General features: G+C 39.2%; 1 protein-coding gene across 1 annotated transcript; it reads left to right on the top strand.

Annotated features, from left to right (window-relative positions):
* Window positions 1–5,251: 5,251 nt before the first annotated feature.
* LOC109040651 (ras-related protein Rap-1) lies at window positions 5,252–100,884 on the top strand. Its single transcript, XM_019056640.2, has 4 exons — window positions 5,252–6,140; window positions 73,701–73,854; window positions 86,912–87,359; window positions 95,491–100,884. Exons 2-4 carry the CDS (start codon window positions 73,763–73,765, stop codon window positions 95,821–95,823), a joined length of 873 nt encoding a protein of 290 aa, XP_018912185.1. The 5' UTR covers window positions 5,252–6,140; window positions 73,701–73,762; the 3' UTR covers window positions 95,824–100,884.
* The last annotated feature ends 432 nt before the right edge of the window (window positions 100,885–101,316 follow it).

A 101,316-nucleotide genomic window follows, 5' to 3' on the forward strand; every position in this document is an offset into this window, starting at 1 on the left:
CATGGTGGTATCATGGTGGTAATTGTGGCACTCAATATTCACTAACAATGTTGTGAGAGAAAGACGAATCCTTTTTTTTTAAAAAAAAATACGTTTTGCGCTACGTGTCGCTCAAACAAAAAATCCCCTGCGTTCTTAGAGATAAAACATTGATCCAGGATTGTCTGGTGATATAAATATTTAATGAGTGGGTACAAAGCAAAACAGAAAACTATATTCTTTCTAACCTATCATCTTAATTACGACCAATGCGCAGCAAAATTACCACACCAAATACCACGCTAAATGTCACACCAAAATATTTAGTGCGGGTAATCGAAGTTCATGGTGCTAGAACGTCTAGAAGGTGCAGGGTAAAATTCCACCGCTCGTGCTGAAATGTCCAATGAGAAATCGAACGGCTGCAACTCGTGCTACGACTCTACGGCACCGGCGGGCGTCCAGCGTCGCTCGGAGTCTAATTCGACTGATCGTTATGATGGAGATGATAAACTTTGAGTTCATGATGGCATTGCTGCAAAAAGTAAACACTGAAGATAGACGGTGAGCATTTGGTAGTAGGTTTCAAAAACATAGGAGAAAAAACGGGAAACAAGGCTGAAAATTACACATAAAAATCCAAGACGTTTTGGTCCAAAACTGAGCCAATTTCAGTCGGAAGAATAAAAATAAAATATAAAAATTCCAAATTCCAAAGCTCTTCTCTTTGTTTTGATTATCTCAGTCATCATGTAGTCTGCAGGTTTCTATTTGGAATTTCTATATTTTATAATTATTCTTCCAACTGAAAATGACTTAGTTTTGGGCGGAAACGTCCCGGGTTTTAATGTTTAATTCTTGGCCTTGTTTCCCGGTTTTTCTCCTTTGTTTTTGATATCATCTTCGTCACGAGCTGCTGTTTGAGAAATTTTAACCTTTGGTAATAGGGAGATATCTTGCAAATTGTAATAGAAAGCAATCGGGAGTGAAAATGCCTTCAAATACAGGCATATGCAAATTAGGATACATGGAGCTATATCACTTCTTCACACGTTCAGATATACGCCAGCCATCAGGATTCGAGGGATTTTATGCATGAAGGACAGTCTGAATTTTGACAGCCACAAATTCAAAAGGTTCGTGTGGCAAACATTCTCCAACTTCCGAACGTTGGAACCAAACCCTTCTTCCTTCCCCGCGCTTCACAGTATCGCTCTAAAACTACACCGAGAAAAAAAGGATGCTGATATAGTATTCTGGATTTAAAAAAGTTTGTGACAACTTTCCAAACGCTGAATTAACCACCACAACAGTTAGTTTTACATATTGTCATTGCTAACGTAACTGATACAGCGGTGAATTCAGTGTTTTGTCAGCTGTCGTACACTTTTTTACATCCAGAAAGTTAAGTGAAGCTGTCACAGCCGAAGACATCAACAAGTACATCAAAAGAGAAATCTTCACAAATTGGCAACAAGAGTGGAAAGTTTATTGCCAACATAAAAATCCTCCGATGTCCATATTCCCTCCACTTTCTGGTCTACCACGAGTGGATCAAGTAAAATTAACCCGGCTGTGCATTGGACACACATTTTTCACCCACCAATACATAATTATGAAAGTCCAACCCCCAACCTGTATCTCTTGTAATGTCCCCCTTTCAGTTACATATGTTTTAATCACTTGCCCTAACTATCAACAATTAAGATCCAAAATTTCCCCTCCACTTTCTGATCTCCATGCCATCCTTTTAAAGTTTTTTCATGAAATCAGGGCCGGATTTACCTTCTTGCCGCCCATGGGCCGCCTGTACTTTGCCGCCACATCTCATTCGTTTTGAAACATCTATAGAAACCATCAGGTGAACGTGCCGGAGGAGGAGGGGTACAAAGGACGCGTTTACCCGCGTTCGGCGTATTTTTTGTGAAAGCCCTGTCAACACTAGCAAAAGTTCAGGAAAATTAAGTTCCGTAAACCTATATCTCTGTGTGGACGATGCCTTTCATTTATAAGGAAAGAACGAAAAAATTATGAATAAGAATAAACATGAATGTGGTCTAATAATCTTAATTTCCGCCACCGCGCCAACCGCACTGTGTTTGGCGCAATGCGTGAAGTATCCCTACAGTCTTGTAGGCGCTATGCGTTTCACGCTGACCGCTGCTGACCAAGTGACCGCGCTGTTTTTGACGCAATGCGTGAAGTATTCATGGAGTCTTGTGGGAGCTAATATGTATTTCATGCTGACCGGTGCGCCGATAGGGCTTCTCCTTTCCATCTCAAGTTCTCACCATCATTGCTACCTGCGCTCTGCCGCTCCAGGCCAAATGGCGTGTTTGATTTCTCTCTCAACTAGACTAATGAAAGACGCTGTCTCTCGCATCACCGAAAGACTAACAAATTAGAAATTACTGTACTTTAACTCTCAGGATATGAGAGATTTTTTCGCCTTTCCTCATTTGTGATTTTTTTCTGAATCAGATTTTTTTCTTGATACCTACCTTTGAAAAAATTACAACATTTGCCGCCCCCTAAATTTGCCGCCATGGGCCGCGGCCCATGTGGCCACCCCCTTAATCCGGCCCTGAATGAAATCCCTCTCTTTTTCAAACGAATTAATCTCCAAATTTAATGCACTCTTTCCTTAATTGTGTGTACCACCCTTTTGTGACCCTACTTTTTAAAGTGAATAAATGCTGCACTACACTATTTTGATCTCTCCTCTGGGGTTTTGATGGTTTGGATGTTAAAAGCACCAAATAAACGTACCTACCAACCAACCATAATATTTTTTTTGCTTTCAATAATCAGGAATGGCTTCCAAAGTGTCGGCCTCCAAGAATGAAAAGTGGATCTCTTCTCTTTATATACATGTTCTTTTTATCGTTGACCTGGAAAATTTAAACTCCCTGGATCAGGCCACCAAAGCCAAGACAGCCCGCGCCTCGCCGAGTTCGATAGTCTTACTTTTATCTCGAGCCCACACTGCAAAACCACACCGAAACTTGTTTACTTTCCAATCTTCCGGCCTACAAAGCCACTATTGTCTCTTTGACCCTTTTTGTGCCCGCTCTAAACTCCCCGGATCCCTCTCAGCGCAAACGCATCCTCCCCGTCCCTTCAACTTTCTCATTGTTAAGTGGAAACATTCACTTTCTGTGTTTTCTTTTTTTGGAATCGGGCTCGTTGACCTAGTTACCCGCCCCCTCTTATATTCTGCCGTCCTAAGGCTGAACGCAGTATGAGCCTTCAGACGTTGCCATATTTCCTTCAATAGTTGATAGTTTACCGGGAAAATTTTGAATAATTTTCTTCAAAATTTTCTGACAATTTTGTACGCAATTTATTCTAAAATATCTGAGAATTTTCAGGAAAAATATGTATAACTTTTCTACAAAATGCACGTTTTATACGGGGAAATTTGGCAACTGTCGAATGTTTTTACGTTCTTCTTTCTTGGAGTATTGTCCGTATGCCTCCTGGTGGGCGGTACCCACCACAGAGACCCTAGACGGCATGGGGCGATGAATGCTCGATTTGGCTCATCAAAAATCTGGTTAAGCTCTTTCTCCAGTTGGATAATATTTTCAGGAGAAAAACAAGGGAGGTGAAGGGTAAACAAGGCTAAAAATATAGCGCTAAAAACCAAAGACGTCTCGACTCAAAACTGAGTCATTTTAAGTCGAAAAATAAATTAAAAATGAAAAAATGGAAGAAATCATTTTTTTTAAAAATTTTTTTTAATTAATTAAAAAAATGGAAAAAATGATACTATTTTAAATTTTGTCTCTATTTTCTGACTGAAAATGACTCAGTTTTGAGTCGAAATTTCTCGGGTTTTTTAGTGTTGTATTTTTAGCTTTTTCCTCCGTTATTCTAGTGTCATTTTCAATTTAATTTCCGAGCATATTAAATTTTAAGGGGTGCTTTTAGGAGAAACTTTCACGAGGAAACCGATGAAACCACTTCTAGAACCTCAAAGTTTTGTAAAAACGAAGTTATAAGCGTTTAAAGTTTCCAAATTTTGTCCAACTTCTCCCATTGACTTGATCCACTGTGCGGCGCCACGACACACAGCGGACCGAGTCAATGGGAGCGAGGTCGGCTCATGATTTTTTTTAACTCAAATTGCAAATTTTGACGTTTACTTGTCCACCTGGACGTATTTCTGTGAAACGGAACTAGAGACAGGTGGGAAAGAAGGGGATGTGCTCGTTAGTCGAGGGCCGTAAGAATGAATGGGAACTATAAAGCGCCAGGGATGTCAGCCGCCGCCATGGCTCAAGCGCGGGGTCCCTGACTCATGAGCCCTGTCCACGTCGCTCTTGTCTCATGCCCATGGCTCATGAGTGCCGCATTCAGTTGGCACATAGTTCCGTTTGAAAGAATGTAAAATCCCGCTTTTTAATTTCACCCCCATCACGGGAATCACGCCCACTTTAAGATTGCTTCTTATGCAGTTTCAAGGAGCACGCCCCATCTTTCCCACTTGTTTATAGTTCCGTTTGATAGTGATATGTCTAATTTTGAATTGCAAGGGATGTGTTTTGAAGATAATTTTTAAAGGAAACCGATCTCACCACTTTTAAGACTTTAACGTTTTGTTTTAAAGGAGTTATACGCTTTTAAAGTTTCCAAATTTTGTCCGACTTCCCTATCAACTCGTCCCATCGTGCGGCGTACAGTGGATCAAGTCAATTAGAGAGGTCAGACATAAATTTTTGACAAAAACTCCAAATTTTGATGTTCATTTCGTGACATTTTAAACTGTGAGGGGTGTTTCTAACAGAATGTTTTACGAAGAAACCAATGAAACCGCTTTTAGAACCTCAAAGTTTTGTATAAACGGAGTTATAAGCGTTTAAAGTTTTTAAATTATAGCGACATGGCGACGCGCAGTGGACCGAGTCGATGGGAGAGGTCGGTTATGAACTCATGAATTTCTTTACTCAAATTGCAAATTTTTATGCTAACTTTGTCCATTAAATTTCAAGGGGTGTTTCTTAAATAAAATTTCAAGAGTAACCAATGGAACCAGTTTTAAAACCTCGATGTTCTGTTACAAAGGAGTTATATACACTTATAGAATTTCATAATTTTGTCCGACTCCCCCATCGACTCGATCCACTGTGCGACGTGGCGGCAACCCGGCTCGGGAAACTCCGCGCGAGCGGACGGGGGGCGGGGGGGCGGTGGTCGGGAGAGGGGGACGCCCAACCGGGGGGGGGAGGAGGGCGCTTTCCCGATGGGCGCGCGACTCTGCTCTCCCAGTTTCCCAGTTTCCGCAGCCGCTTTCGGGACTCGGTCGGCATTCGCGCTCCTGACCCCGTTACCGTCCCCTCGCTCGCGAAACCCGCTCCGAGCTCGGCGCACCTGTTGAGTAAGCCTCAATTAGTCCTGACCCACCTGTCGGCCCGCGCCCGGAAAACCGGTCGGAAAACCCGCACTCCCACGCCTTCACCGAAAACCGAGACCGGTTTCATCTCCGCTCTCCTTTTTCCCGGATCGCACGAGAGAAACGGAGACCTTGAACATTGTATTTAACCTCGAAATCGGCTCAGAATCGTCATCTTCGTGCATGCATTTCATGCGCTGTAAATAGACGTACAAGTTGTCGAATCGATAAAATCAAGCTCGGAATCAATACGATCGGAACGACTCGTGTTTAAGACGGCACTCAGTGTTCTTATCCCTAGATTTATTTTTATTCGTCATCTGATTGCAGGGACGCTGCCTTAAATGCAGAAATAAAGTGAGAACTTGGTGTAGTAATCTATAAAAAACAGTGGGGGAAAAATTGAAATTTAGTTCGTTCCGTTTGATGAATTTATACCGTAAAACATTTTTGGTTCATACTACGTGCTAGGGAAAGCTTGTACTCTCTTTGAAGTGTAAAGTACTGCTTGATTTTCTACGACTGTTAGTTTCATTTTAGTGTGATGGTATATTTGGGGTGATTCTTGCACCAAGTGGACAAATATTTAAAAAAATTCCTCTTAGAAAGTTACCCAGTTAAGCAGTTATTGTTTTTTTGCCTTATTTTTCCAATACCCATTAAAAGTTTTGTATCAGTGGAAAAGACTTTTTGAAACCATAAGTCGACAAGAATCCTCATTCAGTGACGATTTGCTGCTTAATGGAAGCAACTATAGTTCATCAATGTAAGTATTATGTACTTGTATGAGAATAACTATCTTAAACATATTTATAGGACATTATCCGTGAAGTTTCTGAAGTTTGCTTAAAAAATTTCTCTTATTACAAAAAAAAGTTATCATTGAATTTTTGTTCAGTCCATCTTATGCTTCTTATCTTGCATCATAAACCTGATGAAAGGGACCCTAGGATCACATTGTCTAGCTACACAAGCGGATCGCTTAGCAGCTACAGGATCAACTCTTGATGTAAAATTGTCCATTTTAAAGACAAATTTCAAATTTTTTAAGACAAATCGAACGAAATTCGCCCGTAGTTTTATTAATTGATGTAAAGTCTGCGAACTTTCCTGAATTTGCTTACATTTATTTCAATTTGTACACACAAACGTTATACTACCCCCTCTGCCCCTCTCATTGTGAAAATTCCATGATTGATCAATTTGCCTATCAATAAAAATTCTTGTGAAAGCCCCTGATCAATTTAGGTCTTAATTTAGGGCTGTAACATCTAATGTATCACAGATCATAGTAATCGATAATTAATAATCGATACTCACCATTGCTTCAATGGGGAAGATATCCATTGTCGATGATGCGCGCCTCGCCACCCAACAATACAAACCATGCCATACCTCCATGCCAAAGTGGGTCCCAAATCTAAACCATCATAATGGACCACTAGACAAGGTACGAATTTCAGCATTCTGATACATGCTTCTTAACCAAAATTTCACGTAAAACACGATACGCACAACGAAAATTACCGAAATTTACTCCTTACGAAGATATTCAATGATTCTTGGTGCTTGAATTGAAACCACCCGCTCATAAAAACGCAATGCTCTACGTGATTCACATCGCACGCTAAACGTTATCATGACAGTCTCTGCGATATTAAAATCTGGCAACCTCAATCTTGACGCTTTGGCTCATCCATAGCAAATTGCTAATAGTTTGAACAAATGAACATTTTTCGATTGAGAAGCTTGCTGAAACCGTTGTAGTGCGCGATTTGACGCACGTAGAGCTTTGAGTTTCTTGTGAGCGAGCAGTTCAAATAACTCGTAAACCAATATGAGAAATAAAAACGTTAATATCTTCGTTAGGAGTTAGTTGCAGTAATTTCGTTGTGGGAATCGTGTTTTACGTGAAATTCTGGTTAGGAAACATGTATCGGATTGCTTGAATTCGTACCTTGTCTAGTGGTCCATTGCAAGAATGATATTAAAATCCTGAACAGGGACGAAGAACACGAATAAGTAGGGACGGGAAAAACATCCGTAGGTGGGCCAAACATCCATCCTCTGACCTTTATCCAGTTGGTTTGGAATAAGTGATTCCGGAATAGCGGAACGAACGAGTATACATATTAATGAAAATATTTAGTCAAGGGATTTTGAATACCACGTAGGCAGTCGCGAACCTACCGCTTTGGCGGTACCCATATTTTGAAAAGATCCGCTCGCTTTTTTGGGATGAGCCCCTGAAAACCATCGTGTCCACGCGATTTGGAGCTTACGTAACATCGGACATGTTCCCTTTCAAGTTCATAATGTTCACGGGAATCACGCAAGTCGCGCGAATCTGCTTTGAAATGTATATCGGTGCCGCTTCCAGCGCGGCGCACGGTGGACCGAGTCAACAGGAAAAATGGGACAAAATCTGGCAACTTTGAAAGCGTTTATTATCGAAAATATGGAGTAAGAGAGTTCAAAAGTGGTTCCATTGGTTTTTCAATGATATTTCCTTTCAGAAACACCCCTTGAAATTGAATTTGTAACGATATATGTGTCGCAGGCAATTAGCGATCGTCGGCAGTTTGCAAGCTTTTACATTTTTTTCGATTTGAGTCAGCTTAACGAAGGCCTGATGCGTTAAGGCCTTCAAAAGCATGATCTCGTCTTGGAGCGCCTTCAATTTTTGTGATACTCAACGCTTTGTCGCGGTGTTAGTTTAGTTGCGTGACCCAACTGAACCCATTTAAGGTCATGGCTTCCCCCACACCCTCTCGTCAGTTCGCCTGTTGCCACCATTCTTGTATAAAGGGGAAAATATCCACTCTCACTAAAGGCAAAATAATCAGTACTTTAATCTGGTTCCTATATTTCTGAAATATATTCTTTTCTATTTATTCACTTATGGCTTTCAAATTGCCGGCGATTGCTAATTGCCTGAGACATATGTATCAAAATTTGAAATTTTAGCACAAAATTGCATGTCTGATCTCTTCTATACCTCGTTCCACTGTGCGGCGTACCCAAACGCCCCGAGCGTGTTCGATAGCTTGTAGAGTTAAGTGCATGGCCTGCAAAGGGCAGTCGGCCGAAGTTTAAAATGCGTGGGCAAGTAAATCGATAACTTTGATCCTCCCTAACCTCCTGCTCCGTCGGGAATCTTTCGGGCGATTTTCCACGTTGGAAAATCCGCGCTAACACGGAGACCGCTCCAGGAGCTTTGAGCTTTCATGCCTCCACAACCTCCGGCGCACTGTGGATCGAGCCAATTAGAGAGGTCGGACCACATGAAATTTTTGACTAAAACTGCAAATTTTGAAGTTAATTTCGTCACATTTTAAATTTAAAGGGGTGCTTTTAAAAAAAAAAATTTACGAGCAAACCAATGGAACCGCTTTTAGAAACTCGAAATTTTGTATACACAGAGTTATGAGCTTTTGAAGTTTCCAAATTTTGTTTGACCTCTCCTTTTGACTCCATTCACTGTGCGGCGCCTGAACGATGGTCATAACTTGCCCTTAATTCCTGATTTTTGCTTGAGCCCGGAGGTGTTTTGTCATTTGTTTTTATTGTACCCCCGGTGGTTGTAAGATAGTTGCATTTATGGGCTCTATTTTACGAGGGAGAACTACAATTGGAAACAAATTTAGAAAGTTATAGCCGGAACACGGTGCTCACTGTAGGCTGGCTATAACTTTCTAAATTTGTTTCCAATATTAAACAAACTGGTAAATCCAACACGTGGTGTTGGAAGAGCGCGCCATAAGCATATATCTGCACATATATATCTGCATAGTCACGTTCAGGCTTATCCTGGTTTTTAGTTACTGAAAAAATTATAGAAACGCCTTAAAATAATTGTAAGTTATGTTCATCCCGCCAAACATTTCCATATAAATATGAGCTGCCTAGCTAAAAATATAAACATTCGTCGCCTAAAGTAAAATGATGTCCCAAAAAATAGACGTCAACTAAAATTTATTGACATTAATTTAAAGTTCCTCCTCCCTTCAAGATTACTTTCGGAAAAACGAAAAATATAGACAAAATAAAATCCGATCTACCGGCCGCCTTGCGGCGGCGTATTCCACTGAGCCCGCAATAGCACAGCGCGCTCAAAAACTACGCTGCTCAACTCATACGGAGCTACTGTTCCTGGCGCATCTATAAAATTACTTATCTGCAGGCTGATTATTAAAATTGATGGAGGAATTGATAGACACCTTTTTTATGATTCTCTTTTATACTACCTTAATTTTCACCTCTCAAATTTTTTAATCACAGATGTTTTCACCTTTAGGCAAGTTCTCCTTCCCCCCTCCCTCAGGGGCCCTCCATCTTCGTCGGACACTTCTATCACCGCTTTCTGTCATAATTTATGGACCGCCGCTAAAATTTTCCTGGATCCATCAGCAAGCTCTGACCCAATTAAAGTGGGTGGAAGACAAGGAATATTCAAATAAGTTTGATAAAAAATCCCGAACAAAAGCGAAAAAGCAACAAGCATCCCTCGGAGGAGTTTAATTAACGGTCGTAAACCTTTGATTATTTAATGGATATGCTTTAAAACAGCCGCATTAAAATTCCGGGCGGGAAGTTATCATGGAACAAAGAGCCATCCATTGTCACTTGGCCTCGGGCATCCGCCCGCCACAAACGGTCAAAAGCAGGCATTAATGCGGCGCAGCGCGGGCGCGGCCGAGGTTATACAACACTCCGCGCATGGAGAGCCCTAGGTAACAGCCAGGCGCTTTGTCTCAAGGGCTACGGACGGAGGGAGGGGCATCGGAGGGATGAAAAGAGGGAATAAAATTATGGCTGATGCTCTGTAGATTATTGACTGCGAGCATTTTATGTGCACTTAGTGTGTTGTTTTGCCGTATACCACGCCGCGCCATTGCCACGTCTTCGGCGGTCTTCAAACTGCCCGCCACGGTCCAAGTAGGCCTTCAAATTTCAATATGCTTAAATAACGGGTCAGTGTCGCAGGCCACAGAATCGTGACTTAATTCTTCATTCTTGTAGAGTAGCTAAAAATAATAAGATTTTTTGAGCGCACTTCAGCTATGCATACACCACCTGCAAAAATGTCAAAGGAAATCGACACGCCCAGCGTGCATGGAGGCTATTTCACTTGTAATCTTCCGTCGCATTCTTACGGCGCAATGATACAACTATTTGAACTCTCCGGAATGCGTGAGGTATCACGCCGCATTTGAAGGCGTTTTCAAAACATCTACTTTCTATATTCAATATAACCGAGATATCGCGTTTTGAAATATTTGGTTTAAGACGTCATCCACCGCGGCGTATACCCTTAGTTTCTTCCACTTTGATTTCATTTATCAGGGAGGGAGATGCATATTTTTACTGATTACTCGATGTGAAGCTCGGATGAAAGCAAGGTTGATGAAACCAGGTTTCAGCACCGCGGTAGATGACGTCATACACCCCAATTTTCTACAGGGTGACATCTTGGCTGATATTGAACTAAGAGAGTTGCTTTTTAGACAGATCTTATTATATTTAGCTGATCTACAAGAATAAAGCATCAAAACACGATTCTGTGATCAGCGCAACTGATCCTTTTGTCAGCCGGCACTCGACCGTTCGAATTCTCCATTCCCCACATTGTCAAGAATACATCTCAGGATTTCTTTTCTGCGGAAGACTGTAATAAGTCCTGGGTACTTTAGCTTACACTGCACTATTACATCGATCATCAATTTTTAGAGACTCATCTTTAGATATGTTTCCACAATCAGAATGGGACATCGATGAGACTGTTGAATGTTGCCCATCGAAAGTAAGAGACGCCTCTTCTCTTTTATCACCATCAATCACGTACAGAGTATCAAATACATATCTTTCGATACTTTTACATTCGATCTATATACATATTAATCAAAAATTATTTTTGTAACTTTCAAGATGTTATAAACATGAAAAAAAAATATTTATATGAATATTTTTTTTAATATTTAAAATTTGAAAAGTTCTCTCGACCGGATGGCTCCCATATTTACATAATCAAAAAGTAGAGACACTTGTTAATTTTAATGAGAAGCACTCAACAGTCACATCGATGTCCCATTTTGATCGGCTTATTTTGATCTCGAAAACAAAGCCTTAAGAGTATTAAGATGGCTGTTGAAACACAGTTGCTGTTAGATGCCGAACAGTGCCGAACAATCAATTTTCCATGTAACAAATCCTATGATGTCAATTGAGTCTCTTCTCAGCACAAAATAAAAAGATTTATTCGAGTACGACTTTTTTGCTCTCAGTATTATAATACGAACATGGTTTTTGCTATGTTCATGGTTAATGTAATCAAAATTGATTACGTACAGCCGACCCATGATTTTTACCTCATTACTCAATATTCTTGGGTGAATTAAAGTTCGGTTAAATGAGTCCTTCGAGAAGGGATGCATAGGGGGTGGTTTATTGATGGCACTACTGTGACTATGTAAGTATTATGGTGCTGAATGGGTTATGAAGTTGACGCTGTTTCACACCTATGATACAATTGTTTTGAGAATTTTGAGACGAGATTGCGTAATTTTGATCAGAGGATGCATATTTTTGGTAGGATTTTCTTTTCAACTTCACGTCGTTTTATCATCACAAAAGATGCAAGATTTTACGTGAAATTTGACAAAATACTCGTCAAATACGATAAGACAGATTTAGAATAAAAATATTCATAAAACACTATGCCCAACGCTAAATTTATATAAGAATTGTTACCTTTAGGTCTTATTTCCATTTTTTCCATTTTGGAGCTACAGCCCCCCAGCAGTTCCAGTTGAAATTCCCGTCTCTCCTCTTTTTCTTGCTATATCCTCCATACATTTTTATTTACTGACCTCAATTACATTTTTTTACGAATGTCTGGCAACAGTATTGTGCCCGCCGCAAACCCCTAGAGGCTTGAGATAGAGGTGCGAGAGCCTTTGTGCCTCAATTATGGGAATTATGATGGTCCCCTATGATATATTGTTCGAGTCGCGCTATAAGCCGTTCAACTGGAACACGGCCAGAAATGGAGGCCGTTTTGTCGCGTTAAAATACAGAAGTTGAGATAAAATTATACTGCCGTTCTAAGGGAAAGCGGCGGATAAGCGTTTAAACGTCGCCAAAACTCGCTCGGTTAAATTTCCATTTTGAAATTTATAAATGTTTTTTATTCAAATTATCACGAATTTGACACTGAATGGGTCTGTTGTACATAAGGGATACAACCAAATAAATGTACTCTTTACGAGTAAAATCTCACAAAAATCAGGTCTGAAATCCATTCCTTAGCTCAGAATCTTCATAGATTGAAACACTTTTTTTTTTTTCAAGTTTCCCGCGTTTGCGGTCAGTTTTTTTCAGTCACCGCCGACCAAGCTTGCACAAGCAGATGAGTAAGAAAAATCAACCTGAGTAAACAAACGATATCAGTAACTGTATCTGTTGTATGATTTCAGTCGTTTCCAAGCGTTTGTTTCCTTTTTCATTATTTTGCAATGATAAGTCCTTTGAATCAATTGAAATCTTACGCACGGAGAGTTTATACCTAACAGTTCCTTGAGATTGTTTGTTTGTTTAGGTTAAGTCTCGCTCCGAGCAAACCTGATTGCTGGCCTCCAAGAAAAACCGACCACATATGTGGTAAATTTGAAAAGGCGTGTTACAAACTACGCATATTGCACCAAGGGGCGGATTTCAAACTTTTTTGGTGATGCAGGGTGGTTTTCGAGCGAATTTACCCTGACAAAGTTAATTCAGTTGTCTGTAACTATTGCGTGCAATAGACCCATTGCAAAGGATTTTTGTTGAAATATTCGAAGAGGAAGATTCACAGGTTTCAGAATACTCTTTCTTTACGGGATCCAATTCGGCAACGCGTTCGTGTGGCGTTTTTCCTTAGCACGCAGTATAAAGAGAGCATCCCGGGCAGACATCGATAAAGATTGTTCTGAAATGACAACCCCATTTATCTAAATCGATGTCAAAGCACGCGATAACCGTGAATGGTATTTATGTGTGTAGTCAGTAGAAGGTGCTAGTTGTTAGTCGTATATTTTGTGTGAGATGATGGAATTTTCATTAATAGTTGTTACTGATGGAATCAATCGCGCTCTTAACTTGATACACTGATTCCTTACTTTTTCGCTTACGCAGAGAAAGTTTAAATTATAATAATAATTTATATTAATAAAGTTAAAAGTTTAGAGGGAAAGTTAATCAAGTTTAAGAGGGAAAGAACAAATCGGCAATAAAACTAGAGGAAATCTTTTTGAATGCAGAATCACAAAATGTCCTCTTTTAGTCCATTTTTCAAAACGAAGAGTAGCTAACATTTGCCATGAAATTTTTTGGTTTACTCTTCTCGGGGAAAGACAATGGTATTAAGAAAATGATTTTAATTTATTACTCGATTCTTTAAATTTTAATATGTCAGAAAATCTCGGACGAAATGTTACAAATCACAATCTATTTCCTTTGCTCCATCGTTTTGCCAATTCTTTGATAATAATTCAAATTGCCAAACTATAAAATTTTGGTGATGCACAAGTCTCAAATTTGTTTACCAAACATCATTTTTTATGGATGTCAGCAAATTTCATGGAAAGTTTAAGGAGCATTCTTTTTGAGAAAGGGAAAAAAATAATTTGGACAATTTATTTTAAAACTAGCTGCTCAACTGTTGTTGAAGTGATAAATACTAAAACCGGAAGACAAAACGGCGTGAAAGTTTTTTCCTAGCTGGAAAGCGGCAATGAAAAAGTAAGTAAACCCTTACATCACTGACATTTCTGCAGCAACTGACTATTAACCCGTAGTTTCCGCTGCATTTCCTGGCATCCGGGAAAGTCCGTTAGTCCACGCATCTCTTCGAGCCGTCGATCCGTGACGCAGAAGATTAAGCGGAAAGTTAAAACTCGGGCAGTGGCGTAGCGTGCTTTGCGATACATCGATTGGTCTGCCATTCAAACCAATGAAAAAGGGTCGATAAAAAGGGTGCTCGCAACTAACACCTGATTAATCGATTCTTTGTCACAGCTTCAAGTGGAGAAATATCGATATTCGATCACTCATGCCACACCGCTGAACTCGGGTTACTTTTTATGGATTCGCGCAACGCTTTTACGCCCCAATTTCCATGCAACTACCCCGATTGTACTCATCGAATTGCGCGCTGAACGTCATCTAACCGCGCTCGCGAAAACACCTCTCGAAAATTAAAACCACCGCCGCTTCAGATTACAGAGCACGTAAAAAATTGTCGCTTTTTTCAACGATTTTTTCCTCTTGCACATTGTGTTTGCCCTTGTTCCATGTCGCTGCGGCTTGATTCGGTGGTGTCATAACTCATTTTCTGGTGTCGGAAGCCTAAGTTTCAGTGATATCACCTGTTGCATATTGACCTAACTGATGCACATGATACAGATGTGAGAAGTCACCGCATCGGAATGTTTCATTACTTTTTTAGATTTTTCAATTTTTTTTTTACGGGTCAGTGGCTCTAAACTCCTGTTTGTCAAAATTGAAATACTATTTTTTATACGATATATAGAAGTAAGATATCACCTGCACAACTTTTATTTACAATTTATCAATTCATCATTTAAAAAAAATTGTAAATATTACTTGTTTTGTTGTATTTCGAACTAAAGTATTTAATCTGTGAAGTGCATTTTGCGTAATATTAAAATAATTAAAATCAGGATGAAACAAACCGAAAAAAACCGAAAGTTGACCAAAGATGTGGAGGTGGACTGCATTGTAAATGCGTACCGTGTTCCTCCATGATGACCTTAAATATAGGAGCTTTGTGAGCTATAAAGTTGAATATTCTAAAAGTAACTTTTAGAATAATAATATCTTAATCAAATAATCACAAGGGACGCATCGCTAAGTGCAGTTAAAATACCGCATTAGAGATCCGTGATTTGGTAATTTCGCTTCTCGTCTTGTCATTTAAACACCGGCGCGGTCCAGCGAGCAGCGCAACATGTCCTTACCGGCATGGACAAGAAAAGCCAGAGCGCCTTCAATTTTTTCGCATGCAACACGCGCATCCATTAAGTACGAATAGTTGTATCCAGACGCCGTGATGAACTCTGCGTTTCACGCATCCATCGGCTGCAAAACTGAGGGAACTTGAGAACCATTCGATAATGAAGGTGGAATTTCCCCGCCACGAGTCTCGGTTTGCGACGTTGCAAACCTCTTGACACATTTTACTTTCCAAGGAAATTCTAATCAACGGTTTTGCTCAATATTGTTTGTTTTCCTTTGTTTTTTACAATATACATTATCATACAAATTTGGCTAAAGTAAGTTGAGCAGTATTTTCGCGAAAGGAAAAAAAACGCTTACAGATTTTTAAACCATCAGCAGACTTGAACACTGAAATTTTACGCGTAAGATAATTTACAGGATGTTGATGAGTAAAAATTTTACAAATTTGGCTGAAACTTCGAAACAGTATAAACAACATACACGATATACAGATAAAGAAAACAATTCAATGGATTTAACACCCTACAGTAAGAAGCCTTAATTAACCAGCGGGTTGATAGTTGAAGATAATAGACAAAGCTATGGACAAAGATAATACAGGAAGTATGGAGCGATCCTATTGATCAACATTGAATTTGTTTATCTAACCGTGGACGTAATTAACGTGTTTTTTTTTAAATTTTAAAATCAGCGCATATATACTTGTCGCACATTTTTTTAACATTATAAGTGCTAGATCAACATTCACTTTTTGAGCAACATTCAATTTTTTTCCGTGTGCCCATTGAGAAACGTCGCAACTTGGGGCACGCTTTTACCTCGGCAATTTGGGTAAGAATCCCCACTGCATCGGACCAAACTTTGAGAAAAAGCTCAATTTCACGAGCAAACTGGTGACGGGGTTGTTTGCACGGAATTCTCCACTCGTGCGACTGCGTTTTTTTAAGGGCGCAGGAGGAATTGGAGATCAAATCGCTCGAAGCCCTTGCAGCGAATTTAATTAACCCGCCTGAGTAAAAAGCGTCGCATGCAAATAACGAAACGTCGACGGATCGCCGGAGACCTCCAGATATACCTCGGTTCAGACGGGATTCTGAAAAGAGAATCGGCGTCGCTGCAAACAGCAAATCGTTGTTGTTCGCTGTCCCGAAAATTCGCCGATCGACGAGCACATCATCAGTGGGCCTCGAGTGGTTGAAAGCTCATTATGCCGAATTTACCGCTCCGTTGCGCAAAGATTTGGATGAGATCGAAAAAAATGGACGACACCTCAGTCATTCAGATATCTATGCAAACGAGATATCGACGGTGAAACTACCAAACCACGTATCTCGTTTGCGGTGTTTAAAAATCTACGCTCAAATTTTATTTTTTTGAAGTAGACCGAATCAATATCATCCCTTGAAATTTTCACGGAATTTTATCCGCACAAAGAGGAAAAATCACAGAAATTTTCAGGACTGGATGTTAAGTAGTTTTTCATTTAAAAAATAAAGTATGACAGGAAGTCTGCGCCCAGATAAGACAGGAATATTTAGCCAATATTTAAACAATATTGTTTTGGTATTTATGCAAACATTGGGCCAATATTGGTTAAATATTGAGCCAATGTTAAAAGTATACACCATCTTTCCTTTTGGCATAAATACTGTGCCAATACTTTGGCTGAGAATACTGTGCCAGTACTTCAAAGGGAAAGTATTTGGATATCAATATTGAGACAATACTACACCAATATTGAATCAATTTAGGGGTTCGCAGCTAGGGGATGGTGGAAAAGGGTTAATTGTGGAAATAATTTTAGAAACCATGAAAAATAAAAATAATGAAACCACTGGGATGTTATTGAATCGATTTTGCAGATTAGAAATTTTTCATCCACCTTGGGGATTGAACCCGGGACCTACCTAACACTAACCGACGACCCTACCGATTGAGCTTCACTAGACGATGTATTTTAGTGACTTAAAACCGGTATTTAACGTCGAGTTGGACGGGCAACTAGGATATTTTCCATCTGCCTGGATTTGTCCGTGTATTTATTTTACTTTTTACTTTACTATATTTTTTAAATTTATTTTATCGTTTTACTTTGTTTTATTTCCTTGCTGACTCTATTTTTTTCTTCACTCTATTTTTTTTTTTTTTCAAGCACTTCATTTTTTTTTCTTTAATTATTTACTTCTTATTCCTTTACTTTGTTTTGTTTTACTGTAATTTATTTTAATACTTCATCATAATTTTTTTGACTTCAGTTAATTCTTTAAATTCATTCTATTCTTTAACCTCATTTAGTTTTTTCCCTTATACTTTATTTTTTTCTTCATCTCAGTTTTTTTACTTCATCTCCTTGCTCCCTCTAATGTTTTACTTCAGTTTAGTCTTTGACTTCATTTTATTTATTTCTCTTCTTTTGTCTCTGTTATTCTATTATTTCCACCATTCTATTATTTTATTTATTTTTTTTCTCTTTAAATTTTTCATCGACATTCTGAGATGCATTTTGCATTTGATTGCAGTTTGATGTCTTCCTCATAAAGACTATGCAGGTGCGATTGCCATAATCTCACAGCTGCACAGCTACTAAGTGCAAGTTCTACAGGAGACCAATAAGCACACGAGATCAAGAATTTCTTCTTCAGTTGAATTTAAATGTTTCATTTGAAATTTGAAAAATAAAAAATAAACAACCAGATGTGAATGAATGATAACATTCTCATTCAATGATAATATTCACAACAGTACATGAACTACAAACGAAACAAAAAAAGAAATAAACTGAGATCACGCGCAAATACATTGAAAATGACCTCAAGGAGGTGGAAATTCAACAATTTCTTGGGAGGCAAAAAAATATATATTATATTATATTATATTAAATTTGACAACAACTGCAATAACCTTTATGAATAATAAGGTTGAAAATAATGGATAATTGTTCAGAAAGAACACATTTGAGCTACGTCTTAAATCTAAGCCTTATTATGTTTAATACTTTTCGTTATGGGCAGGCATTTAGTATGATGACTTATACCGATTAGGATATCGAAAATATTTTAAAAATATTTTGAATAGCAGTATTATTGTTTAAAATATTTTCAAAATATTTTGAAAATACTTACCAATGCATTACTGTCTTTTAAAATGTTTTTAAAATATATAATAAATATTTTGAATATAAATATTATATGTACTGATATTTTAAAAATACTCTCACGATATAAATTTTTACAGTATTGAAATACAAATATTTTGAAAATATTTTTATGATGTTTTGGGTAAACATATTATTTTTAAAAATACTAAATGATGATTCTTTAAATATTTTCTAAAAAAATAATTTTGATTATAATATTATCAAAATATTGTCAGTATTGTGTAAATATTGCGACAGTACTGACAATATTTGCCCAATATTGTAAAAATATTATGTCTTATCTGGGCGACGTCGCAAACCGAGATACGTGGTTTGGTAGTTTCACCGTCGATATATGTATGTAAAGTTTCTGCCGTTAAATGAGATAAACGTCAGGACAGTCGCATGAGATTTAATGATGAAGTTTTTGACCTAATTCGGAGCGCTTCTCTGTCGGTGTCAAACTAATTAGCGCAGAAAGAGGCACTTGTGACAAGGGAAAATAATCCCTCTGGAGAAAAAAAAGGACAAACTAAAACCAGGGGGTACGCCCCCTGGCAGCTATGTGGCCCAACCCCTTGAGGGTGCTCCGCATCATCAAAGGGCCACTTTGCGGCCCTCTCCTGTAGCTGCAGCGTTAATGAGATTCATATTTTCATCATAATATTTGATTAAAAAATCTCTGCAAAACTTTTATGACCGAAGTAGTCAGAGCCTAATGGACTGAGCTGAATGCAACGTTGCAAAGTTTCAAGTTGCAAAGAGCATCATTCAATAGTGTGTATTATTCAAATACACGTAAATGAGTTACTCGCCAGTATTCAAAGGCGAATTTCATTCTCGCATTTTCTATAATCGAAAGAAATTAATTGAATTTCAGGAATACAATTGCAGGAATAAAATTCCTTTTAAAAAGTTTCTCTTTTTTGAACCACCATTGTTTTACCCCTCAAAACAAGCAAGTGGGCCATAAAACCGGTAAAAAAGTAAAATTATTTGGCTTTCAGTTGCTTCATACATTTTTCATATTGAATTGCATGATAATTCAACGATTGATCCGTTTAAAATGAACATCTGATCCAAGGAGAAGAATCGGATTTGTGTTGTAAAATAAAAAGGACAAAATAATTTTAGAATTAGCAGCGATGAAATCCAATTAAAGATGCATCTCATAACTTATTACGCCCCTTTTGACTTGGAAACATCAAAGTATATACCTATGTTGGAGACGTTTTCTGCCCAATGAAAGGCCAAACTCATATCATAAAAGTTATGAATACCTTTCCTCTAGTTCCTCTACCTTTTTTCATAAATATCTTTCTTTCTTTTCGTTCCATCCTTCTTTCTTTCTTTCTTCTATATCTTCCGTCAATCGCATATTAGCGCCTACAAGACTGCGTGAATACTTCTTGCATTGCGCCAAACAGAGTGCGCCGTGCTGTCGCCGCGCCGGTCGGCGCAGAACGTAAATTAGCGCCTACAAGAGTGCATGGATACTTCAAGCATTGCGCCTAACTCAGTGGAGTAGTCGTCGGTTAGGCTGTTGAATTCGTTAGGTCCCACCGTTTACTTAATACCAGACGAGTGTAAAAAGAAATTTATTTTATAATAATTGTTAGTTGTAATATTATAAGGATAACTGGGAACCAAAGAAACTTCAGCTCGTATAGTCTTTGGATGTCTTTAAATATACTGAAAAGTGTGGGCGCCTACTAAACTTAGTGGAACCTCCTACAACGAAGCATAAATCCACAGAAGGCTCTTAAGGGGCCGAATAATAGCAGCGATAAATTTTGCGGTGAAGAGTTATCATCATTCGGAAGTTTTCACTCAGTGTGCTCCGAACACCAAGTTTGGCTTTCGGAACGTTTTCTAACGGAAATAATTTCTCTCGAAGTACACGTAGGATAACGTCGCCCATTGGCGTTGATGTGAAACAAAATATCTAACCCGTGCGGGAATTGCCCACTCAGTACTTACTGAATTCTGCTAGTTGCCAAACAATGAGTATGTACTACATAATTGGTTCTGAAGATCCGTGGCATGTGCATGTAAGTTAATGGATCATCCGCAATCAGGGTGACACGAAACGTAACGAAGAAATGAAAGATTGGAATTTCACTGAAATATTTCATGAAATTTCACGACACTATGAAATATTTCATATTTTTCAGCGGCTAGAGTATGCAACTCGCGCTCAAATGCACAAAAATAGAAGAAAGTCGCAATTTTTAAATTTTGCGAAACATGAAACGGAACTGGTATTTTTCGATATCCTTCATAAATTTCTGAAATTTCATGAAATATTTCATGTGTTTCAAGATTTTATTTTTCATGAAATTTTTCCATCTTGTCCGTAATGTTTCTCACAAGCCCTGTCGTTGGCTGTCAAATTCTGGTATTTTGACCCTATAATCCCGTGACTCTTAAAAACCCGTTTATCCATATATTTCGTTCAGGAGTTTATTTCTGAACTTCCCGCGGTATGAATCGCTTTTTATTTATGACTTCGAAGAAAAAACACGTGACATTTGCTTCTAACTCAGACTTTGCGTTATGACCCATTACGTTTTTCTTAAAAACTCCACCCTTGCTCACGCGGAGCTCCGGTGATTTTAAAATTGGGTGGCAACGCGGGTGAGCCTCGGTACCCCGAGGCGTGTCTCCTCCCTGGAGTAATTCGTTTTTAGTTTCGTCGCAGGTCGCGGGTCGCATAGTTCACCTTTCGTTTTAACAGCTGAGGTTTTATGGGCTCGACGTCGAACACGGCGAGCAAACATGCAGTTTATTCCGCTGTAATAAATGCTGCGTCGGCAATGAATATTATTCTCCGTTTCTGGGTCATGTCGCACAAAGGATCAAGTCAATAGAAGAGGTCGGACAAAATTTGGAAACTTTGAACGCTTATAACTTCGTTTATACAAAATTTTGAGGTCCTCAAAGCGGTTCCATTGGTTTCCTCGTGAAATTTTCCTTCACAAGCACCCCTTGAAATTCAAAATGTGACGAAATAAACATAAAATTTTGCAGTTGTAGTCAAAATTTCATGACCGACCTCTCTAATTAACTCGATCTACTGTGTGACGCTCCGTTCTCGGTCGTTCTTGTATCGGCACAGTGTTCCCCGTTCCGGTTCCAGTGGCGTGGTGTTCATTACGATATATCGAATAGTCTGCCATTTAAACCTATGGAAAAGGATCGATGATAAGGATCTTCGTAACGAACACCTTAATAATCGATTCTTAACCATTGCTTCAAATGAGGAAATATCGACAATCGATCATTCACGCCTGGCCACTCTCTGGTCCAAGGACTGGTCCCGTTCCGGGGGTCGGGGGTTCTGTTGGAAATATGTCCCCGCGCTAATGGGAGGCACGTATGGAATTTTAACGCTGTGTCCACGTGCATCGTTGCCAGATAGTGAAAAGATGAGAACTTTAAAAGTTTATACTCCAAGTTAAAATATCCCTAATTAATCCCACAATTTTGCAGTATTGTCGACGCGGCTCTTGAATCGCAACTTCCGACTTTAAAACCATGCCAGCGTAAAGTACAACCGTCGTTTGGTGACTTAGTTTTCAAATGCATGGAAATAACCAAGAGGGTCGTTACTGCATATGGATTACATTTTGCAAAAAGGAGCCACTATTTCTTGTCCATTTTATAGACAACATACATGGCATTGGTTTCCTTCTGCAGATATGTGATTTTATGGAAGTTTACATGTGTTCTCACGGGACCCATTAAATTAACACTTGCTCCGGGATAATGGAGGCTTTTCTCGTGTTTAGCTCACCCAAAAGTTTCCATATGTGAGTGAAGTTTCTTGACTTTTCGGCTCACCCAGCAAATTTTGTATCATGCATGAATGCATCAACTGGACCACGTTGAATAGAAGGGAACCAAGCTACATCAGCTATCGCCAAATTTAATTGGGCAGTTCAATTTTTTACATAAAAATTGTTGTGCAGATTTTCGTACAAATTTCGGTGAATTTTTTCCATGGTAAGAAGTAAATTCTCTAAAATTTTTAGAATAATCCGTACAAACGTTCTCTCGTAAAAAATGAAATTGTTTAGTTAAATTTGGCAATAGGTGATGTGGCTTGCTGCCTTTCTACTAAACGCGGTCTATAAAGTAATTAAAGCCAATTAAATATTGACCTAGGATTTGACCTACATGTTTTATTCACGCTTTGCAGAAATTAATCCATCTCGGGCTTTCGGGTTGTCTCGCAAGAGTGCAGTCTGAAAGAATCATCGTATTTTTACTTGAACATTCAATTTTTCCTGATTTTTTCTCCAAAGGGAAAATGTTTTTTCATTGCTTTCACTGATAAAAAAAAAACCTCTTGGTTCAAGAGTGCAGTTTCTTGTCGGCGGATTTAAGAGTCTTGAGCTCTTGTTTCAAGCGGATTTTGCACTGATTCAATTCACGTGGAAACTGAATCAATGCAAAATCCGCTTGAAACAAGAGTTCAAGACTCTTAAATCCGGCGACGAGAAACTGCACTCTTAAGTCAATGCAACGCGGCATTGGTCCAAGAGGTTTTTTTTTTTTTTTACCAGTGTTGGGCAATTTAATTTTTTACATGAAAATGATCGTGCGGATTTTTTTGCAAATTTCAGTGAACTTTCTCCAAATTACGAGGCAAATGTTTTTATAATCTTCAAAGGAATCCGCACAAACGTTCTCTCGTAAAAAATTAAATTGCCCAGTTGAATTTGGCAATATCTGACATGGCTTGGTTCCTTTCCGTTAAACTCGGTCCATATGTGAGAGAAGTTCATTGACTCTCGGACTCATCCAGCACATTTTTCATCATTAAAGAATGCATCAACTGTCCGACACTTCCAAAGCGTCCATCGTTTAGATGAAACGCTCAGCGCTTATTATTCGCTCAAACGGCCCCTGTAAAGTTCGCGCACAGCCGAACGGATCGATGAATCGTCTAGCTCTAGCCCGGCGCTCCTTTAGAGAAAGGAGTTTTCGTAGGGAGCACCGGGTGAGCATGCACACTGCGGCGGAATTTCACGTTTCCCCGTAGATCAAATTGATACCGGGCGGAAAAAATGATTGATTTATTTACATGCCCGCGCGCAGAACCCCGGCGCGTGCAAATAAAATCAATCATTTCAACCGCGATTAAATTTCCACCGCGAGTCGTATAAAAAACAGGGGCCCGCGTTGCCCGAGTAACCGGTAATTTTTGGAAATTGGGGGAGTCTTTTTTTTTATCGAGGTCTAAATTTAGATCGGGTTCAACAGACAGGAGCCCACGCATCATTATTCTTGAACACGACAGTCACAGAGAACATTCATGAATGCCAACTGCCAGGTAAACACCTGCTGGTATAACGGCTGCGATGAAGGGTAGCCCCACTCTAAGAAGAGGCCATACCTTCTTCTTGAAACTCCCAGATGATCTAAAGAATATTTGTGATGCAAAACATTTTAAAGGTAAATTATGAGAATATCTAATTATCGGCGAGTACTATGAAATTAATGAGTATATTCAGGATTGAATCTTAGTTTGACCTACTACTATGTGATTTAATTCTTTTCCCTACTTGATAAATGTATTAAAAAATTAATGTAAAACTTGACATATTTGTATTAGCCTTTTTGTGCAGAAACAAACAAACAAACAAATAAATAAATGAAGTTATCCCAAGTCCACGGTCAACTGCCGATCTAATGATAAAACAATCCACCATTCGTATACGGGTACATGGATTTAATATATCTCTGATTTCAGGACATGTTATCTTCCCGTAAAGAATCACAAACGCCAGGCGGGGTTTCAAAATTTTCGCCGCCATTTTAATTTTTTACGCATAAATTGTTGGTTGAAATTGTTTAAAAATTTCACTGAATTTTACACAAAGCACAAAGAAAATTCAGTGAAATTTTCGAACAGCCTCGTAGAACAATACGTCAGTTACATTGGTCACAAAATCGTGTTTTGATGATTGGTTTTTGTAGATTAGTCAAAAATAATAAGATCTGTCCAAACCGCAACGTTCTACGTTCAATATTAACCGAAATATGGCGCTTTGAAAAGTCCGAATTTTGACGTCATCCATACCGCGGTAGTGACATATGCTTGGTTTCTTCCACCTTCCTTTCATCCGAGTTTCACGTTGAGTAACTATTGCAAATGTGTGTCTCTCTAACTGATGAAAGCAAGGTGGAAGAAACCAGGGGTGTCTCTACCGCGGTAGATGACGTCAGAAACCCGACTTTTCAAGGGGCAATATCTGGTTAATATTGAACGTTGATAGTTGCTGTTTGGACAGATCTTATTATTTTTAACTAATCTTCAAGAATCAAGCGTCAAAACACGGTTCTGCGACTAGCGCAACTGATCTATTCTGTAAAAAATTAAAATGACAAGACGGCGGAAATTTTGAACCGTCGCATGGCGCTTGTGATACCTCGGCCGGAAGTTGACGATGTATTGAATAGAAGTCACTCTTTGGTGTAGTAGCGATGTAACACATTAACATTGAAAATCGATGTTTTCCGGTTCAAGTAATCGAAGTGTATGGGCACAAGAACCGAACTTCAGTGTAACTAACTGGAATTCGGTTTTGAAAATTGTGCACTACGGTTGCCTGAGCCAGAAAGGTTCAGTGTCCATAGCCGAACTCTCTCAGTGTATCACAACGATATAAAAACTATGGACTGGTGGTGGCCTACAAAAAAACGTAACACACATGGAGTGGTCGTTCAATAGGCGGGCGGGGAGTGGAAATGTCCGAGTGCTATCTTCTTCATGACCTCAAATACATGGAATCTTACGGAAGTTTTTAGAATAAATGATTTGAAAATTTCATCGTAAACGCACTTGATGAATGGCTAAGTTTTATATCTAGACACAGATTTTTAAACAGTTGGTTCTAAATTTGATATAAGTCCGTATTCAGCAACAGTCCCACAAGAAGCTATAGAAACTGACTATTTTCGTCCCAACCTAATTGTTGCTCCTAGTGTGTTACGAATTTCACTGTTTGCGTGGCATAGGATCCCCTCATCTATAATTTCTAGATCGTTGGTGTACCACGAATCATTTTCAAAGAGTTCATGGAAGTATCTCACACTTAAAAGGAACTCTATCCGATACCTTCTCGGGTGTGAAAGCTTGAGAGGCGGCAACAGGTTTCAACATAAAATGACTGGCGAGTGCGATGTTGCTATCTCGAGAGGAATCCCAGCAATTCGTCATTCATATTACCGGAAAACGACGGATTTTCAGCGGAAAATCGGCGGCGCTGAATAAGCGCCATAAATCGCACACCTGTAGCTGCCCGCGCTGAGCCGAGCCCGGATTTCGAGCCGTGCACATGCTACCGAATTTATGACCGTGAACCCACGTGACATGGACGCATCTAAATCAAAAGGAAGCATCACTATTTTGACATGGGCCCTCTCATGCATGTAAACTTATGGGTCCTACGGTCCAGCTCAAGTTAAGGATACTTCCTTTTGATTTAAATACGTGCACATGATCCATGACCATTTAGACCCCAAAGCTCTCGTCCTTCTCATCTCGGAGACCCCTGAAACGATATTTACTAGTGCTAACATATCGTCGTCCGTCTGACATAAGGGCGTATCACGATTTCCTCATGAGCTATAGAAAGCATGGATTCATATATGAAACGGAGGTCATGTGGAAAATGAGATACGCGGTTACGTTAGAACGGCGACGATATAGGAGAGTGATCGCTTGGCCATCAATTCGTACATTACCAAACGAAGGATAGTAACTCAATTTCAAGGTTGCAAAATTGACTCAAACAATGGGCCTGTTGCATGCAAGAGATACAGCCGCGCGAATAGGCTTTTTAGAGGTTGAATGACACGAAAATTACGATGGTCACATTAAAAAAGTCTGAAATACACTCCTTACTGCGCAATTTGCGTTGTTAGGAACGCGCTTTTTCAAATTTCCCGCGTCTGGGGGCAGTTTTCTAATCACCGGAAACGAGCAAACGGCGGGCTCGGTGATTTCCGGAAGATGCCGAGTCGTTGTTGTTGTTGTTGTTGTTGTTGTTGTTATTTTTTCCTTTAGCTTGTTTACAAACCCAACGTGATCTCCTATAGTGGTCCATATACGCTTTATGCGGTAACCAAATCGATCAACTTTTAAATGTCCAACGCAATCCTTCTACATTTCATTTCACGATGTCACGAGCTCCGATTTTTAGGTTATGTTGTCAGTTTTAGTTGACCGGAAATAGCCGCGAGTTGCCGTTAATTGTTTCCGTTAGAAAACTGCCCCCAGACGCGGGAAATTTGAAAAAGCGCGTTTCTAATAACACAAATTGCGCAGTAAGGAGTGTATTTCAGACTTTTTTAATGTGACCATCGTAATTTTCGTGTCATTTAACCGCTAAAAAGTCTATTCGCACGGCTGTATCTCTTGCATGCAACAGGCCCATTCAATTTTTCACAAAAATTTGACCGAGCAATTTTCGACTAAAATCTCGCAGGTGAAGTCGGTAGGAAATTAACATCGGAGATACTTTAGTTCGGATAAATGAGAAAATAACAGTAAGAAGTGGCCCGAATACTGTATGTAACAAGGTGGAGAAATGGTGCTGGGTTCACACCATTTCTCCACCTTGTTGGGATAAATAAATCATGTCTACAGATACAATTCAGTTGTTTAGTCCTTAGATGCCCTAACCGGGTCAAAATGACCCGAGGCTTGCTAAAAATACATGGCTCGTGGATTGTATGAGGCTGGTAGATACGAGCTTTAGATGTAGGTCTACAAATCCATCGAACATAAAGAATCATATTGAAAAAAAAATTTAAAAATCGAATATCAGGGAATTTTTCTTGACAACTACCAACCCGAGTCGGATCATATTTACCCGACCATCTCTTTTGGGGGGATTACCGGTACATACAAGTTTTAGAAATAGGTCTACAAATGCATTAAAAAAAAGCAACAGAAGTTACATTTAAAAAAATTAATAAAAAAGAAAAAAGAAAAATTGAATGTCAACAACCACAGCTGTAGAAAGGAAAGACGCTTTCAGGTCTCTTTTTAAAGAGCCGTATGCAAAAACGACACTTTTCGCCCCCCCTCTAAAACTTATTCAATCTTCGTCTATCAGTTACTAATACTGGAGCGCTTCTTTCCCCAAGTTTTCAGACCCCCAAAAAATTTTGGGGGGGGCGCTAGGGGGGGTGGAAGTCAAAACCTGTGACCCTCGATATCTTTCGAACGAAACAAGATATTGAGGCCCAGTTTGGACAAAAAATCGTCTAAAATTGCATACTTTAAGATTCTAATGGTCAAAATCCCAAAATTAAATTTTAACTTAACTCATGTGCTTTTTTTCAGTTTTTTAGGAAAAACAATTACTTTTAAACAGATTAAACAGAAATTTCACATTTTTTGATTTGAACCAAAACCAGTTTTTTAAATTGTTCGTTTTTTTCCGCATCCAACGAGTGGTCGTATAAGCTGGGGAACCAAACGGTTCCGGAGTTATGATCGATTGAAGTTTCCGCTCAACGCGCGCCGACCGATTTTCGCGCGCAAAAAAGTCGGATTTGACTGTTGGGTCATTCCACGCCTAGGTAGTCCGGGGGGTATTTTTTTCCCCCCTCCAAATGACCCAACAATATTTATTTTTGGACTCCTTAATACTCCTAGTTTTTGGAAATATATGGGGTTTACATCCGTTTTGTTTTTTTTCTCGCAATTTTCACGTGTTTTGTAACCCCATTGGTTAGCTTCATCCTACTGTAAAAAGAGTGACAGTTTGGTAGCAATATTTTCTGGTGTTCCCGCCAAAACCAAGTTTCAGTTTATGTTTGCAGTTGTCAAGAAACTGATTCAATGTGCTCCTGCAAAGTTTCAATTTTTAAAAGTAATTACTGTGTATTATATGTAACTTTTAAAACTTAGTGTACTGACTGTCACACCCGTTACGCAAAACATGGGTTTTTTAATGTAACTATTTTAATTCATGTTATTTTGAGATGCTAATTTTTTCCGTACGTCTTCAAGTCAAGTACAGCTTTGGAGTATTTTTTCCAAATTTTTATTTCAACAATTGATAGGCAAAACTGCGTAACGGGTGTGACACGTTACGGGTGTGACCAATGAGAAGAGGCTTCAATTATGCAGATGTTGCCTCACTTCTCACCATTTTTTCTATGGTTATCACAAGAAATACACTCATATGCACAATTAGAGGTATGTATACATCTAATAAGAGAGAGATAGCCAACTTTTTTGCCATATTTCAGTATTTAAAGTGAATACACCTATCTCAAAAGGACTTCAAATAGAACTCGTTGAACTCTCTCCGATTGGATTGAAATATTTTCACTTTACTATAGGCCTAGACCTACCGTACCAGGATTTTTTTTTGGTTAATTTGGATCATGCGAGGTCCAGGACCGCGGGGACGAGAAGGGGAATCCTGGGCTACCCGAAGAAAAGCCCTGGGACGGTAGGTCTGGGCCACCCTGTAGAAAAATGTAGTTTTGGCATGTTCTACATTAAAATGCGTCAAATTGCTGATTGATTTACTGCTTAGGATTGCCTACAATAAGAGTATGAAAAGAAAAGTAAGTTTTTTAACTTTTAATTTCTCTCAGAAATGATGGACCTCAGAGAGACAATCTGTCACACCCGTTACGTCACACCCGTAACGCAAACGGTAGGTCTGGGCCACCTTGTAGAAAAATGTAGTTTTGGCATGTTCTACATTAAAATGCGTCAAATTGCTGATTGATTTACTGCTTAGGATTGCCTGCAATAAGAGTATGAGAAGAAAAGTAAGTTTTTTAACTTTTAAACTCTCTCAGAAATGATGGACCTCAGAGAGACAATCTGTCACACCCGTTACGTCACACCCGTTACGCAAACTCTCCCATTTTTCAAGGAAAGAAAAAAAGATAATCGAAAACGGATCATCGGCAGATGAAGCAAAAACCCTTGGCTTCATCATATAATTTAATCAGATTTTTAAATTCATAAAATTCGCTGAGTTTCCACTTTACACTCACTGAGGAAAAACTCACTTCCAAAATCGGTCACGCCCGTTACGCAGCCTTTTAATTTTTTCCTGAGGAATGGAACAAAGTAAAAACAATTTCTGATAAACTAAAATGATCTATAAAAAAAGTTCTTTCTGCTACTGCAGATAATTTTTTAATTAAACCCCAAGAAAGAGTTCAAATTCTTGTTTAAAGTTAAATTGTTGTCACACCCGTTACAATGGAATGACCCTGTTATTAAATCAGATTTAATGTTCAAACTGAGCAAAATGCATTATTAGGGACTCTTGAGGGTCGTTGAGTCCAGAAATGACAGATACTTCCAAAAAATTCACGTTTTTAAAATTACAGCTCCGTAGCGCTATTTTAGAGGCCCACTGAGCGCCGACCGGCCGCTCAGTGGTCCTGTACGGAGCTGTAATTTTAAAAACGTGAACTCTTTACTCCCAAATCGAAGCGACATCTCATTGACAGTATGGAGCGGAGCATTGTAAGTTCACGCCTCACGCCATAGCGCCTTCAATTTTGGAGACGCAACATGGACATCCATCAAGCACGAATAGTCGTATCTCTGCGCCGTCATCGACACGCGTCGTTTGCCTTGCTCTATTTAAATGTTTTGTTGGTTCCTACTGTCTTCTTTAATGCGGTGCTTCAAGGGCTACTTGAGCAACACGACCGAAGATAGTAGAGACGTAATGTAACTTTTTTTAAAACTTTTCCCCCGAATCTGAGCGATACGTAAACCCTAAAATGAAGCTATAACGGGCTAATTATTCGGCAAGGCAAATTGAACGGTTGATTTTCGTGTTCGTCTGCATTAATCTTTGACTAAATTTTTGTGAATGAAAAGGTGAAATGTGCTTCCAGGTATAACTGAGCCTTTTTTTGTAGAAAATTCAAAGTGAATCCGGTATTTAACTTCTATACCTGGATTTTGAATACTATTGAAACAGTTATACCTTCATTAATATTAATTTCACTGAAAAAAAAGTTACGGGCTATTTAGACGTACCACCCACGTTCCGGGCTCAGAGGCCGAAAGTTCTGGAAGCTGGGGCCGTAGCTTTAACTGTGCCAGGTGCTACGCCCGGAATTGTCGGCCTCTGAGCCCGGAACGCGGACAGTATGTCTATAAGGCCTGTAAGTACGGCTTCCACGGCCGGATTTTTTTTTTTTCGGTATTGATGAGTCAGTGACGTTACCGGAATCGAGAGTCGTCATCAGTGATATCATTTCGATCACGGGGGAAAAGTGAGAGTCGATCGTGGGATGAGCTCCTCGATCGTGAGTGATATCCATGTCGAAAAAAGCCTCGAGGTTCAGGCGGCCACCGCCTCCACCAGCCGCGGGCAAAAATACCATCAACGTGACTTGTTTTATTAATAAAAATGATTGAAATGAAATACGAGACAAGTGCGATGTGGATCTTCGGAAATATTCCGAGGATATGCTGTGTCCCCTCACCCACCTCGTTTTTCCTCAGGATATTTACGCACGTCGCTGTCAAATCTCGCACAATATTCCTATTTATCTCACGGGAAAAGGGCAAGTTTCACGAAACCCGGCAACGTTCACTTAAAAGCCTCCGCTCGCAAGCCAGGGTGGTTGCGGAGATGTTTGTTGACTTTCCGAGCATCATCCACCGACGCAACGCTCAACGCTCCGCAACTGTAACCTTGCACAGTTGCCAAATTTCCGATTAATACCCTAATTGCACGTTATATCAACTAAATAAGGGTTGATATTTTTGCACAACCGGCAAATAGGAGTTGACTGCGGGCGTGCACCCACTCCAACGCGTAATTTGTTGACTCGACTCCGTGTGAGTACACGACGTTGGTGTTGCCAGATTGTGGAGAAATATCGTAGTTTTCCCGCACGCATTAATTTAAAGAGAACTCGTTTGACAAATTTTTGGGATGTGGCGTCTAGGCTTTCGAGGAACTCCGCTTCCGCTGAACGCTCACGCTCCTATCCAGTTGCACAAATTTTTACAAACGCTGAAAATTGGCTCCAAAAATATCACAACTTCCCCAGACCTCATTTTAAGTAATTTGTGTACCGTCGCATCATGAGCTTGTCGAGAATTATCTCCGGTGCGCAACTCGCGGTGCAGTGGAATAAATAAAAGGATGCTACTCGTAAAACGGAAGCGTTATTAAAAATGAGTTTCATGCAACAATGCTCTTCAGGGAAGCTTGGAAAGCGAAGCGCGTAAATTCAGCATTACGAGGATTTATTTATGTTAGAAAAAAAGAATGCGGGGATATTTTAACGTGAGTCTTACACTACTGTTGGTGAAATTGAAGTTTTTAATTGAAAAATGACTGGTTTAAAAGTTGAGATTTTAAAATTAGAGTTGCATGCTAACGCACTCCCGTTTTATTTTCAAATATTTGCATTTTGTGAATACTGCTTTATGTAATAGGACTGCTTCATCAAAAGTAAAGAATAAAAACAGTTCCTAGTAACATGCATCTAATATGCATTACCAACAAGATTTTTAGGTTTTCGGCTGCTCATAATGCGAAAAAATAAAGATGAGGTATTAGCCGACTTACAAATGGAACGCATTCTGCAATTTGGACCTAACATTGGGCCCGGTTTAAAACAACGAATGTGCATTATTCTTCATCTGCAAAATGTAGATCCGATTTAATATTCCACCATATACCAACTATATTTGATAGCAAATTCCCGACAGAAATCTTGGCATGGATCTTTCAAACTTTGTAGACTTTCATCATTGCACTAGGCCATAATTTTATCGCAAGTAAGTTTATACTATTAAGTCTAGCTTCGTTGGCCTTAAAAAACGCAAATTTCTTACGCATTGTGAAGTTATGAGTGCATTTCAGACTTTGCCGATCGCTCATCGTGATTTTGAGCATTATCTATAAGAACTCTTATTTTTGCTCTAGCAATAGTTGCAACAGCCCATTGCCTCCTGTCCTTAGACATCAGAGGATTTTTGGCACACGCAAGTTCTAGGTTTTTCAAAGTTGCAGGGATAAAGGCCGAGTAGAATCCGTTTCAGTAGATCCACTCGTCAGCTCCGTGAAAATGTGGCGCTACTACCGGGATTCGAATCCGGGACCTGTTGACCTAGAGTCAGACGCGCTCACCACCAGGTCAATTAACCTGGGTCCTGACCGGCTATCAAAACTTTCTGCTGTGATGATAGAAATGCGGAAGCTAAAGCTCTTATTTGAGCATTCATGCATTCATTGATGCACCCGACTCTTGGATACCAGAGCCTTCAGATATTCATCCCGAAGATCGGTGGTTAGGCTGACAGATCTCTCGGCAGCAGATTCTCTATTTCGCCACCTACCAATTATTTTTCCCCCATTTTTTCTACTTTTTCTACAATTCTCTTTTGCTCCGATCACTTCGTCGTAGGAAGTTTGTAATCTGAACGTACTTATGCTCAAAGAAACAATATGAAAATTAAATAATCAAAAGGAGCTTTCTGCATAGGAATCGTGCGCACCATAGTTCATTTTGAGATCCTCCGTTTTTACATGGCTCTTTTCAGGATGAGTACGTCCATCTCAGTTTGATTTCCACCGGGGGTCATTTCCAGCTCTTGATGCCTCTGACGCACCGGCGTCGGACGCGACCGGAATGGCAAGAGTCGTTTACGCCGACACGAACGCACCCTATTAATAATCATCACTGTCAGACAGGCTCTTCATCATCTCCCGGTGAAATATTAAAGTCATGCACCGACAGAGCGCGCCACCCGCTAATGCTCCTCGTGGGTGATTTATACCGTTTTAATGTTCCATGAGTAATACTTGCAAGCGCCGCCTGGGTGATTTTTTCGATCGCGTCAAATTGCGCGCCTGAATTATAGTCGCGGGTGAGATGGGGGGGAGGGGGGTTCTAGGTGCGAAAAGGCATTGACACGTTGATGCGGAGGGAGAAGCTCGGAGACAAGCGCTGAAATGTTCGATGAGTGTGATTCGACAGCGCTGGGCGGGTCGTCGAGGCGAGCTTCCCGTCGGAGAGATACCGATAGTAATTTTCATGGAAAATCGCATCGTAAACTTCCACTCGCTTGGAGGCAAATAGGTTGAAATTGGAAGGCTCCAGAGAATGGAGTTCTTTCGCGGTCTCCGGATTTCGGATTTAACCTTATCTCATCCTGGTTAATTTTTTTTTGTTTTGAAATACGATGATGCCGCTGATTTTGTGCAACATCCATTTCAAACTCACAAAAAGTTATTCATTTTCCCGGTTTTCCGAAGCTGTAGAGGCAGGAATTGCACCAGCAATTACTCTTATAATACAAGAGAAACTGGTAAAACTCGAACTTGTTTGCAGGCGCAAGGATACAACTATTTTAACTCGCGCGTTGGTCGGACGGTATCATGAAAGTTGAAGGCGTTTTGAAAAGGTTTTTTTCGAATACGATTTCTTTTTTAAAATACGATAATGCCGCTGATTATGTGCAAAATCCATTTCAAACTCACAAAAAGGTATACATTTTCGCGGTTTCCGAAGCTGTTGTCGCAGCAACTGAACCAGCAATCACTCTTATATAAAGAAGACACTCTTATAAAAGAGAAGCTGGGAAAACTCAAACTTGTTTGCAGGCGCAAGGATATAACTATTTTAACTTGAGTGATGGTGAGGTGGTATCATGCAAGTTGAGGGCGATTTGAAAAGGTTTCGTCACTTAACCGTGTGAGAGATTTGAAATTACCGAAACCTCTGGTGATTGAAGGAGGTATATAACGTGTTTTTTATTGAGAGAAAATTGAGTTGAATGTTTAAAAATTACGGATTAGAAAAAATTGAAACAGATAATATGAAAGCTACTTATTGTATTTTGAGGTCAACTTCTTACAAAGCCTACGAGGAAATTGTGTGCTTTTCTTTTCTTTCTATTTTTTTTCAAAATCACCAACACCAATGCCGAAACCATTTCAAAAGGGTTACTTGCCTGTTTCATTTTCCGAAAGTCTTGACAGTTTTTTCAGATTAAAAATTATCCATGAGCCAATTGTTTTCTTGAGAAAAAGAAAACATTTTGTGCTGTTTACTCTAGATAATAAAATGTTGACTCACTTTGCTAGTTAATGTTCATTTTTTTCATGTTTTTCTTTCTTGTTCACTAAGAAGTAATTTCGCTCTTGATGACAGGGAAATAGGCGTATAACTGATGTAATGCACATATTACAAATAATACCTGGTCCCTTCAACTTCGAATTACCGAGCGTCTGCTGTACATTACTGCTTGTATTTGACGGCGAGCAACTCAGAGGGATAAGATTTCCATCATGTTTGACCGGAAAGTACACCAAGAACGGGTCGATTACGTAAACAAAAACAACCGAAATTTGGAGAGAACTGGGAATGATGATCTCGACAGAGAAAAAATACAACTGTGCAAACATTTGTTCAAACACTTTCGTCATCTGAAATGCACCTCGTTCCAGCGCGGTTATTCAACATTTAGCTATATATGGAGTAATATTTCTTGGGGGAAAAAAATTAATAAAACTACTAACTCCGACTACAAACTCTACTAACTAACTATGGTCTTATCGATTATTCTCAGATCGTTCTAGTGCTTTTCGCAGCATATGAGCGATATTTATTTTGACTCGTATACTGTCATTAAGTTTTAACGCGAGGATGTCTACATTAAGATTCGCTCGATATTATTGGGTTCTAGGATACAGATCAGAGGAGTAAATTGTCATTTTTTTCCAAAACTATTTCGAAATGTTTACACTGAATAACATTCATCATGAAGTGAATATCAGAGTAAATTAAATCAAATAAATTCAAAAATTACATTCGGTCTTGTGGCTTATAAAGGTAAAAAGTTCTATCTTGCGTTGCAAACAAACGAAACATTTAAGGGCAACTTTACTTTGCAAAGTTTGAATTGAGGCAACCTCTGCTCAAAATAATTGATATTTTATTTTTTTACAAAAACTTATAAAGGAGGTTGCTTTGGTATCTTGGTCGGGAGGTAATTTCAGTAATTTCTGTTACGCAGATCGTGTTTTACGCGACTTTTCGAAGAGGAATAGTAAACCAGAATGCTTAAATAGTACCTTGTCTTCCAGACCATTGGAATATGCAGGAAGGACTTTATCATGCAAATGCGAATTACTCGCGCAACCTCTTCTCTTTTACAGTGTAGCTTAAATGGATTACATTCTGCAATGAGGAACCACTATCTCTGGCTCTCCCATAAAAGCACATACCTGCATGGAGAAACCAATGGCATGTATGTTGTTTCTAAAATGGACCAGAAATAGTGGTTCCTTATTGCAAATTGTAATCCAAATGAGCCACATGATGTCGGGTCGTGCTAAGAAAAAAGCTGTCTGAACATTCAAATGTTGCCAAAACCCTGATAACAAAATTAATTTTGGAAGAAAGTCATGCTTTTTTTTCCTATGACAAACGCATGAATGAGACTGTGTTTATTCAACCACAACGATAGACTTTTACTCGAAGGTTCAGTTCTTTTTTAAATTAAGTCAAACCAATAATTAAACTGATACTCGACCCAACAGAGGTGGCTGTACGTGTATAAAATTGAAGTCAATAGATAATAAAAAAAATCATAAAACTTCTAGACGTTTTTAGACGTTTGAGATTGAATTGTGAGTAAAATGGGTCGGTTGGGCTAGTCACAAATTGTGTTTTGATGTTTGATTCTTGTAAATAAGCCAAGAATAATGAGCTCTGTCTAATCAGCATCTTTCTACGTTTAATATAAGGCGAGCTATCACGCTTCGAAAAACTCGGGTTTTAACGTCATTCACCGCGGTATTGACACCGTTGGTTTCTTCCACATTGGATCCATCGATCAATAATACACACATGTGCACTGGTTGCTCGACTTGAAAAATGGATGAAACCACGGTGGGAGAAACCAATAGTGTCACTGTCGTGGTGGATGACGTAAAAGATAGAGTTTTATAAAGCGCGATATCTCTGTTAATATTAAACGTAGAAAGTTTCTGTTTAGACAGCTCTTAGTATATTTTTACCTCATATATACCAATGATCCGATGTCTAGGGATTTTTCGGAATTTCCAGGGATCTAGGGATTTTTCAGGCGATCTAAGGATTTTTTTTTGATGAGTTAAAAGTAAACAAATACGACTTTTTAGCGTCAATTTCAGGTAAAATATATTTCATCCATATTTTGTAAGTCTTTTTGGTAAAACTATTTTCCCCGTAAATAAGCCGGAACAGAAACGATCGCTTCACTCGATATACTAGACATTTAACAGTAAAAAAAACAATAATGAAAACTCAACTAATATTCTTTCATTTTATTGGTCTGTTTTAACACTGCTTGTCACTGCTTTCAGAGAGCGGCAAAATTCAAACGAGCCAATCAGATTTCAATATTGCAAACTTCGCAATTAAATGACGGCATCGAATATCGTCATGATTCTACGTCAAATATGACGGTTTTTCGCAAAATCTAGGGATTTTTTGGGGATATTTGAGCAAATCTGGGGATTAAGGGATTTTTACCAAAGTCTAGGGTTTCTTTTCTTTCCCGCTAGGGATTAAATATCGGATCACAAATTTATACAAAAATCAAGCATCAAAACAAATTCTGTGATCAGTGCAACTTGTTTGTAAAATTGGAAGAAAAACATTCACGACTTCCCCAATATATGTATATTTCATCAAAGGAAATTTGACAACGGCTGAAGGCCCATACGGCGTTTTCCCTTGACACGACGGCATTCTATTCCGTGTCGACACAACAATCTCGTGACTTTCACAGGGTAGCGCGCCGGAGTTGGCGGTCCCCCGACGCAACTGGTGTCTTTCTCACCTCTCGACCGCACGTCTTGGAATCAAAGACGATCGCATGTCGGAACCGCCGCGCCGCGCCGCACCGGGCCGAGGGGATTAGGGGATGGGGACCGCACGCGGCGCCTCCCGATCAATACACGCAACACGCAGCGCTTAAGTGAAAAGCATTCGGCGTATCATAATCGCGCCGGGAGCTCGCAGATCGCCCGCTGCTGGAGCTGGAGGAGAAGGGGGAGGGGGCGATGTGATCCTCGCCACCTTAGCGCGCCGTTGTAATCCTGCTAAGAGCCCTCGCGTGTCTAGTAAATGGGAGCCTACTAGTGCCGTTGGGTCTTAGTGGCGTCAACCCCTTGTCTATGGACGATTCGTCGCCCCTAGAGCGTAAAGGCGTATCTACGAGTACATTTGGACCACGTTTAGCAGAATGAAACCAAGTCACGTCATTTCCTCCCAAATTTAAGAAGGTATTTTAATTGTTTACAAGAAAACGTTTGTGGTAATTCCTTTGAAAATTTTAAGGAATTCGCTTCGTGCTATGTAGGTAATGCACTGAAATAATCTCAAAAATCCGCACAACCGTTTTCATGTAAAACATTAAATTGACCTATTGAATTTGTCAATAGCTGGTGTGGCTTGGTTCCTTTCTGCTTAACACTGTCCATTTTTATGTGAGCCCCAAAAAGCACACAAGTGAAGTTATCGAGGTGATAAATTGAATGTCTTGGGTCCAGTATATCGAGATTCAAGAGCAAAAAATAAAATGTCAAACTCTCACTGAATATACAAATAAACTTAGTTTATCTGCACAGTTCAGGCTTTTATTTGCGAATATTAAAGCTTAGAGACTAACTTTCCATGCAGACCCTTATAACCATCGCCCTTTTCCTGATATATTAAGAAAATTAGCCACAACTGCAAAACACTGCACTGAGGATCAGTATGTGAAAAACAACTGTCAGTGCAAGCCGTAAATCTCTACATGATTTTTTTTAGAAAAAAAAAATGAGAAATTCCTTTTGAGTAAGAAACTCCATTATGAAATATTAACGAAGAAAAAATTGAATAGTTGCAAAACTGACAGTTGAAAAAAAAAGACAACTACCACGTAATGAATAAAGTGGGAATCCATCCATTAGAAATCAAGCAAAGCAAGTGCAATTTTTCCGTCTTTTTCGAGGGGTTGGAACGGTTGTATCCCAAATAAACCTATATTTTCCTGAACAAAGCAGTATATCCGGTACCGTTATTTGCAAATGGTGCGGCAGTAACTCAATCCCACGGCGACTCTTATCAGCACCGCACTCGTTTCATTTTGAGAAAACCAGCCGAAGCCTAACCGCTCTGGTTACTCAGCACACCGCATTTCCGGCGCAAGGAATCCAACCGCCTCCGCGCCGCAGCTATTTCCGCTCCACAGCGCACCGTTGCCACACCGCGCGAAAAACCCGGCATTCTCCCGGGGCGAGAGCGAAAAACACACCTCATCTGGCAACCGTTTCCGCGAAAACCCCAGACAATGCGTCGGTTTGAGGTAATCAGCGTCGCGAACGAATGAATGGCCGGCGAAAATTGAGGGAGCACCGCCGATGAGAGGGGCTGTGACGGGTCGGTGACGGGGTGGGAGGGGGATGGGGGGGGGGTTATCCAGTTTGGCCTGATTCCAGTTTAGGCCACTTGTTGCGGCAACATTAATCGAATCCCGGTTCCGGGACCCCAGGGAGGGGGTGGAGGGTGGGGATAGGGGGTGAGGATGGGTGAGGGGGTAGGGGTGGGGGTAAGGGAGGTGGGAGGGGCGTCGGCCCCGAGTTTTAAAAACAGTTTTGCTGCTCCGAGTGAATTCAATTTTGCGAGAGGAAATTAGACCGGGCTCCTCTCCTGCAGATCCAAGTTGTCGGATTCGCCCGGGAAAGCAGAGCTTTTTCGTGTCGCGTTTTTTTTTTTTCTTATTTTAGCGATGAAGCGCCATTTTTTCCTGGGAGGATAAATCAGGAAAAATTCCATTTTGATTAAGTGAAATTGCAATGATTCTTGCAGTCTGTGCTCTCGAGAGACAGCCCGGATGCCCGCGATGGATTAATTCCTGCGGAGTGTGAATCAAACACCGGGTCAAATGGACCGCGTTGAACAGAAAGGAACTAAGCCACATCAGCTATTGCCAAATTTAATCGAGCAGGTTAAAGGTAAAAAGGGTTGTGGGAAAAAAGGACCGCGTTAGGTAGAAAGGAACCGAGCCACGTCAGCCATTGCCAAATTTAACTAGGCAGTTTAGAAGAAGTTCTTCAGATATGTTTCGGATGAATCTAGAATGACTTTTCTCTCTCCTTCCTCATATACATATGTACATCCATACCGTGTCCTCCCACTTCTCCCAGCAAATAGCACGAAACAGAACCTTACTGTGGAACTAGATCAAGGAAATGGAAGCACGCTGACGACGGCGCAGAGATACAACTATTCGTACTTGATGGATGTCCGTGTTGCATAAGCAGTCTAATTGAAGGCGCGATGGCGCTAGGCGTGAACTCGCCTTGCTTCGCCTTTTGCTTCACTCTGTGCTGCCAATGAGTTGCCGCTTCGATTCGGGAGAAAAGTTTAAGAGATGAGGCTCAACAAGACCGCGTTAAACAGAGAGAAACCGAGCCACAACAACTATTGCTAAATTTAATGGGGCCATTTTATTTTTTACGTGAAAACGGTTGTATGGATTTTTCAGCGATTTCAGTAAATTTTCTACAGATTGAATAAAATTCCTTGAAGCTTTCATTGGAATACACATAAACGTTCTCTTGTAAAAATTAAATCGCTCAAAGAAATGATGCAATAGCTGATGTTGCATGGTTCTTTTTTGCTGAAAGCAGTCCATTTTAGAGATGAAAAACTATTTTCCTCCAGGAGAATAAATCAGAAAAACATTGGATTTTCATTAAGTAAAATTGCAAGAATTCCTTCAGTCTGCATTCTTGCATGACAGCCAAGAAGCCCGCGATTAACTAATTACCGAAAAAAGTGAATAAAACATGTAGGTCAAATTGCAGGTCAATTCATCGCTTTAATTGCTATACGCTCCCTCTTCTCTAAAAAAATGCGGTATAACAGCTTAACTGAAAGTAACCCAAAAGGTATAAGTGTGTTTTAGATACACAAATAAGTTCTTCGTCAAAGCACTGAAATAAAAAATGGAGTCCTTGCGAGACTTGAAAACACGTAAAACCACCGAGTATGTATTCCCGAAAATTATTGAGATGGATTATGACACCACAAGAGTTGCAGAGGCAGACATACATGGCTGAAGTCGCAAAATGCTTGAATCCATTTCAATGCTTCGAATTTTGTGATTGTTAGGTTTTTTTTTTTTTTTTTTTTTTTTTTTTTTTAAAAACTAGAGGGCTCCGCCCCCTGGCCGCTCCGCGGCCCAACCCCCTCGTATATTCTGTCAATTCGTTATGAAAATATCACTTAATTTTTTTTAATTTACATTATTCTCGTAAATTGTATTAATATTAATACTGCTGAAGTTCTGTTAAGTGCTTATTCATTCAAAAGATCATCTTCAATTTAGCTAAAAACTTACTTCAATTAAGGTTGGAGTTTTAAAAAAAGGTGAATAATCAGTTTGAAACGGTTTATATGGGATAAATTAAAATGGATGGAAAGCAAATAGGATAGAATATAATATAATATAAACGAAATATAATAGGTTTGTCATTAATAAAACGGGATGTATTTATATTAACCTTGATAAAAGGCCACAGGTCGGTTTGATATTTCAATTAAAGAGTGGCGGTGATGCGTAACAATTTTTGGATTTGCTGCTGCAATTCCCGAGTAGTAGTGATCGCCATAAATTGCGATTTAATCGGAGAATATATCGCGATTTTATCGACGTCGCGATTTATTGCAATATTATCGGATAAAAAAATCGCGATTTTATCGACGGCGAATCATCGCAATATTATCGGGAGAAAAATCGCGATAAATTGCAATAAAATCGCGATTTTATCGAACGCGATTTTATAGAGATAAAATTGCAATAAATTGCAATTTTTCATCAACGCCTACTAACGCATGAATGACGCTTATGAAACATGTTTCTATGCCGCCGCCGCTGCCGTTTTTACCAAGGTCCGTTGGTAACTTTACCATCTCTTTTTTTTATCAATCATTGGTAATGTTAGAAAGGCAGACCGGTATTTTTACTGATTTTTCCAGGTAAGAATACCACTTTTATTCGTAATCAATTCCCGGTAACTTAATTTACCATTTTATCTCTGTAATTCTACCACAGGCGATAAAAAATATCGGCGTTTTTACCAAGGTCCATCGATATCTTTGCCATCTCACTATTCTTGGTAATTTTACAAAGACAGAATGATGAGATTACCAGTAGAACCTCATTTTACCAACCGTATTTCATAAAGTACAGTACGTATTTCATAAAGTACAGAGGAGGGAAAATAAAAAAAAAAAAAAAAAATCCAATGAAAACTCGGTGTCAGTCAACGCAATGTAAAAAGTTGTAAGGTTGCGAAGCGCCGATCCATCTACATAGAGGCAATTCGCACTTGGGAATCATGTTGCGGCCATAGCCTAATGGAAAAGTGTTGGCCTACCACCGTGGCGACTGAGGCGATAATCGCTCATATGTTGATGATCCTAGCGATTTTATCACCGGTAAAATCGACCGGTAAACGTGATGGACGCACGGAGAACGCCCAGAGTTAACGCCAGGGGATGAAACCCCTTGGGGACGTGATGGTACAATTTTTTATCTACCAATATTATTTTTATTATTTTTATTTTATCGGCGATAAAATCGCAATTTTTCCGTTGAAAAATGCTACTTGGGTTGGGTGATTTAATTTTACCGTGAATAATATTGGTAGATAAAAAATTGTACCATCAAGTCTCCAAGGGGTTTCATCCCCTGGCGTTAACTCTGGGCGTTCTCCGTGCGTCCATCACGTTTAGTGAAATTATAATTTTAAGTTATATACATAATAAAAAAAGGTTTGTTCATAGGGACAAAATTAATTGTTTTTAAGATAATAAGTACATTTTGCATTCCTCAATTTAAACAGTAGAAAATATACAAAGTTAATGCAGAACTTCTTGATAAACAATGTTCATTGCTGTGTTTTTATTTTTGTCGTCATCAAAATTAATGATTTTTATTTTTAAACCCTCTTTAGTCCTACATCTAGACAATGCTACATACAGTTGCCCGTGAGCGAACATTGGTCTTTCTTTATCTATAAAAATTCCCACTCTGTCAAACGATTGCCCTTGGCTTTTACTAATAGTCATAGCAAAAGCTAATCTAACGGGGAATTGTTTCCTATTCAAAACAAAAGGTAGGTTCGTTTGTTCTTTTGTGTTAAGTGTAATTTTTGGTAGTGAAACTATTTTTCCTTTTTTTTCTCCGGTTAAAATTGAGCAATGCAAAATGTATTTATTTATTTTTAAGACAATTAATCTTGTCCCATTGCACAATCCATCCTCGATACAAATGTTGCGTAGTAACATAACCACAGCTCCTTCTTTTAACTTCAAATTTTGACTTGGCATTCCTGAAGGGTTCAGTGAAGCTAAGTATTCTGGTTGATATCTCAGAGTTAACTCGTCTTGGTCTGTCAGGTCTCCGTCCACTGCAGTTGCCCAACTGAATCCTTCACTCACAATTGTTTCTCCTTCCATTTTTGAGAGTACTTCTTCATTCAATCTGTCAACTTCACAATTTCTGGATGCAAGAAGTATTGATGTTTTTAATGTTTCTTCGTTATATTCTTTAAAAATGCTATCAACAATGTTTTCATTACATATCATTTCTGATGGGAATTCAACTATTTCTTTCTTTCCATTTCCGATTTGTAGCAGCCATTCACTGAATTCTTCGTTGTTTGCTCTCATATTTTTTTTCAAGTGGAAGATTTTGAAATGTTTCCATAAAGGAGAGCTTATTAAGCAATTTATTGTGGCAGATTCATCTTGTAAATTGAAAAAGAAAAACTCGACCGAACCAGATTTTGAAACTTTCACTTGTGATTTTGAAATTACCTTACATTTAATTTGGATATTATAAGCATACTCATTTAAATCTTTAATTTTTTTGAAAGAAGACATTCCGAAATTTTTTTTAATTTTGTTTTTTGAAGGTTAAAACTGAAAAACCAAGTGGTGAAAAATACTCAGCTGTTTTTCATCACATGATAATGAAGTAATGCAACTGATAATGAAAAATAAGTCGCAAAGATAGGAGAAAAGAATTGTAATGAAATACATACAATTATTAATGATCAAAAATTAAATTCATATAATTTCGAACAGTAGAGAAATAGGAAGATTCGTAATTTTTTGTATAAATGGGGAAATTTGGGGGAATTTGGAATCGATAAATGCGGTTATCGAAACGTGCGATTATCGATACATGCGATAGGGTGTGTTTGATTGTGTTTCATGGTGTGTTTGATGTTTTTGATTGTGTTTCATGATGTGTTTGTTGTGTTTGATGTGTTTGATTGTGTTTCATGATGTGTTTGTTGTGTTTGATGTGTTTGATTGTGTTTCATGATGTATTTGTTGTGTTTAATGTGTTTGATTGTGTTTCATGATGTGTTTGTTGTGTTTGATGTGTTTTAGGTGTATCATGATGTGTATATTGCGTTTTACGTGTTTCATGATGTGTTTGATGTGTTTGCTATGTTTCATGATGCATTTGATGTGTTTTATCCCGGTTCCTTAACATAGTTACATCCACTATTATAAATGACTATACTGTATAGGTAAAATTACTGCATATTATCCCGGTCACTCTGAAGAAATCCGGATTCATCCCAGTCATTACTGCTTTAGAAACAAACGATGTATCGAATATCGATACACAAAGATCGATATCCTTCCTGTTATCCCGGTTTATTAATATAGGTACATCCCGTTCATCCATGACTATCCTGTATAGGTAAAATTCCTCCCTTTTATCCCGGTTATTATGAAGAAATCCCGTTTTATCCCAGTCAATACTGCTTTAGAACAAACGATGTATCGAAAATCGATACACAAAGATCGATATCCTTCCTGTTATCCCGGTTTATTAATATAGGTACATCCCGTTTTATCGATGACTATCCTGTATAGGTAAAATTCCTCCCTTTTATCCCGGTTATTATGAAGGAATCCCGTTTTATCCCAGTCATTACTGCTTTAGAAAAAAACGATGTATCGAAGATCGATACACAATGATCGATATCCTTCCTGTTATCCCGGTTTATTAATATAGGTACATCCCGTTCATCCATGACTATCCTGTATAGGAGGTAAAATCCTCCCTTTTATCCCGGTTATTATGAAGAAATCCCGTTTTATCCCAGTCAATACTGCTTTAGAACAAACGATGTATCGAAGATCGATACACAAAGATCGATATCCTTCCTGTTATCCCGGTTTATTAATATAGGTACATCCCGTTCATCCATGACTATCCTGTATAGGTAAAATTCCTCCCTTTTATCCCGGTTATAATGAAGAAATCCCGTTTTATCCCAGTCAATACTGCTTTAGAAAAAAACGATGTATCGAATATCGATACACAATGATCGATATCCTTCCTGTTATCCCGGTTTATTAATATAGGTACATCCCGTTCATCCATGACTATCCTGTATAGGTAAAATTCCTCCCTTTTATCCCGGTTATTATGAAGAAATCCCGTTTTATCCCAGTCAATACAGCTTTAGAACAAACGATGTATCGAATATCGATACACAAAGATCGATATCCTTCCTGTTATCCCGGTTTATTAATATAGGTACATCCCGTTTTATCGATGACTATCCTGTATAGGTAAAATTCCTCCCTTTTATCCCGGTTATTATGAAGAAATCCCGTTTTATCCCAGTCAATACTGCTTTAGAACAAACGATGTATCGAATATCGATACACAATGATCGATATCCTTCCTGTTATCCCGGTTTATTAATATAGGTACATCCCGTTCATCCATGACTATCCTGTATAGGTAAAATTCCTCCCTTTTATCCCGGTTATTATGAAGAAATCCCGTTTTATCCCAGTCAATACTGCTTTAGAACAAACGATGTATCGAAGATCGATACACAAAGATCGATATCCTTCCTGTTATCCCGGTTTATTAATATAGGTACATCCCGCTCATCTATGACTCTCCCGTATAGGATGTAAAATTCCTCCATTTTATCACGGTTATTATGAAGAAATCCCGTTTTATCCCAGTCAATACTGCTTTAGAAAAAAATGATGTATCGAATATCGATACACAATGATCGATATCCTTCCTGTTATCCCGGTTTATTATTATAGGTACATCCCGTTCATCCATGACTATCCTGTATAGGTAAAATTCCTCCCTTTTATCACGGTTATTATGAAGAAATCCCGTTTTATCCCAGTCAAGACAGGTTTAGAACAAACGATGTATCGAATATCGATACACAATGATCGATATCCTTCCTGTTATCCCGGTTTATTAATATAGGTACATCCCGTTCATCCATGACTATCCTGTATAGGTAAAATTCCTCCCTTTTATCCCGGTTATTATGAAGAAATCCCGTTTTATCCCAGTCAATACTGCTTTAGAACAAACGATGTATCGAAGATCGATACACAAAGATCGATATCCTTCCTGTTATCCCGGTTTATTAATATAGGTACATCCCGTTTTATCGATGACTATCCTGTATAGGTAAAATTCCTCCCTTTTATCCCGGTTATTATGAAGAAATCCCGTTTTATCCCAGTCAATACTGCTTTAGAACAAACGATGTATCGAAGATCGATACACAAAGATCGATACCCTTCCTGTTATCCCGGTTTATTAATATAGGTACATCCCGTTCATCCATGACTCTCCCGTATAGGATGTAAAATTCCTCCCTTTTATCCCGGTTATTATGAAGAAATCCCGTTTTATCCCAGTCAATACTGCTTTAGAACAAACGATGTATCGAATATCGATACACAATGATCGATATCCTTCCTGTTATCCCGGTTTATTAATATAGGTACATCCCGTTTTTCTAGGACTATCCTGTATAGGTAATAATCCTCCCTTTTATCCTGGTTATTAGAAGAAATACATCCCATTTTTATACCTGTCTACCTATCAATAATTCCTTTACGGAAGAATACATTTAAATTTCCCGGGGATTTTCAATGACGTTTTCTGATTGGTTAATGAAAGACCAATGAGAATGCGAAATGACACGGACGTACACACAAAAAAGGCCTTATTTTTTTTTACTATAGTAAGAAAAAAAAAAGGAACCAATTTCCTCCAGAGTTCCCTTGAGTATATTTGAATATAAGTGAGGACTTTTTAAAAAGTTTAAAAAAACTGCTGGATAGTTTTCTGTAATAAAAATGGAACGTAAGCGGAGATTTGCGATGTCGCAGGTGGAAATACGCACGTTTAACTTTAGTCAACTAGTTGATTTTTGAATCTGAATACATCAATAATTCAGGAATGCATCTCTATGCAGCTCATTTATCAAGCATATATAATTATCAGCCCACTGTTATGTCAATAAAGCGTTTTTTTTGGGTTTTTTTAAGTATAAAACGGAGCAACTTGAGTCACGAATAATTTATTTAAGAATTCATGAATCAAAAATTTGATTTTTAGCTATTTAGATCCTTTTTGAGGTTTCTATTTCGAGTCGTTGTCGTAGCTATTGAACGTGTCTACTTTGCATATCGACGGTGAAACTACCAAACCACGTATCTCGGTTTGCGACGTCGCAGACTTCCTGTCATACTTTATTTTTTAAATGAAAAACTACTCAACGTCCAGTCTTGAAAATTTCTGTGATTTTTCCTCTTCGTGCGGAGAAAATTCTGTGAAAATTTCAAAGAATGATACTGATTTGGTCTACTTCAAAAAAATAAAATGCGAGCGTAGATTTTTAAACACCGCAAACGAGATACGTGGTTTGGTAGTTTCACCGTCGATATGTATTTCCTTTCTTCACTACTTCAATTAATTATGGGGGAAACCAAGTTCTCATTTTCTCTTCGAGCGAGCTGCCTTTCCTGGTGACGTAATTTTTTTTAAAACGACTTTATGAGGTTGATTATTCAGGTGCTTTTTGACACAGCTTAATGGAGATCTTTAGCCCACGAATTAAACAAAAATTAAGTGCCTTATTAATTCGTCGGCCGTTCTTAAAATCGTTAAACTTGAGATTTTTGAGTCTTTTGAGCACTTTATTGCATCTTCAAGATTTACATCAAGCACCCTCGTCCGAGCGCTCTTTTTCCAATCTTTCAAAGATTTCCTTTTTTCAATCTGATACCGATACAGGCCGCGGAACGAACAATCAGAGAACAAGCCTCCAGGGCTGGCAGTGCGGTTCGATTACATCAATCTTCAATTTCTTCCCGAAATTCGGCAGTTCTCGGGAATTCCCGAGGCTGGGAGATAAACCAAGATTTATTCGATCCGACGGAATCAAGATTCAAAGTTTCAACTCGTTACTCGCTTCAAACCGCAGCCTCTCTCCTCTACGCCTCCGCCTAGGCTCGATTCTTGAATCCTTATCGAATGGTTCTGATCGATAAATCCCTATCTTAACAATGAATTTTATCGATGGAGGTTATTCGATATCGATTCATCGAGCCGCTGGGCTGCGCAAGCCTCTTGTCATGTAATCGCGTTCATCAATCAACAGCAACATTCATCAAGCAGGAACTATCGGGAACTTATCCGAAATCTCCGTCTGGGCCGCCTAGAAGTTTTAATGTTCACCAGCCCCTAGAGCAAATTTTGATAAGCAGAAAAAATCATTTGATTTTCTCTTTTACAATAAAATATTAATGTGTTTTTCCTAGAGGAATGGCAGATTGGCGGATCCAAAAAGTTTGCATCATTGTTTTTTCCCCATTTAAACCTATAGAAACGTATCGATTCTCATAGGGGCCAGATGCTCCACCAAGAATCGATTATTTAACACAGGCTTAAATGGAGGAAAGCTAATTTTGGCAATCTGCTGGATCCGCTCCGAGCAGAGTTTCCATTGTTCGAAAGCTACGCTACCATATATTTATCTGTAATGCACTTTTGCTGTCGAAGATCTTTCGCGTCTAGTAACGTTTAAAATTTTGCAAGAATTTAAATAAAATAAATGTAAAAAAAAAATAATTTACGACTGTATTTGAGAGCTAAAACGACATGCACACTGTGTGTATCATCAAAGCATGGTCAATTCCGAGCATTATTACAGCTGAGCTGACTAAGATTTTATGATAGTAAACGTAAACTCAGCCGCCAATTTTTTCCACGAGTTTTATTGATTTCTACGTAAAATTTTGAAGAAAACACATGAATTAGTCAGATTTGTATTCGTTTCAATGCGAACTTGTATTGGCTTTCCAACGGCTTATACATATACATTCTGAAAACACTTATTCGCACAGAGTTGGACGGCAAATCTTCAAGTCGAGACTATTACGCTCTCTTGAATGGAAAGCATGGATACATTCTCTCTTTTTTTCATGTGAATCACTAGTTTCGCATGTATTGTACCCTGGTTTTTGGTGTGTGTGCGTCTCGGAGGCTCACAAAACGCCTTCAAATATGCGGGATACCTCACGCACATCCATCGAGTTAAAATAGTTGTATCACGTACACGATGAATCGGACGCTGGATTTCTGCTCTTAATTTATTTTTCTGAAAGAATGTAAATCAACTGTATCACTGGGAATTGCAAAGAGTGGGAGATTCACTCTTAACAAAAGTCATAACAATTTTCAAAAGTGAAGAAGATTCTTTTTGAAAGAAGTAAATAAGCGCGACGAGATATTTGTCACATCGGACATTGAGTTACATGCTCTCCGAGTTAGCTGTAGTTATTTATCGTTCAGCAATATCTTTCAAGAAGAGGGCATTAACAATAAAAGATTAAAATTCAAGAGTTCTTTTTCTTCCCCGCTCGTTTTGAGGGATGTCTCATTCGATATTTTTTTCCAGCTCTTGACTTGCTAAACTTTCCGTCTCTTGCGTCTTGGCTTGTTGAACACGACTTCTCTTTGATCAGATAATCCGTTCCCCGGTTTGGTTGCCCGCGGAATCTCCAGACATTGCTGTGAAATCATGATAACCCGATTCGACCATAGACGAATCAAAAGGGAAATGGCAAATCAGAGACTGCCTTGCCTTGCCTTGCCTTGCCTCCGCACCACCGCGCGCTGTGCCAAAACGCCAACAATAATTGTACATACGCTGTTAAAATACTCTAGTCAAGATTATTCATGGACTTAATTTTTTGAATTTTTCGCCTGATATTAGTCAGTTCTATGCCATCAATCTCAAATGCGGACAAGATTCAAACAATTACTCAAACTTTTTTTTCTCCGCTAAGCAAATGCTAATAATTTTTTCCTCCTACACTGCCGAGGTCTACCTCTAGCACCAAGAAAATATTTGATCAAACTCGAGGATTAAACATAATTTAAAAATCAAGATGACCGGCATACATGACAAAATATTTCAAACCTGTTGGAACTTGCTGTTTTTGAATGTGTTTGATTTTATTTAAACAATTTTACGAGTAAAGTTTTTCAATGAACCAGTGATTTCTCTGGATTTTTTTATATTTAAACATGTCCAGTTTTTAATAGTGCTTCTACATTAAAAATTCCAGGAAAATAAAGTTGTTACAGATAGTAAAGGACCATGCCGAGTAAAAATTTAATGAATCATACATCTTCACATAAAAAAGCCATGCAGTCAAAAGTCTTTGATCGATTGAGTATACGTTCAGAGTAACTCTTGCATCACTTCTTCACTTCCTATTCAGTGGCGAGACGTGAATGATCGATCATCGATTTTTCCCCATTTGAAGCTGGGGTAAAAAATCGATTATTAAAGTGTTTGTTCCAACTACCCTGTTTGTCGATCCTTTTCCACAAGTTTGAATGACAGAACAATCGATACATCGCGAAGCACGCCACGCCTCTGCTTCTATTTTACCCTCCGAGGATTTTCTTTTAAATACCAGTTTATACACCACTTTTTAAAGTGCGAAATTAATACCTCATTAACATGATTTGAAACCAGTATACATTTCAAAGGGGAACTATTTTGGAGCCGCATATTCAAAGAATGTTGAGGACATTCCAAGGCGTTGAATCAAATTAAATCCGTTTACACCTTAACGCTTGTACTCAACTTGAGCAAGAATCTATTTTAAAAAAGATACCGGTCATCTTTCCCTATGTCGGAGGCGAGCTTACATCTTCCCACGGAACTTGAGCTACACCCCCATTTCAAGCCGACATAAGCTTCTTAAAACCTTCCCCATGATGTATTATCCTACGATAGGGGAGGGAGTGAGGAGGGGTGAGGATAGGCTGGAAACAAGCGCTCTCTATTACTCATCTCGGTACATTTAAATCTCTGAGCGTGGGAGAGGAGCAGTGGCGTGGCGTGAATTGCGATGTATCGAATGTTATTCCATTTAAACCTATGGTAAAGAATCGATTATTAAGGTGTTCGCTGCGAACACCCTGTTTATCGATACTTTTCCATAGGTTAAATGGCATATCAATCGATAAATCGCAAAGCACGCCACGCCACTGGAGAGGAGCTACGTCACGACTCACGAGTGTGCGGCTGCTTTGCGATTCACTTCACGGTCCTTCTGCATTGCATCACGATGCGCACGAATGAATATATGATCGTAGAAAATAGAGATTGTTCCAAAAAGGAGAAAATGAGCTCGCTGCAAGAACCGGCTCGGGCTATTACTGCCGTGCTAAGGGAAAACGCCGCATGAGCCTTTAGATGTTGCCAAATTTCCATTATTTGAAAGCGAATTTTACTGAAAAAAATTATGAATATTTTTTTCGAATTTTTCAGATGATTTTGTTCGCGACTTGATATATAATATCCGTAAATTTCACGGTAAAATTTGCATAACTTTCCTCAAAAATGCATGTTTTATCCGGAGAAATTTGGCAACTCTCGAATGTTCATACGGCGTTCTTCCTTTATAGCACGGCAGGATATGAGAACTAATCTCTTTTCGGGAAATCTAGCTCAAAAATCAAAGTAGATGGTGGTGTCTAAAATTTACTTTTTCTCTGGCAATTTTCTACGTTAGTCTAATGTTTGAATTTTCTATTATCCGTTGGGCATAATATTGCAGAAATGCAGTTTAATACAGATGGTGTGGTTGCCATTATAAAACTCCGCGCCGAACCTTACCGTGCTATCATTATCGCAAAGCGATTCCTCACATAACGTCGTCGCCTTGATGTAGAGGCGTATCCCAATTTCCACATAAGCCGTGGAAAACATATAGTTATTCGGAAAACGCGTAAATTGAGATACGAACTTACGGAAGAGGAGTGACGATAAAACCGCAATGGAAAGCATCAACAATGGTACTTTCTTTTCGTCAAACACTTTGTTTTCTTTATTGTTTAATTCATGAGTTTAATGAGTAGAAATCCCTCTAAATGATCAAACCTGAGTCACTAATGTACAATAATTAAATTACTAATATTCAAGCGGAAATGCTAGACACGCGTGAGGTGCATGAAACGTAAGGAAGAAATGAAAGATTAGACATTTGAGTGAAATATTTCATGGAAATCATTAAAGTTGAATCGTAACCACCTAAATATTTACAAGACGCACATTATATTTTCCTTTAATAAATCTTTTTTTCATCGATTTAAATGAGAGTATTCCATGCAGAGTGTGCAAACATTTCAAAATAATGAGTCGAAAAACGCTGACTCCGCGAGTGAAATATTAGGGCCTAACACAGAGCGGAGCAGCGTGCTGCCAGCGCAAAACGCGGACTGGCGCCTACAAACCTAAGTGGATACTTCACGCATCGCGCAATTCTTGAAGTATCTACTTAGGTTTGTAGGCGCCATCGCGATTTTCGTGCTGGGCCGCAGCGAGCCACGGCTCCTCAAGCAACCATTTCACAACAGAGGTGTTGCACAGAATCATACGAAAGGGAGGGCGCTCGAACATATTCAGAATGACAGGCATCCTTTAAGAGTACAAAGCTTCCCTCGCAAAATAAATCAAGATACTGCGCCACAAAAAGAGAGCGGTAGTCCAAAAATTCACTAAGTCCTAGCAGCCCTCCTTAATATCATGTACAACATACATGGCACTAATGTACAAGAATTAAATTACTAATATTCAAGCGGAGATGCTAAACACGTGTGCAGGGTGGCATGAAACGTAAGGAAAAAATGAAAGATTAGACATTTGAGTGAAATATTTCATGAAATTTCACGCGGCTGTGAAATATTTCATATTTTTCGGGGGCTAGAGTATGCAACCCGCACTCAAACACACAAAAATAGAAGAAAGTCACAATTTTTACATTTTGTGAAACATGATAGGGAACCGGTATTTTTCAACATCTTTCATAAATTTCTGAAATTTCATGAAATATTTCACGTGTAATTTCAAGATTTTATTTTTTCAAGAAATTTTGCCACCCTGCACGCGTGTACTTTTTACGCACATTGTGAGATCAAAAATGAATTTTATGCTGTGTCATCGTGATTTTTTAATAACTTTTGTGATATAAACTCGTCATTTGCTTTGCAGCCATTAATTCAAAAGCCCATCATGGCTATACTCTCTAACTACATCATCCTTCAAAAAAGGAGCGAAGTATAGTCAAGTTATTATAGCTTTTCTGAGCTTCGATTTTTTTTAGACAGGAAAATCCGCAGGGCGCATACCTTTCATTTGGTAACATTGCCGAGGACGAAGGCCGTCCTGAACAGCCATCCTTCTTTCGCAGAATTCACATTAATGGGAAATGAAAAAGTCCTGCTCTCTCGGTTTTTCAAAATTGTATCTCCATGCCTCTCCTTAGCATTTTTCTGCTGAGTGGGATCCCGTTTTCAATTACGCGTAAATTAATTCAATCCGGGATGCCTGAAGCTGTCGTGTAACTTATAGGCATCTCACCCTTTCTTGCTCTCTCTCCCTCCCCCTCCCCTCTCCACTCCTTCATCTCTCACTCCCTTATTTTTCTGGAGATTGAATGCTCAAAACGAGATGAAGCAGGAAATTTCAACTTATGTGTATGCTGCACTCGGAATGAGCGAGAGAGAAAACAACCCGGCGTTACTGCGTAAATTGACTGCAGCATTTTAAGCCTCTGCATTAAAGAATGGCGTTGATTAGATGTTAATGAGAAGGGAATAATCTTCCCTCTCTGCCTTCTTTTTCCTCCAAGAATAAATGAGGTCAGTTTTTAGGCGATGAACGGAGCCTTGACTCGAAAAGAGTGAATGAGTAAATTTCTCATCGATCAACACTGAATGTACAATTGATGGGGTTTGGAGGACAAGGCGCATAAGTTTTTGCTATTTCGAGAAATATGTGTCTGACGTTCCGAAAGTATATGGATCCTTATGGAGAGAAAGTTCAAACTGACTTTATGATATTTTACAATAATTGGAATTTGGGAACGAATTTTTCACAGAATATGCATTAATACAATTTTTACTTAAAATCATTGATATCCTCAATCATCATCCTCGTAATCATTGATATCATTGAATAAGTATTGAATTTTTTCAAAAACTGCACTCATGCGCCTTGTTCTCCAAGCCCCTCAATTGTACTTTACATGCACATTGTACAGTTAATATTTTGTTAATCAGGAGGAATACCCGACCGGAAAGGATCTCCATCTAGTTTAAATGTAGCACTGAATTTGCTGAATTTGAAATTTCCCTCCCTATAGAATTTTCAATTACGCGAGATTATGTAAAAAGTCTACTGCGCTTGTTACCGCGTTCAGTTTAAAGTTTAAAAGTTTCTTCAACAGTCAGTACTACTTACTCGGACAAGACCGTATACTTTTATCGAGGACCGTTAAAATGCACGCATAAATCTCAGATGGAAAAATTTCTACATCATTGGCCGTTGACTTCATGGCACCTCAAAGGTGCTTTTAAATCCACCAACGTGCTCAAAAACATAAAGTGTATTTCCCAAAACGGCAGTGCGTCAATTGGACGTATTTCTGCCAAACGGAACTGTGTGCATAAAGACATGAGTCCTGAGATTCATAAGGGTATGTGCATAACAGGGCTCACGTCATAATGCACATAGTTCTGTTTGATAGAAATACGTCCAATTGATTTAAAGCGTTTCAAAATAATCGCTTCTTTACTATATTCTCAGCATGACTTGAGCAATGGACCCTGCTTTCAGGAGTTAATCATAATACAATGACTATGGAACCTGCGATTAGACATTCTTATCCGGTTTCTTTAAATTTTTGATTTCACCACCACTGTTACTTTCACAAACCGACAACATAGTGAATACGAGCAAATAGCGAAAGATGGAGGGTTTCAGAGATTTAAAACCTGTAAGTCGATTTCTGGAAGCGCGTCGCTTTCCATCATCTGCGGGCTGTTCGGTGCTTACTCTGTGCAAGAAACAACCCCAATTCTATCAGTGTTGCAACTTCCAACATAAAAATGCGTGTTGACCATAACCACATACATCCAGTAAAATGCCTTAGTAAATGCGTGGCTTTCGCATCAAGTGGCGACTTTTCCCGACCACGTTGAGGATAATAAATTTGACAGCTCCGTCCCTTGCAAATTCGGAATGCTCCCGTCACCTCGGTTTGCATTACGACGCACAATGGATCGAGTCAATAGGAGAGGTCGGACAAAATTTGGAAACTTTAGACGCTCATAACTCCGCTTATACGAAACTTTGAGGTTCTTAAAGTGGCTCCATTGGTTTCCTCGTTAAATTTCCTTTCAAGAGCACCCCTCGAAATTTAAATTGTGCCGAAATAAACATCAAAATTTGCAGTTTTGGTCAACAATTTCATGTCCGACCTCTATAATTGACTCGATCCACTGTGCGACGGCGGGTGACGTTAAGTCGTAAGTTTTGTGCGTTTTTTATTAGCGGAGCGAGGCAAAAACTGAAACGTTTATGATATTCCCGCCATTGCGATCTAACTGTCTGGATTTGATGAGATTAGAATGGTGGGAGAGTTCCAGTCGGATCCTGGGTTTCATCTGAAATGTGGAGGTTTGAGCTCAAGATCCCGGTATATACATTCCGCTTTCGAGTCAACCCGATTTCATTTAACTTTTTTACTCCTCCAGTCGAAAGCCCAGAGGCGATTACGTCCAACTTTTTCCATTTCAACTCGGCTCCTTCGACCTCGTCGAAGTCCTCAAAAATTTTTCACGAGAGACGACTCTTCTTTTGATTTCGACAGCCGTTCATAAAAAAGGGGATATTCTTCATTGTTCAACCCAGGTACATTTTTATCAAGCTATTTTACAGTTCTCCGCTCAATCTATGCTTTTCTCATTAAAACCCATGTATGTTCATTGGGTCGTTAACGACCCATCGCAGTTTTTAACTTTGAGTGTTAGTGCAAATTAAGGAATTTCATGTGTTCAACACAGGAAAATCCATGTCTGGGATATAGGCAAGCCTGTTTTACTTTTGTTGTGCCTCAACACGTGTTTAACCTGTCTACATAACGTCAAAAACAATAAGTAAATAAAAAATCAATTTAAAAAAATAGTTTTGGGCATAATGGGTTATATCATTCAAAAACATAAAATAGGGAAGTTTCTTCCAAGCTATCTACGTTTTTGGAGAAATACTCTGAACAAAACGGCATTCAGTATATAAATCAGATTATTCAAATCTGTCATTTTTTTGCAGGAAAATATAAGACGGATTTGCAGGAAAAAGGGACCGCGTTAAACCGCGTTAACCCATTTGTACATTGATCTTTTACAGTCCAATACGTCCAATTTTTAGCGTTTGGCTACGCGTACACCACGCTACAGCATAGCAAAAGCACAAAATATAGAAGAAAAAATTAAAGTGCTTTGGAAATCATTAAAGTTGAATCGTAACTACCTAAATATTTACAAAACACACATTATATTTTCCTTTAATAAATATTTTTTTCATTGATTTAAATGAGAGTATTCCATGCAGAGTGTGCAAACATTTCAAAATAATGAGTCGAAAAACGCTGACTCCGCGAGTGAAATATTAGGGCCTCACACAGAGCGGAGCAGCGTGCTGCCAGCGCAAAACGCGGACTGGCGCCTACAAACCTAAGTGGATACTTCACGCATCGCGCAATGCTTGAAGTATCTACTTAGGTTTGTAGGCGCCATCGTGCTGTGCCGCAGCGAGCCACGGCGCCTCAAGCAACCATTTCACAACAGAGGTGTTGCACAGAATCATACGAAATGGAGGGCGCTCCAACATATTCAGAATGACAGGCATCCTTTAAGAGTACAAAACTTCCCTCGCAAAATAAATCAAGATACTGCGCCACAAAAAGAGAGCGGTAGTCCAAAAATTCACCAAGTCCTAGCAGCTCTCTTTAATAACATGTGGCATTTTGGCAATAGCTAATGTGGCTTGGTTCCTTTCTACTAAACGCGGTCCAAATTACCAGAATAGCCTTTTTATTATCTCAAAACATCGCCCTCAGGATTTAGTTCTCTCTTGAACGCTGCCAAAGTCTCTAGAAATGTCATTTGAACCTAGCTTTTTTTTTAAAAAAAAAAAAATAAATAAAAAAATGAACATGTCCTGACACAAATATTTTGATTTACTTGTCTCAGCTGCGACATAACGAGTCGGGGTTACCTTGAAAGATTCTTCGAAAGGGGAGGTCTATACGCCGGATACTATTAGCGCAGCGGTGGTAGCTCCCCGAATAATCTCCGTGGAGGCACTTTGACAGGCAGGTTTCTGGAAACGTTTCCTTCAAATTCCATGACAACTTCAACCTGTTTCCGTCGCGTCGCGCTGTGGCATTTCCTACCGTCTGCGCGGCGGGTGAAATTCTCCTTACTTGTCAGACTCTCTTGCTGTATCACCAATGAGACTGCCTCTTTCTATGGAAATCTATTTGGAATTTAAGCCGCAAGTTACAGCTTCTCTCTTGCGTGATCTTGCAAAATTGGTTGATACGATTCTACGCTGTGTATTGAAAAAGAAAGATCGTAATCGAATCGATGAGAATGAAAACTTTCCGACTCGCGTTTATTTCAATTCTACATTGATTATATTTCACATTTTTTTTGTATTTATTTTTTCTTTTTTTTAATGATTTGGGGTAAACTCATCTCCTTTTAAAATTACTATTTGAAGTTCTCGAAACAACGGCGCAAAAGCTTTTTCTCATACTAACTTTATCACACATTGTGTAATTTTTGTGTCTCCTGAGAATGTTCATGTTTTCGAGTTGGTGTGTTTTCGCTCTGACCGATTCAATTGATAATTTGAATCGATGAAATGAGTCTGTTGCACGCTATAGATACAGTCATATAAATGTCACATATTTGCTAGTAAAATCGCACGAAAATCATGTTGGTGCCGTTGGGCACATTAAAAAAGTCTGACATCCATTCCATAGCGCGCAATTTGCGTAGTTTATATTAAGCTTTTTTGATTTTCCCACGTCTACGGACAGTTTTGCTCATGAGATTATTATACTTGGCATCTCTGATTGATCACTATTTTCTTCTCCACTTTAACGAGCTCGCTTACGTACAGTTGAGATAAAGAAGAGCCACTTGATGGACCTGTTGCATACAAAAGATACGACTCAAAGAGTAAACTTACTGCAGGTAAAATCGCAATTAAATCACGTTGAGTACATTAGAGATGTCTATAGGACACTCTGAAACTTGCAATTCGCGTATAGTCAAGCTTTCAAGGTCTAACTTAACTGCGCCATAATTTCCAGCTATTCTTCGTTTAAGCGTTTAAAAAAATTGAAGAAAATTTTCTCTCAGGAGAAGAGGTGCCTTTCCACTGATCCGGTTACAAATCTGCGAATAAATGACGATGAGATCAATCGAGTTTTTTCGTGAAATCTTATACGGAGTAAAAATTGAAGGACTTGGAAGACAAGGCGCATGTGATGAGGATGGATGAGGCGCAAAATTTAGATATCAATGATTTCAGGTTAAACCAGTCTCAATGCATATTCTGTGAAAAATTCGCTCCCTGATTAAAGTTTTTAAGCATCGAAAAGTCAGCTTGAACTTTCTTTCGGCCACTTCGAATCCATGTAATTTCGAGAGTTCAAACAACCGTTCTTGAAATAGCAAAAACTGCACTTATGCGCCTTGTCTTCCAAGCCCCTCAAATGTCTCAATATGCCAACATTACATTTTTTCCTACGTACACTGAAAAAAATAATGTTATTTTAGCATTTAGGGTGTCAAAAATGTGTCTGATGATCCAAAGATGTTGCCTTTACTGCCTTCGCAGTTAACTTTACATCCTGTGAATGCAAATTCAATTGCGTAAGCAATCAAGGCAGCATGCTAGGATCACCAGACACATTTTTGACATCCTAGGTGCTAAAACAGCATACCATTTTTTTCAGTGTACATTTAGGATATCGTAATTGCCTTCAAAAATAAAACACGGACGCGCCAGGATGCTGCCTAAGCTCCCATCGAAAGTTCCCCAGTCGAGAGTGAGCATTCTATCGGTAGTTGAAGACCCCGTCGGACACCCGAGATAAGTTTTTTTCCAGATTAGACAAGAAAAAACGCTGAATCATTAACCTCGACCCAAGGGCGAGTATCTTTAAGGGCGAAACCGTCGAGCCAGGAGGGGGGGGGGGGGGGGGGGGGTCGGCCTCTCGGAGTCTGGGCTAAAGAGCCCCGATAAAGCGGCGTGGGCGTCCAAGAAAACTTAATGTCGTGAGCTGCCCTCGCGAACGGCGGCGAGGTAATCAATTGCCACCAGTCAGGTGCGCTTAATGAGGTAACTTTTCACCTCTTCCGAGCATAATTTCTCCCATTCATCCCCCTCCTGACCCTCACCCCACCCCCCACCCCCCACGCCGCTTGGCCACGGGCCACCGCACCCCCGCCTGCTGCCGCCCCAGAAAGATTTTTTACGACTTCTCAGGTCGTTAAGAGTTCACCCCCCAGGATTGTCAGATCGGTTCGTTGGGTTTTCTAATTCAGTTCGGCTTTCAATTTGACGTATTTCTTTTAAACAGAACTAAGCTCCATAGGGGGAGGAAGAGAGAGGGGGACTTGGATCGGCGGGTGTTGCGGAACGCGATGCTCGTTCCGTCCTAAACTCGTAATGCTTTTCCATGGCGCTTAGTTCTGTTTGACAGAACGCGCTATCCGGGATTCTAAAATCCTCGAAAGGAGAACAATTTGGCGTTTAGTTCCGTTTGACAGAGATACGTCCAATTAAGAGAGGGTATATTATTTTTAAAGAGCAACAGGTTTCCTCAGCTCTTTGCCAATAAGAAAAGTTTACATTGATTCCTCCGATTGAGAAGAATAGAGCTCGTTATTTTTTATCAGGAGATCAGATTTCCCTGATAGTTGCTGGTTCCAAGGAGGAAGAAGCTTTTTTTATCTTCTGCGCGACCGATTCGATAATTGATCGATGGATAGAATCTGGAGTCATAGACTTGTTGTTTGTGTCTATTAGTCGGAAGGGGGGGGGGAGGAATGATAGGGGGAAATTAAAAAAACACGACATAATTATCAAAAAGCTCAGATATTGACACCATGTACGTAGTGTTAGGTATTCTAACACAAGATTGTGTACCGAGAAACATCTCCATAAGTACGTCTCCATTGAATAGTGCATAAAAAACAAAACAATTTTCAATATCCATCTGGATCGCTGCCTCACACATTATCCATTAGGAAACGTTGAATCGCTGAATTTAAAAGTTTCTGCGTTTCGCCGAAAGACTCGCAAAGTCCAGCTTCCTGTCTGTGGTAAGGACGCAGTGTTAGCGAGGCAGTCTCACTATGAAACTCCTTGAAACCACGCTTTTAGCCTCTGGCTAGCGTAGTCCCGTAATCCTATCCTCCCCTTGAAATAAGTTGAGCTTTCATGAGTTGGAAAGCATTGTGCTTACGAGCCGTACTGCCGTTCTAAGGAAGAACGCCGTGTGAGCCTTTAGACGTTGCCAGATTTCATTCGAAAAATCGTGAATTTTCGGGTATATAATGAAATATTTCTCCTCCGATTTGTCAGCGAATTTCTCTCCTAATCGTATCTAAAAATCCTACAAATTTCAAGGAAAAATATACATAAATTTCTTCTAAAATAATATTGGTCTGAGAGGAAATTTGGCAACATTAGAATGATCTTACGATGATTTTCCCTAGCGCTGCAGCATACTTTCTCTCTCTTCCCTAGCCCAAATTTAGCTCATCAAATCCAATCTGTACCCTAAAACTTGATAGCGGCTTTATACTTTTCCTGAGAGTGGAATCTTCATTTTTTTTCATGTTCCTTGTCCCGGGGGAGGAAGGGAGGGAGGGGAACCAAGTTCTGACCTGAACCCGTTGCTGTGTCTAGTGACCACCGATCGGTGGACCGGGCGAGATCTCTCTTTTAGAAAGACTTAGGACATGCACCATTGCACCCAACTATCCGCCGCAATGACCTCATTTGGATTACACTTTGCGATACGGAACCACTATCTCTGGCTCTACCATAAAAGCACCTCTCTGCATAGGAAACCCGATGGAATTCATGTTGTTTCTAAAATAAGCCAGAAATAGTGATTTCTTATTGCAAAATGCAGTTCATTTAAGTCTTGCAATATCAGCCGGACCCGAGACATTCCTTACTAGGACAGCCAATTTGGTTGATACTGCTACCGCTCATCACCCCGTATCATACTACAAAGCTTCTAGCAGTATAGAAAGTTAGCCATTCCAGAGTGCACCCTGGCATATTCTACCCATTCTAGATAGTAAGAAGGCATATCTTTAGACATTGACGTTAAGTCGGATTTAGGTCCCCTTAGCGCAAATTAAGGTTACCGTATTTTCATCTCCGTCTCAGATCTCCCAGACTCTACAAGGTAGCTCAACAATTGTAATTCCAAGTTGAGGTTAAGAGCTAGCCTTAATTTTACAACTTGCATAACGTACCGAATACCAGGTTAGAGTACTGCCATGCTAAGGAAGAAAGCCGTATGAGCCTTTCGACGTTGCCGAATTTCTTTCGACAAATCACAAATTTTCAGCAAAATCTGTGAATATTTCTCTTCCGATTTTTTTGATGGTTTCGTTCGTAATTTAATCTAAAATGTCTGAAAATTTTAAAGGCGAATGCTCATGACTTTTTTAAAGAATAGACACTTTATGAGAGGAAATTTGGCAACTCTCGAATGTTCATACGGCGTTTTTCCTTAGCAATGAAGATCCGGAATAAACGGCACTCCGGACGGCTCCGACAACCCTGGCCGCTTCCGCCCGGGCAAATCCTTAAATTTATCTCTGTCAATATCCTCTCAAAACAGTTTTCGCTGAGCTTAATCTGCGGCGCTTCTGTACAGAGCGTGACCGTTTGATGAAGTTATTGACGGCACGAAACTGTTCTTTCACCGTCCCGCTTCCTTAGCTCGCCCCGCGCCCCCACCCGCACCCCTCGGCCACGGTTTACCACCCCAGTTTTATGTTCGTCTGATAATTGAGACGCAATGAGCTGTGCCGCGCCGTGCAAAAAGCACGTAACTCCGATACAGGAGCCTGGGTAGTTAGGTCTTTTTAGCACACAGCTGCTCCTTTGCGATCCCCGAGTTGGCTGTCTAACGCCGGAAACACCGTCGAAATCGCACGATTTAGGAAACCAATCTGCGAACCTTCGGGGAGAGAATCATTAGAGAGACTTTTCAAAAACCAGACACATTTCAATTTAACGAGTTTCTTCGAGGGTCCCGGTTTTAATGAGGCATTTTTAAATGATGCCGCGGGTTGATGCAAGTCTTTGGCGGAGGATTCTGAAAAAAATTGAAACGGTTTCTGAGATGATGCAGTGCGAGTTTCTCTTGTTTTTGATAATCATTGACAGGAACATTCCCAAAACGATCAAGATTTACTCCGTGACACCATTGGCGGACCCAGCAAATGGAGAATTTGCACACAAAAAGTTCATTCCTTCATCTGAGAGTGCCTACTCAGCTGAATTCGCAGTAATTTTCATATTTTTTTCTGATATGAGAAATTGGAGAAAAATAGACTTGAAAGTGAGAAAATGTGCCGCCTTATGGTGTCATATGGCGGCATTTTTCATTTCAACACATGTATTTTAGCAAATTTGCAGGCTTGAGCGATTGTTGGTCAATTTTGTATCGATAAACTTAACTATTTTTACATCTTCCAGGGAGTAAATTTTGTTGCCCAGGACGGAAAGAAGAGCCCATAGAGGGTGGATGCGGGAAAAAGCATGATACGCGATTGAAGGTATTTTACAATTAAGTATTGCGAGTACCCGGCAGAAATGTCTGTTGATTCGAATTTTTATTTACTTTTTTAATATCCTTCAGAGGAGTTATTTTTATCTCCTATATTAAATATGCTTGTGAAATGCCGTGACAAAGAAGGCGCAGGCAGCAAACAACTTCGTTTCATTGCAAAAATAATAACACAAAGGCAAAGGCTACATTCCCATGATCTACAGTGAAAAATAAGTTCTGGCATTCAAAGCCGTAGTCACTGGCTACACAGACAACCCGTCCGTTCCGGGATCAGAGGCCAAAGGTCCCGGATGATACACCCGTGGCTGCTACTGCTTCTGGTTCAGTCGTCGGAGCAACGGCTGTTATGACCGGAACTTTAAGTCTCTGAGCTCCTAACAGACTCTACATATCGACGGTGTAAATCGGCAAATCACATAACTCGGATTCTAGACTTCCTGTCATACTTTATTTTTAAACGGAAAACTACTCAGCGGCAATTCTTTAAAGCTGTCGTGATTTTTCTTTTCTGTGCGAAGAAAATTCCGCAAAAACTTCAAGGAATGATGTCAGTTTGTTCTCCTTTCAAAAAAAACCATAGAGGCAGAGATTTTCAGACACCGCAAACGAGTTATGTGATTGCCGACTTACACCGTCGATATGTCTAAATAGCCCGTAATTACAATTTTTCCGGTTTTCGCAAGTCTTACGGTTTTTCACGGTTTATAATCTTTTTTTCAACGAGTCAAAAATTTGATTCTTGAATCATAAGATAGTTTAATATATCCGAAGCCCAACGCCTACCTCAGAAAAACACGCGGAGCCATGCAGTCTGGCAGCAATTGGTTTGGGGGAAAATGTGACAAATGACGAGAGCCGATAAGAAGGGAGAGATAAGTGATCGGTGTCATTGGAGTTGAAAGGGTTGCCTGTAGGTGTTTTGAAGGCGCTCATCGGGGAGGAAATAGTGTCGAGTCGGCGACCAGCGAGGTCGTCAAATCCCCTGAATAATGTTTCGATTAAAATCGAGATCAAACGGAATCGCCGCACTTTCCCGCTCATCCGACAACGAGGCGTGCGATCCGGACGACGGGTGTGGCGGGGAGCTGGTGATCGGTTTTGAAGGCGTCGAAGTCGGGCGAGCAGGTTGCAGCCTCTGAATCTGAAGGGGTAGCGGGCGCGCTGTGTTTACATTCCACCCGCATGAATAAATTTCAATCCTAATTTTCCCGCGCTTTACTCTATGCTGGTATTTCTCAGTCGTTCTTGTCGGCACTTGTATTTCCGCGTTTAAACAGCCAGCGGGCCGATTATTGAAATTTATAGACAAAGCTATAGAAAAAGAAGACATAGGGGGTATGGAGCGGTCCCATTGGTTGAAATCGGTGGTTCCTATCGACAAAGGGAGAAAATGATAGACTAACTGTCGGGTCTCTCGTGGGTTGCCGTTAGTTAGTCTATTACCTACCTCCTTTGTCCATTGCAACCACCCACCTCCACCATTAGGATCTCTCCATATTTCTTTTGTCTCCTTTGTCTATAGCTTTGTCTATCAGTTTCAATAATCGGCCCGCAGTTCAGTGACGAGTCCATCGTTTCCCTGATGAAGGAACGTAACTGCATTCCAATGTTGTGAAGTTAAGTCACGTTTAAGTTCAAGTCACTCAGTTTGAAAATCCAATTCTGTATCACAGAGATTGCTTCACCGCGCCTCCTCTGTTCAATGAGATGGTAGCCGAGGTACGAACTAACTACTAAACTGTCGTGCTGAGGAAGAACGCCGTATGAACCTTCAGGCGTTGCCAAATTTGCCTCGATAAAACACGAATTTCCTGGTAAACCAATGAATACTCTCCCTTCAATTTTTTAGATTTTTTTTTTTTTTTTTTTTTTTTTGCAATTTCGCCTAAAGTTCTTGCACATTTCAAGGAAAAATATTCCTAACTTTTGTCGGAAATGAACTTTTGAACAAAAGAAATTTGGCAACTCTTGAATGTTCATACGGCTTCCTTCCTTAGCAGGGCAGCATAGTACGCGAAAAATCGTACGAATTGTGCTTAAAAAAAACTATGCCCATAATTTAATGAATTGACACGGAACATCCCCATATTGCAATTAGTGATTGGATGAGCCAAGCGAAAAACATTCAAACGAAGGTTTTTACATTGCGGGTAACTCGCCTGCAAAAATTTGCTACGCTCTAGTGAAAGAACAAGGTACTGATGTGTTCATTTTGAATTAAGCACGTAATCAGTTGTTAATAATCATTGTAAATACTTTGTGCAATTCTAGCTTGTTGATAATGGTCTCGTCTGACACCTATGGTTATGACTCAACTGACGGTGACTCCCTTTGGAACTTTAAAAATTGTAAACTAGAGTAAACTTCCATCAATTCAGCGATTAATTAAAATTATGAGCATTTTTTTTCATGCGGTGATGCGGTCGATTTCAACCGTCTTAAATTTCGAAAGTCTTAAGATAACATTTTCGGCAAATTCTGCCATTTTGGATTTTTGAATTTTAAAAATCTGACTTGAGATTCAAGTTCCTCGTTTAAAAATATCCCCTGACACAATGACGGTAACAGTCAAGTTTCATACATTAGTGCGCCTTCAATTACATTTGATACCGTGCAATACTTTCGTGGTAGAATAGTTGCATTATGGCGCCTACAAACCTAACTGGGATACTTCACGCATTGCGCAATGCGTGAAGTATCCCTGTTAGGTTTGTAGGCGCCAATGCAACTATTCTACCACGAAAGTATTGCACCGTATCAAATGTAATTGAAGGCGCACTAACGTATGAAAATTGACTGTTACCGTTCATCACTGTTTAGAGTCCCGTTGATCCCAAAGCATTGGGCTCCTGTTCAATCAATTTTTATGAAACATGGTGTCAGGGGGTATTTTTTGACGAGGAACTTGAATCTCAAGTCAGATTTTTAAAATTCAAAAATCCAAAATGGCAGAATTTGCCAAGAACGCTATCTTAGGACCTTCGAAATTCAAGACGTCTGACCTCCTGACCCATGCATCATCGTGAAAAAATGCTCATAATTTCAATTATCAATCTCACATCTCAATTTCACCTAAAGTCCCTGAAAATTTCAAGAAAAAACATTAAAAACAAACATTTAACTGAAGGAAAGGCAACTCTCGAATTTCCACACGGCATTCTTCCTTAGCACGGCAGTAAAGCACTCCGTCACACCATTTCTTTTCATAATATCACGTGAAATATTATTCACACAGCGGAATGCTCACTAATTAACAGTATCGAATTAAGAATCATGTGTGTAAAATGATGACTAATTAATGGGACTACAATTTGCAGTCAGGAAATAATATATCGATCATCTTTGTCTTTAGGGAAAATAATGGTACATATACGTTCGATCGTTCGGTATACTCATCGGTGTCGTGGGGCAAAAGAAATCACAGTAATTACGAAACTTGTATTCTGCCGTGCTCAGAAAAAACACCGTATGAACATTCGAGAGTTGCTAAATTTTATTTGATAAAATCTGTATTTTTGACGACATCCATGCATATTTTCCTTTGAAATTTTCAGATGTTTTAGATTAAAGTGCCCACGCAGTTGTCTGAAAATGTTGGAAAAAAATATTCACAATTTTCCCGATAAATTCGGTTTTCACTGAAGGAAATATGGCAGCGTCTGAAAGCACATACGGCGTTCTTCCTTAGCACGGCAGTATTGGACAACAGACGTTTTCGCACGAGCCGATTCATCTTTCGTCTAGTGGCTCTTCTGTGACACGTAACTGATTGTTAGCGTAAAACGTGTTTCTTTGTAGTGTTTCTGTGTTAACTTTTTCATTCACCACCCTACATTCCCGCGCACACCGCTTCTACATCCACAGGCGGCTCCTCCTCCCAGGTCTGTTTTATGAGAAAAGTATAGAGGAAAAATTACTTTCTGAACTTTAATTCTCAAAACTAGATGCCGCGCCCCTATCCCCTGAGTTGCTTAGAGTCGTGGAATGGAGAAAGAAGTTATATAGGTTAAGGGACACAGGTAACTTGTGAGGCGTATAATTTTAGACTATGGAGTTAGATTTTCCGTCGTTATAACTCCACTTGCCACTTATCTAAATGGCTATTTTCCTCGCCAAAAATAAAGTTGTTTCAGGAAACAATTTCAGGTGTAGAAAGACAGAGAAGCATTACTGGTATAAAAAGCGGCATTAGGAAGGAGTATCCTCTTTGTCGACGTGGCAATATGTCTTATAACTTCTCTGTTTTAGCGCATGTTGTACGTTTTTCTACCGTGCCGAGGTAGAGCGCCATATGAACATTCAAGAGTTGCCAAAACGCCCCGGATAAAACATGTTTTTTTGAGAAAGATTATGCGTATTTTTTCTTTAAATTTTCAGACATTTTAGACAAAATTGTAAACAGAATTGTTGGAAATATTGAAGAAACCTATTTACAATGTTCCCAGTAAATCAGGTTTTTATTGAAGGATATGTGGCAACGTCTGAAGGTTCATACGGCGCCCTTCCTTGGAACGGCAGTTCTGCTCTTCTGGGGAAATTTTTGGAGGAAGAAAGGTTGAGGAGGAAAACAACTGTCAAAATTTTAGTATTGGATGGTAGATAAGTTTCAATCGAAATGCTTTAAGTTAAATAATCGGAGAAAAAAATCAATCCAGGAAAATTTGGGCTTAAGTCATTCTTTTTGACCAGTGGCGTGGCGTGCTTTGCGATATATCGATTGCTATGCCATTTAAACCTATCGAAAATGATCGATAGACAGGGTGTTCGCAGCGAACACTTTAATACTCGATTCTTACCATACGTTTAAATGGCAGAACAATCGATACATCGCAAAGCACGCCACGCCACTGTTTTTGACTATCTCTGTATCAATAAGATGAGATAGCTCAATGAAAAGAAAACAAAAATCGAAACCAAAAATTTATGAAAGCGGACTTCTGAATTGATTCCCATCCCCATAGCCGTAAACTGAGAAGCTTTTAGGAACTCCGGCGAAGATACGGCTTGAAGAGAACTAAAAAAATATATCATAACACTTTGCCCACCCCTTCATCTCGAATACTTGAGCGTCATTCTCACCCTCCGAAAATTCCCTCTCCTCCTCGTTTCCCGCGGATCTGAATTGTCTGTAGTTCAATCATGCGGATTGGATTCCTCTTTTTTACGCCTAACGTTTCTATCGCTGCTCTTTTATCAAGCGGGGGAAAATAATGACGACTTTCATCCAGCGGCGTCACTCCCAAGCGAACGGATTTGCTGGAGTTTTCCTCAGTGCTCGGTCGGGTTAACTCAATCAAACTCATTTATTTCAATCTACAGTGAAAATAGAAGACGAATTGCATTACTGCAAAGGCATTAAGCGAAGTGAAAACTTTTCTTGACGCTCTTCAAAATGAAACATGTCGATAGTGAAGCTGCAAAAATGCGTATCTAGCAGTGTTTGAAACTCACAGGCGCCAACGCGCCAAATGCGCCTAAGAACTCGGTCATGGCGCCTAAAAAATGAAGGCTCTGCGCCAACGTGGCCCCTAAAAATTGCCCCTGTCCCCTTTCTAAAAAAAAATCCTAATCTTTCTGTTTGGTGATTTTTTGAAATTTCGACGCACGGCACCGGATTCTAACTTTTCATTAAATGTGCAATGACACGTAGGCAAAAAGTCAATTTGGCCCATAAAAAATCTGCAATGGCCCCTAAAAATTGAGCTTAATGGGCCTCTTGGCTCCTGAAACTCAAAGGTGAGTTTCGAAAAAAGAAGCGAGGATTTTGAGAAACTGCAACGGAAATTTGCATTTTTACAGTTTCCCCATCGATGTTGTCGCAAGAAGTCTTTCTTTCATAATTTTTTTCATAAAAATACATGAATATTTTCCTTTTAGATTTACATTTAATTTATAAAAATCTTTAAAAAGTCTCCTTGAAAATTTAAAAATGAAGCACCCTCTTCAAAATCATTTTATCTTCAATTATCAAGAATATAGAGATTGATTTTTTCTCATCAAGGTATATGTATGTTTTCATGGGTACTTCCCAAGATATTCGCGTAAAAAAATAGAATAACGTGTGCACGCTCTCTCCTGATTAAACATTTTGAAACATATTCAAATATTTTATTCACTTATTTTTCCTAAAAAAAAGGACTAGGTTTTGTCGTTTGGTTTTCTTATGCTTTACATGGAGTGTTCTTTGAAATTTTCACACGCTTAATTGGAGAAAAGCAACTTAAATCAACATAAATAGAGAACAATTTAACATATGGACGGGAATTTTTAAAAACTGCAATCGTTATGCGTGTTTCTTCAGAACTTTGATGAAGGAGATACTACGGTCTTCGGAAATTTTGCAACGCTGGCATGCACCTCTCCACTTTCATTTAATAAAAGTCCGAGACAACATGAATATTCTCGTCGTTTCAAGGGACGTATTAATTTTGAGCTGTGGCTCGAATGAGAATTTTTAAAACAAATTGAATACTTTAGTAAACCTGGTCGATAATATCCCTACAAAGTTGCCGAAATGCATGCCAAAAGTGTTCAATTCTTGTTTTCCGATCCACTAACATGAGGAAATGACCTGAAATGTGGCATTGCTGACTCCAAGGGATCGCTTCATCATTTCATTTGCAGCTCGAACATCAGCCGAAGGGCCAGGCGAAGGGGTGCATCGAAAGGGGGGGGGGGGGTTGTGAGAGGGTGGGAGGCGGGGGTCCAATCGATCTCTCGCACTTGACAGTGCAGCAGATGCAACCCTTCCTCTACTCCTGCCGGTGGTGTCAGACCGGCGCCAAGTCTATGTTCCTTGATCTCATGTCTGTCTTGATGGATAGACGAAGTGCACTTAAAAACGTAAGCTCAAATTGGTGTAGCTTCTCCCGTAGAACGAACCTATCCCATATTAAAGTGTAAAATTAAAGTAGGGTATTAAACAGAATCGACAACAATGGAATTGGTTATTGTAGTAGGACGGGCCACTCGACACAGCGAGTTTATAGTGGTGAGATCGACCTTGAACCTTCGATTTAGCGTCACTGTTGCGGCAATGCAGGGAAAAACTTGCCTTTGAATATGAAAATTAGGCGGTAAATTTACTAGCTACCTTGTTATACATGCGGTTAGTGAGGCGATAATTATGGCATTATTTTCGAAAAAGTGCTCATCGTGTTATGGGATGTTGCTAACTAAATGCAAATCATTCTACAGGGTGTCTCAAAGTTAAATGCGAATGTTTTCAGAATCGATTTTTTGAACCACAGTAAGATTTTTTGTTCTATATGAAATATGTCTCAATAATCCCCTCCCCCCTTCAGAGTTACTTTTAGAGAAAGCATTAGAGAAAGTGTGAGTTATAAGTATGATTTCAGAGCCGGCATTTTGATGAACACTCGTCACAGATGAATCGCACAATCTTAGCATGGCTACGCAAAAATGAGAATCCATTTCAGGTTAACCTAGTGGTTAGCGTGTCTAACTTTAGGTCAATACTGCCGTGCTAAGCAAGAACGCCGTAAATCCATCAAGATTTTCTCTCGTTTTTTGGAACTTAACACTTCATAAAATAAAAAATGTTTTACCCATGCACCTCAATTTTCAGGTTAAGTACTTGATAGTAATTGCGAAAGAACTCTGTACAAACATTGTCCTAATGTACACAACTTTCTCTGCTATTATACATCGTTTCCAAAAAATATAAAATGGCGTTTACGGCGTTTTTGCGTTGCACAGCAGAATAAGTCCCGAGTACAAATCCCGTTAATATAGTTACAAGTTTTCTCGGAACTGACAAGTAGATCATCAGGAACATATTCCACTCGGCCTTAATCCCTGAAAATTTGAAAAGCCTAGAGGATGGATGTGCGAATCCCTTGAAGTCTGCGGACAATATATAGAATCTGTTGGTGGCTGTAGAATCCTAACGGAATACAAGCCAATTAACCAGTAGAAAAAGAATGAGGGCCATTTTTACAAATGATACATCAGTTGAAAAAAATAATATGGGGGTTTATCTCTAGAAAATGTTATGAAAATATTTAATGTTTCAAATTAACTATACTTTATAATAATGTTAATGACAGAATACAGCTAAAATAGGAATGAGAATTGAGAATATTTTATTCAACAAGCAATTTCTCCGCAACGCCTCACAAAGAAAACAAAAATGCAATAGTATGATCTACAATCAACCACAAAACTCAATGAAAGCCCTTTAATTTAAGTCTTAAACGGGCAAACATTTGTTAGTGTAGAAAAATCCACCACCAAACTCACTCGAAATCACCAAATAAAGTGGCAACCCAGAGAATCCATTCGGTTATATCTATGCGTGTAATGTTTAACTTAATATGAACGCTGTTGTTATGCTCTTGCGTTGCGTTCTCAACTTTAAATATTGCATGTCAGCTTGTTCAGCTTGTGTGTTAGGTATTTCAGAAGTTGGATTTTGACATAACGCAAACTGCAGTATCGTGTTCGTCGTATTTTAAACTATGTTCAACAACTGCAGAAACGCGTATTTCGATTTTAAGTCATGGCAGACTTGCTGTCATACACTTCATTTTCTACGTAGACAACTAATTAATGTCATCTCTTGAAAATGTTTTGATTATCTGTTATTTTTCTTCTCTATGTGAAGATAACTCTGTGAAAAGGTCAAGCCATGATGTTGATTTGGTCTCATTTTTAAACAAAGAAGAGCCGAGATTTTGAAACATTACAGTCGATATACGCGATTTTGCAGTTTCACCGTCGTTGATATATTTCAGATGTTCGTTTAGTGTGATTTTGAACCAGTCTTTGAAATTTTCGTTTCTGATGCTCTTTGTGGTGATATTTATCTCAAGGGAGGAATCTATGCGGAATTACAAATCACCTCCTGAATTTTTACAGTGAAGTGAAAAGCTCAAGTAGCTCAAGTAGTAGCTCAAGTTCATCACACGCTACTTGCGACTCTCGAAAGATAAAAAAGTGTATAGTGATATTTGGCAGCAGTGCATGAAGCTCGCAAAAAATGCGGATCATCCAATAATAGATTTGGTCTTTCATCAAATGCAGTCGCATCCCTGGCCAGTTTAATTTCGTTCCCCAACGCGGGATTTTTTTGTGCCAGACGTCATGCCGGTTGCGGGAGCAGGGTCTGCAGGCGTCGCCAATAACGGTCCTTCCTTTCAAGCTGTCTCCCTCTCGCTATTTTACCTCCTTATTTTCTCCATATCTAAAGCATTGTTCGAATCTCGTGAAGTAACAAATAGAGCAGTGACGAAGTTGGCGATTATTTGGCAAAATTAACGAGATTAAGAATCGGGTTGGAAAGTGTGAAAATTTGAGAAAAAAGTGAGAATGGTAACTATACATTCAATAATATGCATTATGAATGCGTATCTTCTCAAATTTTTGAATGTGCTAAAGAAAACAGAGATCATTGCAGCTCAACTGATATAACTATTTTAACGCAGCTGTCGATTTGTAGTATAATCGTTTATTTGAAGGCGATTTTTATTTAGCGGTCGTGCCATTCCTTTCTTTCCTCGATTTCTCTAATTAAATTCTTTCTTCTCGGTGGTTTTTGAATTTTTTTGTGCTTTTCAATTGTGTGTAACCTGCTCTCGCCCTTCAAAAATATCTTTCAATCGGGAGAAAATTTATCTGAACAAGGGAAAACGAACCAATAATACAAAATAAGACATTAATCTCTTTTTGATAATACTAATTTAGCCTTGGTGCTTTTTTAATAAGTTTATTCTCCTACGAGGCCTTCCTATTACAAATGATCATCATCAGGCAGGAAAATATATCACATCGTCATCTTGCGGCCAAAGTATCACAACCGCCATGCGACATTAAAACATTTCCGCCACCATTTTATTTTTTTACAGGGAAATTGTTCAAAAAAGCTGTCCGAAAATTTCACTGAAATTTTTTTGCTACCGATAAAATTCAGTGAAATTTTCAAACAAATTAAACCACAAATTTCTCTTTAAAAAAATAAAATGGCGGCGGAAATTTTAATTGTCGCATGGCGCTTGTGATATTTTTGCCGGAAGGTGTCGACATGTTAAATTGGTCACAAATGTTTGGTTTACCAAAAACAAAATACCAAAACATAGAAGAAACATCGTATTTAAAATTCGACGTATGATATTATAGGTTTAATAACTACAATATTCAAAAAGATAACAATAGAGGGTAAAGGAGTGAAGATCAATACAATCAGATGAGTGACCAAAACCAGTACTTAATCAGTCAAATCACGTCCAATGATGCGGTCTGTAGGTGGAGGTAGAATTGCCTATGTGCGTTTCATCCCGATCAGCGACCGCACTCGTTTGGCGTAATGCTTGAAGTATTCATGCAGTCTTGTAGGCGCTATTATGTGTTCCGCGCTGACGAGAGATCGCAATATGTTTGGCGAGATCAGGAACGATGATACAGCATTGGATTTGAAAGAAACTGTAAAAACAGAGGAGAGATAATAATTTTGAAGAATGGGTGGGTAAAATTGATACGACGCTACATGCACAGTGCAGACGAAAATATTCGAATGGAGAGTCCATCGAAAATTAAATCTAAACAAGAAGCAAAAGCCTCTCTTTTGTAAAATGAATCCACTTGTTGCACTGGAGAGGAGAACACCGCAGTTTGTTGGCGGTCGAAACGTTTGTTTTTTTTCCTGTAAGTTTTTTATTTTTTTAATTATTTCTCAACTCTATGTAGTTTGAAATATTATTTGTTTAATTTATTTTTGGCTTGTAGCTCGATTTTTTTTCGATCATTTTACTATGTTCTGCGCAGCTTATCCGGCCTTTGGCATTTGAATTAAATTTATAACCTTGGTTGAGTCCAGCTAAAAATTTTCAAAACCACTAATGCATCAATAAACTGATTAGTGGACGGATGCATACTTTTCTGCAGGACGGAATGTGGTAAGACGATGTGGTAAAAGTCCTCCGAGCGTGCGGCATTATCAATCATCCTTCCTGTCTCGTGTCGAGGCGTCCTTTGCATTCAGCTCTAATCTTGACCGTCTTGTGTTCACAGAGGCGCAAAATGACAAACTCAAGCTCAGTTCTTTGATACAAGTTGAACGGACGCAGGGCATCATGAAGGGACGACACCACTTGAAGCGGAGGTTTAGCCTTCAGCCGGCATCTTTTCTCAGGGACAGTTCCACGCACCATGAGCGATCCAAAAGGTAATCTTTCTAGATATTTCGTGCAGTAAATAGAATGAAATAGTCGCAAAAAAAAAGGTTTTTTGAAGACACCGTTGATAAGGGTGGAGACGACTTGTAAAATTCTTAATCGAAAATTTAAGAGGATTCAACTCTCGGGTTTCAATCTGTCATTTCAAAATGTCCTGAATTTTAAATGACACCTCATCTCCAAATTTTTTAAAGTACGATTGTTCGGTTATCTATCCGACTGTGACTTAAAAATAAATGTTGAATAGTGTTACTATACTAGTCTTTTCAAATTTCAATCGTGCATTCTTGTATTACAAGTCCAAAATTAGTGCACACACGTCTGCATTAAAATCCTTAGTGTGAATATGACCCAATTAATTATTCCTTCCATCCAGTCGGTAGCTAGATAGTTTGTCCCATTTTTTTAACCGATACCTAGTTTGGCCAAAAAATTTAATCCAAGTTATACTTTGGCTTCGTTGCTCACGTCACCAATAGCACCGCCGCCAATACAAATAAGACAAACGGAGCCAACACAACATGGAAATAGAGTGAAAGAGAGGACTCGCTTTGATGAAGGCGCAGAGATACCACTATTCGTGCTTGATGGATGTCCGTGTTGTATCTGCAAAATTGAAGGCGCTATGACGTGAGGCGTGAGCTCGCGATGCCCCGCTCTAGACTTCAAATGAACTGTCGCTTTGGTTCGGGAGAAAAGTTTCAAGGAGCCAGACCCAAAAAATTCTCTCTTAGTTTCGGCGGTGTAGATATTTGATTTCTATGTCTCTTTTTCTTCATTTTAATGCCTTTATTCTTTTTTTAAGATGTATTTTTAGTCCTATATCTAAAGATCGGATGTGACAGTCTCATAAAATCCGCGGGGTACGTGTTTTCACCGATCCTTGGATCAGTTTGGCCTGGCTTGGGTATCTAAGAGTCAGATTCCATTATTTAGCGAAATCTCAGCACCTATACCATTATTTATAACTTAACTGAGTAAACTATTGGTTCATACAGCATTGCACAAAAATCTATCGGATAAACTTTATCGAACCACAGAGACGTTGGACCAAACAAAATTGGGCAGAGTCTGGCCGCCATTCAGTCGAACATTTTGCAATCAGGTATTACCATTCCAGGACCGTTCATGAAGCACGTGTCGCTTTGATGTGAGAGGGTTGTCAAGGAGAGCGTTACGCCACACATGACCATAGCAGACAGCGTGTCTGGAAATGTTTTGTCATTTGTGTATCAACTTTAAATAATACGAATAACTTGAATAACTTGAACTGTTTAAACCCGAAACTACCTCATCATGCACTATACTGCCGTGCCAAGGATGAACGCCGTATGAACATTTCGAGAATTGCCAAATTTCCTTCGATAAAATGTTCATTTTTGAGGAAAGTTATGAATATTATTCTTTGAAATTATCAGGAATTTGAGGTAAAATTGCGAGCCAAAGTATCTGAAAAATTGGAATGAAAATATTCATAAGTTTACCAGAGAATTCGTTTTTTATCGAAGGAAATTTGGCTACGGCTGAAGGCTCATACGGCGTTCTTTCTTAGCACGACAGTAAAGTATAAGCATACAAATTTGTTGAACGAGACATTTCTACAACGTTACATAGAAACTCTAATTCTCATAATTAACTAAGTTGATTCATAACTTCTGACCTCTTGCCACCCATCAGAGGGCTGCAGCTGCACTACCCCCTAGGTCAATCCTAGATCAATTGCAGGCACTAAATTCCAATCCTGTGTCAGACACATACTACCCCTCATCAGAACAACCGCGACGCCCACTTCATCCCTAAACATCGCTTTTGCTTCTGAGTTGCATCAAATGGGCCATGGTTTTGTACAAGTTCCAAAATTATCGATCAGAAGTTTTTACCCACAGTGTACCCATTTCGAACGGTGAGAGTCATTTTCCAAGGAAATCAAAAGCTCATCCTCGTGATTCGGAAAGTTTTCCTCATCTGGAAATGCAGATTTGATGCAGCTAAACGGACATTAAGAGAATGCAACTTCTTGAATTTATTTCACAGGAAAAAAAATAATATGTTCCTCTAGCACATGGGATGTCTGGTGATCCCCAGATGCTGAATTTACTGCTCTCACAGTTAATTTAAGATCCTGTGAATGCAAATTCAACTGCGTTGGCAATCCAGATAGCATCTTAGAATCACCGGACACATTTTTGACATCCTCGGTGCTAAAACAGTATACATTTTTTTCCAGTGTCGAATCAAAACCGTGTTGTAAATTTTCGCGAGATACTCTAAGCCTTTTTATCAATATATTTAGACCATAATGAGGAGGGTGAAAGTACAGGGGTGCGTATCTCGGAAAACACGATTTTTCAGGAGAGCTAGAGGACTGAAAAAAACCACAATCTGAACCAAGCGTTTGGACTCTCTTTTATAAAATAAGACCTACAGAAATAAAAAAATCTTGGAAGGTATAACAATATTCTTCGAGTCTTTTTCAAAATTAGGGCTCGATTGAGGACTCCAAAAGTCTGATCATTTATGGTCAACATCGTCGTACAGGGACCAACGGATAGGATACAGAAGAGCGCCTTCAAAACAATGCATAATCTCAATGCGAAATTCTGATACCACTATCTGTGCGTCACGACAGTCATTTTGCATAGTAGGCCAATTGAAGGCGAATCATTAACCCATGCAGCCGGCTACGAATTTCAGCAATGCGATAGATGTTTTGTACGGGACAAAACCTCTGGGGGTGCCCCACTTGGCATAAGAGAAGCCCAACTCCCCGGGGCTGCCCCCCTTGGCATCCTCGGGGGAGGCATCCACGCCGTGGATGCCTCCCTGAAGGATGGTCCGGATAATTTGATTCAGGCGTATATTAGAGATGACAAATGCATTTCCACGCAACGGCCTGTTCCGCGCCTTCATGAAAGTAAGGCAACTTACTGTTTCAAAATTTCGATCGCTTTGAGCTGTATCTATAAATACTTCAAAATGACTTCTAATTTTAGGCACCTTAGTTATTTCACCAATTGATCTGTTTGGCAAATAATGCACAGACATTTTCGAATATGACAAATATGAGCCGCGCCCAAGCGGGTGCTTCAAGTGTAGTGGAGATGACCCACGGACCTCTCTTAAACGAAGAATTCACACATTCGACCCTTATATTGAGCCTCTAGCGTAGATGAAGCGTTAAGTAACTCGATTGACTCTAATACAAGTGACCATTGTGATAAACCGTCAGTTAATTATTGCCGTTGCCCAAACAGTGAAAAATGGACATGAACGCCGCGCGCCGCCAGTAATACCTATGTAGAAATGACACTCGAGAGTCTCTTCGAGAGACAAACATATAGCAACTTTTTAGGACCAGGGAATTCCTGAAAATATATAAAGACACAGAACAGCTTATCTGCTCACGTATGCTGTAGGCGCGCGGGAAACACTGAGGAGAGCGCCTTGTGCGTTAGGAGGGCTGCGATGCAATGAGCCACAGATCTTGGCGCCACGCTCGGATCTCGGCTAAAATTCGGACCCAGCGCCACAGAGTGTGGCGCACTCCTGCAATCCACACTCCTGCAAAATCCTCAAATTTCCGTTATGTTTAAAACCGCTTAAGTGCTGGTGCAACCTGCCACAAAGTTCAGCTTACAGTTGACTTTCCGCTCATCTTTGACTTTCGTGAAAAACTGCCCAACCAACTTTGATATGCAGCTAACTCAAAAATTGAGATACCCATTTCTGTGTTTTCACCATCGATAAATACATAGACACACAGAAAACGGGGGAAGAACTTAAAATGGGTAATTCCTCGTGTAAAACATTTTTCATGAATTTCAAAAGCAATATCCCAAACAATCAGACCAAGCAAATGAGATCTGACTTACAGTGTCGCGAACATCGTTCTCAACGCTCAGGTGGCAGGATACCCCTCCGCTTCATCGCACTGGCGCGATTCAATTCGGGGAAATTTCAGAATGGTTTACATTCACAAAAAAAGAAGAAAAAAAACTGGATCATGAATATTCGAGACTGGAGAGAGGGGCAGCTAGAGGGGGCCTCGGGGGAGCTCCGCACAAAGAGACAAAGAGGGAAAGAGGGGCGGGGGGGGGGAGAGAAGTTATTCCATAAAACGAAGGGAATGAATTCAAATCAAATTATGCAAATACATCAGCGTGGGGTATTTATCCAAGTTAATGAAAGTTGACTTTCCATGTTCGTGGTAGGCTTATGGGCCTGCGAATTAGACTGCGCTCTAACTGCGTTTCATAACTGTTTGATGATAAGCTGGAATTTGGCCACACGTTTTCGACCGAGTAACGACCGGGTCTGGTGACGTCATTACAGGCTCCCGTGTTTCAGGGAGGGAGTGAAACTTCAAAGTTTCCTCGATGAATTGTAAAGAGCCTCCCAAAATTTCGCCCCATTTTCGGTATTCGATTCCACCATCGAAACAAGGTTTAAGTGGAAGCTTACAATAACAGAAAACTCCGGAAAAAATTTCAAGGTGAGTATAGGAACCGTTTTCGAGTTACGGGGGGGCAAAGGGGTCAAACTCCGGCCTTATTTTTTGCTATTTTCTGGTTGAATTGATGTGTCTACGGGGTTGTTATCGTTATGTAAACACATGTTATACACACCGATTTCTACGTATTTTTACACGCAAAATCGAGTTTTAATTTTGACGAGTCGATTTATCGATCGGTTATATGGATTTTTTAAGATTCTTTACGGAAAATCGACGATTTTTTTGAGATTGAAATTGTTCACTTTTTATTCATGGATGAATAAATGCACCTAATATGACTGCAGTACACCGACACCTACGGTTTTTTTTCTTGTAGTATCGATGTTTAACGTTAAAGAGTATATATGTGAATCGCTCATATCGAATTTTTGCGATTTTTTGGGAAAATCAATGATACATTGGTATTGAAATTGGTTATTCTCCATCCGAGAACAACCGAATTTTGGGTTTGAACACATTTCCGGTCGGGTCGATTTCCAGTTGAGTCAGATTTTTGATTGGGGCACATTTCCGGTCGAGCAGAGTTTACGGTTGTCGATTTCCGGTTAAGTAAAATTCGGCCGGACGATTAGTCGATTGATTTGAGTTTCCGGTAGGAAAGATCACCGGTTGAGTAAAGTTTTGGTTAGCAGGGTTTGATCAGTTTTTCGGTTGAGTAGGATTTGTGGTAAATTTGAGTTTCCAGTTAATTAAAAGATTCACTTAAGTGAAACAAGTGTCCCGTTTAATTGAATTATCCCAATTTGTCAATTGACGATTTGCGTTGTCCAGGAAGATCATTGATTTTTGGATCCAAGAATTCCGAGGGACGTGACAGAAACAAAAAAGAAACACACATGCTGATTATAAGAGAGAAAAGTACATGCAAACTTTAAGATAGAAATAAATATCTTTGAAATCTTTATCTGTGTATAAGTCGCAGGGAGTCGGCAATCTCGGCATTTTGCAAGCTCCATACTTGTCAATTCGTCAAATTGTAATTACTATAATATCGATATAACAAAAATGTCTTTACACCTTCAAATCCAGCGATACTCTCCGCTTTGCCAAGGAGTTAGTTTAGTTGCTTAACCGAACCTTAACACAGATTATTGATGACATTTCACAAACTCAAGAGTGTGCTAGCTGGCACCATGTATCCAAGAAGAAGGAGCTAATGCATGCTTGAATTCAAAGCATAATAATTCCTACTTCCAATCTCGTTTTTTCACTTTAAAAAAATGTAATTTGTTTATTAAACACGAATAGATTGCAATTTGCCGGCGATTGCTAATTGCCTGCAACATATATACCTGAGAATGTGTGTGAAGAAATAAATGAGAGAAAAAATACTGACTGAACAATCACAATCACAGCCTGTGCAAATGTTAGTTAAACAATACTAAATCACGTTATCGATGGTAGAAGTGCAGAAGTGCGAATCTCGGGAAAAACGATTTTCCAGGAAGGTAAAAAAACTGTCTGCGTTCCTCTTTCTTGTCGGTAGAAAGGTAGGAATTCTTGAGGATAGCAAGAATAAGATGTTTTTCCAAACTTTATCGGCAGTTTCAATAATTTCTTAAACTGTTAGAAAATACGGCAGAAATACCGAGATTCGCACTTTTGTTACTAAGAATTGACACTTCATCAGGAGATACGCATTTTTGCAATTAGTGTTTTAAACTTTTTGGTGGATTTGGATCATTTAACGACTTAAAAAAGGGTTTCGAATTTAAAATTCCTTATCAGAAAACATTTAGTTGGTCATCGATGCTCCATCCATCCATGCTTTACGCATTCCTAATGGAAGAGTGAACAAAGTACCTTTTCTTCAATATTGATTATTCAAAGAAAGCTTATTTTATCATTCACAATCACCTTTGAGTAAGTTGCGATCTTGACAACAGCGACTCTTTCAGTTCCGCTTCAGAATACGACGACCGAACCAAGGGACTTAAAATACCAATCTTATCCAGCCGCCTGCAATCTCTCCCTTGAAATCAGACGCAGAGACGAAAAACAATCTTATTATTTTTTCAAAAATACTAAGATAATAATTATTTTTTTTATTTTTTTTATTTTTTTATTTTTTTTCTTATTATTATTTTTTTTTTCATATTATTTTCATTATTATTTTTTTTTATTTTTTTTTTATTTTTATTTATTATTTTTTTTTTTCATTCCTCGGAATTTTTCGAGCATGCGGCTCGATTTTAAACCTAAAATTATGAACTTTTTGGTCAGCGTCATTGAACAAGGTCATTCACAATGAATACAGAAGAGCGCCTTCAAATCAATCCGTAAACTTAATGCAAAATTCTGATACCACTATTCGTGCTTCGATGCAGTCATCTTGCATACCCGGCCATTTGAAGGCGAATCATCGACTTCGGACTACGGGGTACGAATTACGGCAACGCATACGATATTCAATCGAGGAGCCAAAGCTCGGGGCCGCCCACCTGGCTCCTAAGAAGCCGAAGACGGGGGCGAACCCCCTGATCCCTAAGAAGCCGAAGCCAGGGTCCAGCCCCCTGACCCCTAAGAAGCCGAAGACGGGGGCGAGCCCCCTGACCCCTAAGAAGCCGAAGGCGGGGGCGAGCCCCCTGACCCCTAAGAAGCCTAAGCCGGGGGCCAGCCCCAAGACCCCTAAGAAGCCGAGGCCGGGGGCGAGCCCCTGACCCCTAAAAAGCCGAAGACGGGGGCGAGCCCCCTGACCCCTACAAGGCCAAAGCCGGGGGCGTGCCCCCTGACCCCTAAGAAGACTAAGCGGGGTGCTGCGCACCGGGTACCTGGAAATCTTAATGACACGGATTCGTTATCCACCCGAAATTTTACTTGATCGGAAATCGAAAACATTGATTTATTTTTTACCGGAAATGTGCCCCAATCGAAAACTTGACTCAACATGAAAACGACATGACCGGAAATGTGTTCAAACCCAAAATCCGGTTGTTCCCGGATGGAGTATAACCAATATCAATACCAATATATCATTGATTTTCCTAAAAAATCGCAAAAATCGATATTAGTGATTGATAGGTCGAGTCGTTAACGGTTAAAATCGATTATACAAAAGGAAATACGTAGATTCCTGTGTACTACAGTCATATTAGGCGCATTTACTCATCCTTGAGTCACAAATGAACAATTTCAATCTCAAAAAATCGTCGATTTTCCGTAATGAATCTTAAAAATTCGATGTAACCGATCGATAAATCGACTCGTCAACATTAAAACTCGATTTTGCGTGTAAAAGAACGTAGGAATCGTTGTGTATAAAATGTGTAAATAACGATAGCTACCCCGTAGACACATCAATATAACAAGAAAATAGGGAAAAATAAGGCCGGAGTTTGACCCCTCTGCCCCCCCCCCCCCCCCCCGTAACTCGAAAACGGTTCATATACTCACCTTGACATTTTTTCCTGAGTTTTCTGTTATTATAAGCTTCCACTTAAACCTTCTTTCGATGGTCGAATCGAATACCGAAACAGGGGCGAAAGTCAGCCCTTATTTTGGGAGGCTTTTTAAGTATATGTTTAATAAACTTCAAAATGCTATCAAAAGACAATTAAAGTTTTGAGGTCATTTTTCGATTTCTTATTCAATAACGGCTTTACACCGAAAAAAGAAAGGATGCTGTCAAAACATTCTGGATATAAAAAAGCGTGTGACAACTCACAAAACGCTGAATTAACCGCCTTAGCGGTTAGTTTTACATCTTGACATTGCCAAAGTAACCGCTGTAGCGGTTAATTCAGCGATTTGTAAGTTGTCGTGCACTTTTTTACATCCACAATGTTAAATCAGCATCCTATTTTTCGGTGTAAAAGGTTTTTAGAAATACTTTCTGATGTGATTAAGAATATAACTATCAAATTTTGTTTTTCATATTTTAAACTTGTAGTTAAAATCGTTCGTTTTGTTTAAACATATTTTTTAAACATTTTTATTTCTCAAATATCTTAAAAACCAGAGAGAAAAATCTTTGTGTTAATATCCAAAAGTTATTATATTGCTTGAAACAATAAATTGTTTCATTATTTCTTCAGAATTTTTTCTTACAGATCAAAAGTAAACGTTTTTAAAACGAATTCACTCTCCGGGAGCTTTCAGCGTTGTCGCATCTCAAACAAAATAGATTCGTTCAACTCCTCATTGCAGTCAAAGGTATCAGAAGTTTGCAGGATTTTCAAACCAACGATCACACTTTAACGTTTACACGTTCAGCGGAGGGTTCGCCTTCCTGAAGTTTTTTCCTAGCATCGCCCATTCGGAACCTTAACTTTCCCTCTAAAAGAAACGTTCCTGCGTTTTTATCGAGGGCAGGGAGTTGAACGTTGGCATGAAATCCTCAATGCAAGTGATGAGATGGGATATCTAATCTTGTCACGGATCCTTGGAAGGGATTTAAGGTGTGAGACGGCGTTGCCAAAACATGCAGTTTGGGCTCTTAAGTAGGTAATTGAGCTGTAAATCTCGTAAATAAAAATAATCGCGGGTATAATCTCCCGAACGATTCTCAATTTTGGATGACTTTGGGTTACACCTTCATTTTTTTCCTACCCCAAATTAAATCCAAGATAAAAAAAAAAAAACATTTTACAGCACAACTAGAACCTCGTTTTGCTTTTTTCTCTTAATTACAAAAGATTATTCCTTTTTTTTCTTTGTCAAGAAAGAATCGTTGTTATGAGAAACTTTTTCGTTCAAATATCATGTCAAGTCTGTATCGTTTACAGTAAAAGTAACTATCACTGTTTTAATACATAAAAAAATTCAGTAAATTTTGCCTTGCTTTAAAAATGCATCATCAAAGAATGATGATGAATATTATCACATGACGAGGTAGGTAATTATGTACAAAGAATAAAAAGGCAATTTTTAATTAAACCTGTAATTCCTTTTCACACTGTTTCATTGTCAAACACATGACCTCAATTCACATAGTTCCCTTCCACTAAATTGGCTGAAAAGCTCAATACTTTGTTGGTTTTTTTTTTTTTTTTTTTTTTTTTCAATTATGAGTAGCCGGAAGCTAATGATTTTGCAATTATGTAACACAGTTTCCATGCTTATTTTCAAACATACTCTACGAAAAAGATTTTAAAATTTCGCAATCGTACTTTTTCATCATGGCATAGCTCAGCATCAAAATAACAGTTCGCTACTTAAACAAAAGATTAAAAATACGATTGTACACATTTTTAATATGATAAAAACACAGTAAATCTGAATGACAGGAATGCCCTATTTCATTTCATATAGCGCTTTATAAATGAAATTCCAGCGTCGAAGTACACCGTAATAGAATGACAAAATGGGTAAATGATTGATTAGAAAGTCTTTCAACAATGCTTTAAATATTCACTTATCGAATAAATCTGGTCTCAAATCATTTACCTACGCAGTTGGAAAATGGAAACAAAACTAATTCGGCCACCCTTCCGCACGAAGATATTTTCGTCCCCTAGGCGCTATAACCGGGGGCGCAAGGATAAAATCAAGATTTGCCAAGGTTGATGATGTCACAATTCTATCGTGGCGCAGAAGGACCACCACAATTCCGTGCCAAGTAAAAACGCCGCAAAGGTATTTGCCATCTGCTAAATTTACTCGTCGAAAATATTTATTTTTAGAGAAAGATAAGAGCATTTGGACCGTGTTAAACAGAAAGCAACCAAGCCACATCAGCAATTGCCAAATTTAATTGGACGAATTAATTTTTTACATGAAAACGGTTGGGCGGATTTCGTGCAAATAGCAGCGAATTTTCTCCATAGTACAACGCAAATTCCTTATAATTTTCAAAGGAAACGTTATCTCGTAAAAAATTGACTTGCCCAGTTAAATTTGGTCCTTGAAGTTTTCAGACTTTTTAGATTAGATTGCGAACGAAATCCTCTGAAAAATTAAGGGAGAAATATTCAGAAACTGTCCTAAATATTCGTGATTTGTCGAAAGAAATTTGGCAACGCCTTATGGCTTATACAGCGTTCTTACAGACGAACCGTACAAACTCGATGTTTTTCCACCGAAACTGGCGATCATGCGAAGCAGGGTCGTCAAAGGCGCGTAGAAGCCACAAGATACGCACGTCAATGCGTAGAATCCAACGAAGATAGGTTAGACTTGGCATCCAGCGTCTTTCGTTCGGAGAGACGTAGTTTTCGACTTGTTAACGATGCAAACCCCTTTGTCTTACTTTCTTACTTTGCCTTACTTTTGTAATATTTTTGCGCCTTTCCTCTTTGTTCTCTCTGGAAGGTTTTTGCGCCCTCTTCTTTTGTGCTTTCTCGAACTTCTTGTACGCCTCCCGGGCTTCTTTGATGTTTTTTTCCCTCTGCTTCGTAACTTTTTCGGGCCATTAAAAGGAGGGGACGGGTGTTTTATTGGAACCCTGGACGGGAATTATGGGACTTGTCGAACTCCAAAGCGATGTGTAACACAAAAAAAAACTAAGCTATTTTTAATCGTCTAAAAGAGGGTCGAAGGTAAGGATACGTGTTCTTCTAAAGTTTTTGTCCCGAGAATGGTCCATCTGTCTCAGGTTTGCGTCGAAGGATATTTTCGAGTTGTTCGTATAAAAAAAAAACAGTCTGAAGCTCTTGAGGGATCGCCTGTGATGTCACTTGATAAATAATCTTTACGTGCTCTTTCAGAAACTAGAAGTAATAAAAACTAATTAATAAAAAATTTTTAACAAACAAATTAAAAAATCGTGTGTAGATCAGATGTAGAAAACGTCGTCAAAACTATTGGAAGGAGACGGTATTTCTTAAGAACTTACAGAAACATTTCCCATTTTACCAAAGGAAAATTGGCAATCCCGAAAGCGTGCATGACGTTGTGTCCATGGCAGGGCAGACGTAGGCAAACCGTGGGTGGGTAGTTCAAATCGTCACCTTCCAGGCAAAGTATCACAAGCGCCATGCGACGTTTAAAAATTTCGCGCCGCCATTTTATTTCTTTACTGAGAAATTGTTGGTTGAATCTGTTTGGAAATTTCACTAAATTTTATCGGCAGCACAAAGAAAATTCAGTGAAATTTTCGGACAGCTTCGTTGAACAATTTCTCTGTAAAAAAATAAAATGGCGGCAGGAAATTTTTAAACGTCGCATGGCGCTTGTGATACTTTGCCTTGGTAAGGTGACCGAAATTGTGTTCAAACGAATTATTTCTGACTTGGATCGTATCGATCGATCACGTGAATATGGGGCTCCAAAAAAGTCCTGTAAAAAAATCAACTCCAACAGCTCGTGATATTTCGCGTTTTTACTTCCTATACTATACAAAACTATTTTTGCGTTACTTTTTCTTTATGTGCATTGCAGTATTTGGTACGTTATATCTGCCAAACGGAACTAGAGACATGGTGGGAAGTCGAATCAGTTTAGAGGCGCCCGTATAAGAATGATAATGGGATATTATTATAAGCGCCCTAGTAAACGACAGCATCTCAAAGAGCTTACTTTACGATAACGAATAAACTCATGAGCCCTGTCCTCACACATCTTGGTCACATGCCCATGGCTCATGGATGTACCTTTAATTTTTAAAAAAAAAAGCTATCACATAGTTCCGCGTAACAGGAATGTAAATATTATGCCCAAAGGGAATCACGCCCACCTTCACATCGTTTCTTACGCAGCACGAGTATATCGAAATACACTTGCAGAGAGGTTGGAAACCCACGAAATATTTGATCTAAAACTGTAAATTGTTTATTTCGTCACATTTTTAAATTTCAATAAGTGTACCTGTAAGCAAAATTGCACGAGGCAAAGAAATACCAATTGTATTCACTTTTAGAACCTCAAAGTTTTGTATATAAACGGAGTTACAAGCGTTTTTAAAGTTGCCCAAATTTGGTCCGACACCCACTGGCGATTGTGCATGGTGATTACGCATGTAAAAGGATTCGCGAGAAACACGATGGTTGCCACACTGGTTGTTCTCCGAAATCAACTCCCCAAGGCTCAGAAAAAGCTCGTAAGTTGAGGCCAAAAATTGGAGGGGATATCCCACGCTATCCATGAGAGTTTCAAGGTGTACATCATAAACAAACTCTCTATGCAAAGATAGGGAGCAAAATACATTGACAGGGCTGTCACTTTATTTGGGGATTCCACACTGAAAACACGGCAACCCTGTCAATGTATTTGTTCCCTATCTTGCATGGAGGGTTGTTCTTGATGTAGACGTGGACTCTGAGGATTGCGTGGGATTATCCCCTCCATTTTGGCCTCAAACTTGAGAGCTTTTTTTGAGCTTTGGAGTTGATTTCAGAGAAAAGCAGTGGCACGTCGTGTTTTCACGAACTTTTTCCGAACTTTTACATTAGAATCAACAGTCAAATCGCAAATTCCTCACACATGCAACATCTCCATCGACTCGATCCCACTGTGCGCAGCTTAACGAGCACACCCCATCTTTCCCACTCGTCGGTAGTTCCGTTTGGCAGAAATAATTAAGTCAATTTTACCACCTTATTACGCACAGTTGCGGCCACATATTTAGTGTTGTTATTCTTGGTTGTTATTGTTCGCAGCCGCTCGGAGTCGACGGCGGGCTCGCTGGACAAGTCCGGGGAGGGTGGCGACGCGGCGTCGGCGGTGAGCGGGACCCGGCACAAGCTGGTGGTGATGGGCGGCGCCAAGGTGGGCAAGTCCTCGCTCATCACGCAGTTCCTCTACGGCGTCTTCTCGTCCAAGTACAAGCGGACCGTGGAGGAGATGCACCGCGCCGACTTCTGCGTCCAGGGCGTCCAGCTCACCCTCGAGATCCTCGACACCTCCGGCTCCTTCGAGTTCCCGGCCATGCGCGACCTCTCCATCTCCAGCTCGGAGGCCTTCGTCCTCGTCTACTCCATCGCCGACGCCGCCTCCTTCGAGGAGGCCCGCGTCCTCCGCGACCAGATCATCGAGATCAAGGGCTCCGCCTCCGTCCCCATCGTCGTCGTCGGCAACAAGCTCGACCTCGCTGACACCTCCAGAGAGGTAAGTTCTCCGCAAACTTTCAAAAGTCGTCTTCGCCGCTAACGTCACCCGATCTGCCGTGCTAAGGAAAAACGCCGTATGAACATTCGAGAGTTGCCAAATTTCCCTCGATAAAATATGTATTTTTGACGAAATTTATGCACATTTTCCTTTGAAAATTTCAGATATTTTAGAGTAAATTGCGCACAAAATTGTCTGAAAATGTTGGAAAAAAATATTCAAAATTTTCCTAGTAAATTCGGTTTTAATCGAATGAAACTTGGCAACGCCTGAAGGTTCATACGGCGTTTTTCCTTAGCGCGGCAGCGATGAAACCGTGCCATCAATAAATCAAGGTCAACCATTGTGATCTGTCCAAGACACTAAATTAGCGAATCACAACACCTGACCGTGATATGTTGATAGGTAAGTTTGATCGTGTGACAGTAGCTATATATCTGTCAAAGGCAATTAGTCAAATCAAGCATTTTGTCAAATGCCTGGGCAAATAGTCAAATTTTGACAGTTTACAGAATTCTGTAAATTTATACAGAGGAGTTCACGGGTTCAATATTTTGGGAAGAATAACTTTTCAAAGCCAAAAACTCTCCTTGTTCTTTCCTTTTTACATGCCTTTAGCACGTTTAAATGTTAAAATAATAAAAATTCTATGTTTTATGACGAGCTGAAAATTTCATGAGCACTGGAAAAAAAACACATTCGATCTACAGTCCAGACTTTTAAAAACATTGACAAGAAAAAGTAATCTTGATTTAATCAGAATCTAGCTTAAATCAAGAACCAAGCCTCTTGATTTAAGCGGATTTCGTTTTGATTCAAGCAAAAATCCGATTGAATCAAGAGTATTTTTTCTTGTCAATGTTTTCAAGAGTCTGAACTCTAGATCCAATGTGTTTTTTTTTTTTTTTTTTTCCAGTGCAGATAGGATACCGAAGAGCGCCTTCAAAGGACTGCCTAATCTTAATGCGAAATGCTGATACCACTATTCGTGCGCCATGGCAGTCATTTTGCATAGCAGGCGAATTGAAGGCAAATCATTGACCAAGGCAGCAGGGTACGAATTTCAGAATGCGAAACGTGTTTTTCACGGAACAAAACCTCTGGGGGTGCCCCACTCGGTACATAAGGAGCCCAACCCCCCGCGGGCTACCCCACCAGACATCCAAGAAGCCCAACCCTCATAGGAGCTGCCCCAATTGGCATCCAAGGAGCCCAACCCCCCAGTGGCTGCCCCACCTGGCATCCAAGAGGCCCAACTCTCAAAGTATGCCGCCTTTGGCATCCAAGGAGCCCAAACGCACGGGGGCTGCCCCCCTTGGCATCCAAGGAGCCCAACACTTACGTATTACAGCTCTATACTTCTTAATTAATAAAAGCAGCGTAACAGACATCACATTTTCGGTCATTTATACACTAAAATTGAAAAGTAGAGCGATAAATATATAAAAAGCGTTATAACACGTAACCCTGTGTAGATTAATGCAAAAAAATTCGAGTGATTATCATTACTACTAGAAATATGACCGAAAAATGTGTTGTCTAGCTGTTACGGCGACAAAACTGTTCCGGTTATCGTGAAACCACCCACATCATGATTAAAACTACCATAGACCGATAGTGAAAAACTTTGAAAATAACGTGCAAGCATTTGAAGTCGACCTAAACTGTGGGAGTGAAATATACACAAGCGTGTTGGATTGCTTGTTACCTCCCTCATCCTTTCCGATGGAACCGCGAACCTTTATTGCGCTTTTGCGTCCGATTTGCAAGCGGCATTGAAGCACTCCGCATGTGCGAAATTTTTCCGTGGCGGTATATTCCGAAATGTCACAGTTGGAGCTCTGTTCAAATCCTCATTATACCCAGCGGGAGTGTGCACAAGCAAATTCAGCGCAGGTGTGTCAAACCGTACCCTAAATGGTACCCGATACGCACCTCTGCCACCTTTCGCGAAATTTCGGCTTCCCAGGTTGGACCCCCACTCAAATCCTCGTTACGTTCAATAGTGAGGGTCCGCAGGTGCACGTAAACCGCAGCCCGAAATTTCCCTGATCGCGTGGGAGTGCTCCACTTGATGCAAGCTCCCTCGATCTCTCGCCCGCGAGCGTCGCTCCTGGTTTTCCCTGCGCGCCAGGAACGAGCAAATATTGGTTTGTGGTCCACAAATACGGGAATAAAAGGTATTGACAGAGGCATTAGCGAAGGATGATGCATTTTTAAACCGACGGGACGGCAAATTTCACGCCGTTGCCAACTGGGATCCCAAAATGCACTTAAGGCCCTGCCCACACGAGCGTGGTTCGAGGAACTTATTCGACGAACTGCTCAGTTCCCGGAACTTGTTCCTTGAAAGAAGGGATGCTGTTCACATGAGTTCGCCCGAACTGGAACCGGAACTTCAATGAAACTATACAATTATTGCAAAATAATAGATTATTACGGCCGCCAAAGTAACAAAAATAAATGTCAAGACATGTAAAGGACGTAAAAAACAAAAACAAACAAATTCACATCAAAAGAAACACATGTTTGAACGGAAGAGGGCGATTACAACGGCCTCACAAACGACTTTGGAAAGTTTTACAAACTTGAATTATTAGGATTTCGGGGCTTCGATAAGCTTTTGCAATTTTGAAATAATAAAAATATGTGCATTTTTGAAAGACCGATGTGGTTTAAAAAGTATTGTAAACACTTCTTAAATATTTCACGGATTTAGTTACTTATTTTTTTTCAAAAGAACCTATTTTTAAATTCTCAAAACCAATAATGGAAAAAAGTTTTGTCAAATTTCTTTTGGCCTTTTAATGTGTCATGCCTTTTTTCGCTAGAAACAAGTCAAGCTGATAAAATGCGCACCACATCAAACCAGAGTCAGCCTAACTACATAACCCATTGTCTGAAACCCTCTCACATTTTATTTTTTCAACAGGGAAGCAATCAATGTTCAGACTTTAGATGCTGTGAACATATTCTTCATGAACCGAGGGAAATTCACATCGAGCTTCAAAACTAGATATTGTTTGGTTCTTTGCCAGAAAAATAAACACCGAGTGAAAATTCGGCAGCGTGCACAGTCAGGCTGATTCTGGTTAAATCTGCCCAAATTATAATAGAATAATAAATTGTTGCTTCCACATAAACCATCATGCAAATTAGAGAGTTGCAACAGCAACAGCATGATGATGCAACAGCTGTATAGGACAGATCATTATGGAGGAAAAAGAGTGTGGAATGAACTGCAATCGATTTCATTCTCTCCTCACTTCCAAAGTTTGGCAGCATGGTGTGCATATGTGGAAATGCATGTGGGTGCTCTGCCGTGCTAAGGAAGAACGACGTATGAACATTCGAAAGTTGCCAAATTTCTCTTAATAAAATGTTCATTTTTGAGAAGAGTTGTGAATATTTTTCTTTGACATTTTCAGGAACTTTAGGTAAAATTGCGAACGAAAGTATCTGGAAAATTGAAGAGAAAATATTCATAAGTTTACCAGAAAATTCGTGTTTTATCGAAGGGAATTTGGCAACGGCTGAAGGTTCATACGGCGTTCTTCTTTAGTACGGCAGTACTCTCTTCAAGTGCCGCAGAGAGCTGAACAAAGAGCGGATTCCCTGAAATAAAATTTAGATCGTTCTAGAGAAAGAGAACAAGAGGAGAGCCGTGGAGAATGAGGAACAGCGGGGATGCTGGCTTTGTACTCCATTCATTTTCAGAATTCCTCCACGGATGTTTTTGGTCATTTGAGATGAATTAGAAAATTTAAAAGGGGTAAATCTCGAGATTGCATGGCTGCAGCAGGAAAAACCTTCTAATTCACTCTACTCATCATTGATTTTTTCCTCGTTCATGTGTAAAAATTTAAAGACCGATTTTAACGATAAACAAATTATTCCAACATTCATTGCAACTTTTCTCAAAAACTGCAGGCTGTTAATAATTGTAAAATCTTTAAATAAGCTGAAAATGGTTATAATAAATTAAAATGGCTTTTTGCGATTTTGTTGTGCACGGGCATAGTAATGTATATTCTCGGTTTGCTTCGGAAAGATTCTAGATTTGTAAAAATTAACATGCACTGACAGCTAAAGTCGAGCATGAGGCGCAGAACCTTGTCATTGCGAATTAGCTTACGAATAATAGAGCTGTCATGATGGCTGATTATACAATGAAATTTTAGAACAATGAAACCACGGAGTTATTCCTAATAGTAATTCTTAGCAACAATTTTAATTGTCTTAAGACCCTAGTGGCAATAAAAGCGAAACTCAACGATCTTCTATATTCCTCTATGACCCAAACTGTGGAACCTGTTATAAATATAGAGTCTTGCTGACTGGAAATCGATATTATTTTACATACATTTACAGCGAGGTAGTGGCGATAGGCGTTAATGATCGATTATCGATATCTCTCAATTTGACGCTGTGGTATAAAGAATCGATTATTAAAGTGTTCGTTGCGAACACCCTGTTGATCGATCCTTTTCCATAGGTTTGAATGGCAGATCAATCGATACACCGCAGAGCACGTGACACGCCACTGCAGTGAGGAAAACAGTGTTACTAAATGGCAAGAATTGCCACCGCCTCCACATTGCTGGTGCTGCCGTGTTAAGAGTGCATAAGTGAAAAACCAGAATGCCTTCAATTTTTCGGATATGCAATTTGCATATCCATGGGACACGAATAGTTGTATCAAGGCGTTTAGCAGTATATCATCGCCCATCGATATTTTTCCATTGAAAGCTATTGTAAATAATCGATGATTAAGGTGTTTGTTGGGAACGTACTGTTAATAAATTATTTCTCATAGGTTTAAATGGCGGATAAATTAAGGGATTCATCTGAAAGCGCGACACACCACTGAAGGCGTTGTAATGAAATTCGTGCATGCGGTTGCTTTCTCAGTTCTCTTATTTCTGGAAGAAAAACAAATGTACAGCGGAGGAATAACGAGAGATGGACAGGAAAAAAGAAGAATGGAGTAAAAAGAATTAGTACTTAATAGTAAAATATTTTACTATACTGCAAATTTTCCCTTAACTCCCGATTTTCAGACTTTATTATTTAACGCACACTGCATGGACTATTAATCTAACGCATCAGAGGAAACCATACTTGTTTAGAACAAGCGTAAACTACTGCGTCATATGCTGGCACGGAAAAATCATCAAAGTAAGGATAAAAAGACTCTACTTCAGCATTATAAACTATTGGTCGCGGCTCAGGTGAAAAATATCTTCAATCAAAAGATTACGTCAAGTATGCTTCTTTGATAGAACTTCCTCGGAAGTTGCCCGCTTTGTTCGTGGTAAAATATTCATTCAAAGGAAGTCGAGACCGAGTTCATCCCATCACAATACTCAAGGGGTTCTTAGTAGTCTTGGCGGCAATTAAAGTACTCATTGTTCAATAATCACCCGCTGAAACCTTGGTATTATCGTCGCGTTAGACTTTTTCTTCAGAGGTCGTTCAAATAAAGTTCTTTGTACTATCCTTGCGTTTGTCTCGTGTTTTGTGACGCGTTACATTAATGTGAGAATCTTACAAAACAAATTAGTACTATACCTTCATTTAAAATTGTCAGTGAAGCTTATTTTTACTTTTTAAAGACAATCATAAATAAATAATTGATTCCAAGTGAGCGTATCTACATACGTAGTGAGCTAACTGTCTTAGGTAATTTAAAAAAATTGTCATTGACCGTTCATAAATCAAGTAAGGATTTATTAAACTTAAAAATTAATAAACTTAAATGGACTTATTAATTTGAGGACTAATTCTCACCAATGCGCTTATTTTGGAAATTATCAAGGTTTTCTGCGTATTTTTTTGAAAAGTTTTTATGAAAAAAGACGACGTTCGCCTATTTATCTGAGTCCTGACACGTGATTTAAACTTTAGCTCAAACAAAGTCATCATTGTATAAAAAATTGCATTTTATGCAGTTTCTGAAAGTTGAAGAAACTACTTTCTCCTCTTGATTCTACGCGTCTAATTGCTTAAAGTCAGCTTTTAAGAAAGAGCGAGGATGAAACGAAACATATTTTTAAACTTGAGGTCAAAAAGTACGGCAACACTGTCCCTTGAAGACAAAATTCTAAAGTAAGACTTGCACCCTGCATCTTAATAAGGCCTCTTGAATATTATCAGCCTATCAAGTTAGCCAGGCTTATATCTTGAGATCAAAATAATATACATAATATCTTTGTCGTCAGTGGTTGCAATTTTCGGCTCAAGAGTTTTGTAGCAATTTCGGATCTCAACTGCCTCGCATAATCTGTATTAGTTTCAGAGGAAGTTTTGCTGAGCTTTAAAGTAAGAAGTTTACTCCAGTTTGAATACATTAAAAATTTGACCTTTTGGCGGTTGTGTCCGTGAATGTTGCAAGTTTATACTCTTTCGGTAATTATGTTCAAACAAGTGAACGTACGCTTTACTCTCTCACACTGCCGAGCTAAGAAAGAACGCCGTATGAACATTCAGGTGTCGCCAAATTTCCTTTAACTTAATAAAACAAGTATTTTCTGTCAAACGAATGAATATTTTTCTTCTAATTTTTCAGCTAATTTTGTTTGCAATTTCAGCTAAAGTTCCTGAAGATTTCAAGTACAAACACTCATGAATCTCCTTAAAAATACACATTTTATCGGAAGAAATATGGCAACTCTTGAATGTTCAAACGGCGTTTTTCCCTAGCACGGCAGCACACTAGATTGGAAGTTCAAGGAGACGCAACATTACGATGCTTGGTTGCGTCGGGGGTGAAGTTTCAAAGCAGCCACCGAAACTTCAACTTCTTAGCGATAATTCAATTAATGGCATCTCGTTCGAATGGCGGACCGAAGTTCGAATTCATAAACTTCTTCGTAACAGTTTCACAGACATAATGAACGTAAAGTAATGCGTGATCCAATATGAAACTCAAAATCTTAGGTGATTCGATGCAACCCCTCTTTAAAACTGATCTGCATGCGCTAAATTAAGGCTCGAGGTAGGTATCTGAATAATCTCAAATAGAGAGATTCAGATTCGTTTATATGATCAATTCTTGCAGATTTTCAAAACGGTAATTTTCTCGCTCATTGTGTCACAAAAGTGTGCACCAAGATGGCAAAAATAATAAAACAAAATGCTGAACAAAAAAATTGAAAAATAACCTAATTGTTATTTATCAAAAGTACATTTTATTCTCATCGCACCAAAATGAAAATATTTAACATACTTTTTTAACGCGCGGATTTTAACGCACGTTGGCTAAAAAACTCCAACTTACAGGCAAAATAAAAATAGATTAACAAATAAATCACAAATCAATCTCATTTTATTTATTGCAGTTTCATTGGTGGGGTTTTGATCAGTTTTGTTGATGTTGTTTTGGATGGCAGACATCGTAAGATTCCTAATCCTTGTCCGTCAATATCGTTCGTTCAGGTGCACGTTTTTGTGACACCATGGCCAACCAGAATGGAGAATTTGCAGGTGTCTGAAATTTTGTAAATCCCATGTTTAAAATGAAACTGTTAAGAAAACTGAGCACGAGGGTATCCTTGGTTTTTAAATTGAACAAATATCGGAGGACATTAGACAGAATAACTCAAATGGAAAATGCCGCCAGATGACGTCACAAGGCGGCACATTTTCTCACTTTTAAATCTATTTTTCTCCGATTTCCCATTTCGGAAAAAAATTATGAAAAATACTGTGAACTCAACTTATTAAGCACTCTCAGATGAAGCTATTTTTCGTGTTCAAATTGGACGCTCAGATGAAGCTATTTTTCGTGTTCAAATTGGACGGAGTTAAACAAAAAGGAACCAAGCCACATCGGGATCGAACCGAGAAAAAGAGACTTAAATTTTAGCTCCTGCATAAGCCTCAATGTAAAAGTTAAACTTAAAGTTCAATTTCTGCAAAATTTGCCCCAACAAAAATTTTGAATTTTTGGCGATAGATAGAGCAGTGGTTGAGTTCAAAACCACTCATAACTCAATTTTTTCCAAAATGTGAGTTGGTTCTTTTCTGCTTAACTCAGTCCAATTCTCCATTGAGTTGTCTTAACTCCGGGTATAAAGGGGCTCTACAGCATATAAAGCGTGTTAATTTCTGTTGTTAATTTTTGTTTTAGGTGGATTTGGACACGACAGAGTCCCTAGTCACAATGGACTGGGAGCACGGCTTCTTGGAGGCCTCGGCCAAGGACAACGTCAATGTCACCGAGGTGTTCAAAGAGCTGCTGAATCAGGCCAAAGTGAAGTACAACCTGAGCCCGGCCCTTCGGCGACGCCGCCAGAGTTTGCCTACCCAGTGCGGCACCACCTCGGCGCCTCCCACCCCTGGCCCCACCCCCCACCACCCGGGCATCCCCTCCTCGCTCCAACTCCAGCATCTCCAAAGCATCCAGGAGAAACAGATGGCCTCCGGCTCCGGGAGCAAGCGCAATTCTTGCGTCATTTCCTAAGTCTGTAAAGAGAAATTTTAAACCATGCACGACATTGTCAACAGTGGGCTACCTTAAAGTGTCAGGTACACCTGCGAGCTAGACGCGCGTCTTGTAGGCCTTCGGCCGCGTTCGGCAATCTTCGTAGCCACTCACACTGGAAAAATAGTATATTGTTTTAGCACCTAGAATATCAAACATATGTCTGGTGATTCTGAGATGCTGCCTTGATTGCCGACGCAGTTGAATTTGCATTAACAGGATGTAAAATTAACTGCGGGGGCAGTAAAGGCAGCGTATTAGTAAGGAGCGCCTTCAATTTCGTATGATACTGTGCAACACCTCTGTGGTGAAAAAGTTGCTTGACGCGCCGCGGCTTGATGGGTGGCCGGCCAGCGCCTACAAACCTAAAGAGACTACTTCAAGCATTGCGCAATGCGTGAAGTATAGCCTTAGGTTTGTAGACGCTAGTCGCGCTGGCAACACGCCGCTCCTTTCTGTGTGTAGGCTTTAGTATTTAAACTCGCGGAGTCAGCGTTTTTCAACTCATGTTGAATATGCATTCACAGGATGTAAAATTAACTGCGGGAGCAGTAAAGGCAGCACATTAGGATCACCAGACACATTTTTGACATTCCAGGTGCTAAAACAACATATTATTTTTTTCAGTGCAGGTTGCAACTCGCCGCCTGCAACTCGCTCAAAGAAGGATCGGATCCTGTGTTTCGCGTCGAGACGCGCGTCTAGCAAGCAGGTGTATCTGGCGCTTTAGGCGATTTGATGGCCGTCATACTGTGTGTCAGAACGATATCGAATCGATTAGTTCCGTGTTTTCCGCAACTTGCCATTTTTATAGAATTTTTAGATCGTAATTTTGTTGTTACTTACAAAAACCGAGCGAATTAAACGTATTTAAGGCAGGGTTATTTAGAGGGAAAATATTTCGTTCGAGTGCAGATTTGATATCAGTATCGAACGGGACATTCCTCCTCTAAATGTCCCCACCCTAAATACGTTGGAGTCGTTTGTCAAATTTGGTAAGTGACAGTAGAGATACGATTCAAAATTCTATAAAAATGTGAAAACATGGAACTAATTGGTGTGATGATGCATGTCGTCCTGACACAAAATATGACAGCCGTCGAATCACCTCAAAGCAAAGCTTTTTATTTATTTTGGAGACTGATTTGGCAGTCGGTTCATCAAATTATTAATTGTTTGGAAGATTCCTAATGTTTCGGACACTTTTTTTAAATTCACGAATGTCACATCGCGCTGCAGCTCATCAAATATTCGCACACAAGATTTAATCAAAACAAATGTTGGAATAACTTCAAAAGCATGTTCTGAGTGAATAATAAACATTGAAAGACAAAATGACCTGCGGCATTCACTTGTGACGTAATTTGAAGATATCTCAAAGTGTCTCTATGTCAAATCTTGTTTACGGACACTTGATGGGCGATAACATTGCTAACATTTGGGAATTTAGAAAAAAAATTCCCCAAATCCATCAGTTGATCGATTGACTATGGAATCATTCTCTGAAATGCCATCCAGCATTTTAACATAAATCTTTTATTCGGGCGTCGTGGACCTCAACAAAATCCGCAAATGTGTCTATCGATGGCAATCAGAGTGACCTTGATTTCTCTCCAAGAAAAATCTACCTCACTTCCTCTCCTTTGACCCCAATTTAAGTAAAGCTATACAATTTTCAGAAGCAAATGTTATGCATCACGATGCGTCCTGTTGAATCGCTTTACCCGCACAAAGGTAAAATTGCACAATAAAAGCGTAAGTGCATTAAAAGTTGAGAAAAAGCTGATTATACTAATTTGGAAATAAACTAAGATGACAACACTCGGAGGTCGAATGAAAGAGAGATTGGCAGAGAGATAGGTTGCCTTTGAACCAAAAGTCACTTATTTGTAGAAATTGGACGCTGAATGGGTCCAAAAATTCAAAAATATTAGAAAAAGGCTCTTCTCGTGCATGGGATAGATTAAGTCTGTCATAAATAGTAGTACCCGTTTTTGTGTAAAATATCAATATTTTGCAACGTTTTATATTAGAATAGCGAGAATATTTGGACGTATTTATGCAGGAAGGTTTACATGCTATGAAATCCGCACATAGATAGACATATTTTGCATAAGTTCACCCATTTAACAAATTGGTCACATCATTCACAAAGGTTGCGGTAGAATTGTGAATGTTTTTAGATTTCTGGACAGTTCTGTCCGAATCATCAACGTCATCAAAAGTTATAATTCTTTTTTCACATATACAGATTCTTGATATATCTAATATAGAAGTGTCTGCCGGAATATGGAAAGTTGAATTATGAAAGTTAGCTGTTCTTTCAAACCACCGGGCTTGAAAAGTATCGGTACAATAATGAGTTGACACATAATCTTATAAAAATTTCAAAGGAGTCATCTATTTTGCATTCAAGAATGTTTACTGTACACAAATAATGATGGGCATTTGCATCAAGGGAACATATCTGGCATTTTGTTTCCCTCGAAAAAATTTGTTTTTATCTCGCCTGTTGGCATCAATGCTTTGAACAGACGATAAAGAACTATTCAAATCAAGGCTTCAGTTTTTGCCTTCTTCCTTCCATCCAACTCTAATTTGAATTCTTTCCTGATTCTTTGGAAATTGAGTGATCGTGAGATTCAAATTTCCTATGAAACGCCTAACTTTAATTTGATGCATCGCTTTATATAGAAGGGCATTTTCATACAGTATAATGACATCCGAATAATACATATCCACAGAATAGGAATTCGTGAAACGATCAAGTTTTATACTCCCTAAAAATAAAAACCAATACATTTTTTACGAACATCTTGACAAATATAGGAAAGAATCAAACAATTCTCTCTAGAGTTCAAAGCTATCCTCAGAAAAAGGAAAATATTTGATATGCCGCATGTTCGCAAGAGGAAGGTCAATTATTACTAGGAGTTACTCACCAATTTAGGAGGGTGTGTTCGGAGGTTTTTGTGAAATCTCTTATTTAAAAATACATATAGTAGTGATTATAAAGTCCTCTTCTCAAAATTTCAATGTAAATAGATAATGTTTTCTTTAAAACCTCCATCCAGATGAAAATAAAAGGAACAAATTAAACCCAAACGTAATTCAACAGGCCAACCACTTGGGTTATCCATATGTATTATATATAGTTTTAACGTCTCAACGATACGATGCTTGTTCAACAAGAATGTGTTAGATTACAGGCTAAAAAAATGTTACAAATAAAGTAACCTAGCTTTAAAGTTTCTGGCCACTAGGACGACATGTTTGGACCATTTGATTTACGGGTGGTTTAGTTGATTATATCTATTTATTTTTTTATTTCCTGAGTTGTTTTTTTAGGAAAGGACATGACACATTTCCGTTTGTTTTATTTTTGCAAAACCTTGGATTTCATAAAGTTTCAATTGAGGCGAGTAATTTTGAAAATTTCGACAAAATAATATTTAAAAGTGGAAATGAATACTAGAAATTTTTGAAACTTACAAGCTGAATTGGAACTACTTATCTTACAAATTCCTTAACATTGCAGAGCACCTAATCGATAATTTTCTGCACTCATATACCATCATTCATTTAAATATCACTTTTTTATACTTCGGAATTTGATAATTCGAAATTCTTACATGTTCCAGTGACTAATACTGTCCCAAAAAAATAAACATTGTAAAATATCGTCTGTTTCAAATATATATACTTGTATTTCAAAATTGTACATACCTTTAATAAAAGGGAACGGTTAAAGAAGATTATTAATTTTTAAAAGTTGGAGCAATAATCGTTATTCTAAAGTAAGATTTGTGAGAGTAACACCTAAGCTAATTTCAATGCGCTCAAATGACTTTCAGCAAATTCTGAAAATATGTGGAGTGAATCACAATCATTTATCAAAACTGCAAAGTCCTTGAATCGACCGGGTGTATGTGAGAGGCTTCTTAATGATACTTAGTTACTGACTTTGAAGCTGCTAAATGTCGGAAATAATTAATGAAAATATCTTCGAAAAATACATGTACAATTATTTCAGGGATTTATAAGCTTAATTGAAAATGAACTCAAGATGAATTATTTGTCAGGCATCATCTTGCAGACCTGCCTTATTACTTCATTAGAGGCAATCTAAAAACGAGAAAGTAAAAACTTGCGGGCCAAGTGATGAATTTTTAAATCCAAGGTTGCCAAATTGAAAAATTGAAAATAAGTTTCACATTGTCACGAGACTGTAGATCAGTTGATGACACGGGTTGTGGAAATCCAGTAATCTCCACTGACGATGCGAATTCAGGAGATGTATTGACAGCTTGAGAAAGGTATTAAGTTTCCCTCATAACTTTATCTGAATTGAAGTAAAAAATTTAGCCAACCAATGATTTGGCTCGAGTATATTCAGACCTTATCACGTCTATCTTTAATAATAAGATCGTAAAAATCCATCCACGAAAATAAATTGGGCTCAGAACCTAAAAATGGCCAGGTGCGCTTTATAACTGAGGGGCTTGGAAGACAGGGAGCTTACGATCACTTTTTGCTGTATCAAGAAACACCCACGTGTTTTTTTTTCGAATTGCATGGAGCTTTTAAGAGTGAGAGGAAGTTAAAAATCACTTTTTGATTCTATAACTTGGAATTCGGTGGTGAATTTTTCTCTGAATATATTTCAAGGCTAGTTTTAGTTGAAATCATTAATATCTCAACATTTTTCAAAAGCTGCACCTCTGCGCCTTGTTCTCCAAAGTCAACAATTGAAATGATGAGGATTTTGAATATTGTCACAGCTTATCGTGACAGATGTGGGAATACATCTGAAAATGTTTTAAAAATTAGATCAAATGAGCCTTTATTAGGATACAGAGAGACATTTGCATGACACACTCGCACAATGCTTAGGACTTTGCATTGTACTAAATCACTGAGCACTCTGTATCATGCCATCTATGAATATCAAGTGTTGCTTGATGAGCATTGTTTAAATATGCATTTATTCGTTTGTTTACATTAATGTATCGTGAAAATATATCATTCTCTCAAATTTTACCCTGTTTTATTCTTCTCGAAAAAAAGTGTAGCGCCCTCAGTGCGCCCTCCGGTGGCGCAGCGTGAATTGCGATGTATCGATCGTTATGCCATTTAAATCTATGGTAAAGAATCGATTATTAAGGTGTTCGCTGCGAACACCATGTTTATCGATCCTTTTCCATAGGTTTAAATGGTATAACAATCTATTCAATCAATTCACGCCACGCCACTGTCGCCCTCGCTTGATGATGATGAACTTAAATTGCAGTTGTCTTCGTAAATTGCATTATGCTAATTTTAGCATATTAGTCAGCAAATCAACTGTAATGAGCTACAAGTCAATCGAAAGTGTGTTTCTATGGTTGTATCCTGCGCATAATTTAGCAAAGAACAGCAACCAAATCGAGATCATACAATTCTTTTGGGAGGGTTCCTTTAAACTGTATTGTT

Source organism: Bemisia tabaci, chromosome 8, assembly GCF_918797505.1.
Source record: "Bemisia tabaci chromosome 8, PGI_BMITA_v3".
NCBI classification, from domain to species: Eukaryota; Metazoa; Arthropoda; class Insecta; order Hemiptera; family Aleyrodidae; genus Bemisia; species Bemisia tabaci.

Coding starts and splice junctions, on each gene's coding strand:
- LOC109040651 (XM_019056640.2), top strand. CDS start 73,763: ATGAAGGGACGACACCACTTGAAGCGGAGGTTTAGCCTTCAGCCGGCA. Junction 73,855..86,911: donor CACCATGAGCGATCCAAAAG/GTAATCTTTCTA, acceptor TATTGTTCGCAG/CCGCTCGGAGTCGACGGCGG. Junction 87,360..95,490: donor TCGCTGACACCTCCAGAGAG/GTAAGTTCTCCG, acceptor TTTTTGTTTTAG/GTGGATTTGGACACGACAGA.